The sequence below is a fragment of the Coptis chinensis genome, chromosome 4 (assembly GCF_015680905.1).
Source record: "Coptis chinensis isolate HL-2020 chromosome 4, ASM1568090v1, whole genome shotgun sequence".
In the NCBI taxonomy this organism is placed as follows: domain Eukaryota; kingdom Viridiplantae; phylum Streptophyta; class Magnoliopsida; order Ranunculales; family Ranunculaceae; genus Coptis; species Coptis chinensis.
The window spans coordinates 95,699,743-95,827,926 of NC_141459.1; the positions used below are offsets into that span (position 1 = coordinate 95,699,743).

At 36.4% G+C, this 128,184-nt stretch overlaps 6 protein-coding genes, 6 long non-coding RNA genes, 1 other non-coding gene and 1 pseudogene across 21 annotated transcripts; 5 read left to right on the forward strand and 9 right to left on the reverse strand.

Moving 5' to 3' along the window:
* The first annotated feature begins 6,220 nt into the window (after nt 1–6,220).
* Nucleotides 6,221–7,645, forward strand: LOC147505886 (protein LIGHT-DEPENDENT SHORT HYPOCOTYLS 3-like). Of its 5 annotated transcripts, none has more exons than XM_086558287.1 (3): nt 6,221–6,360; nt 6,428–6,495; nt 6,814–7,645. In XM_086558287.1, the coding sequence occupies exon 3, from the start codon at nt 6,858–6,860 to the stop codon at nt 7,416–7,418; it is 561 nt and encodes a 186-aa protein (XP_086414413.1). In that variant the 5' UTR covers nt 6,221–6,360; nt 6,428–6,495; nt 6,814–6,857; the 3' UTR covers nt 7,419–7,645. The 5 variants fall into 5 exon arrangements, with proteins under 5 accessions (XP_086414413.1, XP_086414412.1, XP_086414414.1 ...); XM_086558286.1 differs by having other exon boundaries at nt 6,428–6,482; XM_086558288.1 differs by having other exon boundaries at nt 6,428–6,478.
* Nucleotides 7,646–18,380: 10,735 nt separating this feature from the next.
* Nucleotides 18,381–26,616, reverse strand: LOC147505887 (putative lysine-specific demethylase JMJ16). Of its 2 annotated transcripts, none has more exons than XM_086558291.1 (12): nt 26,390–26,616; nt 26,050–26,306; nt 25,896–25,964; nt 25,747–25,824; nt 25,100–25,615; nt 24,777–25,004; nt 24,468–24,629; nt 22,604–22,963; nt 21,124–22,459; nt 20,902–21,005; nt 19,875–20,072; nt 18,381–18,957 (listed from the first exon to the last, which is right to left on the reverse strand). In XM_086558291.1, the coding sequence occupies exons 2-12, from the start codon at nt 26,299–26,301 to the stop codon at nt 18,652–18,654; spliced, it is 3,609 nt and encodes a 1,202-aa protein (XP_086414417.1). In that variant the 5' UTR covers nt 26,302–26,306; nt 26,390–26,616; the 3' UTR covers nt 18,381–18,651. The 2 variants fall into 2 exon arrangements, with proteins under 2 accessions (XP_086414417.1, XP_086414416.1); XM_086558290.1 differs by having other exon boundaries at nt 22,595–22,963; nt 26,390–26,615.
* A 9,597-nt stretch (nt 26,617–36,213) lies between these two features.
* Nucleotides 36,214–40,761, reverse strand: LOC147505888 (protein CUP-SHAPED COTYLEDON 2-like). The gene is made up of 3 exons (XM_086558292.1): nt 40,328–40,761; nt 36,874–37,139; nt 36,214–36,777 (listed from the first exon to the last, which is right to left on the reverse strand). Exons 1-3 carry the CDS (start codon nt 40,494–40,496, stop codon nt 36,433–36,435), a joined length of 780 nt encoding a protein of 259 aa, XP_086414418.1. The 5' UTR covers nt 40,497–40,761; the 3' UTR covers nt 36,214–36,432.
* Nucleotides 37,147–44,245, forward strand: LOC147505889 (uncharacterized). The gene is made up of 3 exons (XR_015193506.1): nt 37,147–37,694; nt 40,260–40,465; nt 41,294–44,245. It is a non-coding gene; the product is annotated as an uncharacterized LOC147505889 (long non-coding RNA).
* Nucleotides 44,246–45,396: 1,151 nt separating this feature from the next.
* On the forward strand, nt 45,397–46,510 carry LOC147505890 (uncharacterized). 2 transcript variants are annotated; one of them, XM_086558294.1, is made up of 3 exons: nt 45,397–45,696; nt 45,963–46,080; nt 46,230–46,510. In XM_086558294.1, exons 1-3 carry the CDS (start codon nt 45,574–45,576, stop codon nt 46,241–46,243), a joined length of 255 nt encoding a protein of 84 aa, XP_086414420.1. In that variant the 5' UTR covers nt 45,397–45,573; the 3' UTR covers nt 46,244–46,510. The 2 variants fall into 2 exon arrangements, with proteins under 2 accessions (XP_086414420.1, XP_086414419.1); XM_086558293.1 differs by having other exon boundaries at nt 45,963–46,070.
* A 556-nt stretch (nt 46,511–47,066) lies between these two features.
* LOC147505891 (small nucleolar RNA snoR100) lies at nt 47,067–47,177 on the reverse strand. The gene has a single exon (XR_015194093.1). It is a non-coding gene; the product is annotated as a small nucleolar RNA snoR100 (small nucleolar RNA).
* Nucleotides 47,178–48,241: 1,064 nt separating this feature from the next.
* LOC147505892 (uncharacterized) lies at nt 48,242–52,361 on the reverse strand. Its single transcript, XM_086558297.1, has 6 exons — nt 52,027–52,361; nt 51,624–51,801; nt 49,690–49,787; nt 49,491–49,587; nt 48,714–48,799; nt 48,242–48,621 (listed from the first exon to the last, which is right to left on the reverse strand). Exons 1-6 carry the CDS (start codon nt 52,270–52,272, stop codon nt 48,568–48,570), a joined length of 759 nt encoding a protein of 252 aa, XP_086414423.1. The 5' UTR covers nt 52,273–52,361; the 3' UTR covers nt 48,242–48,567.
* A 228-nt stretch (nt 52,362–52,589) lies between these two features.
* LOC147505893 (putative methyltransferase PMT3) lies at nt 52,590–57,724 on the forward strand. 2 transcript variants are annotated; one of them, XM_086558295.1, is made up of 8 exons: nt 52,590–52,735; nt 53,287–53,796; nt 53,899–54,063; nt 54,182–54,364; nt 54,762–55,356; nt 56,246–56,358; nt 56,460–56,680; nt 57,184–57,724. In XM_086558295.1, the coding sequence occupies exons 2-8, from the start codon at nt 53,530–53,532 to the stop codon at nt 57,503–57,505; spliced, it is 1,866 nt and encodes a 621-aa protein (XP_086414421.1). In that variant the 5' UTR covers nt 52,590–52,735; nt 53,287–53,529; the 3' UTR covers nt 57,506–57,724. The 2 variants fall into 2 exon arrangements, with proteins under 2 accessions (XP_086414421.1, XP_086414422.1); XM_086558296.1 differs by having other exon boundaries at nt 52,595–52,735; nt 56,460–56,696.
* Nucleotides 57,725–62,719: 4,995 nt separating this feature from the next.
* LOC147505894 (uncharacterized) lies at nt 62,720–64,226 on the reverse strand. The gene is made up of 2 exons (XR_015220700.1): nt 63,987–64,226; nt 62,720–63,125 (listed from the first exon to the last, which is right to left on the reverse strand). It is a non-coding gene; the product is annotated as an uncharacterized LOC147505894 (long non-coding RNA).
* Nucleotide 64,227: 1 nt separating this feature from the next.
* LOC147505895 (uncharacterized) lies at nt 64,228–88,532 on the reverse strand. Of its 2 annotated transcripts, XR_015220701.1 has the most exons (5): nt 87,467–88,532; nt 87,203–87,297; nt 86,716–86,820; nt 65,290–65,530; nt 64,228–64,255 (listed from the first exon to the last, which is right to left on the reverse strand). It is a non-coding gene; the product is annotated as an uncharacterized LOC147505895 (long non-coding RNA). The 2 variants fall into 2 exon arrangements; XR_015220702.1 differs by lacking the exon at nt 64,228–64,255 and having other exon boundaries at nt 64,901–65,530; nt 87,467–88,526.
* Nucleotides 88,533–88,992: 460 nt separating this feature from the next.
* Nucleotides 88,993–90,826, reverse strand: LOC147505896 (uncharacterized). Its single transcript, XR_015220703.1, has 3 exons — nt 90,623–90,826; nt 90,417–90,510; nt 88,993–90,158 (listed from the first exon to the last, which is right to left on the reverse strand). It is a non-coding gene; the product is annotated as an uncharacterized LOC147505896 (long non-coding RNA).
* Nucleotides 90,827–105,863: 15,037 nt separating this feature from the next.
* On the forward strand, nt 105,864–107,352 carry LOC147505897 (uncharacterized). Its single transcript, XR_015220704.1, has 3 exons — nt 105,864–105,907; nt 106,234–106,370; nt 106,832–107,352. It is a non-coding gene; the product is annotated as an uncharacterized LOC147505897 (long non-coding RNA).
* Nucleotides 107,353–115,435: 8,083 nt separating this feature from the next.
* LOC147505898 (uncharacterized) lies at nt 115,436–115,943 on the reverse strand. The gene is made up of 3 exons (XR_015220705.1): nt 115,838–115,943; nt 115,565–115,733; nt 115,436–115,456 (listed from the first exon to the last, which is right to left on the reverse strand). It is a non-coding gene; the product is annotated as an uncharacterized LOC147505898 (long non-coding RNA).
* Nucleotides 115,944–116,483: 540 nt separating this feature from the next.
* LOC147505899 (uncharacterized) lies at nt 116,484–118,427 on the reverse strand (annotated as a pseudogene).
* Between the last annotated feature and the right edge of the window lie 9,757 nt (nt 118,428–128,184).

Consider the following 128,184-nt stretch of genomic DNA (forward strand, 5'->3'; position numbering starts at 1 on the left):
GTAAGCCGTGCTGCTAAGGACTCTGAGTTCATTTGTGAGTGCTATTTGCGCACCAGTCATGGATTTCCATGTGCTCACGAAATCATTGAATTTCAAAAGCAAAAGCGTTCCATATCTTTGAGTGCTATCGATCCCTTTTGGAAAACTCTGTCTGTTTTTCCAAGTGTGTCAGTGGGTGTTGGTCCCGATTGTAGACCTTCGATGGATATGTTTATGAAAATGTATGAAATGGCTTCTGAAAAAGAGTAGAGGGTTATGGTTAAGAAACTTATGGAGATTGCTGTGCCATAAAGTACATGGCTAGAACCACCTCATGAGGAGGCGAAAACCAAAGGTCGGCCTAAGGGTAGCTGCAAGAGAAAGCTTCCAACTGAGGATGAGAACTCTTCAAAGCGAGATTCATCTGGTTTTGAACATTTCCAACGTGAGCATGAAGAGTGGGTTTCGTCGCAACAATCGGAATGTACGCCAAATTCCAAGCCTTCTCATAAAACACCCACACCATCGAAATACGCTACTCCAAACCTACCTGCAAAGAAGTATTCTCCGAAACCACCTTTGCCACACAAAAAAAAGCACACCACGGAAGAACTCTTCTCAAAAATCACCTTTACCACCTAAAACAACCACACCATGGAATAACTCTTCTAAAAAATCACCCTTACCACCTAAAACAACCACACCACGGAATAACTCTTCTAAAAAACCACCTCAAAAGTTAGATATTGGCATCTTGAGAGAGCCAAAACATTAGGGTTTGGATATTCCAAAAGAACTGCACAAATATATTGTTAAAGTGGATGATGGATGGCAATTGCGGGTATAGAGCAATGTGCATTACACTGGGAAGAAATCAGGAAGAGTGGTCGTGGATGAGAAATGAGTTGTTACAAGAACTTAATGACAACCTCCCCCTATACTGTACATTGTACACTCACAATGAGGTTAGTTTTGTGAAACTTATAATTTCTCATGCATGTGGTTGGGCACCCTATAATGAGTGGATGACCATGCCCTTTGTTGGATATCTATTTGCTTCGAGATTTAATGTTGTCCTCATACATTTAGAAAATACGTACTGCCATCTTATCTTGCCACTGAGAACCCAAACAAATTCTGAGAGAGTAAAGAAAGTGTTGGGTACTGCTTACATACAGGGATGTCATTTTGTCCATGTTGAATTTGTTGATGATTGTTCGGTTTTAAAACCGATGCGAAGATGGCGTAGAGCTCGACACTTAATTGCAGATAGTTGGGATACTGCATTACAAGCAAGACAAGTGCAATTTACGGCATTAAACATTCCCAATTTAGTATTGGAAGACGAGCACACTAATGATGGGTTTGAAATACCAATAATAGATGTTGACTAGGAATAAGTCTATGTAATTAATGTTCATGTGGTTGGAATTGTAATTTGGTTTTTGATACAATTTTCTTAAATTTGATGGTATTCTTTGGTCGAATTTGATGTATGGATGTATGTTTGTTTGATTTGGATGGTTTGGATTTTTGGGATTTGAACTTGGAAAAAATATAAAGTTATGTTTTTTGGCCTCTTGACCGGTGTAGCCAAGTCGTTTGGGACTTAGTCCAAATGGTGTGGCCACACCGGTCAAGAGGCCAAAAAACAGAATTCTATGTTTTTCCAAGTTCAAATCCCAAACGACTTGGCCACACCGGTCAAGAGGCAAAAAAACAGAACAAAGTTTTTTCCAAGTTCAAGTCCCAAACGACATGGCCACACCGTTGCCACACCGGTCAAGAGGCAAAAAAACGGAACTAAGCTTTTTCCAAGTTCAAGTCCCAAACGACATGGCCACACCGTTTGGACTAAGTTCCCAATGGTGTGGCTATGTCGTTTGGGATTTGAACTTTGAAAAATCCCAAACTTCTATTTTTTTGCCTCTTGACCGGTGTGGCCATGTCGTTCGGGACTAAAATTTGCCGAACCTCGATTTCTTTTTTTCTTAACTTCCATATTCAACTTCCAACAATTCTAACACTTCCAAATTTCATATTCTAACAATTCTAATACTTCCAAATTCAAAACCAAACACCTAAAATGGAATCGCAACATCAAATTCAAGTATTTTGAAATAAAATGGAATCGCATAACATCAAAACCAAATTCACATAACATCAAATAATATTTTGAAATAACATATGACAAAAACAAGTATTTGGGTACAGATATCACAACGTCACTAATACAACAAAAGCAATCTACACTAGAACTCCAAAGTTGAGATCAATGCTCAAGCTGCTTCTTCACCTATGCTCCTTCACGATATCGTCCACCAATGAACTTGCACCGGATCAAATTGTATGCCTCCATGAACTCGTTCCGTGTATCGTCTGGAATCGCAGTCCCACCCAATTGCAGGCCTTAATTAAGCAAGCGAGAAACTTCATCGACCATGGGGTGCTGTAAAATACCAAAATGAAAAACTACATTAGTATATACATTTATAAAATACCAAAAGAAAAAAAAAAACGAAAACTAACGTTGTAAGCTATTAACTTACCAGATTATGATATGAAAGACTCTGTAGGGAGTAGTGATTCGAATGATCACGGTTTATCATTCGAATATGACTATTATTTTCGTACCAACTCATGCATCTACTAACACACTCCCATGGATAAGACGGAATGGGTCATCGATGTTCAAGTTGTATCAAGTGATTCTGACATTTACTCTAGTAGGAAGACGCAATATTAAATTTCACATCGTACCTGCGTCCGTAAGTAGTTCGCGTCGAGGTCTTTGGTCTTGGGGGATCTTAGGGTACAAACAAAGATATGACCTAACCGACGACAACCCTTCAAACATTGTAATCGCTCCACATCATCAAGAAAGCATATAAATCCCTCGAAAAATGCTATTTCATCCACCACCGTAGCTCGGACTTCAAAGATAGGGATACCATTCAACCCGTCAAATAGCATATGATCGAGGAAATTAATCATTAACCACATACTAATAATATCAATTAATAAATAAAACTATTTACATATAAAAATGCTTACATCGGTACAAGTCATATTATCAATCTTCGCTTGGGCATGCTTCAATGCAAATTGTTGTGCTAGCATAAAAGATCGAAAGTAACTAAGTACCTATGAGCATGCGACATGCTCAACTGATAGTCCTCGTTTGGGAATGGCCAGAATACCGGGAAGTACTCATAAATCCATGCCTAGATTAATATAGACATCCAGTTAATATTGTAATAGATAGATAAAATTGACATTGAAAAGAAAAACAAAAAAACTAATACATGTAGGAGAGTGAAATAGCCTGAAACACATTTCACCTTGGCACTTGTGGCAGCCCCAAGACCCCTGTACAAGTAAGGCAGTAAGGTTGCACCCCACGCGTAGTCTCTGATTTCGGCAAATTTCATAAGCAATCTCAGATAACAAACGGAAACTGCAGTTCCAGACGTGTCGGTGAAGGCAATACATCCAAAGAAAAATAACAGATAAGTTCTCACAGCAAACTGCAACTCTTTTTGGATTGACGCCTTCTTCACAACAACCCCATTTTCATCCCGTAAATTCTTCATTCGTTACCTTCCCAGCAAACTGCTTCATTAAAAAATCCATCCTAACTTTGGAAGTGAACTTATTGGATTTCATCTTCGCATCTATCTTGTCCATGGGTATGCCAAGACCTTTGTGGAGGAGTCTTTTTGTCTATTCCAGGGTCAAATCAGTGTCCCCAGTCACTGCTTTGCCTTTGATCGGAACTCCTAAGAGTTGGGAAACATCGCCCAACGTGATTGTCATCTCTCGCCCCACGGCATATGAAACGTGTTGGTCTCTCGGATGCCACCTCTCCATAAACGCTGAGACCAACACAGGATCCTGATGCCTGTATACACCTAAGACCAGAGCACATATGCCGGTCCTTTGAAGCTCCACGTAAACATTAGAACAGTCTGAACACTCTCCGACGATATCCCATTGTACCAACTTGTTTAGGTGCCCATGGCACTTCAACATCCCTCGCCTAAAAACAAAAAAAAAAACTTCGGTATTAATGTATGCATAAGGTTTCGTAATACAAAATTTAAATACTAATAGACAATATATGATAATATTATCTGCCCCTCCCAAACATCGCGAGCCACGTGCACCACATAGTCATACAACAGATGTGACACACGAGGGCCACCTCCATAAACGCCTCTCTGGAACTCCAAGTCATTGTTGAACTTTCTCACAATATTCACTGGAGGTACAGGTACAGGGACTTCAGGGACTTCATCGTCATCCTCCTCCTTATCCTCCGCGTCCTCCTCCTCCTCGTCATTCTCCTCTTCTACATCATCAACACCCTCTTCATCATCTTCTTCACCATCACCTACAACTACACTCTTCCCACGATCCATATTTACGTCATCTACATCTACATCTTCATCTAAATCTAAATTTACATCTACATCTACATCTACATCTACATCACTAGGAACTGTCCGCTTTCTTCTCTTTTGATTCCCTAACTCTACACCACTTACTACATTACTGGGATCATCCGCTTTTTCCGATCCCTTCTACGGACTGATGCCGAGGTGGTTGTTGCCCTTTCTCTCTTTTTCTCAGGCTCCTCGTGACCTGAACTACTACTCCCCCACCTAACAACTTCTTAGCACCCGTGAAAACATTTTTTGCTTTATTCTTCACATTCTCATTCTTTGTTCGAGACATTGCTACAAAATAAATAGGAGTTAAAAAAAATAAGACATTCAACTAATTCAAATTGTTTATTAACAAGCAAATGCACAACTTCTAATACTAAGACATTCAACTTGTAAGTGTTTATTAACTTTGGAGTTCACTAACTAAAGTCTAAAACATGAATATCCATAACACATTCAACTAATTCAAATTGAAAACAATCAGAACATATAGTAAGCTCAGGGACCTTAGAAAACTCAATATCAGGACCTCTAGTAGGTTTCAAAGCAAGACTAGTAGCACGTTCAGGTATACCATAAACAAAATCAGCATCATAAAACGAAACATCAAAACTAATAGATTGTGGTCCATATGGTCTACTATCAGTATGACTTCTAAATGATTCTTCCCAATTATCATCACCTTCTTTCTTATCTCTTAATTGTTCAAAATCAAATAAACCATTTAGTAAATTAAATAATCAAATTGCTATGATCTAAAAAGTTCTCTCTAACATCCAAAATAACATAACAAAACAAATGCTTACGAAATACTTTACGGCAACAACTTTCACTACAATCAAAATGCTATTGTTTCAACCATACAAAAACTTCTTGTAAAAACAAGTGCAAGTAAAGCATTGGATCATGGAAAAAACTAAAAATGCAAAAGATTAAAGATATTATTTCTACACTTACTCTAAGAGAGTGTTTGAAGAGAAGAGATGATTTCGTACTTTGTTAATTGAATCGAGATCGAGAGTTTGTGTTTGTGGGTTTTTGGTCAAGTAGAAATCGCGAAATCGAGGGTTTGAAGGTCGAGCAGAAATCGCGAAAAGTGTTTGTGGGTTTGTGTTCGTGGGGTTGCCGGTTTGCCGGTTTTTTGGGTATTTGGTTGGGGGGTGTATGATTCGAAATTGCGCCCAACACAATGGGCAAACCCCGCCAACTCGGGGTCTGCCCAACACAATATGGGGTCTGTCGTAACAGGACTCATAAAAAATTGATCATTGCTAAAATATTTGTTGATAATCTGCGGATATTGAATGTTTGCTTTGGGCGATTGTTGATAGGTTATGATCACAATTAAACAAAATTTACTGGTTAGTGATAATTTGTTGATAGATTGAATATGATTAATCACCTAAGCAAGATTAGATATAATTTCAATAGCAAAAGTAATAGATGTGTTTTAGACTTTTAGGTAAAAGAGAAAAACTGTGGCATACATGTAACTAACAGGGGTAATATAATGTCAAATTCACTTCAATTTTATCAAATAAATGAAGAAACAAAATCATGTTATTCCCTTGCATTACACCGCCCCCTCCCCCTTACCCTTCATTACTTTGCACTGTCTCCATCAGCTAACAACTTACTGTACACCTCTTTCCATTTACTCAAAATCCCTAGCTAAACTTCCATACCTCTCCTCTTCCTCCTCTCTATCACATAAGATGCTAGTAAGAATCCACCACTTGCTCTTACTCTCATACGTTTGCAAAATAGAAATAAAGCTGGTAGCCTCCTAAATCCACTGATTGTCCACAAGAAAAAGGGAAAAAAGTGATAAAAGACATAAGAGAAGAATTATTCTCCAATATAATATCAGTTTCAGTTCCTCATATATGCTTGTTGTTCTACTTATCTCTGGTGTGCAGAAACTGAAGCTCAGGTATTCAAGATCCATTCAAAATCATCTACTACCCTTTTAATGAGCTAATAGTCTTCGATCTTCACAGTGACAAACATCAAAGAAGACTCCGGCCAGTCTCCAACTACATCAGCTGGAAGTAGGTAAAGAAGAAAAGTTAGTTTGCTTGACTTCTTCAATTTAAGTGGCATATCTATCTATATCTGCTGGTTTGTTTTACTCTCAGTACGTTTATAACTCTTACTCTTTTAAATTTTTTTCTCTCGACTTCAAAATAATTAACCCTACTCTCTCCCTCTAACTCACTCGATCACATAGACAGCTATTAATTCTCGGAGATAAGTTGATTACAAAAAATAACGTCTCAAGGATACATAAGCCTAGGGGAAGAAAAACCCTAGTAGAGGAAGAAGATGTGATAGGCACAAGTATCATCATGATGAATATATAACCTACCAGCACACACTTTTGCAGGATCAAAGAATAGATAGAGAGAATAAAAGCACATCAATTATCTCATGGAGGCAATTGGAGCAGCAGATAGTTCGAACTCTGAAAACACTAGCACCAACACCAACAGTGGCTCCTCGTCCTTGGCCGCTACTTCTTCTTCATCGAGTCCTACACTGAGCCGATACGAAGGCCAGAAGCGCAGAGACTGGAACACTTTTGGTCAGTACTTGAGAAATCACAAGCCCCCACTATCACTCTCTAGGTGCAGTAGTGCTCATGTCCTTGAATTTCTTCGTTATCTCGATCAATTTGGAAAAACCAAAGTCCACAACCAAATCTGCCCCTTCTACGGACACCCTAATCCACCGGCACCTTGCCCCTGTCCCCTCCGTCAAGCCTGGGGAAGCCTCGACGCTCTTATTGGAAGGCTTCGAGCTGCCTTTGAAGAGAACGGTGGAAAACCTGAGGCAAATCCTTTTGGAGCTAGAGCAGTAAGGCTCTACTTACGTGAAGTCCGCGATTCTCAATCAAAAGCAAGGGGAATTAGCTATGAAAAGAAGAAGCGGAAGCGCCCACAGCAGCCTGCAGCACTACCACCGCCTCCAGCTGGTTCAACTTCAGGTTAACCATCCAGCAATTGATTTCATCGGCACTATTAAGCCAATTCCCAGTATGGGTGATCTATGAATCACATATAATCTCTCTGCTATATGCTTCAAGCTAGCTGTTTGTTTCCGCGTCTGCATTGGCACCTATTATTGTTCAATCTCATAGGTAAGTTGTTATTTTATTAGCTTGTTAATTCAACAACTATGTTAGCTAATTCATAATCAAGATAAAAGTTGTTCTTCTCTTTTGCTTCCATAAAATCTACTTTATTTGCATTGGTTGGTACACTTTACTTAGGTGATTAGGTCTTCTTCTGATGCCAAACTGTAGTAATCGATATGCTAGTACTTATATCAGTATGTCCATGCAGTATGCTAACTGTACTGATACAGATGTAGGTAATCATGTGTTTTTTGCTTTACTTCTGGTTTATCTTTAATCTCTTTATTTTCACTAGTGATTTATTCACAATGGATTATTAATTAATTATTAAGGATTAGGGTCAGAAGTGTTTGTTATAAGAGTAATTATCATTCTTTAATTTATGCACCTTGCTCTCTTTGTTTCCTCAGCTCCTTCATTAAGTAGTTCTGTTAGTTATACTGAAAATGATTAAGAACATTTCCTTTTTCATTTTTGTCTCATTTTCAGTCAAAGGAATTCTAAAATGGCAAAATATCTAACTCTAGTACTCTACGCATAGTCTTCCTTCCATGCTTTGATCTAACGTTATTTTGTTTTTCCATCAGACTTTAACATTAACTTGCTTGATTCAATGATTCCCCTATAGATATAGAGTACTCACTTCTCAACCCTTTCTTCAGAGTGTGTCAGATAATTCCATATGTATGTTTAGATAATTCCGTATTTATCTAAACTATATATAGTTTTTCTTACACAACTTGATTCCGTAGTGAGTTTTCACTTTTCACTTCTTAACCCTTCCTTCAGCGAGTGTGTCAAATCGTTCCATCTGTATGTTTTAAAAGAATTTCGTAAGTGAAACTAGCTACTACAAACACGGCATGAACTTGGGCTAAAATCTAGAATTCATAATACACTATACCGTAAAATATGAAAGAAGACAAAACTAAAATCCTTTATCAGCAAAAAAATAAAAAACTAAAATCCAAATTTTCCTGTTGTATGTATGTTACCTAAACACAGGAAATGATTTAAATAAATATATAAGTAGGGTCAAGAAAGGATTAAGATTTTAGAGGCTGTTTCTATTCAATTTGTCGACGTCCTATTGAAGAGATGATGAGTAGTGTTCTCTATGATTGCCCGATATGTGTGTGTGCTTCGTTCTTATGGAGTTACTGATTTTTATGACTTGAATGGAGGATGTTTGTGGTTCTCAACGACTCGACTTAAGCTCCTTCAAAAAAATTGATTGTGTTTGTGACCTACATACACATTTCACTAATAATTAGATTTTTTTTTTTCCCGTGAACACCACTCTTCAAGTTGTCCTAGTCACCACATAGACCAGCCCGCCCACCAGCTATTTCACAAGGGTATTAGCACAATTAGGTTATCGTTCCCGTCTCTTAATTAGTCTGGGGACTCGAACCTTCGTACATCTCCTCCGGTTTTGGACAAGCTTCAAACCAATTGTGCTAATTAGATTAGATCTGTTGGTGTATATATATATATGTGTGTGTGTGGTAAAATATAGATTCATATACTAAACTGCCAAATGCTAATATGTGTACCAAATAAAGGTTAAGTTTCTACATCTACACATTGTACACCATTATTTTGGTGCCGTTTGGAACCGATGTGGCATCTTCTTGTTAGGTTAGTCTCTACGATGTGAGCAAAACTATCCAACTTTTAGCTTAATTTTGAGAGGGCCCAATGAGAACGGCCCATCTATTTTAAATTGTTCCAAAAAGGTGTAGTGCATGATCACATATATTGCAAATTGGTTACATGTTAGCCTAGTTAAGTGTTGGGAATTCAAAATGGTTGTATTTTCCTTGTGTGTTTTTTTAGACGTATAAAAAAAATTGTTCTATAGGCTAAAATTTTGAAATGTTATGTGTTTGTTTAATTTGACACTTTAAATATACAAATAGTGATGTATTCCTCTGATACCATATTGAGGCATTCAACTTAAAACCAATTTTCAATGAGTGGTTGGCCTTAAGATTTATTTATTTTACTCACTAAACCGTAAGACTTAAGATATAATATATATTTTAATTTTATTTATTTATTATGAATAAGTAATTAATACATTAATGTCAACGAATCGCACATGGGACGAGAGGAGAGAGGAACAAAGATGGTTGAGAATGGGACGAGAGGAGGGGAAGACAAAGATGGTTGAGAATGTGATGCCTCTCACACAAGCCTTTTCTGAAGTTGAGAACCTCTAAATCTTAATTAAGTTCAATGGTGTAATGATTCATTATTGAAATTGAGGCCTAGCAACAAATTAAGGTATGTGGGTTGCCTTGGGATTAAGCATCTCTGTGCTTTTCCATTGTGCCATTATAATTTTGATATGAGATGTACAATATAGTAGACCTACCGTTGGTCTCATCTCGTAATATCATACGTTCCCACTTCCCAGTGATTGCTTTGGGTTGTATCAATTATTGAATCTGTTAAATTTAGTGACATTTTATATTCTTATTATTGTGTTTTTTGCATATAAAAAGTTATTCTGCGACACTTTCATTCTCTTTTTCGGCGGGAGATATGCGTAGACGGTAGACCGTAGACCATATGTGTTTTTCCAGCCACGCCCACAGGAAAATCAGAAGGTACGAAATCCCTCAATCTACGCTGAACTGCTGAACTGAAGAGACGTTCCTTTGGGAAAAATTGCCCCACCAAACGTGTGCACCACGTGGCTTACTGTCAACAATGTTGGCTAAAGGACAATCCCTTTTTCAAAACTTCAAATCCACACATTCTATCCACACGTGGCTCAGCAATATTAATGAGAACTACGAGTTGTGACTACTGTTTCTACAACTGCTTCACTTGTCTTTTCATTCTTATTGGTCAAACTCTGAAATTCAAGTCTGCTTTATCGTACATTCTTGTCTAGCATTTCTAAAGGGACAAATGAATCATGTCCAAGGAGGCACAGGAGGAATGTTAAAAAGAGCAGCAGGCAGCACCTCATTTATTAGGAGTTGCAAATTTGCAATCATGCCTTAGTTGTAATTGTTGTGGTCTTGCGGACATATAAGTTCACTCACAATCTCTGACTCTCTGAGTGCCAGAAATTTTACTTACACTACAAACCAGAATGCCTATCATCAACGGTACATAATACATATTACAGATATCACAAAATATCACCAACATTTTTCCGTGGCATTTTGATTATGTTTGTTGATCATTTGCCCTTGTGGAAGGTGGTGAGACAAGCTTGATCCCTACGAGCATGTGTTCATAGAGCACATGGGAGTTTTGGTGATGAGGATGGTTACTTGGGTGATTACGATGATATTGCCTTCACCCTTCAGACTAGGTTTTGTTGGAGCCGGAAATTGCATACTTTTAGGGCATGTGATACTGTGATTATAGCTATCAAGCATACTTTTTTTGGTTTTGTTTTTTGCTTGAAAACATACTTGTGTTGTAGGCAAGCAATCTAATATACAAAAGCCTTCAATATTTTTTTTCGGTTTTACTTTTACCTAACAAAAACTTCCCCCTTTAAAAGTTTACCTTCACATTTCTCATCAACTTGGCAATGTGATTCTTTAGCTTGCAACACTAGGTTGAGATTTTAAACCTAGGATGCTAAAACCAATCCATAGTCAAACGGTCAAACCCACACTCCCATAAGGCTAAGTCATCACACCAAATCATAATAGAATAGTGTTTAGAGTTTAGAGCATTTATAGGTGGTGGTAGTATCACCTATAAATTTGAAGAAAATATTTTCAAATTTTGACTAACTTTAGGTGGTGACAAATATCGAACACAAATTTGAATATAAAGTCTACCACGCGCGACATTACCAATGTCGAGTGCTATGATTATTTAAATGTCGCGCGACAATCGATCTATTGTCATTTCACAAATTTGTTTTCAACATAGTTTTTCTAGTTCTAAAAAAAAAAAAAAAAAAGATTCCGTTGACGAATATATTTATAATAACCAAACAAGATGGAGTAGTAACGGTGAGGAAGATCAAAATAGTGGTAATACTGCACTGGTTTGGAGCAATCCCATGAGTGATCTAGATGATGAACCATGAACTTCTTGAGTTGGAAACCAGGGAGTTGAGTCGGACGATCCATTGGTGCTTTAGTATCAGCAAATCGATTTTGAATTTCCTGTTGAGCCTATGAATTTCATCCATCTTAGACCGGTGTTTAGGAGGTGACATGATAAACATGTCTCAAGAGTTGTTCTTGAACAAATAGATATATATTTTAATTTTATATATTAGCAGTAGTGTTTAACTTTAGTAGTTAATACGTACATTTTTATTTTTATTTTTTTAATTTTAGTTTCATTTTGCGTACATCAGAGATGTGTTATGTATCGGAGCACTCCATGTGCACTTAAGACGTAGTGGGATGATATTAAAAAAGTCGGTGCACTTGACCATGTTAGATATGCAATTCTAGTGATTCCCTTCGGTCATCTAGTTGACATACCTTACAATAAGACTGACATTTAGGGAATTATCAGTGGTTTAGTTGAGAGATGGTGGGATAGTACACATACTTTTCACTTCCCTCAGGGAGAGTTGGGCTTCACTCCACTAGATTTTTGTATGATATATGGTTTGAGTATGGGATTAGGTCATCCATTGAGATGTAGCATTGAATTCCAGAATTGTGCCCAAATGATGACTTTTTTCCCTTGTCTGACCGATGAGTCATATGACAGTGCTGGTGTTAGGATTTTTGGCATCAATGCTGCATACTATACATTACGTTGTTGACTAATGATGATGGGTTGCAGTTTTTAATAAACTATTTGTCACTTGATTCTGATGATGGTCAAGCATATGTTGATGAGTATGTAAGAGCTTTCTGTATGTATTTGATGGGCGTCTTGTTTCTTCTTTCTAGCCATTCCACGATTAACTTGGAGTATATAGCCAACTTTGAGCACTTGTATGAGTTGGGCGGTATTGATTTTGGTGGAGTTATATGCTGTAATTTGTTGTGTTGTTTAGATAGGACTTCTCAGCAGACTGGTGTTGTCACTAGTCCCCAGCTTGGAGGGTTTGTCATTCTCTTAGAGGTATGATTTTATGAGTATTTTCGTGCTGCAAATCCTATTCTCATAGAGTACACCGATGAGAGGCTTAGGCTCAGGTAGGGGTGTAATATGGGGTGGGCCGGGTCAACCGCGGGTCAAATAGTGATGGGTCGGGGTGGGGCGGGTCTAGGGGATAGAAATTCAGTGGTCCCCGACGGGGCGGGGCGGGTTGAAGTGTCATGTCTTAGTACCATCACCCGGCCTGTTAGGTCAGCTTACGGGGAAGGTTTTGGGCGAGTCATCCGGGTCGGGTGGAAATTATCATTTTAACCCAATTTCACTCAAAAAAAACTTTCTAATTCTGCAAGTAATATATTTCCAATTCACAACATAGAGAAAAAAATGGAATCAATTAATAAAAAATAAACAAACTTAAACTTGAACCCAAAACTATATCTGTAAATTTGAATTTTTTTTCTCGTGATTTACTATTTGTAAATTGATTATTTTTCATAGCATGATAAAATGAAGATGGGAGCGAGGATCTATAGTACAAAACAATAAAATATAAACTAAAAGAATTCGAAATTAATACAATGATGAATGATTCATCTTCTCCAAAATTCGAAAGTTGAATTTGAACTTTTGATATTTGCCCAATGTTCAAACTTGAATATGTGAAATTGATGTTAAACTCATAAGTTTGTATTTATATCTCTCAAATTCCTATAAAAGTTAAAAGAAAATATAAACAAAATACAAAAATATTAGAGTTAGAGTCTTGAAAATTGTGCGGGTCAATGTGGTTGGGTCAACGACTTTTGACATGGTGTGGGTCGGGCGGCTTGACGGGTTGGATTTGAGCATAGAACCTACACCCATAGCCCGACCGCGTAAAAACGGTGGCGGGGCGGGTCTATTTTCGGTTTGTGCAGATTTGGGTGGCGGGTGAAAACCGGGTATTCTACCGGATGATGGGTCAGCGGTTTTTTTACACTCTTAGGCTCAGGGCTTGGCACGGACCTCGTCGAGCTCGTCTGACCAATGAGATCAGTCAAAACATAATTTCTGTCCGAACCCAGATCGAGCTTAGCACACATGCTTCTATTGTTTGGAGGCCTTGGCGAACATTTGTGCATGTCGACGCGAATGACTGTAGATACGTATTGTTAGTTCATTTCTCATAGGAGGATGATATTCACTTGCGGGAGTGGTATGGAGTGGTATTTAGGGGATAGATGTTACAGACATCTCACACCATGCTTTGGTATCCCCCCGATCCGCCTACCCATGTATCGAAGGCTAAGGATATGACCTTACATCAAGTCATCGAAAGAAATGTGGATTGGAGTTGGCCATTAGTTTCTGACCTAGTTACATTGTAGACTTATGAGCAGTATTACCGATATTGGTTTAAGGTATTCGTTGGTCCGTCATTTGCTCCCGGCTGTGGGGCTTATAGGCAACATTCATACGGTTAACAAAATGGGTGTCAGACGTGAATATCATATTGGTTAGCCGTCACAGCTGACGTTTCAATAGGGACCTGTACACACATTTGTTCAAGCTCCATATCCCCTTCAGTTAGGGGTGATAAAAGGGTCGGGCCGGGCTAGCCCAGCCCTCAAACCATAAAAGCCCGCATGATTGAGGGTCAGGCCAACCCGCCCTGGCCTATTTTGTATTAAGGGCCGGGTCGAGTAGGGTCATGCATGAAAACTTGAGCCCTTAACCCGCCTCTCGACCCTCATTTTTAAGAGCCAAATGAGGGCCGGGTCGAATTATACTTTACTAGTTTACTTAATTTTTTTGGTGTTTTTTTTTTTTATTTTTATCATACTTTGATTATGTATATCATTTTAACTAAGTATATAAAACTAATTCTTATGTCTTTATTAGAAAAAGAGAGATAGAGATGGTGGAAGAGATGATACTCTTAAAATATATACATTTTTCATACTTAACTATGTTATTAGGTTGGATTTGCTTTTATGTATGACTTATATATCTATTCTTCAATCAATTACAAAAAATGCATATGTTATGTTCTAATCTATCTCTTATTGAAAACTAATTTAGTAATTTTTTTTATACAACTTAGATAAATACATAAATGTAATGTAAAATAACAAGAAAACGTATGAGGGCCAAGTGAGGGCTTAATGACGGTCGGGCTCATGCTTCAGAACCTAGACCCTAGCCTACCCCTCAAATCTGTGAGGGCCAACTTTTGAAGGCTTGAACATGCAATTTTGAGGGTCGGGTCAGGGCGGGTTGAGGGCCTAAGGGCCAAATTATCACCTTTACCCTCAATCAAAGTGGCCTTGGGTTTTCAATTTGAGTGATCCGAGCAGCCAGACGATTTACCATCCCATTTCTTCTATTGATGACACTCGCGTCGTACAGTTAGAGCCTGACATTGGACATCTACCTCTGGTAATTATTTTAATTGGTTTTGGTTTATTTTTGTTTATTATGAAAATATAATAAATTATTAATGAATAATTATTTCAGGATGAGCTATGCAGGAGATATGAGACAAACATTTGTATAAATGATGGCATGCGCTCATCAGTATTCGCCTACAATGCTGAGAGAGAGAGAGACTTCTTTCTCAGGCTCATATGGATCATGACAATTTGCAACACCAGGTTAATGAGTTACATGCTCAGATTGATTGCACTACATATGGTACATCATGAGAGTTCATCACATGGACAGACGAAGAGTTCAGCACAAGGACAGTCAAGGAGGAGTTCACGGCATAGGAGGCATAGTAGAAAGTGAGGACTTGATGATTTATAATATTAAGTTTGTTGTATGACGATTATTATTAGATTGTGTGATTTAGAATTGTTCATTTGATCATTTTGGTAAGTTCTAATTTACTTCCTTTGATCAATTTGATTTAGCAAATGAATTATAATTTTTATTAATAGAACGACAACTAATACATGATTGCAAAAATATAAAATAAACTATTACACCCTTATTACATACTATTAGAGTTGCTCTACTTATTACATACTACTAGAGTTACTCTAGTTATTAAGTCACTCGTCATTTTCTTCATCATTGGCTCCTTCGTCCTCGGAAGCATCATTTGTACTACTTGATCGAGCCATTTTTTTTTTCATATTTAGCTACAATTGCTTCTTGTTTTAGCTCTAAAAGTGTTCACGCACGAGGAATTGAGTTTGTCGAATGACATTGCCAACAACCTAGTCTCTCATTTTCCTTCTCTCTAACACAGAGTTTTTCTTACTTCAAAAATAACTTGTTTTGTGTCTTCTCTTGCTTCAATTTCATCATAGCTTGAAATTGCCCATCTAGAATCTCTTCTCTATGTCTTCGGCTTTATTTAAAAGCCTGAAGAAATTCATCCATATTTTTAGCAATGGATGCAACATTACTCTCGACAGTAGAAGCAATTTTCTTGTTCTTTTCGATTTCTTTGCTCTGCTTCCTACCAATCGATCTCTCCAAAAAAACCTTCGGTACTACTAGGATCGTATTCTGAGTACAGTGAAGATGAAGGGTTAGAGCTAGTGAGGCGTTGAAGGGGTTGATGGTGAATATTCGAAGCTTTCAAGATCTCCGGATCTTGCTTTCTTCTTTGGTCTTGGAGCAAGTGTTTCGTTGCATAACTGAGTTCTTTGTCACTTTGGCGTATGTTTGACTAGATTATAACAATCTTGCCATATCCATCGTTTCCCAATAGTAGCCGCATAAGTTGTTGACGTGTCTTTAAGCTACGTTTATAAAAAAATAAATAAAAACAAAATCAATATCAAGTAGTATATAGTAAAAACATAAATTAAACGAAGTATAAACAAATTTTACAATGTCTTCGCGTCCCCACCCGCTTGGAGGTTGTAAATTTTCTTAGTATAACATGATATTTGTTCAAGAACGGTAAAATAATCGACCAATGTTGTGATACTCCCTTCCACTTGCGGTTGTGGTTAAAACCTTTCATCCTAGCCATAATTCGTTCCCAATAAACTTGTCCCGATTGATCATTTCCTACTATAAAATCTTCTCCAATCTCAATCCACACTTTAGTAAGAATAATATTTTCTTCATTTGTCCAACTTTGACCTTTATCTTGTTTTGGTTGTGACCTTTATCTTCATTTTCTTCATTTTGTTGTGTGTGAAATGGTTGAGTTGTTTGATTAGAATGTTTGGATTAAGTGTATGTAAAATGAAGAAGGAAATGAGTGTAAATATATGGATGTAGAATTCCAACCGTTTTTTGCTTGTTTTTTTCCCGTTGGAGCACATGACAGTGATAGTGGCGCGCAGTAGTAAGAATGGCGCGTGACATTAATAATGGCGCGGTGTGCTGGTCAAAGTCAAAAAGAAATTGGGGTGAGATTAGTAGTGGCACGCGACATTATCACTATCGCGCCGCATCAGCATCCAAAATCCCAAATTTGCATCCACGGATGCGGCTAGATAGGTGATACTACCGAATTTGTTTCTACCTAGAGTTGGTTTTCCACAAAATTCCGGGTTTTGGAAGTAAATTTGGAGGTGATACTACCAACCTAGAGATGCTCTTAGCGGGTTAGCATTTAATAGAATGGTTTGGTACGCTATCGCACCTGCCAGTGCAATATGCGTACAAGACAAAAACTATTGCTAGTCGCCCCTTTTAATGGCGTAAGCCAAAAAATTTTTCTTTCCATTTTGCCCTTTTCCTACCTCTCTCTTTCCTAGCCGCCATTTGCAGTGGCGTGCCAATCCAAATATACTCTACCCGCCTTTCAGAATGGTGTGTAGATCATACGGCATTTCACTAAAATTCATGCTGTATACAGGAAAATTAATAGCGATAGCATTGACGGGTTGGTGTTTTGAAGCACACTGTATCACAATAATTTTCGTAATATTTGGTAAGATAGCGCACCATTGGACTTATCCTAAGTCCTAACTGTTGGTTTAAAAGACTCCAACTTGAGAACTATGGTGAGCGTCAGTGTATGTACTCCAAACTAGCTGCAGACTTGTTGGAGCTTCTCTTTGAATAGCTACATTTCTCTTTCACAAATTTATTCAACAGATAAGTTACGGACTTCACTCACTTAAATGAATGTGGTGGAACCATTGATACTGATATCAGTTCTCCACTTCTCCCCGTCATAGCTCAATTTATAGCATGATCAAAGTAAAATCCATATACTCCCTCACAGGCCCACACATGATCACAAATAATATCACCTAATCAATTCTTTTGATACTCAAAATCAAGACAGACCCCACGTCCCCACCATGATCCAAGTCCTATAACATCACAACCGACACACGAGCCAGAAAATATTGATATATCGACCCCCCAGGTAATTGTTGCTCTCAGACACTAGTCCTCTTTGCCTCAAGATCCACACTCTTTTTTTGGGGACGCCTGTGTGTCTTAAAGGGCACATTAACTTGTAAATGAGGGGCTCAATAACTTGGTTGATGCTGCTTCAAACTGCTGCTCCCTTCTGACTGCTGGTCTTCTTAGACACCCGAACATATGAGAGATGTTTGTTGAGGTTTCCGGCGGCTATCCTAAAATGTTTAGGAATCTGCATCTCATTAAAGATCAAGATCATCCTAACAAATGTCATCTCTTTTAAATCGATTAGTTCTTACTTTTGAGGCTTCAAAAGCCAAAATGTTACCAAAGCAAAGTATTGCGGATCCAACCAATTTCAGGGCCCAAGAGAAGTATGTTGATTATGAGTTTATGACATTCAGTTGTTCCTTCTTAATGTTAGTAGTGGCAAATGGCAACTACACTTCGTAAAACTCAGTTCCAAGCTAACATTTATAGTATGTTCAATATAAAGAACACACGTTGTTTTCTTTCTTTTTTTGGCTTTTCAGGCACAAGTTTGAACACCATATTACAACGTAGCAATTACGCATTGAAATTAACACGACACCTGTTAGAAGAAATTAGCTACTTCCCTCTGAGCTATCTTCGTTACAACTTCAAAAGAAGAATACGGTAAAAAGAAAGGATGTAATCTGCAAATCCCTTCTTCAAATTCAGAGTTATGTATATATATTATCTCAAGCGGGTTTGTATTTCCTCGTTAACAAGCCGAGTGACTAGGCCCGGATCAGCAGTTGGCTTATCATCACTTAATACATTCTGAAGTGAGTGTAGTTCTTCCGGATTTGCCTTTTTCAAGAGGCCCTTGAGTACCAATTCTTCTTCTCTATTGGTTTGTTGATCGTCAATTAGTTCCCTAATTTCTATATTAGGATCTACTCCAACACTTTCCAGCACGGCACGGCACAACTCATGGGTTTGTGGCCTGGATTTCCAGTACTCTGTACAGACCCGGTTAGGGTCAATTGCTTCTATACCCTGTCGACATAAAACGTAAAAAAACAGATTAATCAATCACTCAATGTCGTAATGGCTAATCAGTGCAGGAGATGGAAGTAGTGCTGAACTGGACAACTTTTTCTAATTGGACTTGAAATCACATTGGGAGCACACAAAATCAAAACAAATGAGTTAAATAGCACTTTCTGTTGAGCCAAATCATATGGAGAAAATGGGTAAAATTGACAGAAAAATACAAAACACAAAGCCAAAGTCACTGGTCGCAGCTGCAAAATCCCTTCAATAACGTTATCATTAGGACCTCTTGATTTCAAATTCCAGATAAGATGCTACGTTCTGAAGTCTCCAAAGTAAGTTAGAGTCGTATGTTTAAGCAGAAAATCAGGAGTAAAAAGTTCAATCCCAATAGATGGAGAGGGTTGGTGGATATTTGATTCAGAGAGCTACTCTTAGTGAAATAAGGGGAAGGAGGATATGAAGTATTGGTATATGTACTGACTAGAAGAATAGGAATATTTTACAAATATAGCAGTACGGTTAATCTGTATAGATGGAGATATAGGTGAAAACTTGATTCATTGTTTGGTAAGTAATGGGAAAGGTCAACTCTAAGTATTTATCCACTATGTACTCATTAGATGAAAATGAATGTTTTGCCGATAAAACAGTAAAATAAAGCACTTGTACTTTAAGAAGTATTAAACTATTAATATGGTTAAAACCGACTCAATAAAAATCCTCACTTTCAAGCTAACACTGCTAGAAGGCATATATACCAAAACCAAGTATATATATGTTACCAGTGCTAACACTGCTAGAAGGCATAGATGAAGATGATTTACTCAAGAATTTCATTCACAAAAGGAACCTCCTATCTCTAATCGTTTCTATTCCAATCCATCCAAAAACAAGATGAGTTCCTAAAGTAAATTTACCTTGATGATATCAGGTGAGGAGAATCCAAACATCATAAAGCCATCAATGCTCCCTTTTGGCTGAAAAAGGGGAAGATTGACTCTTCCCAAGCGCCCTTGTTTGAGTATTTCTTCATTCAGTCGGTCCCTCACCATGTCCCAGCATTTGGTAATTGAAAGGTGTATGAATACCTCACTTGGACATGTCTCTACCTTAACCTGAAATAAGAAGCAGTTTCCACTGTAAACAATTCAACATTTCTAACAAGTTCTAATCAGGACCGTACACCCATAATTTTTTTTTTTTTTTTTTTTAAGTTTGCAGTAACTGAAGTTTTATATTTCTGATACCCCAAAGAAAAGGTCTTTTTTTTTTATAGGTAAAGTATAGTTTATATATATATCGAAAAGAAAAAGGATGAGATATCCTATAGTACAAGCTACAAAATACTAAGAAAAAAACATAGAAAATCTTAATCAACAGCTCATAATGGACTCCCATCTGCACACAAAAGCGTTGAAAGGGATGTCTCAAAACTCGTCGTGCACTTTCAACTAGAAAAGGTCTTCCATTTCAACCAACAAGTGGAAAGTAACACCATTAAAAGATCTATATACCTACACCAATTTTATTAGAAGACCTTGCACTATGCAAACAGATCAGTGGTACTGCAATTGTTAGCGAAGGAGACACGATCTAAAATACTTCAAAATGCAACCAGTTGGCCTATACACTACTTTTTTCAACCCCCCCGTGGCAATCTACTAGAAAGAGAAAAGATGCGTGTGAAAATAATTTTTTAGGAATACACCAACAAGGAGAATACGGAAGGAGCGACCAGGGGAGCTCTTGCTTTGCCTATTGGTCATTGAACTGCTTTCCATCCCATTTAGTGATTACCATTGACTGCTACAAATAACTGACATTTTTTTAAAACTTTTTGTGCAGGGGAGATGTATTGCAATTGTATCTAGAGATACATCCTACTTCTCCAATATGCTAAAAGAGATTGTGCAAGCAATTCCAAAAATTAAGAATCTCTTTTACCATAAATAAGGGCTCGGGAAGTCCTGCGTCAAGAATTTCTGAGACATAGTATGAGTATTTTGCTGGATCCAACACACTTAAATACCTAACTCGGCTCTTGAATCCTGCAATAAAGATGGAAATCCATATAAGACACCTATATATAGGATTAAATTACTCAAGTCAAATCATATTATCCAAAAGATGAGATCTTAGCAGAGGACCCAAGTCGATTCAACATACCCTTGGGGAATATGGCCCGACTGCTAGACCACATTTTTCCAGAACACGCAACCCCAAAGTTCAAAGACTGAACAATGCATTTTACTTTTCGCACTACCTTTGAAATGTGAGCACGCATTTCAAGATGATCTTTATTAAGAGTATTCGCTGCATGAAATGCACTTCCTGTAATAGACTGTGAAGGTGTCATATTCGTTAGATATGAATGTAATCCTCTCTTTCCATCATTACTCTCATATTTTGGCTTTCCACTTCCATATGGCTGCGGTTGCTGTGAGTTTCCAGCATTTTCCAAATTACTAACACCAGTATCTCCTTTAGAGAAGATATCTTTGATAGTATCCGTCCCTGAAGACTCTGAACAGAAAGAGGAATTGTAGGGTAAGGATTGCACGTTGACACTGCTTGGTAACATGGAGCTGTGGTCCATGAGCTTATCTCCTTTCTCATGGTCAACTTTTAGATGTGTCGCATGTGAGGAATGATCCACCTTTCTCACCTCAGTTAATAAGTTGACATTGCTTTTACCCATCACCGGTTCATGTGCACCCAGGACCTGTTCTTTCATATGACTGTCAGACAGTTTCTTGAATTTAGAAGAGTCCCCAGTTGCATTACGAGGAGAGTGCCGAACTGGACCCTCATACGCATCGTCGCTAAGGAGTATAACATTAGTGTTTCCTGACTCTACAAATTTGTTTACATCAGTTTCTCCTCTAAACGATATGTTAAGAGGAGTTTCTTCCATAACCGGGGAGTAATTGTTCTGAGATTTTGTGTCATTAGATGTGCCCTTCTGAAGCTCAGTGCAGAAACTATCAATGCTTGGTGATGTAGATTCTTTTACATGGACTGAAGGTCCCTTGAATTCTTGACACAATCTAGAACTAGTGGGCATCCTGCTGGAAATTGGATCAAGTAACCCATCCTCCTGCTTTGCCCCTTGCAAAAAACAGAATGGTTTACCATCTGGTCCTGGGGGTTGTGATTTATCTTTTGCAACAAAGGTACTCAGAGCAAGTCCAAGATCTAGCTTCGCCCATCTGTGTATTGCACTTAGTTTCCCTTCCAAAGCTTCAACAAGAACATTCAAGTCACGAATTGCATAACGAAAGAGGAGAGTTCTCTCACTAAGAGCGCATGCACACAGCTGCTTTGCGTGATACAAGCATGCAAATTTTTCAGGACAACACTGACAACCCACTGCTGAGAGATGCAGATCATACATACATACAAAGCATTCCCTTCCATTTGCTGTATCGAAATTTTTGTCCATCTTCACTGAATATGAAGAGCAAAGGTATTCTCTCCTTGTATGCTCCATCTCAACGCGTCTCTACAAAGTTTAAAATATACAAACTCAGCTATAGGATATACATGCTTATTCCATTACACCAATATGTGTTATGTATGCATAGATGTATATATTTTCTCTCTAACTGATTTGTATCAGACATAAATATAACTTTACCTTGAGTACCTTTGCTAGGATACCTTCCTTCCCACAGACCTCTTTCCAACGTAAATTATCCACAGTGTTCTTTCTAAGTAATTCAAGTTCCCAATGAGCCCTCACTGCTTCCCTTGCTGCTTCAAGTAAGAGCTTATCGTGGGAAATGGTGGTCTTACGAAACTGCTCACGATAAAGCTCCACAGCATGCTGCCCATAAGGCAACCAATCAAGAGGAGCCACATTTACAGCCTCTGCACAGTTGAACCCACAACTGAATCCTGAATAATATGCCCGAGGGAATGTAAGAACAAATTCCTTGGGATTTTGAACACACCGGTAGACAGGTATACTTTCGGAAGATAAAATTGAAGGCGAGAGCTGTGTTACCTGTGCCAACGAGTTCATCACATTGTTAATCAGTGGGTATTAAGAGACTTTTATAACACATACAAATTACAAGCGACACCCAACAACCTACTCGTATAAACCCACCAACCTACTCGCATAAAATAGAAGGCAGCACTTGCATCTTACTTCAGTACTTAATATTACTGTTAAGAGTTCTAAGAGGACATCTCCTGAGGGGCGGACTAGGGCTGTAGGCCCAGTCAGGCAGTTTCTCTTTTTCTCCATTAACAACAATACAATTTTACTATTACTGTCTTAACAAAAGTGTCCTTGGACAATCATATTGAAAACACTCCTAACCCCTTCATAGAGATAACCACGCCTCTGCCAGGCAGCGTGTGGAATGGCCGAGAGCGGACTCTTGTAGCTACTATCGATATGCTATGCAAGTTGTGGAAGTGGTACAAGTGGTGCTGCTAATTCAGTGCTAAGACAAATAGTCTAAATACCATTAAATCAAATATGCACTGTCATCCTGCCATGCATATCAATCCTATTCGTCGATGATCAAATTTGAAGTTTGATTTCTTACATCTTACGTCTCTAGCAAATAGGGCATAAGTAAAATTTCACCCTAATTGGCAGATTAATGGATTAATGTGTATACTGGTTGCCTTTTTAATCTTTAACCTTATTTCTGCCAATCCAACCTAAAAAAATCTCCCAATGTGAGATGTAGTAATGTAGAACCCATATGTTTTGGGTTAATTTACTGGTGGGAACTAATTGAAGCTTCCACCAATAAAGAATACCGCTTCAAACTACAAGCAAGGACATTCCACCCCAACAATAATATAGAATACCTTCTTCAAGCACTATCTCAACAGCTGAGCAATCAAATAACAAGTTCACAGATTATATTTGATAATCTGGGATGATATCACTCTCCATAATCAAATTTACCCTTTAGATCTTCTTTGGTCAAAGGTCTGGTATGAGTGGAGGTATCCCATTAGGGAGCTTTGTGTTCAGACAGAATTCTTTGCCCGGCCGTATGTAGCGTGTGCTCAGTTGTAGCTACCTGCTTGGGTTGTTAGTTTTCTGGGGTTTCTTGCCATTTGTCTTTTCCTTTCCAGCTCGCTTGTCTCTATCTTGTATGTAGGACATTTCTCCTATGAATTCTTCATTGATTCATTAATAAAATAATATCTAGACTTCTACCATTGAAAATTAACAAATACATAAATAAATGTTTTTCTAGAGAATGGATCTAGTGATTCAATTATAAGCAGATAGCTTTTGTTTTATTGGTGAAAAAAGGATGAGTAGTGGCGAAGCACCCCACCGATTTTCTATTTATGGTTGAGCAAAAGTAGGGACAATTAGTTCGCTTTCCATTTTCATGTAGTCCTAGAACTATTACCACCTTGAACAGAGATAAATTCACAGAAGGGTTAAGCATCAGCAGTGAACAAGTGAACATAACTCTCCAGAAAATGTAGGTTCTTTGTTAATTAAGTGATACAAAGAGGGTACTACTCACAAGCTTGTCAAGCAAGTCGGGTTGTTCTCTGAATAAGGCTGGTAAATGGTGTTTCATAGCTGCCTCCAACTTCTGGGCATCTTCCCCCTGGACACCGTACCACACCTTTGGAGCACCCCAATGCATGTAATTCAATGAGTACAAGTAATGGTCCTCAACATTCTGTTCTCAGAAGGAAATGATGAGAAAATCAGTCACTCTGACAAACTCCCACACAGCTTCCAAACAAATGCAGAATATGAAGTATGATGGGGGTATGCATTTATCCAAAAATTATACAACAGGAACTTGGAAGGAAAATAGACTTACCCAACAAAACGACGAAAAGCACATTCCAATGTATAGCCAAGGAACTAGAACACCAGGAATGCCACTCTTCTCAAAAGAGAGCAGAGAGTGTGGAAGCCTAGGAAAGTTGTTCAGGTTCCAGTCGGATTTTGTATATATTTCTTCATCATCTGAGTCTTCCATGGGAGGAGATACTTTTGGAAAGCTACTTCCAAAAACTCTAGCGTCCAAATCGGCCCCATAAAGAACCTATAAGAGTATGTCCACAAAAACAAAATTCAATAAGTGATTACTAAAATTCTTAAAGAGGGATAGAAGATGATTATTAACCTAATGAAACATACCTCGATTTCATCAGTTGGTTTCTCAACCATGCGCCAATATTCACCCTCAATATCCTCCACAGACGGCTCCCGCTGCATTTGAAGTATGCCCTGGCCCCCATCTTTTGCTATATTATGATCATTCCCAAAATAACGGCTTTTGAAATCATCGGCGTACTTTTGAAAAGCTTCCAAAGTAAAATCTGGTCCAGGCTCAAAGCCAAATAGCTTGGCCTCGTTGCCGCAATCAAGGTGATTCGGTTTGGGAATAACTCCATTGTCAGTGTCACATTGCACCCCAGTTTCCTCAAAAAATTTCCTTTTCCTCTTTAAATTTCTCTGTGTGCTTGTTGGATCCCGACATTGGAGCTTGTCAATTTGTTGGATACGCGTAGAGAACTTCAAATTTTCCCATATAGTTTTTTCTTTAAGGGGGCAAGGAGGACTCCAAGATGGAGGAGGAACAATGCGACAAATTCCAAACTTTTCTGCTCTTGGACGTATGGTCGCAATGTACTTGATTGCATCTTTAAATTCCTGGAGATAAAGTCAAAAGCTCCACTGAAGTCACACTTTACCCAGGTTAAGAACCCCAAAGGACAAAACGAAGACTGACAAAAATCAGTCAAAAGCACAAGGCCAACAATTATGCATATAAGTAGCTCAACCTCTTCAGTAGGGTGGAATACGGGAGCTTCCTCAAGGACCTGTTTGCAAGCATCTTCTGCATGCCAATTTGCTATTACCTGATCCAAGCCTTTGTCACTATATATTACATAGCACAATATTACATAAGAACTACACTCAGAATATCAACCTTTTGGCAGTTACTACACTCGGAACATCCACGGAGAACCCCTTTTGGAAGGGACCTTGGGATAAGATTCTGTCAAAGAATGAAATACACAAGAAAGTTAAAAAGAAAAAAAAATACAACTAAACATCCACATTCTTGAAATTGGTTAGCTGACCTCAGTGACCATTTCAGACTCAGATTCTTCCAAGCTACGTCTGAAACCAGAGTAGTTTATCCATGGTCTGTGCTCAAGTGCATTTGTAAGTATTGCATCATCACCAATATCAGAAGCAACCTCAGAGGCCCTGAGTTCACTCTCATTTATCTTCTTCAAGGTAAACGAAGTGAGTGACTCAAAGCCAGGTGGATGTGACCTGTACTCAACTTTCTCTATTTTAACCAGAGGCTTTACCCATTCCCCTTCCATCAAGACTAACAACAACAACAACAAAAAATCTTCATGCAACACACATCGAGTACATAATTACATGCAAATATAAGTGAGTGGAACTTACATTTTCTTTAGTGAAAAAACCCCAAAGCTCCATTTAACTCCATTGGCCACAATTACAGTGTAGATATATTAAACAAGTGAAACTAATAAAGCCCAGAATATTTTAAGGGACTAATTTGGGACAGAAGCTAAAACCCCAATTTGAAACCCTAAACCCTAGAAAGAATATTAACTGACTAAACTGCCATTTTAAATTAACGTTTTTATTAATGTTATGAAATTTTATAACATTTTGGGATGAAATTGCCATAATAAAAGGGGACCTTCTGATACAACTTTCCGAAACTTTGAAATTTCAGCAAAAGTTAAATTTCGATTTGTCTGAAATTAATCATTTAAACTTTCAAGATTAACTTGTGTTTTTTATTTTTTATTTTTGAGTCCTATTTATGCCAAACCCCATATTGTGTTGGGCAGACCCTAAGTTGAGCCGAGGTCTGCCCATTGTGTTGGGCACAACTTGACTCCATACACCCCCAACCAAAATACTATCTAAACCGTGTAACCGGCAAATACCAGTTCCATATAAAAAACCAGCTTCGTCCATATTACTCAAATTAGCATTGTTCCATACAAAAAACCACTCTCATTTTACCGGCTGTTCAAGCTCAATCCATCTCTCCCAGTCCTGCCCCACCTCCCGCCAGTGACGGTAATTCTTAAACCCAAGATTTGTAAGTATTCTTTACATTTTTCGCAAGAATTTCTTCTTTAAGCTAGATCTGTTTAGAGATAAGGTTCAAAAATGAAAATGTTTACAAGGTCTTGTCTGGCATCCAGCATTTAGTATAAGGCCATGGGTTGGGTAATGTACTTGGATTTTTATAAAACTACAAACTAGCTGATGAGTTTGACCACCTACACTTTTTTTTGTTACTTGAGTGATCATATCATGTTTTTGTAGTTTGTGATCGAAAGCGTTCTCAAATAAATGTATTTTTCTGATTTCATTTATGCAAGTTGTTTCTTTATTTTTTATCTCAAAATTTTTAGTATGTTTCATGGACATCATACGGAGATTATGAGAATCATATACTATGTTGGGGGATCACCTGCAATTCCGCTGCCTGAGGATTCATCTCACGTCTTTGTGGAATGTGTTTGAAAAAGTATGTTTAAAAAATAGTTTTGCCTTGATTTTTTTTTAACATTCATGTGATTTTTTAGTCAATTTTATTTTATTTTTATTATTTTTTTTTTCATGAAAATCCAAGTACTAGTCATAATATACTAAACCCTTAACCATCTCTTGACTTTAGTTTGTTCCATTTGTTTTGATTTCAAATATATATTATATTGGTCTTTCCCATGACAATTTTATTCTAGATAAATTGTTGAAACTGTCTATTTGTTTTCGTGGTCAAACATTTATGGGGAATTTCATAACATGATTTTCCAACGATTACCGCTTTCAAGCATTACTTCAAACATTGTTGATTGCTTGGTATGTATATTCCATCTCTAAAAAAAAAGTGGCGTTAGAAGTTTTTAATACAAAGTTGAACCCTTTTGATTATAGCTGCATGTTTTAAAAATGAATAATGTTGAATTGGGCATATTATCCCATATTGTTGAAAATAATGCATTGACATATAAAAGCCTCAAGGTCAAAACTTAGCTAGCTTCAGTGGGTGACTTCTCTAATCTACATTCTTTTGAGACATTCCCATAATTTTATATCCGTTCCTCATCTCTAAATGCTATGATTGTGAAGGGTGCGTCGTACCTATTGCCCATATTGTTCATTTATATGCTTGTACTTTGAATTAGTTGTGGATTCACCCTTTTGTGTTTTTCGGCAAACTTATTCTTCTGTATTTGTGTTAGTTATATTTTGTAGCAATGCCTCGAACAAAGAATGTGAATGTGAAAAATGTAGCAAAAAGTGTTTTCACGGGTGCTAAGAAGTTGTTAGGTGGGGAGTAGCTAGCTCGGTCATGAGGAGTCCGAGAAAAGAGAGAAAGGGCAACAACTACCTCGGCATCAATCCGTAGAGGGGATCGAAAAGCGGATGATCCCAGTAATGTAGTAAGTGGTGTAGAGTTAGGAAATCAAAAGAGAATAAAGCGGCCAGTTCCGAGTGATGTAGATGTAGATGTAGATGTAGATGTAGATTTAGATTTAAATGAAGATGTAGATGTAGATGACGTAAACATGGATCGTGGGAAGAATGTAGTTGTAGGTGATGGCGAAGAAGATGATGAAGAGGGTGTTGATGATGTAGAAGAGGAGAATGACGAGGGGGAGGAGGACGCGGAGGATGAGGAGGAAGATGATGACGAGGAAGTCCCTAAAGTACATGTACCTATACCTCCAGTGAATATTGTGAGAAAGTCCAATAATAATTTGGAGTTCCAGAGAGGCGTTTATGGAGGTGGCCCTCGTATGTCACATATGTTGTATGACTATGTGGTGCACGTGGCTCGCGATGTTTGGGAGGGGCAGGTAATATTATCATATATTGTCTATTAGTATTTAAATTTTGTATTACGAAACCTTGTGCATACATTAATACCGAGTTTTTGTTGTTTTAGGCGGAGCAAGGGGTGTTGAAGTGCCATGGGCACCTAAACAAGTTGGTACAATGGGATATCGTCGGAGAGTGTTCAGACTGTTCTAATTTTCACGTGGAGTTTCAAAGGACCGGCTTATGTGCTCTAGTCTTAGGTGTATACAGGCATCATGATCCTGTGTTGGTCTATGCGTTTGTGGAGAGGTGGCATCCAGAGACCAACACGTTTCATATGCCATGGGGCGAGATGACAATCACGTTGGACGATGTTTCCCAACTCTTAGGAGTTCCGATCAGAGGCAAAGCAGTGACTGGGGACACTGATTTGGCCTTGGAACCGACAAAAGGACTCCTCCACAAAGGTCTTGGCATACCCATGGACAAGATAGATGCGGAGATGAAATCCAATAAGTTCACTTCCAAAGTTAGGATGAATTTCTTAATGAAGCAGTTTGCTGGGAAGGTAACAAATGAAGATTTAGGGGATGAAAATGGGGTTGTTGTAAAGAAGGCGTCAACCCAAAAAAAGTTGCAGTTTGCTGTGAGAGCTTATATGTTATTTTTCTTTGGATGTACTGCCTTCACCGACACGACTGGAACTGCAGTTCCTGTTTGTTATCTGGCACTGCTTATGAAATTTGTCGAGATCAGAGACTACGCGTGGGGTGCAGCCTTACTGGCTTACTTGTACAGGGGTCTTGGGACTGCCACAAGTGCTAAGGTGAAGGGTGTTTCAGGCTATTTCACTCTCCTACAGGTATTAGTATTTTTGTTTTTCTTTTCAATGTCAATTTTATCTATCTATATATTACAATATTAACTGGGTGTCTATATTAATCTAGGCATGGATTTATGAGTACTTCCCGGTGTTCATGTCATTCCCAAAAGAGGACTATCAGTTGAGCATGTCACATGCTCATAGGTACTCAGTTACTCAGTCTTTTTATGCTAGCACAACATCTGCATTGAAGCATACCCGAGCGAAGATTGATAATATGACTTGTACCGATGTAAGCATTTTTGTATGTAAATAGTTTTATTTATTAATTGATATTATTAGTATATGGTTAATGATTAATTTCCTCGATCATATGCTATTTGACAGGTTGAATGGTATCTCTATGCTGAAGTCCGAGCTACCCAGCCAGTGGATGAAATAGCATTTTTCGAGGGATTTATATGTTTTCTTGATAATGTCGAGCAGTACAATGTTTCAAGGGTTGTGCGTCAGTTGGGTCATATGCAGTTTGTACCTTCAGATCCCCCAAGACCAAAGACCTCGACGCGAACTACTTCCAGACGCGAGTACGATGTGAAATTTAATATTGCGGCTTCCTACTGGAGTAAATGATAGAATCACTTTATACAACTTGAACATCGAAGACCCATTCCGTCTTATCCATGGGAGTGTATTAGTAGATACATGAGTTGGTATGAAAACAATAGTCATATTCGAATGATAAACCGTAATCATTTGAATCACTACTCCCTACAGAGTCTTTCATGTCATAATCTGGTGAGTTAATACCTTACAACGTTAGTTTTTGTTTTTTTTGTTTGTTTTGGCATTTTATAAATGTATATACTAATGTAGTTTTTCGTTTTGGTATTTTACAGCACCCCATGGTCGATGAAGTTTCTCGCTTGCTCAATCAAGGCCTGCAATTGGGTGGGACTGCGATTCCAGATGATGCACGGAACGAGTTCATGAAGACATACAATTTGACCCGGTGCAAGTTCATTGACGGACGATATCGTGAAGGAGCATAGGTGAAGAAGCAACTTGAGCATTGATCTTAACTCTGGAGTTCTAGTTTAGATTGCTTTTGTTGTAAAGAGTGACGTTGTGATATCTGTACCCAAATACTTGTTTTTGTCGTATGTTATTTCAAAATATTATTTGATGTTATGTGAATTTGGTTTTGATGTTATGCGATTCCATTTTATTTCAAAATACTTGAGTTTGATGTTGCGATTCCATCTTATGTGTTTGGTTTTGAATTTGGAAATGTTAGAATTGTTGGAACATGGAATTTGGAAGTGTTAGAATTGTTGTAAGTTGAATATGGAAGTTAAGAAAAAAATAAATCGAGGTTCGGCAAATTTCAGTCCCAAACGACATGGTCACACCGTTTGGTGTGGCCACACCAGTCAAGAGGCAAAAAAATAAAAGTTTGGGATTTTTCAAAGTTCAAATCCCAAACGACATGGCCACACCGTTGGGGACTTAGTCCAAACGGCGTGGCCATATCGTTTGGCCTTAGTCCCAAACGGTGTGGCCATGTTATTTGGGATTTAAACTTTGAAAAATCCCAAACTTCTGTTTTTTTGCCTCTTGACCGGTGTGGCCAAGTTGTTTGGGATTTGAACTTGGAAAAACATAGAGTTACTTTTTGGCCTCTTGACCGGTGTGGCCACACCGTTTGGACTAAGTCCCAAACGACTAGGCAACATTGGTCAAGAGGCCAAAAAACAGAACTTTATATTTTTTCTAAGTTCAAATCCCAAAAATCCAAATCAAACAAATATACATCCATACATCAAATTTAAGAAAATTGTATCAAAAACCAAATTACAATTCCAACCACATGAACATTAATTACATAGACTTATTCCTAGTCAACATCTATTATTGGTATTTCGGACCCATCATTAGTGTGCTCGTCTTCCAATACTAAATTGGGAATGTTCAATGCCGTAAATTGTGCTTGTCTAATGTAGTATCCCAACTATCTGCAATTAAGTGTCGAGCTCTATGCCATCTTCGCATTGGTTTTGGAACTGGACAATTATCAACAAGTTCAACATGGACAAAATGACATCCCTGTACGTAAGCGGTACCCAACACTTTCTTTACTCTCTCAGGATTTGCTTGGGTTCTCAGTGGCAAGATAAGATGGCAGTACATACTTCCTAAATGTACAAGGACGACATTAAATCTCGAAGCAAATAGATATCCAACAAAGGGCATGGTCATCCACTTATTATAGGGTGCTCAACCACATGCATGAGAAATTGTAGGTTTCACAAAACTAACCTCACTGTGAGTGTACAATGTACAAGGGGGAGGTTGTCATTAAGTTCTTGTAACAACTCATTTCTCATCCACGACCACTCTTCCTGACTTATTCCCAGTGCAATGCACATTGCTTTATACCCCAAGGCCGCAATTGCCATCACCCACAGGGTCATCAACTTTAACAATATATTTGTGCAGTTCTTTTGGAATATCCAAACCGTAATGTTTCGGGCCCCTCAGGATGCCAATGTCTAACTTTTGAGGTGATTTTTTATAAGAGTTATTTCGTGGTGTGGTTGTGTTTAGGTGGTAAAGGTGATTTTTGAGAAGAGTTATTTCGTGGTGTGGCTGTTTTAGGTGGTAAAAGTGATTTGTTAGAAAAGTTCTTTCGTGGTGTGGTTTTTTTGTGTGGCAAAGGTGGTTTGGAGAAGACTTCTCTGCAAGTGGGTTTGGAGTAGCGTATTTCGATGGTGTGGGTGTTTTATGAGAATGCTTAGAATTTGGCGTACATTCCGATTGTTGCGACGAGACCCACTATTCGTGCTCACGTTGAGAATGTTCAAAACCAGATGAATCTCGCTTTGAAGAGTTCTCATCCTCAGTTGGAAGCTTTCTCTTGCATCTACCCTTAGGCCGACCTTTGGTTTTCGCCTCCTCATGAGGTGGTTCATTCTAGCCATGTATTTTCTGGCACAACAATCTCCATAAGTTTCCTAACCATAACCATCTGCTCTTCTTCATAAGTCATTTCATACCTTGTCATAAACATATCCATCGAAGGTTTACAATCGGGACCAACACCCACCGACACTGCACACTTGGAAAAACAGACAAAGTTTTCCAAAAGAGATCGATAACACTCAAAGATATGGAACATTCTTGCTTTTGAAGTTCAATGATTTCGTGAGCACATGGCAATCCATGACTGGTGTTCAAATAACACCCACAAATGAACTCAGAGTCCTTAGCAGCACGGCTTACACGGGTATCTAGTTCTTCATAAAACAAATCCAAACATTTTCTTGAGACCAGGTTTCTAAGTTCACGAAATAAAGGAATCCAGTGGTGGTGCTGGGTTACAATCAGACTCTTCTCAAACGTACCTCTAATCTCAGATAGCTGGATCTCTAAAATCGGGTGGATCAAGTAAAACGTGCTTTAGAAAATCATGTCCGTTTGTGTTTCCTAGAACACGCTTTCACCCGAAAGCATGAGACCGCCCGACTCTATTGGTCGTTGTACTCCCAAAGTGAATGTGTTGATCTGTCCAACAACATACGAATCGAACTTTGTAAGGCAACCAAGTCTCTCGCAGATAACTAACAAAATTGGAGTACTCAACCCTATACTGTTTTTCCAAAGTAGCAATTCTACGGTTGAAGATATCCTCAGTCCTCGATTTCACTACAGTGTTCCACGAGAATTGGTCTTTATCTACAATTAAGTTATGTGGTGGGAAAAAAATCATTGCATTTCTGAAGGACGCACATAGAGATATGCCATCTACAGAGATGCTTGTGCGCGTCAGGAAACATAATATCAGCGGCACTCATCAAGGCCAAGTCCCTGTTAGACACGATCACAGATGACCTTTCTTCACCCAGCAAGCCATTAAACTGATGCAAAGCCCACTCATAGTCTATCGCTGTTTCGGACTGGAGCAACACTTGACAGACCGTGAAAAACTTCTAGGTTGAAGTCACCCCACAAACTGTACAAAAGGCCACCGATACTTATTGGTTTTGTAGGTTGCGTCTATGATGAAAACTTTTGGAAAAGTCCGAGCCATTTTAACATCGTCCGGATGGGCCCATAACATCTCATCCGTATTCGTATCCTCTCTCACCTCCTCGAAATAATGGTTTTCTGCTAACAACTCACGCAATCTCTACATTTGTGAGCGATCGTTCATATCCAATGTCCTCACCTTGTGCCTGACATTGTAGACTTGATATATGTTAGATAGGTTATTAGGAAACCTATGTCTGATGGACTTCAAAACTTTTTTAGGCTTAACTCCATTTTGAGTCATCTCTGATAAGAACTCGAATTGTGAAACAGTCAGTCGAGTAACAAATGCATGTCCTTCAAAGGTCTTTGCCAATGGATGGTTGTGAACACCATTAATAACGACAATTTTCCAACTATCGACAGTGCCGCGTTGGAAAATATATCTTAACTTAAATGGACATCCACGTTTCTTGGTTCCCGTATTTCTCTTATTAGCTTTCTCTGCTTTTTTGTGTGAACGATACACGCCCGAACTCTCGGAAGCTAAATCCAGCCTTGGTATTCGGTTCCCGTTAGCATTCTGCGACTTTCCAATTACCACAACCACATTACATTAATTTCCCCGAGCAATTGCCCAACCAATTATGTCATTACGTGTATGAAATACCTAAAGATATGAAAGAAAACAACAATCAATAAACTAATATAATTTCATTTAGAAAATAAAAACAAGTGAAAACAATGTCTACTATGTACCTCTTCCGTAGTAAATATTTCTGTTGTATCCATTGAAAGCGGTTGAACATCATCCACGTCATTCAAGTTTCCAGAGTTTTCGAAACACACCGAAGGATCCTAAATGAAGAACAATTGTTAATTGATGTTTGTGTTTTTCTATGTTCAAATCATAAAACAAAACTTCATATCCCAAACGACATGGATACACAGTTTGGACTGAGTCCCAAACGGTGTGACCACACCGGTCAAGAGGCCAAAAAATAGAACTTCACATTTTTTCATAGTTCAAATCCCAAACGACATGGCCACACCGTTTGGACTGAGTCCTAAACGGTGTGGCCAGGCCATGTCATTTGGGACTTAGTCCAAACGGTGTGGCCACACCGGTCAAGAGGCCAAAAAACAGACTTCATATTTTTCAAAGTTTAAATCCCAAACGATATAGCCACAACGTTTGGGACTCAGTCCAAACGGTGTGGCCACATTAGTAAGTTTTTTTTTTCAAAGTCCAAATTCCAAACGACATGGCCACATCGTTTGGGACTTAGTCCAAATGGTGTGGCCTGACCGTTTGGTGTGCAATACAAACGACTTAGCCGGGTCGTCTAAGCCTTCGAATTTTCTATATCCATCACTGTACACATGAATAATTATTACATGTATAATTACTACATGCATAATTATGTTTAATTTAGATTTACCTTATTCTTATTAAATGCATCATCATCCATTTCTCTATTTTCTTCACTTTGAACTTGTTCTACATTTTCTTCTTGAAATGGGTCATGATGCATTACATTTTCTTCTTCATCTTTATATTCTAAAATGGGGTTGTGCTCTTCCATTAGTGTTTAGTGTTAGTGATAACTTTCTTTAGGGTTTAAGGGTTTAAGGTTTTTGATAGTAGAAGATAAGAGAATATAAGACAATAGAAAAGAAGGGTTGAAAATGTTGCAACAAGTCAAATTCACTTTGGTTTGGGAGGTGCCCAACACAAAACAACTTTTGGGGCCAATGACACATTTGTAATAATTGTTTTTTTTTTTTTGGGTCTATCCAACACAATATGGGGTCCGGCAGTAACAAACACCTTATTTTTTTTATGGGTAAGCCTATTTTAAATGAGATAAATAACTCTTTGATGCTGGAGGGTTTGAACCCCACGGGTCATCACCCAAAATTTTTACCGACTTTGCTAGTCGGCACCTGTTTTAACTTACGTTTTTACAAGTCAAGGGGGTTTAAATTGCTTGAAAAAAACTTGAGAGGTTAAATGAATAATTTCTGACAAGTTGTGGGGTCAAATCTGCATTTTTGCCTAACATAATGTGGTTGATCGATAATATATTTCTTGCTGATTTATTACAAATTTGAAAACAAAAACAAAAACAAAATTTGAAAGGTTTCAACGAAATTCGTAATTGAGTGTGTAGTTTTTTATGGAGTGTATGCCCTGCATTCCTACAACTCGAGTTGAACTGGAGGCTAAGCACTTGCGGCTTGTTCCTGCCACGATACTGGAGTTCTAGACCTCTTGGAAGTAGCAAGAGTGGACACGTGCGTGGTACACACCAAACATTTAGGAGGACTTTGATTTCTTTGCTTCTCTTTGTATTGTGTACATGCAATTAGTATAGCTACTTAAAGAATACAGCCTTTTGTACGACTACTGTACTGTGCATGTATCATGTATGGTGATTTCCTCTATCACTTGCAATTCATACGTATATCCTATTAAAATTCATCAATAAATTAAGCTTCAATTTATTCCTAATAAAATAGGAATAAATCATGCAAAACACACATTTAGTTGAAAGAAAAATCACGTTCGAAAGGAATTTAACTGAGAGAATTATACATTGTAATACTGAATATATGTCTAACTTAAATGAAAGCAATTGCTTTTTTACATGAGCTGCAGTCTACTCGTAAAACAATCTTCCTAATTAGCTCGATCGGTACGCCACACCCCCTCACAAGAAACCAATCAATACGACATACTACACTATTGCACTACATGAACTAACAAATAAACAATCTGTCTTCAGTCTTCTAAATTCATGTCGTTTAGGAACTCATACTCATCAGCAGTTCTACTTTCAATGTTCAACATGTTGTTCATCACCTCCAAGCAGGGTAATTCAAGAAAAGTAGGATTGCACTGAGCTATATTTAGGAGGGTATTTGGATTATTGTTTTCTTGAAAGTGTGGAGTTTCTGGTACTTGGATGAAGGGTTGAAGTCTTCCTTGCATGGATTGACTTATTGGAGATAATGAAGCAAATATTGGTGAAGATGGACCTATGGTGTTATCAAATTCATCCTCAAAATTATATCTACAAGTGGAATCTCCATTGCTTTTGTGAAAGACTCTACATAGCACCCAGTCCTGCCATTCAATGAGCTTCTTATATTAGCAAATTAAAGCAACATGCTGAATGAATCATGCATGCAACAACTCTAAATAAAGTTGTAAAATATGTACCTTGGAAGAAACTGCAGTTATCTCAAGGCGAAATTCGTGCATGATCCAACCAGTCTTGATCCCATGAGGAGCTCTATCACGGTAAAAAACCAAAGTCTTGCGCATTCCAACAAGTGAACGCGTAATGGAACTGAATATTTGTCGATCTTTTCCAGTAGCTTTCCAGTATCCCGATACTGTAGCCCGATTAGTACGTAAACCTGTTGCGTATTTACGTTCACGGAAGCTGAAGAAGTACCACTCATTTGCGCCAAGCTTAGCTACATCTGGAGTCATATGTTAGTAGTTGGATTTGCATGTGTGTTTTTTGTGTTCTATAGGAATACAGGATTATAAATACATCAATGCTCCAGAACTGCATTTAAATTGGCAAAATGATTAACAATTTACCCATGAGCTTTATCCAATTACGTACTGCTCTAAGCAGGTCGAAGAATAAATGAGCCTCTTGGCCTCGGGAAATGGGACATGTTATTTCATTATTATTATGTGTTCAGTCAGTTGATTAAAGAAATCGGAATCATAAATTTCGGGTTAATTTCTTTTATCAATTTCGAAATTTATGTGTTTTTGTGCCAGGCTTTTGAATCAAATTTCTGAAACCCTCGTCCTGAAAAAAAAAAAAAAAAATCAATTCTTCACATTTTCAAGTAATTCTAGTTTGCTACTATTTTTAATGTTTAGACAAGTACATTTTCCAAAACCAAAAACCTTGATGCCTGATAATTTTGGAGTAAGGAATGGAGTTCAAGGATCAAATGGCAAAGTCTGAATTGAATGGGTCCGAAAATTGAAGAGAATAAGTGGTCTGGTACAAATTTGTGAGTACTTTTACATATGGTATTTCTTGTTGCTTAGTACTTTTTACGACGTTAAAAGTTTTTGTGGTTTGGTTACTGATCTTTTCCATTATTTGCTTATAACAACTGTTGAAGCTTACTCAATTTTGGTTTAATTGGATTCTTAATTTTTGCTTATTGTATAAGTAGTGATATTAGGTTTAGGCATAAACCCTTCTAAGTGCAGGTGAAAGGTCCATACTACATAATATGACATGAGCAACTACATACACCCTGGAAATCACTTACATGTAAAAGAACACTAAATGGAAAACCACATAGAAAAGGGGGTAAAACTATTATAGCCACTTTAGTGTTGACAATTACGATTAAGGATGATGACACTTTTAGAGTTTAGACTTGGGAGCTATTTCAATAGTATTTTACTATCCGAGCAAATAATTGATTAAGGATTTATTTGATCATCATTTAAGATAATTATCAAAATCTTGATGTCAATCTTAGTTTTCAGCTACTATGCAGACATATACCAACTTTAACAAAAGAAGGAAAAGATGTTTCTAAAGCGTTTTTTATCTTACTAGTACAAGAAGCTTTAAGATGATAACATTAAAGGTTTCCACATCAAGTGCCTACATATTTGACTCATTTAAACCGTCAGAACAGCTGAAGAAGACACAAGGATTGGGATTCAATTCTCTGTAATTGGTGTTATACTTTTTGATGTGATTCTATAACAATCATGGTCTAACTATAGGCATGGGCCATCCTATGGGTTACTACCCACTCAATGTGTTGCCTCATATATTTCTAGGATAAAGTTTTTTCCTGTAAGGAAATGGGCTCTTAAAATCCATGTGTGCTCATCTCATGTGAAAAGAATAGCAAAGTCATGGAAAGAAACAATATAGGTAGAGAGCTTTCTCAATAATCTTCACATTTTGATCATGAAGGCAAGTTGTCAGGGAGAATCTTACCCATATTGACAGGTGGCAGTTACCCATTGATGTGATCATAAGTGGGCCCCAAACTATTATGTTGCTATACAATGTTTGGCGTCAATCATTGTATTCCTTACAACACAAGGAAGAACAGTCATTATCTAGTGTCTAGTGATAATCTTAGGCCTTGTACCCTTAGTGGGTCAGTGTAATAGTGAGATTCCTATATATCCATCACAAAGGTTGCTTTTGTGTATCTGTGATTATAGAGCAGACAAAAGTATTTATATACAAGGATCTAAACTAGGAATGCCTTTGTTGTATAGAAGCCAAAGTATATCATTTAATCCACAAAAACAGTAAAGGAACAGGGAAATTAAAATCATAGCACCTTTGATAAGAAAAGAAAACTAAAAAATTTAGCTCTGATCAAGTTTTAATTCATTTAATTCCTTAAATTTGCAAGATATATATCTATTTTTGTTAATACGCTCGAGTATGCAATTCTTGTTGAATCAAGAGTCTTCCTTCCGTGTTAATCATACAAAATCCACGCGGCAGAGTATTGACTCTACGAAGTTTCGTCTCACTCGCAAACTTTCATGTCAGTCATTAGTCACTAGAGCACCTACTCAGCAATGTAAAGGCACATTACTAGTAGGTTCAAGTTTTAGTAAATACTGCATGTTTAATTACTATTAGTGATCAGACTCCATCTCTTTTTCCTTTTCGTTTTTCTTTTGTTTTGCCAAAATTTACCAAAAACTAGATAATGTGAGTACTTAGTTTAGTAGTTTCCGTGACCCACACGTCGAAAATGTATATGCATGATTTGCACATTTCCACATGATTTAAGGAACTCCTCATCTGTTCTCTCAATTTTATTTAGATGTGTAGGTCTAACTTAAGAGCATTCTTTATGCATCGAGGGTCCATGTGGTGGAGCAAAGCATCAGAAATCATTCTGACAGATGATTACTATGTGAAGAATAACAAGTTAATTAATAATCCATTGCGTTTCTACTAATTTAAATTATTATTACACTTGATAATACTATAAGTGGAGGGAACTGAAAGGGGGAGAGGCAGCAATGTAAACAATATGCCTCTTTTTCCACCATCGCATAGTATTTGTGGATGAACATAACTTCTTACGTAAGAATGGAATGGGTGATCCAACCAACTTGTTCATGCTTATATCATTTCAACCCACTTCCTTGAGCACTCACCTATATGAAATACATATGCTTGTTGGTATAGTTTCTTTGAGAAACCTTACCCAAGAAGAACATTGGTGTTCTTGTATTGATTAAAGACTGTCTTCATAGCTTAATCTTCAATCCTAAGAAGTTGGACGTACGGTAGAAATGGAAGAAGAGAAAATAAAAGTACATATATTATAGTCTAGTTATAATCAATGTAAAACTTCAATGATATTGATGCAATTTTATAAAGCAGGGCAATAAAACTTTACAAGAAAAAAAAAATACTTACTTTTGCATGGAAAACATACCGTATTAAGATTGAGTTAGAGTGTTTGAATATGTTTGCTTAGTTATAATTTAGAGCATGGAATGTTGTGCTTCAAAATCGCGATTTGTGATTACATCTCAGCTTCATAAACTAAGCTTCATGTATTTTCCAGTTCTAATAGAGCAGATGGAAGGAGGGAGAGAACAATGACTGAAAATAAATGAAGGAAGTTTTACCAACCTGGTAGCTGCCATGGCTCACATGTATGCAAGTCTACTTCGACCATTGTTCCCTTTGAGAGGTTCTCATTAGTGATCTTTCTGTAAAGATAATGGCAGACCAACTCTTCATCACTAGGATAAAACCTGAAACCTGGAGGTAGTGTGGCTTCTATTTCTCTCAAGTCCATTTTTCTTTTTCTTTTTTTCTATGGAGGGAAAAGGCCACTAATAAAGTAGATTTGGTAGTTGAGTTTGAATTTCTTTAATGAATTCGGTTATGGGAATAGTGAAAATTGAGATGTAGATAGACCTAAAACAAGTATAAAACTTTGTGATGGCTTTGAAATATTACAGAGGTCAGCATGGCAGCAAATGTGCTGCTTTTATAAGCTCCTAGGAGATATGAAACAATATGTAGGTCAATATGTCGGCTAGCATATATCATAGGAGCTTAATCATGATTTTTTTGAAAGAGTTGTCAAAGAGGAACCATGAACACAATAATCTTCTTAAATTAGAAAGTACATATTTCGACACACCTAAATGTTATTGGTAATCTTCTTCTTAATAATACTTAACGATGCTCTAAGGTAACCATGTGGCGTTGCGTAAACATGGCAATGTCTTCATATTGGTTTTTTTCGACAATCAAAACAAACATTACATCATATGATTTGGATTATCCTATCGAATATATCTAACTTATACGTTGATTAAGCAAATACATGTCAAATAAGTGTTAAAATAATATAAGTGCATTTTATTGATTTTATGTATGTTTGTATTTGTTTTTAAGTTGCCACTGTTGAGGGTGAAGGAACTCATTGTTCCCAGACCACCAATTTTGCAGTTTAGGAATATATGGACTACTCTTTATTTTAGTTAATTATTACTAATCAGCCATATGAAGTTTGTTGTGATCAACAGTTTATATATTCATGCACTTAATTTTATCTTGTATGAATCTACATTTGTCATCCTGCAGTTTGGATTACAAACAAGCTGGTGCCATATAAATGCTCTCATCAAGCTCATCTGAACAGGTAGTCTAATATGCTTTGATTTAAATGATTCATTTTTACCATTTTTTATGTTATTCATTAGATTATGCCATATTACATTTATGCATGTTGTCTCTCTAGGGAGCTAGACTTCAACTTGAGCAAAGTAATTCTCTAGAAAAAGAGAAACTTTTGGAAACAAATCACATCTTAGGTTCATGAATCTTGTGTACATGAAATAGCATATTGTTATATTAGTAGATGAGGATGAACCATTTTAAGTCGGAACAATCATTTTTGGGGATAAGTTCATGTATGGATATACAAAGTGATACATAGCCTGGAAATTTAAAATTTATTAAATTCAACTCCATTAGACAATTCAATAAGCAATCTCGAAAACAAGTAAAAGCAGTTCACATGAGTTAAATTATAATTCAAGTTGTAAATAGTGTAGAGAAAACTGAAAATTGTATGTGAAAATGGTCACTTTCTTAGCAAAAATTGATGGGGCTTAATAATGGTACTTAGTATTACCTAGATGTGACACAAAATATTAGACTTCATCAACTTCTTACTTCCCAAAAGATGTGGGGCAAATAAGGTTGAGAAAAGTACTGCAAGAAGAAGGATACCATTTTATGGTCCCCTTGCCTTTTCACCATGGTACAGAAAGTCCAAGTCCATAGATAAGTGGGTTTGCTAACCGATTGACAGTTATTTTAGTTGCAGGGCCATTTTCTAGCTAGGTCACAAGGAAGAAAGATGTTCATGTGATGAGTAAAAAATTTCTAGCTAGGTCACAAGGAAGAAAGACGTTTATGTGATGAGTAAAAATGATAAGTTGGCTAACCAGACCATATTTTAGTGAATGTTGGTAGTCTGAGTGAGAGACAAAATATAAGCTAGGGTGATATCAGGACGGGCATATAGAAATTTCTCACACGAACTTAAGATCGTTTGTGCAATTAGAATTACAGGTTACACTAATGTTTTGTTGCGATGGTATTAGAACTACATAAAACATCTTTACAAAATTGAAGTATATCGAACTCAACGAAGTTTCTACTTCCAACAAAGTAAAGAGTCGTGGATTGTACATTTTCACCCTTAGTTAGGGATTATGTATGGCTAGAAATTTAAGAAAAAATATATTCACACAGACACACAAACACACAAACACTCTTGTCAGGCACATTGACACGGTGTGCATACAATTTCAAACTAGGATTTCTTCTATACCCTAAAAGACTAAGAGAAAATCTATTCGCAAATTTACAGCTCCATGATATGCCACTTTTATTGTTATTTATTTGTAAGGAGACGCTTTCGTAAGGTCTTGAGCCCAAGAAATAGTTTTGTAACTAAATAATAGCAATAAATTTCCTTTTAATTAGTTGTGTCCCCGTGTCCTACTTCATATACTTGCCGTGTCGGTCAGCAACACGCATATCTGTGACAATGTGACTTGGCACAAATTAGTAAAATCCTAAAATTTTAAGTGCGCCAATGTCATGAACTTGTTTATGTGAAAGTTTTCCTATATCCAGGAACCTTTCCCTTTACAGTTTTGAAGCTTTCAAGTATCATATGTAACCTTTGATCTATGAAATTGGTATCACCATAAACGATTTTTAAAACTATTATAACACATCCTGAATATATTGAATATCGAAGATATGGGGGTGTTGGAGAAACGTTGATTGCCATAAATGCTGACACAACGAGAATGTTAGAGGCACCCAACTGGCTTAGTGTCAAAAGGTGCCCAGGTGAAAGCAACTAATTACAGAGCAAATTCTGAATTTCCGATTGCTTTTACATTTCCCCTCTGAGGAAACTATATCATGTTTGGAATGTGATTACACTCCAAAATCATAGCACTGACATCAAACCTAACACCCTTTGCAGGGCTAGAAAGTTTTGCCATTTATTTTGATTCTCCGTAGTAGTTTTATGTTTCAGTATGGATCGGTTTAGATTGAACTAGATTTATATACACTCTAATTAATTTTCTTTTTTTTTTTGTTGCAAATCATATTTCTCTTTTCGTATTTGCCAGTTCTTGGGTTGTGCCAATATCAGATCAACTTAGATTAGTTGGGCTTGACACATAATTATTGATTACAGTAGGCTCTGGACTTTCGGCTAAATTTTCTCATTCTTAAAAAAAGGAGGGTTAGCTAGACCCTACTATATTCTGCTAATAAAAGGACTGAAATACATTGTTCTGTTAGCCAGTCAGCTAACCTATTGGATTCTATATATATATATATGGTTTATCTTGGTAACGTACTGAAGTTGAGATTTTCAGTGTTCTATTTATGAAGGAAATTAAGCATAGAATTAGTAATTTTTTTTTAAATGTGGATGGTGCAGCACAAGATAACCCTGGCCCCCAGGTTATTGTGCTTGTTTCCGAAATAATAACTGTGAGTTCCGAGCTATTGTGTGCAGACATATAGGTCATGGGACTAACTTCATAGCTGAATGTTTTAGCTATATTGGGAAGTGTGGAGTATACTCAGCATAGAAATTGGAAGAAGTTATGGGTGGGATCGGATTTGACTGCAACAATTCATGCATTTGGTGGTTCAAATGTACCAAGGTGAACGAAGCAAAGATGGCATAGATGCACAGAAGGACTAAAGAACTGCAGATTAACTCCAACATGGAGGGAGGCCAATTTCATTGCGGATCAGGTGGCAAAGCATTCATGCAGTCAATCTTCAAGGCAGTGAAGAAGTTGTTGTTGTTGTTGTTGTTGTTTTTTTTTTTTTTATTTTTTTTATTTTTTATCACGGATCACCAAATGTGAGGTCCCTGGGAATACTTATTTCAGTGCTACTGTTGTGCAGTGGATTGTAAGTACCTCGTGTACTTCGTAGTTTGTACAACTTTCTTTTTTCTTTAGTACAAAGTTTTGGTAACTTAAATTATTTGTAGTGATTATTAGAGGTAAGCTGTTGTTAGGTAAGTGATGTGGAATTGGTTGCAGAAAGAGTGACGGCTTGACAATACAATCAGCGCCCACCAATAATGTTAACATTCTTTTCATATGTTATGATTGAGATTTTTTTTTTTTTTTTTTTTTTTTTTTTTTTTTCGATAATTTATGTTATGATTAAGATCAGTTCTATAAGTTAAGGGCTCTTCATTGGCCACATTTTCCGTTATCCACAATATTCTTTAATTCTCTTGTTGTTTTTCCAAACAATCATTTTCATAGTTTCTTAAAATGTACAGTTGGCAACTTGGCATTCTCTGTTGTTCCCAAATTTGCCTTTCAATGTATTGTCAATTCATTGATCTCCATGTATATTCTTTATGTAGCTGTCTAAAACCATGAATACGCCTAATATAAATGTGGGCTGTAGCCATGTTTTGGTCCACACCAAAGACTGGGGACAAATGTTCATAATGTGAATCTACATTTTTCAAATGAAGAGAATTTACTTTTTGTTGGCTCCCTCAATTGCCAGCATAATTAATGTATCATTCGACTAAAACAAAGGAGATTGTCATAATCAGTAATCAGTTTTGTTTCTTTCCATTTTGCTACTTTTTAAAATTTCTAAAGCGTTGTTTTGCATTAGTGAAAAACAATGTTACCTATTTATTTCATATATCTATTAAAAATAGAAAATATTCATAATGAAGCATTGAACGACCACTCATTTTCTGGCCGTTGGAGTCGTTGTTCCTTCAACTCAGACTCAGACGTGTAGAATTTGAGATATAACCCTTCAAGAGTGAGGACGAACAGTATTTCAGTCCAACAAATTTAGCTAATTGGGATTAATACCATGGTCCAATGACCTTTTGGTCAGTGGGCTTGAGAACTCAAATCAACTACAACAAGGACAGCAAAATGGGACTCGTACTCCACTAGAGGAGTGTTTCTAAGCTGCTGGCACCTGCCACTATAGCTTCATTATTGCTATTATTAACTGCGGCCAACAGTTCATCACAAGATTCATCTCATCATATAATGTTTAGTTACCAAAAGGAGTACTACAATCATATCATCATTATTCTGGTCCAAAAATTCTGTAACGGTTTCAAGGCATGAATGGTATGTGCTTTTCATTCCTATCTAATGGCTTTTGCAATGTAACGGCAGGACTTCTGATAACTAATTCTTGGACCGTTATATTGACTTTCCAATATATATTCTTCTTTGTGCCATTCAGCCACCACCACAAATCATACTCATCTTCTGTTATTTCTTATTAAACTCTGTCTCAACATAGTCCAAAATAAAATGTCAGTTGAAAAACAAACAAAGAAAAAGAAGGCTGAAATAATCTCATGGAAGCAGAAAATGATCCTTGCAGATAAGGAAGAGCAAGAGATTGGAAAGGATTGTGAAGAACTTTTAGCTTGGGTATCCACTACTATTTTTTTCTCTAATAACTTCTACACTTAATGGGACCAAAATTGCGCTTAAGAACTAAGTGGTCGGTCCCAAAAACTTGACCGCACCATAGATGGTAGTTTAGTGTAGGCAACTTTAGCTTATTCCTCACTACACATACTTGTGCATAATTCGATTCCTCTATACGGGGCTACACGAATCTAATAGTCTCATTTTTTCTTATGTAGTTATGTTGTTCACTTACATGTATTAACGTTTCTTTTCTATATTGGTAGACGACTTTGATTGAATCCATGGACGATGAACAATTGAAGGAGTATATCCGGAACAGACCAGAGGACATGCAGAGTGTGAAAATCCCAAAGACTGCACCAGGGAAAAGAGTAATAATGGGTTTGAAACTTTGAATTCCTCATATAGGATACATTGCTTTCCAAATAGCTCTTCTTTCTTCTTTCTTTTAGCTAATGATTTATATAGTATATAGTTCATATGGCACAACTTCATACATCTCTTAAATGACCAAAACATTGATGGTGCAGGCACAAAGGAGTAGGAAGTCCAAAGCTTCTAATGGCCTAATGGATGCAATTTGGAAGTTTCATAGAGAAGATGATGATTGATTAAGGTTGTAAAGTTAGAGAATTGCTTTTGGGCGAAATAATTGAAGAACATGGTTCGAAGAATACGTAACAAATACGTGGAGATGTTATTTTGCAAACGTTTACTTGACCAATATATGAACTAACGGAAATTTTGGAATTTTTTCCCTAATCTCATTAATAGAATCCATACTATCAGAATTCAACAAAAACTTGGGTCAGTTGGTTGTTCAAGCAATAAAATTCCAATTTAATAGAATAAAGACCTATAATAGTGTCAACTGTCAAGTGTGTCAATTGAACACACCGAGTGACTTGGAAGTTAGAAACTTAGAACTCGTTAATACTAACTCCAATGTGGAAGTTAGAAACTTAGAACTCATTAAGACTAAGTTTAAATATCACGGAAATTCTAATCTAATGGTGCATCAAAATGCCCAATACTATCGGTATAAGTTTACCTATTACCTATCTATAACGCCAGTTTTAACGAAATAGTGTCAAGTCTATACACGCCACACTGTGTGGTGGCTAGAATTTTTTTTAAAAATCTTGTTTCTCATACGCCTTTGAGAATGGCAACTGGAAAATGGAGAGTCTAAAAAAAAAAAATTACTTTCTATACGCTATTGGTACTGGCGGCTGTCAAAAGAAATAATTGGTTTTGGAAACGCTAACCCACTAACACTATCCACTATACTATTGTAGTTTGGTGGGTGGAAGTATACCAATGAAAACTCCAATCAAGAGAACTTACAAAATACAAACTATATGAAAAAATATAGGTTTTAATCCAGGCCCGCAAATCAAAGCCCAGAGAGGCATCAGAGCAAGCAGACATTTTGACCCAAGTCTATATCTGTGCACATCACCATGCTTCCTTCATTGTTTTCATTCCAGAGCATCGGCTTAATTGTGCACATTACTACATTATTACTACATGTAATCATTCACTAAAACTTGACCCAAAAAAGTAAAGTAAGTAGGAGAAAAACAACATAACCAGAAAATAAGTTTCTAAATAAACAAATAAACACAAGCTCAATTGAACTTGAACGAAGTGATAAATCTTCAAATATTTCGTTTGTTTGCCTTTGCCTTTTGAAGTTTTAATCTTGTACTTATAGAGAAGAAATTAGGGTTCGCTTAACAAGGATAAAGGTGAATTGACTTGTTTACCCATGTAACATTTTTCAAATGGCCGACATCGTCAGGAATTTGGTCCAATGTCCTCAATTAAAGACCACACTATGGTTTTGACTGATGATGTAGTTCAGTACCTTGTAGAGCCCAGTGCATCAGAGACCACACTATGGTTTTGACGTTAATCAGAGACCACATTTTAGCCATATCACTGACAACTTCATAGAAAGTTTTCAGACCGTTGGATCACACATTCAATGGTCTCAGAACCCTCATCCCTATGGGGATATTCTCGTGGGAGCCCTAGCCAAAATAATTACATTTGGCACAGGAGCAAACACTTTCCTGATCACCTGCCCACCTCACATGATGGCATAGTTGCAATCTCTGGAAAAATGAATTGCGTTTTATACAGATATTTTGGCCATTAACAGAAGGCTCTTTCTATTATGGATGCATGAATTATGATTTGACAATTAGTGATTGCTTGCAGAATAAGTGTACTCCAGTCGACTAGTCTTTAGGTTCGCGTCCATGGGGTTGAGACAGAATTTTTCTGTATGTATGCTTAGTCCATATTTACTGATTAAAGAGCATAGGTTAGGTGTTGCTAACTATTACTTGTAGTCATTGTAGAGAATAATCTGTATGATAATATTTTGGTGATTGAAATGTTAATACGGGTATAACAGGAAGGCTGTGATGTGATGCTCAAACACTGAATGACTCTGACATACCTCGTTCGCATAACTTGCATGAATATAGAGTTCATAGAAAAAAAATTTGTAGCAGACACATAGATAAATGAATAAAGCTTGTCAAAATCACGTGTTTTGATAGCAAAGCATGTAAAGTTTCTTCCAGCAGCCCTTAATCCTGACAAAGGACCCTCCATACTTGGGACGTTTACCACTTTGGAAGTCTACACCCAAAACATAAACAAATCTTTGCAAAAGTAAAATGCTTCCGTTTTTACACTGATTCTGTTTATGCAAAAGCAATGTATAGACATCAGATAATAATCTAAGGTACAGCAATATGTGGATAATCACATCTGTTTCGGGGAAACCTATAACAACATTAAGGAGAAAATGAGATTTGTATGTCTGAAACAAAGAGTTCCATTTGTGCAGATTTACTTGTGTAAGACGCTCCTCTTTGACGGCTTTGGTTTTTTATGAGATTTGTACTGCAAAGAGTCGCACGATCAATATCAACATCAGATTTGAGTAACAAAAAGATACTGAAACAACAAAGTCAATCTGTTATGGTTGAATATACCTTTTGCCTCTCCAAGGCCTCTGAGTCTGTCCTCTCCCTCCAAGTGCTCTTGCGTAGTTTAATTGGACGATTTCCAACATATTTACCTGTAAAGGTTGTTTGAAATTTTATGGACAAGGAGAAAGCTAGATGAATCCTAAGACATTTGTAAGCTACAATACTGCACAAAGCAAATAAACAACCTAGATAACTGCTACAAAACAATATTACTGCACAGAATAAAACTTACAATACCAAGAAATTCCACTAAAATTAAAGATAAGTAGATGAACTCAACCACAACATGTGGTGGAAAAAGAAAAGATCACTAAGCATCTAGTTCAAGCAATCAATCGTCTCCTAAAGGATAAACTGACAACAAGTGATCCTGTCCACAGTTTCAACACTAAATACCATGCCTCAATCAACTTTTTCCCTCACAAAATTACCCAATCAGCTAAAATCTTTCTAAAGAAAAATTCCATGAAGTATCCATTGAAGGTTCAGTAAAAAGAACCGTAGAGTTTCAACTCAGAAACATGTTATTTGTGATTTTCTCACTTCCTACTGTTTCCTTGGTTCTTTTGAATATAACTAAAGATTATTACGTATGTTATCTCCAATATATTCAGATTAGTCAGCTAAATCAAATGTAAAATACAGTTCTGGACATATCGCCTGCAACAAAGTATTACCATAAAGCATCTCAGCCAAGTAACAGAGAGTACATTTAGACATCAAAGATGGATGATTACATGCCAATACCTATGAATGAGTCAAAGTTGAGATTTCACTCACCATTCATTTCTTTTAAAGCTGCTGCAAGGTCAGCTGGTGTGGAAAAACTAACAAAACCATATCCCCTGGTTTTACCCGTCCTTTTATCTCTAACAACCTGAAAGTGCAATTAGCATCAATCTATTTAAATTGCTCGAAAGCCTTTCATCATTTAAATTTAAACAAGAACCAGAGACTATAAAGCTCGAGATATACTTACTCTTGCCATGTTGAAGTTAGGAAACCTTGAAAATGCTTTTGATAGAACCTCGTCATTCACTTCATTACCCAGATCTCCACAAAATAAACGATAATCATCTGCAGATATTAAGAAATATCATTACAGAAAACAACAGAAGCATCAAGGAAGCAACAATAACAAACTACTCTAATCTCATTTATTTTGGCTTGGTAACTATTTCAATCCCACTATAATATGAATGTGTAAACACAATACACAATCTGTTACCAGTTGCACTTCTAGTATGGGGAGCTTTGCGGTGATATGATGGACTTTTGAATTAATGAGACCAGGAGGGAACTTAATGTAAAACTGCAGATATGAAGGTATAAACTCGTAACACAGAATACAGGCATATTCATACAACAAATTATTAGTCAGCGTTGACTCTGAAATACTCTAAGCAACCATGTTATAGCTAATTTGACAAAGACACAGACATGTGTTTGACTTGAGGACTAAACATCAAACATGCAAAATCCTACAACAAACTGTCACGATGTCATTGAAAAAGGATAATACCTGGAAAAAGTTCTTCACTTCCTCATAAACACGTATGACCAAGTATATTAATCCTTAAAGAATACAAGGAACATGATGTTTTCCATGAATATTAAACTTGAAGACCAAAGGCCAAAGCAATGCATTTATGTGATTAATGCACCGATAAGAATAACAAATCAAGACAAGTTTACCCTAAAGCAAGAGAGAAAACACTCACGGCTGGACATTTTCAACAGCGAGTAATTTACTCTATATGAGTAATATGACCCAATATATGACACAGCACAATATGAAAGACGAAATTATGAAAATAAACGGAATAGTATGTGTTAAAATTTTAATACTAAAATAAAACATATTCACATTCACTTTTACGTGATATTTGGTGTTTTGCCGCACCATTGGACTTAGCCTTAATCAAAAGAGTAATGATATTACCTGCTAACGCTATCGGTATAAGTTTCGCTATGCATACAGCCAATTTTAACAATATAGCGTATGCTCTGCACGCCAGAACGAGTGGCTGCCACAGAAAAAATTCGAAATAAATCTACATGCCTCTGTGGGTAGCGGCTGGAACTCGATTTAATTTCGAAATAAATCTACACGCTTATCACTGTGGTGGTTAGAAGGGGGAGAGAGATGGGAGAAAGGGTAAAATGGGGAGGGCGTGAAAAAACAAAGAGCCACACGCCAGTGTGAATGGCGGTTACAAAAGAAATTTTTTCTCTCCAGTAGCGGCTAGATGGGGTGACTGTTTTTGGGCTTTTGCTACACGCTATGCCAATGGCGGGTAAAAGAAAAACCATTGGGTCGAACAACACTATCCCCCTAACCGCATATACTGTGCTATTGTGGTTTGCTGTTTTAGCGGTCCAAACCATTGGACTCAGCCTAAGTCCTGTTAATATGAACTAAATATCCATGATGGCAAGCATATAATTACATCGAGCCATGTCAAAAGAAACTTGAGCAATTATAGCATTCAGTATTTGTCGCTATTCCTACAGCCTTTCTAAGTACTCCGAGTTAGGATTATATGTGACTTTCATATAAAACAATTAGCTATCTCTTGAACTCCCAGAGAAAATCCTCATAACATATTAAATGTAGCATGACCTTCTGCCTTCGATGATTATCACACTGTCTACTAAATAGAAAACAATATATAAATATACTCAGCACATCAATTTATACTATCTCTCTTTTTAAATGGAGCACATAATTACTAACGATTTAGGACCTACATTTATAACTAACCAAACACATGACCCAAATGCTTTGAGTTACAAGGAAGTATCATTAAACCCAATTGTCATGATCATTTGGATGACAAAAAAAGCATAGCAAATATATTATATCTGTCAGTAAAGTGAAAAAAAAACAATAACAGATGTATAAAAACATACTTTCTGGCCACTCAGCAAGTGTTGGATCCTCCCACGTCTGCCCTGCAGCTTTACGAGGTAGTGCCTTCTTTTTTGTTTCTGCCTTGTGTTCAATTTCGCTGCTTGCAAGTGCAGCTTTTACACTTTCGAGAGCTTCCGGTGTAATCGTCTGGGCATCCCTCTGGAATAACTGCTGAGCCTGTTTTGAATATCAATAACAAATTTAATGTAACATGTAAAACCAAGAAGCTAATGAACTAAACTCAATCGAAAGCCATACATGTCATTTGAACTAATTATTCTAATCAGTTAGAAATAAACCCTTCCTTCACCTTGGGGCACATTTCCATATTGCCCCTTCACATAATCTTTCACAAACAAAACCAATAAATTACAATAACTAAACAAAACAAGAAAAGCTGACCTGCTGAAACTGAGGAATGGTGTACATACCAGGCTGAGCAGGGGCAGTAACAGGAGGGTAATTTGGAGTGGGCAGTTTAGAAACAGATGGTGTCTGTAAATAAGAAATACTGTTGTTAGTGTTGTATTGAGAAGGGTCTGATTGTTGTTGTTGAAGGTGGAAAGGAAGAGGGAAATAAGCTGTGTTTGAATATGTGAATTGAGAATTTGATGATGAAGATGAAGATGGGTTGTTTTGATGAGACATGGCTTTTCACTTTTTGAGGTAAAGATTCCAACTTTTTTGTTAATTTGAGGAAAGGGCCTTTTTTTTTGATTGAATGAGAGAAGAAGAAGAAGAAGAAGAAGACAAGGTGATATGGATTTGGGTATTTGATGAAAATGGGTTGACCCGAAGATCAAATCCAACGGTAACAAAAATCTCGTAGCCGTTGGATCTTGCAAACAGGGGGTCAAACTTGTAATTACAAATTAATACTCAAGGAGTTGACCAATTTTGATTATTTCCTTCCACTGGTAAGTAGTAACAACAAAGTTAAGTTAGTTAAATAACAGAAATTATTCAATTTTTTTCATTTGTAAAAAAACAAGATCCCCTCTCCACTAGTCCACTTCACTTCCTTCTCTCTCTCTCTCTTTTCAATTCTTCTTCCTCAAATCTTCAAATCTGAAGTGGGTTCTTTTCTTCTTCAGCATTCATCATTGAATCAGTAAGTTGAACACTTTACACTTTCTAAGCTATTCATCATTGAATTTATTGGTTTTGTATTGTATTGTGATAATTTATTACTTCTGTTTTGAATTGGTAGCTGAAAAGATTGAATTTTTATGTATTTGCTAGCTTGCTTGTATTGATTAATTGAATATATTCATTGTTTTCCTTGTATGTGGTTTTCATTTGGATAAAATGTACTACAATTAATGGTATTGCTGTGAACACTTTGAAGTATTATAGGCCGGGTGGGGTAGGTTGTTTGTGTCGATTAGTTGAAGAAAATATTAGTGATTGAAATGATGGGAAACTTTGGGTTTTAAACTTTTTATTTTAACTATTGTTTAACAACTTTGGTTCTCATGAATATAAACTATATGGTTGATTTCATTCCCCAAGTAATCCATGAGAGTTGAATTTGTGAGATACCTCATAGGATGTCTGGAATACTTGTAAATAAAAAACGAGTAAGAATAAATGCATATGCAAAGCAATGTAGTTATTTATTGTCCTTGCTGAACGTTTTGTCGTTTATTTGTTGATTTACAGGCTTGTGCGTTTGTATCAGTAGTACACAGACATTGAGGAAATACCAATTTTTTCACAGCTTTTACCATTTACAGACGCGACATCGTATATGTATGCTAATATTGTAGGATAGGGGGTTTATGTAAAAATTTGTATTTGAAGTGAGTTGTCCTAAGATCAGCACAGCACATGTATCTATTCCTGATCTATTGAGTTTTGGAGGTGAGCTACAGTTGAAGTCCGTCTAAACTAAATGATATCAAAATGACAAAGGGAAAAACTGATAAAGCTAAAAAGTCGCAGTTAGTGAGTGCTTTGTGTGTTGTGGGGTTCTTTCTTGTTTTTCTGTTTGTATATTATGGATCGTCTGTCGGCTCTCAAGTGCATCAAGGTACATCAACCTTGAAAAGACTTGGATCATCTTATTTGGGTGGTGATGAAGATGATGATCTTGGAAGCAAACAAGACGAGTCTTCATTCAAGTTTGGTATGGAAGATGGCGAGGATAACATTTTCCCAAAGAGCTTTCCTGTGAGTTCTTATATAACTATCAAGTTGTCAGAGCTGTCACCTTTTCAATTCTTAGTTATGTTACATTAAAAAGCTAATTTGTTCCTTATTTTTCTTTTCAAGGTATGCGATGATCAACATTCGGATTTGATTCCCTGCCTAGACAGGCACCTTATTTATCAGATGCGTCTGAAGTTGGATTTGAACTTGATGGAGCACTATGAGAGACATTGTCCACTGCCTGAAAGGCGATATAATTGTTTGATTCCTCCACCTCCAGGCTACAAGGTTAGAATGTAGTGAACTTGTTCTGATAAGATTATCTTAAAAAGAAGTCGTTCCATATGGTTCTTTCGTAACTTTCAAAACTAGAGAATCAATTTCTCTGTTACATCGGTTGTTTCAGGTTCCAGTTAAGTGGCCAAGAAGCAGAGATGAAGTATGGAAAGCAAATGTACCTCACACCCACCTTGCACAAGAGAAATCTGACCAGCACTGGATGGTCGTCAAAGGTGAAAAGATTTCATTTCCGGGGGGTGGCACTCATTTTCACTATGGAGCTGATAAATATATTGCCTCACTTGCGAACGTAAGATTGTTGCTCCTTTAACAGTAAGGAAAAGAAAAGGATATACAAGTCATTTTTCGGCTCGATTGCATCTTGTATAATTTTTGTTAATATACTTTTTTTGTTAACTGTTTCTGAAAATTTAGCCGCCAAGCCTGTTTAGGATTATGTAGGACTTGTTTACCCAAAAAAAAAGGATTATGGAGGACTTGTTTTATAAGGATTTATAGTTGCAGATGTTAAAAATTGCAAGTGACATTGACATGGGTACATGTATCAGTATCCACGATGTTAAAAATTGAGGTTTATAATCTTCAATATGTGTGTGTGACATATTCGAGACGTTACATAGTTCAGTTGTAAATTGTTTTGAACTGTTTGAGTAAAGCATAATATTATTCCAGTTTTACATTTGCAGATGCTCAACTTTCGAAAGAACAATTTAAACAATGAAGGAAGGATTCGAACAGTTCTGGATGTAGGTTGTGGAGTTGCTAGCTTTGGAGCATATTTACTTTCATCTGATATTATAGCAATGTCTTTAGCACCCAATGACGTCCATCAAAACCAAATCCAGTTTGCTCTTGAGAGAGGAATTCCTGCATATCTAGGTGTATTAGGGACAAAGAGACTCCCATATCCTAGCGGATCATTTGAGTTGGCTCATTGTTCTCGTTGTAGAATTGATTGGCTTCAGAGGGATGGACTTCTTCTTCTTGAGTTGGATAGGTTGCTCAGACCAGGGGGCTATTTTGCGTACTCCTCTCCCGAAGCATATGCACAAGATGAAGAGGATCGTCGAATTTGGAGGGAAATGAGTGCCCTTGTGGAACGTATGTGTTGGAAAATCGCTTCCAAGAAGAACCAAACTGTCATTTGGGTTAAACCTCTGACAAACGATTGTTACATGGAAAGAAAGCCTGGCACGCAACCACCTCTCTGCAGATCTGATGATGACCCAGATGCAGTGTGGGGTGTGCCAATGGAAGCTTGCATCACTCCTTACTCCAACCGTGAGTAACCTAATTTTTTTTTCATTGTCTAGAGTATATTTTGCTTGCCTCTTGATCACTGTAGTTGTATTGAAGGGAAAACACAAAAGTGAGCTGTATACGGTATACCAAATGAAATGTAACATGAGCAGAAATTGCATTCGGAAGATGTTTTTTTTTAGGACATGCATTATTTAAATTACGGAACACCACTAACTCATGAATACCATATCACTCCTGTCTCCTGATGGATATGATATATACTCAGGGCAGTTTAATGTTTTCTAATCTGATTGTAGAGCTGATTACTTGTAAAGCTGTTAGAAATATGCTTAGCTTCCAATCAGATATTAGTAATGATCATAATTTGACAAACTTAGAAACTGGTGATTATGATCAGCTATGTTGGAGCTGATGCTAATCATATAAGCACATGGGTAATTTGAGCTCCATCAAATTAGATCTCCTCTCAAAAAAATTTGTACAAAAAATAATACACTTAAACTTTATTTCTAATAATAAAAGACAAACTGCTCTTAATATCATATACTCTAATACTGTGTATGTTATTTTACTTGGAAAAGAAAATGTCTATATAGAAAGTACTATTGATTGATTTCTTAAGAATACCTTTTCTTAGAAAAATAACTTCCCAGGAGCCTCATGTTCTTCTAAGATATTCACTATGACCCATTCAAGCCTGCATCATGTCATGTTGTACTCTGTTGTATGCATGATTAATATTAAGTTATTAACCAACTTGTTGGGTCTGCAGCATCTCTAAGCTCCTTTCTGCATTGGTTTATTTTACTAGTGGTCCTTTATGTCACACCATATTCTGATATGAGGGTAAAGGTTGATTGTTGTCGACTTGGAGGTATGTATTGACTGAATTTGTTTGTTTTGTTAGAGATCCAGAAAGCTGGCGGAAGTGGATTGGTTCCTTGGCCAGCACGGTTAACTGCTCCATCTCCTCGTCTTGCTGACCTTGGCTTTTCCAAAGAACGTTTTGAGAAGGATACGGTATTCCAAGGAACCCTTTCTTATATACCTATGTGCAGTCTCTTATATTTTCCTGTACAAACAACAACATGCGGACCTGGTGGTTTATTTATGTGGTGCAGGAAGTTTGGCAAGAAAGGGTCAACAGTTATTGGGATCTTTTGGCTCCAAAGATCAAACCAAACACCCTGCGCAACTTGATGGACATGAAGGCAAACTTAGGATCATTTGGTGCCGCTTTGAGGGACAAAGATGTTTGGGTGATGAATGTTGTGCCAGAAGATGGACCAAACACTCTCAAGCTCATATATGACAGAGGCCTGATAGGATCTGTACACAACTGGTGCGTACTATGCAGTGTATGTTTTTTCTAAAAGAAATTCTTGTCCTTTCTTTTAAAGTTCATTATCTGTTCTTTGCACACTCAGTGTCCAGCCGGTAATTAATTCAGACGATTCTTGTATAGGATACTTTGCAGTGTAGGATTCGTTTTCTACCCAAAGACCTGTACACCATATCTTTTTAAGTATTTCTAAGTATTTTTCTGAAAATGGTGCGCCACGATGGCCTGTGTGTAGCATCTCTTCAGTTTTTCTAACATTGGACCCCGCATTCCTAGAAAACTGGGTTTCCTTTCACTCAAAGGAACATGGGAGGGGTGTGTCCGTTCTCTGAAATTTTTGTTGGTCGCTATGTCTGACCATTCTCTTGCTTCTTATGTGGTTGGTAAAACTTATCCTAAAATTAGCCCATTGTATCAATCTTTATGACATATATGCATGTTACTATTGCTCCTATGGCCTCATCAATCTTTGGACTAATGGGCTACTGTTCTTTTGTTGGAAGGTGTGAAGCTTTCTCTACGTACCCTCGTACTTATGATCTCCTCCATGCATGGACTGTCTTCTCTGACATTGAGAAGAAAGGATGCAGTGCCGAAGATCTGATGCTTGAGATGGACCGTATACTTAGACCTAATGGCTTCATTATTGTTCGAGACAAGCGCTCAGTTGTGGAGTACATTAAGAAGTATCTACCAGCACTGCATTGGGATGCTGTTGCAACAGCTGATGGTGAGTCCGACCCGGAGCAGGAGGAGAACGAGGTTGTCTTTGTAATTCGAAAGAAGATGTTGCTGGCAAGCGCAAGTGTTAGGGATTCCACATAGTTTGTAACAATTTTATAGCCACGCAAATGATGAGCCTCCCAGCAAAGGCATGGTCCTAGTAGTTGAACAATCAATAATCAATATGTATTCATCTGAATTTTGTAAATCCTAGTGTTGTTCTGATAATGTGATCCCGAAGTTGTAAGCGATTAGCTCCTGTTACCACTAAATTATTGTTTCTTTAACAAATGGCGTTAAAGAAATTTATTTTTCCCAAAATTTTGGCTTTAGCTACTATAGAACGCACACCATTAATTTGGAGTGTCTTGCAACGCTTTACGAACGTGAATGCGACGTGTGAAACTCAAACCAACAATTGCAAAGAAGTAGACAACACCCCATTCACTGATTCACCCATATTAAGATGGTCTATAAACGAATCCTCAATTAAGAGATGATCCATTTCTTTATTGTGGGGGAAGTTTTCCTTGTGGTGATCATGTTTTCTAAAGTCAAGAAAAAATCTAAATTTATTAGGTATATTAGTCTACTTAAAATATTTAATCAAGTATTAGGATATAATACTCGCATACAAGACTAGACAATGTGAACGCAAAGGATCACAACAACCCTGGCGTATATAGCAAAACCAATAATCTTTAAATAATGAGTGCGAATATATTTTGACTAGCCTCCAAATAACTAGTTGTTGGATGTGAAAGCTTAATTAGTTGCGTTTTGGTTTCAATGTGGGAAAGGATCAAAGGAGAGAGTTCCATACTGATTTTCCTTGTGGAAATGTATAGTTCTTTTTCACTGCCTTATTTTTACAGATATCTAAAATCTATTGTATAGGAATCAAATCGGAATTGGAACCAAAGGTTTTTATATCACGGTAAAGATGTACAATGTTGTCCTTATCAAAATCAATTAATGTGTTTACGGATTGTTGATGGTATCACCAGAATCATTTTAACTGATAAACGTTGGTGCAGGCCGGCATACAAGAGAGTTAAACTTTCGAATGTGTAAATGAGATAGCTTAAAGATAAATTAAGAGTCCTGTTACGGCCATACCCCATATTGTGTTGGGCAGACCCCGAGTTGGGCCGGGGTATGCCCATTGTGTTGGGCGCAACTTTGAATCATACACCCCTCAACCAAATACCCAAAAAATCGGAAAACCGGTTACCACCCTTTGTCTTTCAAACCCTCGATTTCGTGATTTCTGCTCGACCAAAAACCCACAAAATCAAACTCTCGATCTCGATTCTTTGTTTCAATTCTTTGTTTCCATCAAACTCTCGATTCTTTATCTCGATCTCAATCAAACCCACCCAATTACTGCTCGATCTCGATCTCGATCTCGATCTCAATCCCAATTCGTCGATCAACTAAACAGTGTTTTACTAAAACCACCATTAGTGAGTTCGGTGAGTATCTGAAACCATCTCAAGCTCTTCTATTTGGTTCCTCACACGTAAACACGCTTCAACACCAATTTCAAAATGAGTTTTTTGCTTTCAAAGTGAGTTTTTTTTATGCATTGTAGTTTGTTCATACATTGTAGTTTGAGTGTTTAAGGTGTTTGTTCATACATTGTACATTGTATTTGGTTGATTCATACAAGTCAAAAAACATTGTCGTAGTTCATACAATGCCGTAGTTTTAAAGTGAGTTTGTTCATGCATCGACCAACCAAATACACGTAAACACGCTTCAACACCAATTTTAAAATGTTAAGTTTGTATGAAGTGTACGTAAATTGTATTAAGTTTGTATGAAGTGTTGTGATCTTTGTGCGACATTGTTGCTTGTAATTTGCTAGACTAATTTGACGTTATAGATTGTGTTTCTATTAATATCTTTGTGCGGCATTGTTGGGCGTTAATTGAATCGAGTTAATATTTGTATCAGGTTAATCATTAATTGATGATATATTAGGTGAAAGTTTTTCTTGTGGTTTTCCATTGACGTTAATTGAATGTGTATTATTAAGTCCTAGATTATGTGTAATGCTTCCATTTAAGAGTTGAGTTTGAATTTTGAATAGTGCGGCATTGTTGGCTTATTTTGGTATATATGTTGAGAAATGATCTTGTACTAATTTTGAGAGCTAAGTTGAGTTATTGTTCTTTTTTGTTTTGGTATTTTATAAATGTATATACTAATGTAGTTTTTCGTTTTAATTTTGATAGCATCCCATGGTCAATGAAATTTCTCGCTTGCTCAATCAAGGCCTGCAATTGGGTGGGACTGTGATTCCAGACGATGCACGGAACGAGTTCATGGAGGCATACAATTTGACCCGGTGCAAGTTCATTGGCGGACGATATCGTGAAAGAGTATAGGTGAAGAAGCAGCTTGAGCATTGATCTCAACTCTGGAGTTCTAGTAGTATAGGGATGTTTAGATTGCTTTTGTTGTAAAGAGTGACGTTGTGATATCTGTACCCAAATACTTGATTTTGTCGTATGTTATTTCAAAATATTATTTGATGTTATGTGAATTTGGTTTTGATGTTATGTGATTTCATTTTATGTGTTTGCGATTCCATTTTATTTCAAAATACTTGAATTTGATGTGATTCCATTTTATGTGTTTGGTTTTGAATTTGGAAGTGTTAGAATTGTTGGAATATGGAATTTGAAAGTGTTAGAATTGTTGGAAGTTGAATATGGAAGTTAAGAAAAAAAGAAATCAAGGTTCGGCAAATTTCAGTCCCAAACGACATGGCCACACCGGTCAAGAGGCAAAAAAACAGAACTTTAGAGTTTTCAAAGTTCAAATCCCAAACGACATGGCCACACCGTTTGGGATTAAGTCTTAGTCCCAAACGGTGTGGCCATGTTGTTTGGGATTTGAACTTTGCAAAAACTTAGTTCTGTTTTTTTGCCTCTTAGTCCAAAACGGTGTGTCCATGTCGTTTGGGACTTGAACTTGGAAAAAACTTAGTTATGTTTTTTTGCCTCTTGACCGGTGTGGCCACACTGTTTGGATTAAGTTCCAAACGACATGACCACACCGTTTGGCCTAAGTCCCAAACGGTGTGGCCATGTCATCTGGAACTTAATCCAAACGGTGTGGTCAAGTCGTTTGGGATTTGAACTTGGAAAAACATATAGAGTTCTGTTTTTTGGCCTCTTGACCGGTGTGGCCACACCGTTTGGGACTAATTCCTAAACGGTGTGGCCATGTCGTTTGGGACTTGAACTTGGAAAAAACTTAGTTATGTTTTTTTGCCTCTTGACCGGTGTGGCCACACCGTTTGAGATTTGAACTTGGAAAAACATAGAGTTCTTCACTTTGAACTTGTTCTACATTTTCTTCTTGAATGGGGTCACTTGGAACTTGTTCTACATTTTCTTCTTGAATGGGATCACTTGGAACTTGTTCTACATTTTCTTCTTGAATGGGGTCATGATGTATTACATTTTCTTCTTCATCTTCATGTTCTAAAATGGGGTTGGGCTCTTCCATTAGTGTTTAGTGTTAGTGTTAGTTTTCTTTAGGGTTTAAGGGTTTAAGGTTTTTGATGGTGGAAGGGAAGAGAATATAAGAGAATAGAAGAGAAGGGCTGAAAAGGGTTTTGGGGCCAATGACACATTTGTAATAATTGTTTTTTTTTGGTCTGCCCAACACAATATGGGGTCCGGCAATAACAAACACCTAAATTAATTAGACTAGCAAAATGCACGTGCGTGGTTAATATTGAAAAGTAAAAAAGAAGCACAACAAATATAATAGTTTTAGGTGGATAGTAGATACGTACTTGGAAACTTACATTATAGATTTGTTTATTTTGATGCATCTCCTATAAATGAGAACACGTTGATGTAATATATTTTTACCAAAACAATAAATAAATAACACATTGATGTATGTAAGCACATTATCTAAGATTGAAAAGTTGTATACTTGTACATGTGTGCAACATTTTCCAAGATCCAATTCATTTCAATGCAACAACCAGAAGGTATAAAGAAAGTGTTAACAACACACCATCATTGGCATACATCTTACAATTAGTATGACATCTTGAATATAGTTTGAACACACTATTACATCCTAAATCAATATATTACATCTTCCAATATCTATGTGCGGTTACTATACAAAGCCAGTGTATTTTGGATTCCACACAATTTTTGAAGGATCATCAGTCCTGCATGAGATAGTCCTACTTGGCACAAACGAAAGGGGGAAGTGTAGGCTTATTTTAGTTCCATGCCCTTGTTGGTGGAAAGGTTTCATGAGGTATGACCGACTACCTCATTACAATTTAAAAACAATTAAGTTTACTATCTGTTAAAAAATTTAGTGTAAAATCATGTTATATGAGATGGTAAGAGTAGCTAAACAGAAACCAAGGTCTGCTTGTAGTAGGACTCGGGGTATTTTTTCGGTCACCCAAATACCCAATCAATTTTTTCATGTTACATTTTAACATCTATAATTACAACAGAGGAGTTGGGATGTTCTTCAGTTATGACGTTGACACATATCCTAATATGCTTATGGCCAACTACCCTGCATCTCTGCTACTTATTAACATTAACAGGACTTCATCAGTAAACCTAGACTGACCTTAGTTGTGTTATCTAAAAAATCAAATGAAATATCATTTGAATCAGAATACGTAACAACCGAAAAATAGAAAAGCAAAAAAACGGGTGGAAACCTCAACTAAATAGTATAACAGAGTAACAGACCTTCAGGTACACAAACTTAAGTATATATGATATTGTGTGTGAAGACACGGATTAGAACCAGTCTAAACCCTTAGAAAAAACCCTCAGTAACCATTGACATTGGCATTTGCTATAAAAAAAATTAAAGTTTGAATTTTCATGCTTTAGAAAATTTTTATTGTGCTTTATTTGATGGGAACCATTGATAAGAATTTCAAATTGACAAAACTGATTTAGTTATTACGTGGATACTTTTTGATAAGCATTTCGAGCTTTTTAACAGTTATCTGTATATAATATATTATGTATAGAAAGCAAATGCGCACGCCCTTTGGGTGAAAATAGAATGATCTTTAAGAAACTTGATTGTTTGTAAGCCAACAGGGAGCCATTGAGAAAGAAAAACATAAACACTACGCATATTATGCATAGATAGCAAATGTGCACGCCTTTTGGGTGCAAATAGAATGAGTCTTTAAGAAACTTGATTGTCTGTAAGCCAATTGGGAGCCATTGAGAAAGAAAAGCATAAACACTATGCATATGCGCTTTTGCCAATTTTATAACCAAACATGGTAAAATAGAACAAAAACAATCACCATTTTAAAGCAAAATATTTGTTCGTCCACACTTTCTCCAATCATTTTACAACAACGAATACAAAACAAAGAGCATGCTCAAAAAATAAACAGATGAAGTCCTTCCTTTGTCAATTGTCATGTGATGAAGTTGCAGGAACATTTGGTGGTCTAATAAAGTAGCACTTGTGCTAAGTCCATTAGATGAACCTGCAGTCCCAAATGGAACAATAGTGTACACACCCAGAGATGTATTGCTCGATTTCCACCTTCATTTTTCCTTACTGGGGAGCTTCACACTATAAAAACATACATATGCGTCGCCAGTCCCACTTCACTCCATAACCTATATATTGGTGCATTTTCTCTTCTCTTTGTTGCTCCATTTGTTTGTTTGTTCTTATTCACCACCTGCAAGTATATGTGCCAATTAGACTACCATGTAAATAATGTGAACAACTAAATGTGCAAATGATGTGTAGGTTTTCTTCACAAAGCCATTGCATCCGTCATTCCCTCCGACGTGATTCCAGACTAATAAAACTTGTTATAAGCTTTTTTATTCTTTTTTATTTTGCTTGAGGGTTTAAAAATGTAATATTGAGTGTAGTGCTATGACCTCAAACTCAAAGCTACACTAACCAGGCTCTGTCATAAGGCTGGTTGTCATACGAATATTTAATTCAATAGAAGCACATTATTACAATATGAACTTTGGGCCGTAGGCACCTGCTCTCATAAGTAGATATTTATAATTCAAATAATACCTACATCAAATATGAAGAAGTTCAATGACATGCATGTTTTCATGTTAGTAGCGGCATGTGAAATTGTGAGTACATAGACAATGAAGTAAAGAAGTAAATAACAAATTGAGGATTTAAAAAAGGTAATACAAATAGAGGGATACATTCATAGATTTCTAAATCGTAGGAACGACATTGATCTCATATGCGATTGAAAGACAATAAGACATAGCTACAAAGCTCCAAATGAGCATCCGCATGGGACTGAAAGGCTTAGGGAGAAAATAGTTTCCACAGAGATGGCCTTATAGGATTTAAAAATAAGAGGTTGTTGTATGACATATCACTGCATGTAGTATAACATAATCAGTTCAGTTGTTCCACAGCCAAGGAATGGAACACTGGCTTGAATAGATGGAGATTAAAACTTCCCTTAAGTCATAGATATACATGTTCTCCACAATATAAAATATGTTAAACAAAGACAGACTAAGCATAACAAACAGAATTGAATAACAGTACACACATGGTAGTGATTTCATCAGAAAGCTTATTTGATGGTATTGATCCATTGAGCTGTTCTAACTGAGATCTATGGAAATTGAATGTCATAACCAAAGTAAACATTCCCATCATCAATCACTAAAATGCAGCTTATCTCCACCCTTGGAAGTGGTGAGATTTACCATTGATTCATTATACGATAAGAAACTAAAGAAGTTACCAGCCAAACGCACAAACTTATAAGTAGCCAAGACTTGGTATTCTCCTTGCAAGCTGCAGTTCCTAAGACTCCTGGTAAACCAAAGGAAGGTCGAGTGAAACAGTTTTTAAAATAAGATTTTAAACAAATGCATCGCTTTGATGCGATCCAAGCATATACATCGTTTATTTACATAGATTTAAAAATCACAGGAACGACATTGATCTCATATGTGATTGAAAGACAATAAAACATAGCTACAAAGCTCCAAATGAGCATCTGCATGGGACTGAAAGGCTTATGGAGAAAATAGTCTCCACAGAGATGGCCTTGTAGGATTTAAAAATCAATAAGAATTGCATGACAGAAATAAAATGCAGCAACATTCTCGCTGACTAAAACAGTAATCCAAATAGAATGGGCGTGGTTTTAACTAATTAAATCATACAACAATCATAGTCAACAATTAAGCATAGTTTTCACGAAAGCAAGAACTAATCCTACATGCAGAATACTATCGTAAGAAAAGAAGAAAAAAATACCAAGGTACAAACCTATGCAATAGTGATAGAAATCTTTAAGTTCCATTACAACTTCGATTATATAAAGCGAAAACACTCGTTTTAGGAAAATAAAAATAAAAATTCCTAACTGATCAGAGAAGAAAAAAAATATGATAAACCTTTAACTATTGTCAGAAGAAGATTTAACAAAAGCAATATGTGCCAATGAGGATCTAGATCAAAAGTATTGCATAATGTCACCATACAGTCCAGAAGCCAGCCAATGGAGTTGATTAAAAAAAAAATAGTTAAATTAAGATAAACAAAGTGGTGGTCTCTTCTTCAACATGATGGTTTTAAATTGTTTCATTTGCCCCAACCCAAGGACCACAACTACTGGTTCACTTGCAGTAATGTCTACCATCTCATCAACTTTTTGCAAGTATTTCTAAACACATTCAGACATACCAATATCAAAGTATTTCAAAACACATTCAGACATACCACTATCACAATTCAACTAACAAAGGGAGAACGAATGAGACGATGAAGTCAGATGCATTTTCTTTACCACATAGATGTAAGTATAGACATGAGAGAAAATAGCAATTCCTTTAACATACCACATACAACATGAAGGTTTGCTGAAATGAGGGGTTCCTTTGCCGCCGACTTTCTTCCTTCTACAAAACCAAGTCGAATTGGCCAGTGAGACCTGCTATATGCTATAGAGAAGACTCAAATAGTAGCCTTGACTGTGTTGTGTCATGGTAAATTTGTAGGATCTCAATGTAGAGATCAATTAGGTAGCTCTCCAACTCAAATTCTTTAAGAAATGAGAACCTATCCAGCATGAGGTTCTGCCTGAAAAAGATGCAAGTTTATTACAACTCATTCTCTATGTGCTATTCCCAACTAGCCTTTTGCTAGTCTCTTAGCAAATAAGATAAAAAATAGATAAGTGATCAAAATCACATCCTAATAACAAAAATAAAATCCTAACTCACTTTCGCAGGCATCGCGATTGCATTTACCATATGCAATAAGGCTTTTAAACCTTTAAGTTCCCCAAAAAGGACGAGTTATAGTCTTGTGAGGGGGTTTCAGTGATATACCCACAAAATCAATCAATAGCATGTTCAAGAATGATAGTATTTTTTTTCAGAGAGAAATTCCTTACCCACTTAGTGCTTACTCCAACAGGGCGGTCTCCATTGCTAACTATATTGCTTTGCAAAGACTCATAGATTATGATGGGAGATAGTAAAAATTGACAAAATTCTCAATCAAGGCTTATGTGTGTACTCAGTCAATCTCCTATACTCTCCTATCAAAGAAACGGAATCCCTAGTTTACCTTTAGACAAATAATCTCGACTTTCAATCCTCACCGGTCATACTCTCAGAAAAGAATCTTTCAGAAGATGGTATATTATTTTACCTCATGTATGTGGGGAAAAGAATAATGAATACGAACATCTCATATACTACCTTGAAAAATGGACTTCTGGATGAAATTAGTCTCATGGAAAGAATGTCAATCACATATGAAGTGTCGGGTCCTTCACTTTAGCATCCTCTCACCTATTCTAGACTTTGTACCATACTGTAATGATAAGTCATAGGTTGTAACTTGGCTTGGGTATTGGTTTATGAAGGAAAGGTAAAAAGGATTCAAAGGTTGTTTCTGAAAAACACTAAGGGTTTTGCTCCATTATTTGGAAAATTTCTTCAAATTATGTATTACAGAGAAAAATCTTCCTTTGTCTTAGCTTTTCCATCCATTTTCGTTTTTTTTTTCTTTAGCTCAATGGTATATCCTTGATTAGTACTGGATATGCTTGTTTTCCACTAGCTTCTTTCACTTAGAACAGAATGATGGTCTTCATTGTATCTCTATGGTTTTCCTTGTAATCTTCCTTTTGTGCTATTTCTTCCTCTTTGTGCCCCTCGTATTCTCAGAAACATATGGGTATGGTTGATAAATATTTTGGCTATACTCTTAGTCTGGAGTTAGGTAAAGGGTAAAGGGTTTTATGAAAGAAAATGGCTTATTGTAAGGCTCAAAAGGGTTTAACATGATAGTCCTACTAGGTGCGATAAAGGCTGAATGGGTTCACTACTTGACTTATCAGTATGATACTCTGTTTCGAATAGACTACAAGACCTAATGACTATCTCCCCAATTGATGTCACTCCGTGATTAACCAAATCAATGAATAATGAGACTATATTACAACGACATAAAGAACTAAAAGATGTTGAGTCACTAAGACTCGGATTTTTCGTAAGAACTCTCCAAAGAATGGGTATAAAGCTCAAGTCTCACGAGCTAAGTCTAAAAATTCTACTTCCAGTTTACTAGGGGTTTAAATCTCTCTTCTAGCAAAAGTACACAAAACTGACCAAGTACTATGGTGGTGTCTTTAAAAAGAATTCTATCAACAAGAACTATGTCAGAGCATAATAAATAGTCTAAGCGGTAATGAAATAAATAATATCAACTATCTATCAAACTCAACACTAAGCAGTATAGAATATATATCCCAGACTCATCATTAAAATTCATTTTTCTCATGCTACTGATATAGAAACAAAAATATTTTTGTTTTTGAAAACTAATTTTCAAAATTCATTTCTCAAGTACACCCTCCCCCGACTTAACATATGCATTGTTCTCAACGTATAGAAATTAAGTAAATGAAATGAATGAGAAAAAGGGAAGATGTTACCATTGATGCCGAATATCAAAATTAATCCCAAAAATAAGAACATTTCTTTTTACCAAGATTTTTATTTATTATTTTTATTTTTATTTTTGTTAGGTCTTTTTAAGTTAGATCCCTAAGACTATATATCATGCATTATCAATTTGGAGTGAGGAGATCAGATTTTCTTACCCAAATTTGACGAATGTTTGGAGGACGAGGAGGTCTCACCTTGTGGGTTGTCAAAAATACTCCTTTATGCTTGAAAGATTGCTGGTGAAGTTGCTTTTCTACCTTGAACTATTTCAGGTCTGATGATTGTGTGATAGGCCTTGTGGTTCCTCTATGTAGAAGATTGACAAAAATCTTTCTTTCTAACAGGACAATAGTATCTGATGTGCCCTTTACCACCACAATAATGATAATGGATGTCCGGGCCGACCGCTTTTTAGGTGGGCGGTAGACCGTTCACATACTTCTCAATCTCGCTCGCACAATGATGGTGTAGAAGAGGCTTCAAACAAAGTCTAATGCTTCTTATCAATATGGTCCACTTTCGCCCGGAAGACTCATTTCGGTTTCTAAATTCGTTTGTTTTCCAAAACTTCTTTAAAATTTGATTCTCTAGTAACCCCATTTTTCTCGGGTAGAAGTCTGTTGTTCATCCTGAAATGTAGAGTTCATCTTCTCAAGATATGATACTCTCTCTGTCAATTTTCCATTCTGCTCACTTAAATCCTGAATTTTCTACAGAGATTCCAAGAACATGGCTAGCGACGCCTCTGTGGTGGAGTTCTCAGGTTCATCACAGTTTTCTGTAGATTGAGCACTCTCAATTGTATCTTCGAATGGGAAGGATTCTTGTTTCATGCTATCAAGGAAGTATACCTTTCCACCTTCGGTGTCATCACAATCCTTATGTAATAGGTGAAAGATATTTATGTCTATGGACATCTTACCAAAGTTGATCTTCATTTCGCCGTTATGACAATTTATCAAAGCTTTTGCGGTCGCGAGGAAAGGTTGGCCTAGAATAATTGGAATTTTATCAAAGGCCTCCTTGGTGTCTATCACAATGAAATCCACTGGATAGTAGAAATCGGCTACTTGAACAAGAACATCTTCAACTATGCCTCTGGGAATCTTGGTAGAACGGTTAGCTAACTTCAATTTGACTTTTGTAGGCTTTAGGTTCTCCAGGCCCAACGCTTGGTACACATGATATGGCAAGAGATTAACATTAGCACCAAGGTCTAAAAGAGCATTACCCATGAATTTTTCTCCTATCTTGCATGATATTGTAGGACTTCCTGGATCTTTGAGCTTGACTGGAGCTTGCTGATGGATAACAAATGTTGTCTGTCCAGCTAGAAACGCTCTCTTTAGAACATGAGTACTTCTCTTTATGTTGCATGCATCCTTCAAGAATTTGTCATATGATGGCAACTGCTTGATCGCTTTGAGAAAGGGGATATTGATGTTATCTTTCTCAAATGCCTCATTCATCTCTAAAATTGCTTGTCCTTTTGCTTTGAGCAAAAACATAGGAAAAAGGTGCCTTTGGTACAAACACATCAGCATGTGTCTGCTCTTCTTTCTCTTTGGCATTCTTGCATATCTTGTCTTGTTCATCTTGACAATTAGGAGTGGAAAGGATTTCCCCTACTTCCTTTTGAACTTCATTTGAAATCTTGACTGATTGCTCTGTAGCAATGTTATCATGAGAAGGTAAGTCAACCTTGTTGTCTATCTTCAATCCTGATTTGAGAGTAGTAACTGAGCTGACATGATCATGTAGGTGATCAGTACTAGCAGTTGTCCCAATGTGGCATACATCTTCACTCTTCGATATTGGTTCCAATAAGCTAGGTTGAGTGGCTTGTGTCTTTACAGACAAAGCAGTGGTGAGTTGGTCGACCTTAACCTCTAGAGACTCCATTCTAGAACATTGACTTGCCTGAGATTGTTGGAGATTGAGTTGAGACTGTGCAATAAGCTCTAGAACACTTTCAAACTTCTAATTTTTCTGTGATAGCAAAGTAATTGCATTCTCCAGGTTGGCAGGTGTGGCATAATTTCTCCTAGGATCAGGCACTAACTTTCCACTTGTATTGGAATTCTGCTGAGAGTATAATTGTTATTGAGGAACCAACTATGAAGCTTGACTTGTCTGTGGAATATAACTTTGATCTTAAGAACCTGGGGGGTAGGTCCAGCATTCTGTCTCCAATAATTACCTTGAAAGTTATTACCACCTTGGTTGGGCCTCTGAAATGAGTTCACATTGTACTCTCCAACTGATGCATGTTGATAGTAACCAGGACATTCTAGAGTTGCATGAGAAGTGTCCGAACAGACTTCACAGTATCGGCTTGCTTGCATGACTAGGAGAGATTTAGCTTGAGAATTGTTGATCTTGGAGGGATTCATGGAGAACTGGTTGAATTTCTTACTCAGAGTTTCAATGCTGGTGGCCAAGCTTGCCAATGTGGACTTCAGTTCTTGATCTGCTTGTTCATGTGTTTGGTAGCCAAATTGCTTTGGCTCCCCCTCCATGCTAGCGACATCCTCATTGCTAGTAGTCCATTGTTGTGTTTCTTCAGCTAAATTCTCGAGAAAGTTGTAAGCTTCCTCTCCATCCATTGATGTAAACTTGCCTTTGTGCATTGACTGTATCATCTGCTTGTTCATCATCGAGAGTCCTTGATAGAAAAAATGAGCTAGTGTGCTCTTGTCATATCCATGATGTGAACACGAGACTAGCAGATTGTTGAATTTCTCCCAGCTTTGATGATATTCTTCAGTCACCTTCCCTTTGAAATTGCTGATGGCTTGCTGCATGGCATCTGTCTTCTGGGGTGGGTAGAACTTGTTCATAAACTTCCTTCTCAACTTCTCCCAATTATCTATTGAATTGATCGGGGTGCAGTTAACTATTCAGAGGCTTTACCTTCGAGTGAGAGCGGAAAAAGAATCAACTTGATACTCTCATCTTTGATATTCTGGTTTTTGAAAGTTCTGAGGACTGATAGAAATTTATTCATATGAACATATGGCTAAACATTGTCTGAACCATTGAACTTTGGAAGCATAGAGATTACTGATGCTCTAAGTTCAAACTGGTTAGCTTATGTCTCTGGAAAAATAATATTGCTTGGTGAGTCTCCAATGATTGGTGAATAGAAATCACTCAGCTTCTTCCTCTGTTGTGCTTACATGGGTGGGATAGCTTCAGGATTATTGGTGTCCACAACACCTCCATCATTAGCGTCGCATCATTGTATCAATCCCTCGCTAGTATTCTTGCTATGTGAAGATGATGAAAACTATCCTACTATGCTTGAATGCAATTAAACTAATATGCAACTATTCTAAATTATACTAATATGCAAAACTACTTTCCTTCAATTGGGTTGGGCTTTGCAATTAGTATCTCGCCCGTTGTCTAAAGCTGTCTCTTCTAGGGTTATGGTGAATCACTTGGATTGTTTAAGTACCACGACCCACAGACGATAGTCCGTTTGTCAAGATTCAGACAAGAAACACCAGAGTTTGATGTTTCGCTGTGTTGGCTTACAACTTCAATTGTTGAAAAGGTCCTAAATGCAATTATACTATAAAGTAATAAAACTAAACTACGATGCAACTATACTAAGAAAGCAATAAAACTAAACTACGATGCAACTATACTAAGAAAGCAATAAAAAGAATGAAGATTCGACTAACCTGGACGGTAGATCTTGTCTTCGAGATGTCCTTAAAGCTTCTTTCTTTCTTAAAAGGATGGATGATGCAGCTAAAATTACCTCAAGATCCAAAATTCTAATCTTGAAAGAAAACGTTAAACATAAACAACTTAAAACGGCATCGGCGCCATTTGGCCTTGCCTCTTTTTGTGTGTAGATGAGATGTGGGATATGGATAGATGATGGTCGTTGAACAAAATAGAAGCGTATCAAAACCTAATTATCCCTTAATAAGTAAAGGATGAGTAGAGTTTCGTTCCACTTTTTAAGTGTATGTTTATATAAAGGACAGGACTGGAAAGGGGGTTTGAGGGATTAAAAACTATTATTATATATTTTAGATTCTAATGCTAAACTAAACTAAACTAAACTAAACTATTGAGAATTTATAAGAAAGGGAATTCAAGAGATTAGAATCCACCAATACTTTTGATTCAATGACCTTTTGCTTCAAAGTTGTTCTCACAAGTAGACTACAATTAGGCAATCGAGCGAGTGCCGATGCCCTCTTGGATGAAACATCGTTAACGAATAACTCTACTTAAGGTTGTTCCTATGTTCATGTCACTAGTATCTTCTTTCCTTTTATGTGAGTTTGGGAAGCTATTTAATGAATAACCATCTAAGGCAAACACAAGGAATACTTCCCTTACTCTAAAACACTACACAACTAGAAGAAAAGTAGAGAATAATAGTATAATATTCAATTACAATAAATAAAACCCTACTCTAGCATGATATTCGATTGCAATAAATAAAAACATGTCACTAGCAAATATTCAATTGCAATAAATAAAACCCTAAACTGGCATGATATTCGATTGCAATAAATAAAAACCTTAATCTATACTTCCATCCCCTAGTCTGGGCAATAGAACTAATAACTAAAAACATAAAGAACTAACCTGATTGAAAAACACCATGAACTAGAAGAATCATTAAACCTTAAGCACCGGCTTCATCTTCTCCCTTGAAGGAGAAGATTAGCCTTCCATACAGAAGGAAGAACACGAAGAACGAGAAGAAGAAGAGTCGAAGAACATAAGACTAGAAAGGCTAATTTATTAAGACTCAGTAGTTAAAACCGATCTTTTATTATTAATCTCTCTCTGCATCAAGTTATGGAGACAAGAATATAAGTGAATCGGCAAATTACATGAGGCATTTAGGTATTCTATTTATAGAGGTTACAATGAGCTCTAGAAGTATTCCAAACCGTCATTTGTTTCCTAATACAAATAGACTTCTCTCAGAGTCCAACTTCGTCTCCAAAACTGAGAAGGAATTGGCTACAGTGTCGATTAATGCGTCTAGACTCACTATTCATGCGTCTCAGATGCTATCAATGCATCTGGACGCTCGATCCATGCGTCCTAGACGCGTAAGCCTATTTTGTCTCTTCTGCTCTATCCTTTTATCCTCTTTTGCGGGCTTTGGTCCAAGCAACGAATCCTTTGGCCTTGGGCTTCCAAATAGACTTTAAAAAAGGTCCAAGTCGCATCTTTAATAGCTCCAATTCCTTGGCCTTCTCCATGATTGTCCACAGGCTTCCCATGTGATCCTTAATGCTCTGAATTGCTCCGTTTTACCCCTTTTTCTCTAATATTCCGCAAAACTCTCTCTTTCACCTGTAGAATCATAAAATATAACTTAAAAACACTATTAGTCCACTAAGATGGCTAAACAAGAGGCATAATCGAGGGCTAAATAACACTTTTTGAGAACTTATCACAACTCCCAACTAGCCTTTTGCTAGTCTCTTAGCAAATAAGATAAAAAAAAATAGATAAGTGATCAAAATCACATCCTAATAACAAAAATAAAATCCTAACTCATTTTTGCAAGCATCGCGATTGCATTTACCATATGCAACAAGGCTTTAAACCTTTAAGTTCCCCAAAAAGGACGAGTTATAGTCTCGTGAGGGTTTTCAGGTGATATACCCACAAAAATCAATCAATAGCATGTTCAAGAATGATAGTATTTTTCAGAGAGAGAAATTCCTTACCCACTTAGTGCTTACTCTAATAGACAGTCTCCATTGATAACTACATTGCTGCAAAGACTCATAAATTATGATGGGAGAGAGTAAAAATTGACAAAATTCTTAATTAAGGCTTATGTGTGTACTTAGTCAATCTCCTATACTCTCCTATCCAAGAAACGGAATCCCTAGTTTACCATAGGTAGATAATCTCGACTTTCAATCCTCACCGGACATACTCTCAGAAAAGAATCTCTCAGAAGATGGTCATACTCTCAGAAAAGAATCTCTCAGAAGATGGTCTACTATTTTACCTCATGTATGTGGAGAAAAGAATAATGAATACGAACATCCCACATACTACCTTGAAAAATGGACTTTTGGATGAAATTAGTCTCATGGAAAGAATGTCAATCACATATGAAGTGTCGGGTCCTTCACTTTAGCATCCTCTAACCTATTCTAGACTTCGTACCATACTGTAATGATAAGTCATGGGTTGTAACTTGGCTTGGGTATTGGTTTATGAAGGAAAGTTAAAAAGGATTCAAAGGTTGTTTCTGAAAAACACTAAGGGTTTTGCTTCATTATTTGGAAGATTTCTTCAAATTCTCTATTGCAGAGAAAATTCTTCCTTTGTCTTAGCTTTTCCATCCATTTTGTTCAACTTTTTATTTATTTATTTTTTATTTTTTTTTCTTTAGCTCAGTGGTATATCCTTGATTAATACTGGATATGCTTGTTTTCCACTAGCTTCTTTCAATTAGAACAGAATGATGGTCTTCATTGCATCTCTCTAATATTTCCTTGTAATCTTCCTTTTGCGCTCTTTCTTCTTCCTTGTTCCCCTCGTATTCTCAGAAATATATGGGTATGGCTGATAAAGGTTTTTGGCTATACTCCTTGTCTGGAGTTGGGTAAAGGGTTAAGGGTAAAGGGTTTTATGAAAGAAAATGGCTTATTGTAAGGCTCAAAAGGGTTTAACATGATGGTCCTACTAGGTGGGATAAAGGCTGAATGGGTTCACTACTTGACTTATCAATATGATACTCTGTTTTGAATAGACTACAAGACCTAATGGCTATCTCCCCAGTTGATGTCACTTTGTGATTAACCAAATCAACAAATAATAAGACTATATTACAACGACATAAAGAACTGAAAGATGTTGAGTCACTAAGACTCGGATTTTTCGTAAGAACTCTCCAAAGAATGGGTATAAAGCTCAAGTTTCACGGGCTAAGTCTAAAAATTCTACTTCCAGTATACTAAGGGTTTAAATCTCTCTTCTAGCAAAAGTACACAAAAGTAACCAAGTATTATGGTGGTGCCTTGATAAAGAATTCTATCAACAAGAACTATGTCCGAGCATAATAAATATTCTAAGCGGTAATGAAATCAATAATATCAACTATCTATTAAACTCAACACTAAGCAGTATAGAATCTATATCCCAGACTCATCATTAAAATTCATTTTTCTCATGCTACTGATATAGAAACAAAAATATTTTTGTTTTTGAAAACTAATTTTCGAAATTCATTTCTCAAGTACACCCTTCCCCTACTTATGCATGCATTGACCTCAATGTATAAAGAAGTAAATGAAATGGATGAGAAAAAGGTAGGATATTACCATTGATGTCAAATATCAGAATTAGTTCAAGAAACAAATTTTTAGGTCTTTTTACGTTAGATCCCCAAGACGTAATGTGAGTCTTTTAAAGTCAGATTCTCAAAACTTTTGAGTCCTTTATAGTCAGATCCTCAAGACTTGTATTCCCGCCTCAAAACTGATCTCTCAACAACATGCTTACTTCCTGTAGACATTTTATACTCGGTCTACTAGAGTTATGAGACTTTGACTCCGGCGCTTGCAACTCCTCTCAGTAAAGGATAAAGTTAAGAAAATCTGAGGGACCGGCTATCGGTGGCACTTATACTAATGAGATCCTAAGGAGTCAAGCTTACGACGCTTGGCTTCCTCATGCAAAAATCTTAAACTAGATAGCGACGCCATTTGACATTGCATCTTTTTGTGTGTAGATGAGATGTGGGATATGGATATATGATGGTCGTTGAACAAAATAGAAGCGTATCAAAACCTAATTATCCCTCAATAAGTAAAGGATGAGTAGGGTATCGTTCCACTTTTAAGTGTATGTTTATATGAAGGACAGGACTGGAAAGGGGGTTTGAGGGATTAAAAACTATGATTATAGATATTATAGATTCTAATGCTAAACTAAACTAAACTAAACTAAACTAAACTATTGAGAATTTATAAGAAATGGAATTCAAGAGATTAGAATCCACCAATACTTTTGATTCAATGACCTTTTGCTTCATGGTTGTTCTCACAAGTACACTACAATTAGGCAATCGAGTGAGTGCCGATGCCCTTTTGGACAAAACATCGTTAACAAATAACTCAACTTAAGGTTGTTCCTATGTTCATGTTACTAGTATCTTCTTTCCTTTTATGTGAGCTTGGGCAGCTATTCAATGAATCACCATCTAAGGCAAACACAAGGAATACTTCCTTTACTCTAAAACACTACACAACTAGAAGGAAAGTAGAGAATAATAGTATAATATTCAATTACAATAAATAAAACCCTATTCTAGCATTATATTCAATTGCAATAAATAAAAGGGTTAGTTAGACTTACCCCCCCCCCCCCCCCATTTTCAAAAATATTAGTGATACCCCCCCAATTGCAAGATCCAACGACTATGAGATGATTTTTTTTTCAGATGAAGAAATCTAACCGTTGGATCTTACAAATGGGGTATCACTAATATATTTGAAAATGGGGGTAATGGGGTAATGGGGGTAAGTCTATCTAACCCTAAATAAAACCCTAAACTAGCATGATATTCGATTGCAATAAATTAAAACCTTAATCTATACTTCCATCCCCTGGTCTGGGTAATGGAACTAATAACTAAAAAATATAAAGAACTAACTTGATTGAAGAACACCATGAACTAGAAGAATCATTAAACCTTAAGCACTGGGTTCATCTCCTCCCTTGAAGGAGAAGATTAGCCTTCCATAAAGAAGGAAGAACATAAAGAACGAGAATAAGAGTCGAAGAACATAAGACTAGAAAGACTAATTTATTAAGACTCAGCTAGTTAAAACCGATCTTTTATTATTAATCTCTCTCTGCCTCAAGTTTTGGAGACAAGAATATAAGTGAATTGGCCAATTACATGAGGCACTTAGGTCCTCTATTTATAGAGGTTACAATAAGCTCTAGAAGCATTCCAAACCGTCATTTATTTCCTAATACAAATAGACTTCTTTCAAAGTCCAACTTCGTCTCCAAAACTGAGAAGAAATTTGCTACAGTGTCGATCCATGCGTCTGGACGCACTATTCATGCGTCTCAGACGCGTAAGCCTATTTTGTCTCTTTTGCTATATCCTTCTATCATCTTTTGTGGGCTTTGGTCCAAGCAACAAATCTTTTGGCCTTGGGCTTCCAAATAGGATTTAAAATAGGTCCAAGTCGCATCTTTAATAGCTTCAATTTCTTGGCCTTCTCCATGATTGTCCACGAGCTTCCCATGTGATCTTTAATGCTCCAAATTGCTCCGTTTTACCCCTTTTTCCTCTAATATTTCATAAAACTCTCTCTTTCACCTGTAGAATCATAAAACATAACTTACAAACACTATTAGTCCACTAAGATGGCTAAACAAGAGGCATAATCAAGGGTTAAATATCACTTTTTGAGCACTTATCACAACTCCCAACTAGCCTTTTACTAGTCTCTTAGCAAATAAGATAAAAAAAATAGATAAGTGATCAAAATCACATCCTAATAACAAAAATAAAATCCTAACTCATTTTCGCAGGCATCGTGATTGCATTTACTATATGCAACAAGGCTTTAAACCTTTAAGTTCCCCAAAAAGGACGAGTTATAGTCTCGTGAGGGTTTTCAGGTGATATACCCACAAAATCAATCAATAGCATGTTCAAGAATGATAATATTTTTTAGAGAGAGAAATTCCTTACCCACTTAGTGCTTACTCCAACAGACGGTCTCCATTGATGATTACATTGCTACAAAGACTCATAAATTATGATGGGAGATAGTATAAATTGACAAAATTCTCAATCAAGGCTTATGTGTGTACTTAGTCAATCTCCTATACTCTCCTATCCAAGAAACGGAATCCCTAGTTTACCATAGGTAGATAATCTCGACTTTCAATCCTCATCGGTCATACTCTCAGAAAAGAATCTCTCAGAAGATGGTCTACTATTTTACCTCATATATGTGGAGAAAAGAATAATGAATACGAACATCCCACATACTACCTTGAAAAATGGACTTTTGGATGAAATTAGTCTCATGGAAAGAATGTCAATCACATATGAAGTGTCGGGTCCTTCACTTTAGCATCCTCTCACCTATTCTAGACTTCGTACCATAATGTAATGATAAGTCATGGGTTGTAACTTGGCTTGGGTATTGGTTTATGAAGGAAAGGTAAAAAGGATTCAAAGGTTGTTTCTGAACAACACTAAGGGTTTTGCTTCATTATTTGGAAGATTTCTTCAAATTCTGTATTGTAGAGAAAATTCTTCCTTTGTCTTAGCTTTTCCATCCATTTTGTTCAACTTTTTTTTATTATTATTATTATTATTATTTTTCTTTAGCTCAGTGGTATATCCTTGATTAGTACTGGATATGCTTGTTTTCCACTAGCTTCTTTCACTTAGAACAGAATGATGGTCTTCATTGTATCTCTTTAATATTTCCTTGTAATATTCCTTTTGTGCTCTTTCTTCTTCCTTGTTCCCCTCGTATTCTCAAAAACATATGGGTATGGCTGATAAAGGTTTTTGGCTATACTCCTTGTTTGGAGTTGGGTAAAGGGTTAAGGGTAAAGGGTTTTATGAAAGAAAATGGCTTATTGTAAGGCTCAAAAGGGTTTAACATGATGGTCCTACTAGGTGGGATAAAGGCTGAATGGGTTCACTACTTGACTTATCAATATGATACTCTGTTTTGAATAAACTACAAGACCTAATGGTTATCTCCTCAGTTGATGTCACTTCGTGATTAACCAAATCAACAAAATAATGAGACTATATTACAATGACATAAAGAACTGAAAGATGTTGAGTCAATAAGACTCGGATTTTTCGTAAGAACTCTCCAAAGAATGGGTATAAAGCTCAAGTCTCACGGGATAAGTCTAAAAATTCTACTTCCAGTATACTAAGGGTTTAAATCTCTCTTCTAGCAAAAGTACACAAAAGTAACCAAGTATTATGGTGGTGCCTTGATAAAGAATTCTATCAACAAGAACTATGTCCGAGCATAATAAATATTCTAAGCGGTAATGAAATCAATAATATCAACTATCTATTAAACTCAACACTAAGCAGTATAGAATCTATATCCCAGACTCATCATTAAAATTCATTTTTCTCATGCTACTGATATAGGAACAAAAATATTTTTGTTTTTGAAAACTAATTTTCGAAATTCATTTCTCAAGTACACCCTCCCCCAACTTAACATATGCATTGTCCTCAATGTATAGAAATTAAGTAAATGAAATGAATGAGAAAAAGGGAAGATGTTACCATTGATGCCGAATATCAAAATTAATTCCCAAAAATAAGAACATTTCCTTTTACCAAGATTTTTTTTTTTTTTTTTTTTAAAGGTCTTTTTAAGTCAGATCCCTAAGACTATATATCATGCTTTATCAATTTGGAGTGGGGAGATCAGATTTTCTTATCCAAATCTGACGAATGTTTGGAGGACGAGAAGGTCTCACCTTGTGGGTTGTCAAAAATACTCCTTGATATGCTGGAAAGATTGCTGGTGAAGTTGCTTCTCTACCTTGAACTATTTCAGGTCTGATGATTGTGTGATAGAGTTTATAACTATTTAGTACCACGAACTTTAATTTTTTTTCCTAAATGGTACCCGAACTTTGAAACTCGCCTATTCGTACCACGAACTTTCAATTTGTTTCAATTTAGTACATCAGTTAATTTTTCGTCCAATTTCACTAATGGCGTTAGCACTATTCACGGGTAGCACTATTCATGTGAACAGTGTTTTTCAAAAAAAAATCAAATTTTGGAAAAAAAAAAAACCATTCACGTGAACAGTGAAAACGTTCACGTGAATAATGTTTTTTTTTTTCAATCTTAAAACTTAAAAATTATTTTTAAGATTGGTTAAAGATTTTTTTTTAAAAAAAAATCACTATTCACGATCTTTAATCAAACTTTGATTAAAGATTTTTAAAAAAACACTATTCACGTGAATAGTGATTTTTTAAAAAAAGAAAAATCTTTAATCAATCTTAAAAATTAACCTTAATTTTAAGTTTTGTTAAAGATTTTTTTTTTAAATCACTATTCACAACACTATTCACGTGAACAGTGTGTGTGTGTGTGTTTTTTTTTTAAAATCTTTAATAAATCTTAAAAATTAATTTTTTTTTCAAGTTTGATTAAACACTATTCACGTGAATAGTGATTTAAAAAAAAATCTTTAACCAATCTTAAAAATAATTTTTAAAATTGAAAAAAAAAATCACTATTCAAAATAGTGTTTTTGGTTTTTTCAAAATTTGAATTTTTGAAAAAACACTGTTCACATGAATAGTGTTTTTGGTTTTTTTTTTTTTTTTTTTTTTTTTTTTTTTTTAAATTTGAATTTTTGAAAAACTACTGTTCATGTGAATAGTGAAAACACTGCTCACATGAATAGTGCTATATGAATAGTACCGTGTGAATAGTGCTAACCGTGAATAGTACTAACACCGTTAGTGAAATTGGACGGAAAATTAACTGATGTACTAAATTGAAACAAATTGAAAGTTCGTGGTACGAATAGGCGAGTTTCAAAGTTCAGGTACCATTTAGGAAAAAAAGTGAAAGTTCGTAGTACTAAATGGTTATAATTTCTTGTGTGATAGGCCTTGTGGTTCCTCTGTGTAAAAGTTTGATGAAAATCTTTCTTTCTAACAGGTCAATAAGATATGATGTGCCCTTTACCACCACAGTAATGATAATAGATATCTGGTTGATGATAAGTGCTATTTAACCATCGATTATGCCTCTTGTTTAGCCATCTTAGTGGACTAATAGTGTTTGTAAGTTATGTTTTAAGATTCTACAGGTGAAAAAGAGAGTTTTGTAGAATATTAGAGAAAAAGGGGTAAAATAAAGCAATACGGAGCATTAAAGGATCACATGGGAAGCCCGTGGACAATCATGGAAAAAGCTAAGGAATTGAAGCTACTAAAGATGCGACTTGGACCTATTTTAAAGCATATTTGGAAGCCCAAGGCCAAAGGATTTGTTGCTTGGACCAAAACCCGCAAAAGAGGAAATAAAAATAGACCAAAGGTGGAAAAATAGGGTCTCGCGTTTGAGATGCGACTATCGTCGTCGCCCAGACGACCCATGCGTTGGGGACGATAGATCGAGCGTCGAGACGCGCATTGATTAAGTCCGGGGACACATGAATAGTGCGTCGGGCGCATGAATCGATTTCTCAGCCAATTCCTTCTAAGTTTTGGAGATGAAGTTGGACTCGGAAGAAGTCTATTTGTATTAGGAAACAAATGACGGTTTGGAATGCTTCTAGAGCTCATTGTAACCCCTAAATAGAGGACCTAAGTGCCTCATGTAATGGGCCAATTCACTTATATTCTTGTCTCCTAACTTGAGGCGAGAGAGATTAATAATAAAAGATCGGTTTTAACTAGCTGAGTCTTAATAAATTAGTCTTTCTAGTCTTATGTTTTTCGACTCTTCTTCTTCTCGTTCTTCGTGTTCTTCCTTCTATATGGAAGGCTAATCTTCTCCTTCAAGGGAGGAGATGAAGCCGGTGCTTAAGGTTTAATGATTCTTCTGGTTCATGATGTTCTTCAATCAGGTTAGTTCTTTATGTTTTTAGTTATTAGTTCCATTGCCCACACCAGGGGATGGAAGTATAGATTAAGGTTTTTATTTATTACAATTGAATATCATGCTAGTTTAGGGTTTTATTTATTGCAATTGAATATTTGCTAGTAACATGCTTTTATTTATTGCAATTGAATATAATGCTAGAATAGAGTTTTATTTATTGTAATTGAATATTATGCTATTATTCTCTACTTTTCTTCTAATTGTGTAGTGTTTTAGAGTAAGGAAAGTATTCCTTGTGTTTGCCTTAGATGGTGATTCATTGAATAGCTGCCCAAGCTCACATAAAAGGAAAGAAGATACTAGTAACATGAACATAGGAACAACCTTAAGTAGAGTTAATTGTTTAACGATGTTTCACCCAAAAAGGCATCGGCACTTCGCTTTCGATTGCCCTGGCCAGAAGTCTACTTGGAGAACAACATGAAGCAAAAAGTCATTGAATCAAAAGCATTGGTGGATTTGAATCTCTTGAATCTATCTCTCTCATATTCTCTCCCTATTTCCAATTCTTAGCTTTAATATAAATTTAGTTAGTTTAGTTTAGTTTAGCATTAGAATCTAAAATCTCTACAATTATAGTTTTTAATCCCTCAAACCCCCTTTTCAGTCCTGTCCTTCATATAAACATACACTTAAAAGTGGAATGATACCCTACTCATCCTTTACTTATTGAGGGATAATTAGGTTCTGATACGCTTCTTTTTGTTCGATCAACGACCATCATCTATCTACATCATCCATATACCACATCTCACATACAAAAGGAAGCAAGGTCAGCTGACTATGCTCAAGGTGGGTGGTAGACTGTTTCACATACTTCTTTCGTTCAGACAATAATGGTGTAGAAGAGGCTTCAACAGTGCAATGCTTCTTATTAATATGGTCCACTTTCTGCTTCAGAAGACTCATTTTAGTTTCTAGATTCTGTTTTTTTCCAAAACTTCTTTAAGCTGATTCTCTAGTAACTGATTTTTCTGGGTAGAAGTCTGTTGTTCATCCTGAAATGTAGAGTTCATTTTCTCAAGATATGATACTCTCTCTGTCAATTTTCCATTCTGCTCACTTAAATCCTGAATTTTCTGCAGAGATTCCAAGAACATGGCTAGCAACGCCTCTGTGGTGGGGTTCTTAGGTTCATCACAGTTTTCTGTAGATTGAGAACTCTCAATTGTATCTTCGAATGGGAAGGATTCTTGTATCATGCTATCAAGGAAGTATTTTTGACAACCCACAAGGTGAGACCTCCTCGTCCTCCAAACATTTGTCAGATTTGGGTAAGAAAATTTGATCTCCTCACTCCAAATTGCACTTTTTGAGCACTTATCACATCTCCCAACTAACCTTTTGGTAGTCTCTTAGCAAATAAGATAAAAAAATAGATAAGTGATCAAAATCACATCCTAATAACAAAAATAAAATCCTAACTCACTTTCGCAGGCATCGCGATTGCATTTACCATATGCAACAAGGCTTTAAACCTTTAAGTTCCCCAAAAAGGACGAGTTATAGTCTCGTGAGGATTTTCAGGTGATATACCCACAAAATCAATCAATAGTATGTTCAAGAATGATAGTATTTTTTAGAGAGAGAAATTCCTTACCCACTTAGTGCTTACTCCAACAGACGGTCTCCATTGCTAACTACATTGTTGCAAAGACTCATAGATTATGATGGTCGTTGAACAAAATAGAAGCGTATCAAAACCTAATTATCCATCAATAAGTAAATGATGAGTAGGGTATCGTTCCACTTTTAAGTGTATGTTTATATGAAGGACAGGACTGGAAAGGGGGTTTGAGGAATTAAAAACTATGATTATAGATATTATAGATTCTAATGCTAAACAAATTAAAACTAAACTAAACAAAACTAAACTAAACTAAACTATTGAAAATTTATAAGAAAGGGAATTCAAGAGATTAGAATCCACCAATACTTTTGATTCAATGACCTTTTGCTTCATGGTTGTTCTCACAAGTAGACTACAATTAGGCAATCGAGCGAGTGCCGATGCCCTATTGGACAAAACATCGTTAACAAATAACTCAACTTAAGGTTGTTCTTATGTTCATGTTACTAATATCTTCTTTCCTTTTATGTGAGCTTGGGCAACTATTCAATGAACCGCCTTCTAAGGTAAACACAAGGAATACTTTCTTTACTTTAAAACACTACACAACTAGAAGAAAAGTAGAGAATAATAGTATAATATTCAATTACAATAAATAAAAACCTTATTCTAGCATTATATTCAATTGCAATAAATAAAAGCATGTCACTAGCAAATATTTAATTGCAATAAATAAAACCCTAAACTAGCATGATATTCGATTGCAATAAATAAAAACCTTAATCTATACTTCCATCCCTTGGTATGGGCAATGGAACTAATAACTAAAAAACATAAAAAAAACTAACCTGATTGAAGAACACCTTGAACCAGAAGAATCATTAAACCTTAAGCACTGGCTTCATTTTCTCCCTTGAAGGAGAAGATTAGCCTTCCATAAAGAAAGAAGAACACAAAGAACGAGAAGAAGAAGAGTCGAAGAACATAAGACTAGAAAGACTAATTTATTAAGACTCAGCTAGTTAAAACCGATCTTTTATTATTAATCTCTCTCTGCCTCAAGTTCTGGAGACAAGAATATAAGTGAATTGGTCAATTACATGAGGCACTTAGGTCCTCTATTTATAGAGGTTACAATGAGCTCTAGAAGCATTCCAAACCGTCATTTGTTTCCTAATACAAGTAGACTTCTTTCAGAGTCCAACTTCATCTCCAAAATTGAGAAGGAATTGGCTACAATGTCGATCCATGCATCTCAGACGCAAGCAATGCGTTTGGACGCTCGATCCATGCGTCCTAAACGCGTAAGCCTATTTTGTCTCTTTTGCTCTATCCTTCTATCCTCTTTTGCGGGCTTTGGTCCAAGCAATGAATTCTTTGGCCTTGGGCTTCCTAATAGGCTTTAAAATAGGTCCAAGTCGCATCTTTAATAGCTCCAATTCCTTGGCCTTCTCCATGATTATCCACAGGCTTCCCATGTGATCCTTAATGCTTCGAATTGCTCCGTTTTACCCCTTTTTCTCTAATATTCCACAAAACTCTCTCTTTGACCTGTATAATCATAAAACATAACTTATAAACACTATTAGTCTACTAAGATGGCTAAACAAGAGGCATAATCGAGGGTTAAATAACACTTTTTGAACACTTATCACAGCTTCCAACTAACCTTTTGCTAGTCTCTTAACAACTTAAAACGGCAGCGGCGCCATTTGACCTTGCCTCTTTTTTTTGTAGATGAGATGTGGGATATGGATAGATGATGGTCGTTGAACAAAATAGAAGCGTATCAAAACCTAATTATCCCTCAATAAGTAAAGGATGAGTAGGATATCGTTCCACTTTTAAGTGTATGTTTATATGAAGGACATGACTGGAAAGGGGGTTTAAGGGATTAAAAACTATTATTATATATTTTAGATTCTAATGCTAAACTAAACTAAACTAAACTATTGAGAATTTATAAGAAAGGGAATTCAAGAGATTAGAATCCACAAATACTTTTGATTTAATGACCTTTTGCTTCATGATTGTTATCACAAGTAGACTACAATTAGGCAATCGAGCGAGTGCCGATGCCCTCTTGGACGAAACATCGTTAACGAATAACTCTACTTAAGGTTATTCCTATGTTCATGTTACTAGTATCTTCTTTCATTTTATGTGAGTTTGGGCAGCTATTCAATGAATAACCATCTAAGGCAAACACAAGGAATACTTCCCTTACTCTAAAACACTACACAACTAGAAGAAAAGTAGAGAATAATAGTATAATATTCAATTACAATAAATAAAATCCTATTCTAGCATGATATTCGATTGCAATAAATAAAAACATGTCACTAGCAAATATTCAATTGCAATAAATAAAACCCTAAACTAGCATGATATTCGATTGCAATAAATAAAAACCTTAATCTATACTTCCATCCCCTGGTCTGGGCAATGGAACTAATAACTAAAAACATAAAAAACTAACCTGATTGAAGAACACCATGAACCAGAAGAATCATTAAACCTTAAGCACCGGCTTCATCTTCTCCCTTGAAGGAGAAGATTAGCCTTTTATACAGAAGGAAGAACACGAAGAACGAGAAGAAGAAGAGTCGAAGAACATAAGACTAGAAAGACTAATTTATTAAGACTCATTAGTTAAAACCGATCTTTTATTATTAATCTCTCTCTGCCTCAAGTTCTGGAGACAAGAATATAAGTGAATTGGCAAATTACATGAGGCACTTAGGTTCTCTATTTATAGAGGTTACAATGAGCTCTAGAAGCATTTCAAACCGTCATTTGTTTCCTAATACAAATAGACTTCTTTCAGAGTCCAACTTTGTCCCCAAAACTGAGAAGGAATTGGTTACAGTGTCGATTCATGCGTCTGGACTCACTATTCATGCATCTTAGACGCGATCAATGCGTCTGGACGCTCGATCCATGTGTCCTAGACGCGTAAGCCTATTTTGTCTCTTCTGCTCTATTCTTCTATCCTCTTTTGCGGGCTTTGGTCCAAGCAACGAATCCTTTGGCCTTGGGCTTCCAAATAGGCTTTAAAATAGGTCCAAGTCGCATCTTTAATAGCTCCAATTCCTTAGTATTCTCCATGATTGTCCACGGGCTTCCCATGTGATTCTTAATGCTCTGAATTGCTCCGTTTTACCCCTTTTTCTCTAATATTCCACAAAACTCTCTCTTTGACCTGTAGAATCATAAAACATAACTTACAAACACTATTAGTCCACTAAGATGGCTAAACAAGAGGCATAATCGAGGGTTAAATTGCACTTTTTGAGCACTTATCAGCTATTATGGCCTGTCTTACTCTTGCATTTGTATCATCACGCCAAGCTCTTATAACTTTGATAGAAGGTGTGTGCTGCTGATTATGTTGTGAGCGTTTTTCTTGAATGCAGCCAAATATGATATATGCCAAAAATCTCATATTTGATGGCAATGTACGACACTCAAATAATAGTATTGGACCTAAATAAGAAACCATAAAATCTTTTATAAATATTGTAATTACAGCTAATAAAATAATCGTGGCCTTAACTATGATGCACCAAGTTTCAAGCTCAATAGCGATGTAAGCTACATTATAAAATAGTGCAATTTCTATGTAATATCAGCAAATCAAGAAGATCATGACATTAGCTTCTGAGGAGTGACAACGTATAATGATCAATTTGTACTTATCTCATTGCAAAGTGTGTGAAGCTGGTCATAATGCCATCAAAGTACAATATATATTTTGCTTCAGACTAATTTGCACGAATTGAAAAACCACATCATTGTTCTATTGGTGTTAACACGTACGGTATAAGCAATAGTGTTTTAAGACATTCGTTGCATCCCTTGAGCCAATAATGCAAAATATAATCTATGAAAATAAAAGGAAGCCAATACTGATGAGTCGTGATTTTTTCTTTTATACCCTATTAATAAATATATGTATAATGCAATAGCTAAACCATGTATATGAGATAAGGAATTGTTGTGTCACTGTAAAGCTCCCCACCTACAACCAATTTCAAGATGAAATTGAAAGAACTATAAATGGGAAAAATAGACTTACACCGAGTCTATGACCACCACCAAGAACTCCGTTGCTAAGAAAGTAGGAGTAGCAACTTAACTACTCTCAAGAACTACCAAGCTTAAGAACCTTTGCACAACACACCTGCTGATAAATGGTTAGTACGTTTCTAGTTTTCCTCAACAAAGGATGACACATGTTTATAGTGCAATCAAAACACAATCATGATGCTCAAATTCACAAACAAATTATAAAACCCACTTACTAATTGAAAACCGTATATACATTTGAGACCGTACATTTGCGATAGACCTGTCATAGTTTCTGCTACCTACATTTTCTCTTTTCCTTTCTCCTTTAACTTTTCTGCATTTTCCTTCATTAATAGAATACACACTTATGTAGCCAAAAAAGAAAAACTCCCACCCCATCCATGAACATATTCATTTCAATTTGACTTTTTTATAAAATCTACACAAGAAAAGCACCACTGAAATTTGTTAGAGCAAGCATTGTTAAGACTTACATGCCCTGAGGAAGTGTTGAATCTTCGGTGCTTGCATAACAATGACCCTCCACTCTCAATGCAAAGAAACTTGAGAGATGGACAACCACAGTAGCCTGCAAAAAGTTAAATATTGTTGGAACTTCTAAAATGCAAAAATGTGTTTGTGCAAAAAGTAGGTCAGTTTCTTTGGACAAAAATTACCAAATCTTTGTAGAAAGGTGTCTTCTCAGGAAGCAAAGCACAATTTGCATCATCCCCCTTGATAGAATATTGTTCACATACCTTCTCATCTAGTTGCCCAGCTCCAAACTCAGGATGAGCAGACATAAAGGCAAAGATCTTGGCGGCTCATGTCAGATTAATATAACTAATATCATTATCCTGAATACACACTAAATAAAAAGAACATAAAAATACTTTTTTCCGCAGATAGTCTGTTTCTGTGAACCTTAAACAAACGTACTTTGGACTGAGTCCCATAAAAGCGAAGTAACTGTGTTGCACGTACAATCAGATTCAAAGGAACTTTAGTCTTACACATTCAACTATTTCCGCATTTTCATACATAGGACAGATAGAAAGTTTTGTAATTTTTACGTTCATACACAGGGCAGAGAGAAACTGTTGTACATTCTTACTTTCTTAATTTCAAGATGCCATAATTGTTTTACTATTCCACTCAAAATTTATACACTTGAGTATCTTTTTGAGGGTTTGGCAATCCCAAGTACTTGAAACTATGCATAATTTAGAAACCAACATCCACATGTTGCTAGGGCATAAGTTGCATGCGGCGTGTTAGAACATAATAACACAGCCCTATTATGAATGAAAGAATAAGAGTACCTCATGTTATATTGCAATTTCATTTGGTTAACAAACACATGCAACTGGAAAAAATGAAACCAAGACATTGCGAGCACTTGTTTAGTGTTTTTTTAGAATAAACAACTCCATACATCGTCATGTTAGTAACTGGGGATCGAACCCCGCTAGTATCAAAGAGTTACTGATCTCATTTAAAAATTAAAAAAAAAAATAGTAACTGGGCAAGTGTAAAAGAAATTATCTTAAGCTTTTAATACCCAAATGAATTCCAAATAACACCAATAGGATTCTATATATAATCATCAATGCTTTTACAACAACAGCAAGAGAAGTAAAAAACAATTTAACCTACTAAAACCACAATTGCAAGTTTTGCAAAAAGGGATCCCATAGCTTTTGGTGGTTGGGGACTACCTGATCATAAATATAGTAATGTACAATACTTTAAATGTTTGACTACTTGCTAATGTGTAGTAGCTTATAGGATATTGCACATACTTTAAGATCCATGTTACGAAATAAGAAAAAATAAATAAAACCGGTCATGTATCCTGTAACTACATAGAGAACGTATACATTATAGTTCATTTTTGTTCCATTGTTCATCAAGTACTTAACCATTTGAAATCTGCAACTTCGTTCAAGATTAGGCTATCAAAGGATGTTTAAGTTTTGAGAGTATTTAATCAAACATCCAAGTCAAAAATATTCTACCAACACTCAGTAAAGAATCAAAGATGAAACAAAAAAGTTGGGAAGGGCTAATTATACAACGTACCTCAGCCATATATGGAGATAAACACCATGTTAATGAATGGCCTCCATTGTTTTTCCAAACCGTCCCAATTAGTTTGATGCTGCCATTCCAAAAACTGAAAGGTGTGTCATGGTTGCTAGAACTTAGAGAACTCCTCGACATAGGAAGCCATCAAGCCACCTACACCCTTAACGAGGTTGAGCAATCGAAAGACACCTTTTTTCCCGTCGATTGGACTCATCTCCACCTGTGGTGTTGCTCCACCACTCAGATTTGGAACGATTTACCCTCAACTGCAGTGAAGATTCTCTTTCTTCCCCCACGAGATCTCATCATCTGTACTTGAAATGTGAACTAACTGCTCAACGGCACCACCAGAGCACCAACCCCACTGAAGTTGGGCCATCTCCATCCAGGTGAAGATCCATTTTATTAATTACAAAGCGGATTAGGATTGTTTGTAGCTAGTTAGTTCTGTCTGCATATGCTTTGCACTTTTATGATAGAAGAAAGTGCAATTCATTGTTATAGCAAGAACATAATTCAACAGCCAGGTCCCTATTCAACTATAAACCTTGGAAAAAGATGTCAAACTGAGATTACTATTTAAGTATCAAAAGATAAGTGTAGATATTAGCACGCAATCAACCGAAAATTGTAACCCTATGTTTCTTGCTTTCTTCAAGCTTTCTCCTTATGCAGCTTGTTACTTGTTAGCGTAACTCAGAAGGTAAAACTTAAATATTCAACAAATGTTTATGTTTGTTTAAGTTAGATTGTTCACATGACATGACATTTTTTATCTTTCTTGATTTATTTATATTTCTTTCTAGAAATTTTCAAGAAACTCATTCTTTTTTTTATTTTTAAAATGAGACTCATGCATCGAGAAGGCCTTCAGGCTCGAGGCTTAAAGGGGTCTTTTAAGACATTGTGAGGTAGTATAATAACATTTTGAACAGATTTGGTATAAATTTATATAGCATCTACAGAGGTACAATTTTGGGGCAGTGTAAGTTTGAGGCCAAGGAATTAGTATACTGCTATGCAAGGTTTCAATGTACAATGTGGGACTATATTAAACATCTCATCGTATACATCCTGATACTATCTAAAATTCTTAGTTACCCTTTAGTTTGCAGACAAAGGGGATGAACCATACTTGCTCTAGATATAATTCTTATATCACATTAACCTAACTAATTAAAGGCCATGGATAGAATAAACATTGTAAAAAAATATAAACAACTTATAGAGAGCAAGTTTACGCCATTGCCATCAAGTAGAGGAAAGTGTGATGACAATTCCAGTACGATAATAATATCACTTGAAGCTATAATGGCCTTGTTTGTCCCTGGCCATAGATTGTCAACTGGAGTTCCCAATAACCTTCGATATGACAGATATTTCAGTAAGATTGGGGACAGTTTCAAAAAGTTTGAAAAGGAATAAGGAGAAAATGGAAAGTTAATCAAACATGTAAATTTTCTTAAACCGAGCCTCAATACTATGTGCTTCGAAGAGTGTATCTCCACTAACCAGTTCACCTAGATTTGTGAATTAACACAATAATTGATTCAAATTGTCTAGTTTAATACCAACTGGTGCTTTTTTAACAAAAATATTGCTTTCGTATTAAACTTCTACCGAATATGCACCCAACATACCACATATCAGTTACTATCGTATAATCTTTGAAATCTAGGAGCAATTCAGGAGCTCTATATGGTGTTGTGCAGACCTGCAACCACGGTTATGCGTAATCTTGTTAAACAAATGATAAAAATTAAAGTTCAATCATAAACATTGTTCTTTCGAAGTAGGCAAATCAATCCAAACTTTAACATACATACATTAAGCGTATACGCCTCTGTTGGAATGATAAATTGCCAACTTTGTCCAAAGTCTGCTAGTTTAAGCTCCCAATCCTTAAAATTAATCAAAATGTTCTCAAGTTTCAAATCCCTGTTAGTTAAGGATCTCCGCAGCAGTAGCAATGGCACCTCCTGCAATGGCATCCATAACAACTTTGTCTTTGCTACTATTAGTGGCAGCAGATACAATTGCCCCAGTTAACACACCTCCAAGCATTGCATTCTTTTGCAAGACCTCAAAAATGATTGAAATGAACACCACCACCACTAAATTAATTGTTGGATTCACTCTTGATTCTTACCCTAGAAAATGAGGAAGGAATATTATACTACTGATCAAATATTATTACGTACAGATCCCGCTCAAGAAAATGAATATAGTTGTAATATCTGAATGCATAAATACAATAATCCTGCGGAATATCATGACATTGGCAGTAATAAATAATATTGCTATTCATGAATAGCAAAACAAAAACCCCAAAACTGGGAGAGCACACTTGGCTCCCCTTTCCGGTCTCTCATAGTCTTGAGCCAAAACCAATTTCATTTTCTAGAGAATGTACTTTATAGATAGCAGGACCACAGAAAAGGCATACTAAAGTATGAAATCCATAACAATAAGCAAAGACTAAAAACAGAGTTAGCCGTGACCATTGTATACATAAGTAGTTGTCTGGATAGAAAAATTAAGCAATGGTACGAAACAACACAATCTGATACAGGAAAGAGAGTAGAGATTACCCAATCTCTGGTGCCACCGTGCCACGTATCCTCTCCATTCCATATTCCATTCCAACATAAACTCCAGCTACATACAAACCCTGTACATGTAATAACATTATTCTCTTCAAATTAATGAAGTATGTATAGTAAAGAAAAATATAAAGCTTTGGATGATTACAGTTGCATTGGATGATTATTACTACAATCGATCACAAGGAAGACCCAAGTAAGATATCACAAATGATAAGCTCATGTGGAAAAACCACAAAAGTTCATAACGCCATAACAGTGAGTTTCTTAGTCATGGGTAAGGAAAATTTATTCAATGGAAATAGTACTTGAGACAATGACCAGAAGTACGAAGTACCTTGATAAAGCGCATAAATGTTATATATTTATGCTCAATTTTATATTAATTAGTCCGATTATTTTTTGTATTTGATTTAGTTAGTATGTTTTTATTGATTTTTGCAGGAATTAGAGTATTGTCGATATTGGGAAGAATCGAGATATCAATGCGTGACTTTAGTCGGTATCTGAAAAAGCATGGGAGAATCGAGAAATTATTTGGATCAGATATGGTTTGGATGGTTAGTTAAACCTTGTTATTTTCAGCCGAAGTAAGTACCAAAAGAATGAAAAGCAATGGGGCCATGAACTTAAGTGAGCACGTGACCAGTAGAGAGAGTTCGAGTTTAAGCCCATGTGCTAAAGACTGGACCCATGTGTAACTAATTAGACCAGCACAAATCAACACCAAAGCCCATTCCCACTGTAGTTTCTAGCTACTGGACCACTGGATCATAACAGTTTTCTTCTCCAAATTTATTTCGCATGAACAGAACAAAAAATCTCCTCTAGTTCCGGCGACTAAATTGAAACTTCCAGAACCAAACAAATACTCCACCTACTCCTACTACCGAATCAAAGCCATTTGTTATTCTCTATTTCACACAAGTCAAAAGAGAACTAACAGTAATTAAAGACTAACTTCGCTATTTCCGATCAAATCGCCCAATTACCGAATTGCTCGCAAAAACCCTTTTAGTTCTATTTAAAACACTACTTACCCGAACAGGAACCAAAAAGAGAACCCAAGACCGAAATTCCTTGTTCCAATCAAACTGATCCAGTTCGAAACTCTCGCTATCAGATTAGAAACTTTGAATTCCATTCCAAATCAAACACTGCCCCTAACCAAATCTCTAAATATACCAATAAAAACCGAAAGGAGAGAGATCTTTGGAGAGCACAAATTGGAGCCAGAGCAGCAGACGAAGTGGAGAAGAAGATATCAAAGCGGGATTACGGTTTTGTCGATGATTTATTCTTCTTTTATTTTCGTGTTGCAAATTATCATGTCTAGCTAAAATCCAAGCTAGGGCTTAGATGAAGCCCTAGACTTGCGTAGGGTTTTCTATGTTTAATTGGGTTATTGTTCTCTGACTTAAGTTTTACAGTAAATAATTAATTGAATTATCTGATTTCTATAGAAATTATATCATTGATTATATCTTGCATGTTTATCCATGTCTAGACTAGTCAATTGTTGGGTTAAGTTTCTGTTGATATCAAGGCATCGGTTCTAAAGTATAATTAAACATGTGAGAAGTTGTGCTGTAAAAAGACAATTTTTGCTAGGGGTTTATATCTATTTGCTGAAATTCAATTAAAACAATTTGTTAGAATTGTTTAAGAATTACACGCTCACATCTTTGAGCAAGCAAGGGTTGCATTTCCCTCATGCTACTCGTAATAAAAAGAGAATTTTAAAATTAATTAAACTAAGATAATCTATAACGGTCTAGGGTGGATTCGAAAGCCTTAGTGTTTTCTTCATTGATAGTTAATCCATATTTTGATTGCTTTCGTAGTTAATAGTTTAATTGCATTGCTTAGTCAATAGTTAGATTAAATCATATATCAAAAATCCGGTAGAATTAGTTAAGTATAATTTTAATACTCGTTTGTCCGAAGTAGCAATCCCTATGGGATCGACCCGCTTGCCGCAACTATTTTCAACGATAGCTATGCGCTTGCGGTTTAACTAGGGTTAGATTAGTCTATTTAATTAGACTGTTTAATTTCCTATCAAGTTTTTTTGGCGTATTGATATGACTGGGAATGAGTGAATCCTCTTTTCCAGTCATATGCTCAAGTTCCTTCCAACCAGTTTCAACAATAGCAGCAACCACCTCCACCATCTAAGAAACCATCTCTTGAGGACACTCTTAGTCTTTTCATGTAGAGTTCCCTTCAATTTCTTCAAGACACCCAACGATTTCAAAAGGATACCCAACAGAGTTTGCATTCAAACTCGCAATCTATTGCAAAGTTGGAAATTCAAATGGGTCAAATTGCTAATACTTTGAATGAGAGGGAAAATGGTAGGTTTCCTAGTCAACCAGTGGCTAATCCAAAGGGACAGTATGAAATAGGCTCTAACTTGAGCCAAGAGCACCACCAGGAGCAAGCCAAGTCTATTACTATTCTTAGAAGTGGTAAACATATTGATAATAGGGTTGAGATGCCTAGGGATGTTGAGGTCAGATCTGATCCTATAGAGTGTGAGGGTGAGAAGAGTGATGTAAGTGGTTCTAATAGTCGCGATGCATGCTTCTAAGAAGTGCTTAGAGCCTCCTACGTCTTTCGAGTCTAGTCCTGTACCATCTTATATACCAAAAGCCCATTTTCCTGAGAGGTTAGTTTAGGCTAAGAAAGGAAATACTTTTAATGAGATAATGGAGATGTTTAACCAAGTTCATATTAATATTCCGTTACTTGATGCTATAAAACAAGTTCTTTCTTATGCCAAGTTTCTTAAGAATATGTGTACGCAAAAACGTAAGTTGAATGTGCATAAGAAAGCTTTCCTTACTGAGCAATTGAGTTCGATTATTCAAAACCGCACTCCACCTAAGTTTAGAAATCCAGGATGCCCTACTATTTCCTGTGTTATAGGTGATCATATGATTGAGAAGGCATTACTTGATTTGGGGGCTAGTGTTAATTTGTTACCTTATTCAGTTTATTTACAGCTTGGTCTTGGTAAATTGAAACCTACGTCGATTACACTTCAATTGGCGGATAGGTCTGTCAGGGTTCCACGTGGTATTGTTGAAGATGTTTTGATTCAAGTTGATAAATTTTATTTCCTAGTTGATTTTATTGTTCTAGAAACACAACCTGTTCAAGATTTTAAACACCATATTCCTGTCATCATAGGTCGTCCATTTTTGGCCACATTCAATGCTATCATTAACTGTCGTAATGGAGTGTTGAAGCTTTCTTTTGGTAATATGACTACAGAACTTAATGTGTTTAATGTGAGTCAACAACCTCCTGAACTTGATGATCTTTGGGATGTTAATCTTATTGACAGTGTGGTTCACAAGACTTTCTTGGAAAGTTATTCTGATGACCCTCTTGAGTCTTGTTTAACTCACTTTGGTGGTGATTTTGATGTGGATAATTCTATTTGTGAAGTAAATGCTTTGCTTGATGCCACCCCAATCTTAGATACTAATAAGTGAAAAACCAAGGTAGAACCTCTTTCTCCTTTTGAGTCTAAACCAGTTCCTTCCATAGAGAGTCTTCCCAAGCTTGAGTTGAAATCATTACCTGATACTCTTAAGTATGTCTTTTTGGGACTTGATGAGACCTTGCCTGTTATTATTGCTTCTAATCTTGATAGTGAACAAGAGAGTAAATTGCTTAGGGTTCTTATAGACCATAAGACAGCTTTAGGGTGGACTATTGCTAATGTTAATGGGATAAGCTCCACTAATTGTATGCATCATATTCATCTAGAGGAGAATGCTAAACCAACCCGTGAGTTCCAGAGACAACTTAATCCTAACATGAGAGAGGTAGTGAGAGTCGAGGTTCTCAAGTTGTTAGATGCGGGTATCATTTATCCCATTTCTGATAGTAAATGGGTGAGTCCGGTTCAGGTTGTCCTTAAGAAGTTTGGTATTACGGTAGTTAAGAATGACGAATGGCGAGTTAGTTCCTACCTATATGACTACTGGGTGGTGCTTTTGCATTGACTATCGTAAGTTGAATCTAGCCACTAGGAAAGATCACTTTCCTCTTTCTTTTATTGACCAGATGCTTGAACGGTTAGCCGGTCATAAGTATTATTGTTTTCTCGATGGTTATTCCGGTTATTACCAAATATGAATTACATCGGAGGATCAAGAAAAGACAACTTTTACTTGCCCTTTTGGAACTTTTGCCTACCGTCGTATGCCATTTGGGTTATGTAATGCACCTGGTACCTTCCAGAGATGCATGCTTAGCATTTTTTCTGACATGGTAGAAAGGTTTCTTGAGGTGTTTATGGATGATTTCTCCGAATTTAGTGATTCTTTTGATGAGAGTTTGCACCATTTGGAATTAGTGTTAATTAGGTGCAAGGAGAAAAATTTTGTGTTGAATTGGGAGAAGTGTCATTTTATGGTTCAACAGGGTATTGTTTTTGGTTATATTGTTTATACTAAAGGAATTGAGGTCGATAAGGCTAAGATTGATGTCATTTCTAGTCTTCCACCACCTAAGACTGTGAAAGATATTATGTCTTTTTTAGGTCATGCTGGATTTTATAGGCGATTCATTAAGGACTTTAGCAAGATTTCTCGTCCCTTATGCAATTTACTTGGTAAGGACGTCAATTTTGTCTTTGATGATGATTGTTTGAAAGCTTTTGAGAAGCTTAAACATTTATTGACTACCGCTCCTATCATACAACCACCTAATTGGAGTGTACCTTTTGAGTTAATGTGTGATGCATCGGACTATGCTATTGGGGCTGTTTTAGGTCAACGGTTTGATAAGTTGGCCCATGTAATTTATTATGCGAGTCGAACTCTTAATGATGCCCAAATGAATTACACTACAACCGAGAAGGAGTTGTTAGCTGTTGTGTTTGCTTTAGACAAGTTTAGGTCTTATCTCATAGGGTCTAAGGTTGTCGTGTTTACTGATCATTCGGCTTTGAAGTATCTTCTTTCTAAAAAGGATGCTAAAGCGCGTCTTATTCGTTGGGTCCTCTTATTACAAGAGTTTGACATTGAGATTAGGGATAAAAAAGGTACAGAGAACATGGTCGCTGACCACTTGTCTAGGCTTATAGTATAGTCTTCTACTAGTCTTTTGCCTTTGAATGAGTCCTTCCCTAATGAGCAACTTTTTGCTATCTCCCAGTTGCCTTGGTATGCAAATATTGTTAATTATCTTGTTATAGGTCAATTTCCTTCTCATTGGAGAAAACAAGATAAATCTAAGTTTTTTGCTGAGATTAAGTATTTTTTCTGGGATGACCCATACTTGTTTAAGTCATGCCCTGATCAGATTGTTAGGAGATGTGTTCGTGAGAGTGAGTTTCGTAGTATTCTCTCCTTTTGCCATGACTATGCATGTGGTGCTCACTTTGGTCCTAAGAAGACGGCTGCTAAGGTTTTGCAGTGTGGTTTTTATTGGCCTACTTTCTTTAGAGATGCACATGAGTTTTGTTTAGGATGTGATCGATGCCAGCGTACGGGTAATATTTCCCATAGGAACATGATGCCTCTTTCCTCTATTTTGGTTGTTGAGCTTTTTGATGTGTGGGGTATAGACTTCATGGGTCCTTTTCCTCTTTCCTTTGGCTATCTTTATATCCTCGTCGTGGTAGATTATGTTTCTAAATGGGTTGAGGCGGTGCCATGTAAAATGAATGATCACAAGGTTGTAGTTAACTTTTTGAAATATAATATATTTTCTCGTTTTGGTACTCCTCGTGCAATTATAAGTGATAATGGTACTCATTTTACAAATCGTGCGTTTGAATTTTTAATGAAAAAGTACTCTATTACTCATAAACTTGCTACCCCTTACCATCCCCAAACTAGTGGCCAAGTTGAAGTATCTAATAGGGAAATTAAACGGAACTTTAGAAAAGACGGTACGACCTAACCGTAAGGATTGGTCGCAACGTCTTAATGATTCCCTTTGGGCTTATAGGACTGCTTATAAGATTCCTATTGGTATGTCTCCTTATAGGTTTGTGTTTGGGAAGACATGTCATTTGCCTGTGGAATTAGAACATCGTGCTTTTTGGGCCATTAAAACTTTTAACTTTGACATGCGTAAAGCAGGTTCACAACGTAAGCTCCAATTGAATGAGTTAGCTGAGTTAAGGAATGAGGCATATGAGAATGCCAAGATTTACAAAGAGCGGACTAAGATTTTTCATGATAAATCTATTCTTCATAAGTCTTTTGAACCTAATCAAAAAGTTTTGCTATATAATTCTCGTTTGCGTCTTTTTCTTGGTAAGTTACGTTCTAGGTGGACTGGTCCTTTCATTATTAAAACTGTTTTTCCTCATGGTGCTGTTGAGATAGAGGATCCTATGGATGGTCGTGTGTTTAAGGTTAATGGTGAACGCTTGAAACAGTATCTTGATGGTTTTGCTAATAAGGATGTGGAAGAGGTGGATCTTATTGATCCTGTTTATCATGACTGAATGAGTATGCTTGTTGTATTTTAGTAGTTTAGATTTTGTTTTTCTTTTGTAAGAGTCGCTTCGCATTGTTCCCAAATATTTCATTCTAGTCCCTAGTCTCCATTTGGGTTAACCAATGAGAAACATATTATTGTGATTTTCAGGTTATGACAGGTTTTATATTTATGAAATGTCCAAAATACAGAGGAGACTCTGTCGAGTTTTTTTTGAATTTTGGGGCATTCATTTTATGTTTCGTTGGTAGACAAAGTGCTAATCTAAGAATTGGGTGTGCGAAGTATTCGTCTGCTAGAGACGTTAACTGTAGCGCTCATGGGAGGCAACCCATGCTTTTATTTTTGTTGAGTCTTTTGTGCACGTGTATCATGCATTCCACTCTAGCACCTTTTATCCGCCTTTTTGGAGATGTGTAACTCTATGGGATGAGACACGTGACACATTTTAGTTATTGTAGTAACTTGGTTCCTCTTTTATATTATCATTGTTATATCTTTTGTGAGGTACTAATTTCTACAGGTGACTCAAAGATATTATTTTTCGTTTTTGGAAGCTCTTGGTAACTTCTTTCCTTATATACTTTTACTTGTCCATGTTGTTATCTTTTAAATTGCACATCTATGTTAACATTGAGGACAATGTCTATAAGAAGTTTGGGGGTGGGAACAAAATGTTTGTTTAGCGAAAAATAAATATGTCCAACATGGTATGATTAATGGTGATTTTCTATGATGAGAAAATTAAAAAATTTTGATTTCTAAAGCCACTGATTTTCAAGGAATCTATGAAGTTAAGAGTCACTTTTGAAGTCATTGTTGCTTAGACTATTTTCCACCTTTAGAAATAGATTTTATTGATGAAAGTCTAAGCCAAAGTGAAATTTGCACTATTAGCCACCTAATACACATCAAATTGAAGAGTAATTTAATCTCCTAGTGAACTAGAAGAGGAATATAGAGACTTAACCCGTGAGACTTGAGCCTTTGAATTTCTTGGAGAGTCTTTATGTAAATTCAGAGTCCAAGTTGACTTATTCATTCTTCTGTGCTGAAATTCGTTATATAGTCTCATTTTTTTTCTTGTTTTGGTCGATCACGAAGTGACATCAACTGGGGAGATAGCCATTAGGTCTTGTAGTCTATTCGAAGCGGAATATCATACTGATAAGTCAAGTAGTGAACCAATTAGCCTTTATTTATACCACCTAGTAGGATCATCATGTTAACCCTTTTGAGCCTTATATATCAAGTCTTTTCTTCTTAAACCAATTATCCTTAACCCAACTCCAAATAAGGAGTGTAAACCCATATTATTAGCCTTACCTATATTTTTTAGGATTTCTAAAGGACTAAAGAGAAAGCTAGAAGAAGAAGATTTTGAAGGAAAAATTTACCAAAATCAAATGAAGAAAATCATTCATTTTGCTCAAAGTGATTCAATAGAAAAAAAAATATATATATATATATATATATATATATATATATATATATATATATATATATATATATATATATATATATATATATATATATCGGTTTGTCTAGAGTGCCACTCTAATCTTGCCACTCTAATCTCACACTTTTCCTAGTCCCTCCGATTTCATCCTGATCTAACAGCTAAAATGATTTTGCCCAAATAAAAACAAGTGGGGGTATAATCGTCATTTCTTACACAAATTAGATTTTGGAAGCAAAACCCACGCCTCTTTCTTCTTCCTCACTACCTCATTCTCTACTGACCTAACCCCCCTCTTCTTGCTATTCTCCTCAACAATGAACACGATCTGATGAAAAGAAATAGTCTTGTTGATGTTAAACCCACTACTCACCTCTAAAATCTTAGCCCCATTTTTCTACTACTTGGCCACAGCATTATCAGTTTCTAATGGTTGAAGCCAAGCAGAGAGACATCCTCACATGTACAGAAGCTCAACTGAGCGACAGAAAGCTCTGAATTCATGTCCACGAGACTTTTAAGCCTAAGTAAAACACTTTCTAAGCCTAAGTTCGAGAGACTTTTTTTTCATAGGTTCGATTTCTTTTGACATCATTTTGAGTGAATTAGTTTGTACTATTTTTTTTTTTTTTTTTTATGATTCTAGTTTGAATTGGGTGGTTAACTCAGACGCCAGAAATTGTGTCCGAACCACTAGGAGTCAGATTGGTCATCTCGACATGGAACTATCCTATCCTCAGATGTAGCAATCATTGAAATCTTACTTACGTAATGCCTATATGTATGACTCAGATCTGACTTAAGTGCCTATCAATATTTAGCAATCCTTGAATGTATACAAATAATTATGTGCTACTGATTCAAGTTATTCGTGTTTTTATCTCTTTAGTTCCTAATGATATTGTTCCAGATTTTTGTCACTTCACTGTTCATAAAAACAGGGATTCATTTCCTTTATATGTTTATGAATAATCAATAAGTTCAAATAGAATGTATATGGTTAACTTTTTATCATTCCCTTTGTTTACCCTACAGCCGTGTTCTTTTTGAACTATCTAGGAATATGCGTTAAGCTCATTTGCCTCATCTTTCAACCAAAAGTTCCTTCATCTCCCTTTCTTTTGATTTTGTTCTTTACCTGTTGGGAAAAATTATTTAACTTCGTGGCTAAACCATTATATCCTAATTCTGATCAACTCTTCTTCATTTTTTCCCCTTATATTTGCCCGAATTTGAGTTTGTAGTTTTTTGCTAGATATTAAGGGTTCTTGCTCATTGCCGAACGTCTTTTCTAATTTGGAACTCATTCATTTCATTTTTTTCAGTTAGACATGAAAGTGTTTGGACGCTCGAAGTGGTCTACTAGCTTGTGCTCTTCCTGTCAAGTTGCAAACGCCGTGGGTAGCATTCGAACTGTTGCTTCCTTATTGGTCATAGGCTATTGATACTTCAGTTTTTTTGTTTGTTCTTGGTGAGGTGTTTAATAGCATTTTCTGATTTTACAACTTCCAGCAGGATCAAGGGCACCACCTCAGTTGAAATTAAGGTCCGGGTCTCAATTGGTATTTGAAGTATTGGTGAGGTGCTCATATTTCATGGGACAAAACTGGTGGTGTTCAGTTGTCGTCCATTAATTCCAAGCCCCGAGCACTACCAGGTTGTAAAAGTTGATGTATCTAATGTTATTACTCATTAGCGAAAAGCGTGTTTCTTATAATATTGTAGTGAATATGAAGTCCTTTTTTTGGTAAGCCATTTAAGCAGGCATGGATGTGCTTGAATTGAAGAATGTAGGATCTGTTCATGTAAAAGTAATTGATTATACTTTTATCAAATTTGTCTCTTTTTATTTGCCTAGTATTTTTTGTCTTTCATATTTCTAGTACAAGGAAACAATGTGAATTGAGAAACAAAGTTCATTGCAGTCTGCTTTTACACAGAGGCCAACATGCCAAAAAGAAGCCTATGCCCTAACAAGGCATCTTGTGATGTTCCTTAGCTTCCAAACAATATGACTATGTTAGAAGAATCTAGCTTTGTGGAATTTTTAAATTTGATGAGAAGTAGGCTTTTGGGATCAGACGTGTGTACTAAAGAGGGGGCAAGTAAATTAGGCTTTTGTGCTAGTGGGAAGTGTTGGAATAGCAAGCAAGTACTGCTTTTTTTCTAACTTTTGAGAAGCCGTACATTGCAGCTATACATTGCTTAGTAATAGAAGTTTATGCAGTTCCTTAAAGCTCAGGGAATTGCACATCAAAATTCTAGAATGAGCAGGATAGACAAATTTAACTTGCTGGGTTCTCTGGCAAGTTCATCTAGCTAGAGCATCCCATCTTATAATTCTCGACTCGACAAAACACACTCGACATAACAAAACTCTGACATGCATACCAAACTTACACTAACACTATAACAAACTCTGACATGCAGGCCTAATGTATAAACTATAACTCCTGACATAGTTTATGACTATAACGTTGACTATTTCTTGCGAAATTTTGTTGTTATATCGAACCTTATGAACTTGCAAAAAAATGGCGTGTCTGTTTGGACTTTGTCCCAAACGGCATGGCCACACCGTTTCGTACTAAGGCCAAACGGTGTGGCCATGCCGTTTGGGACAAAGTCCATACTGGACACGCCATTTTTTTATCCAAGTTCAAATCCAAACGATATGGCCACACCGTTTGGACTTAGTCCCAAACGCATGGCCACACCGTTTGGGACTAAGTCCAAACGGTGTGGCCATATCGCTTGGATTTGAACTTGCAAAAAAATGGCGTGTCTGTTTGGACTTTGTCCCAAACGGCATGGCCACACCGTTTGGACTTAGTCCCAAACTGCATGGCCACACCGTTTGGTACTAAGGCCAAATGGCATGGCCATACCGTTTGGACTTAGTCCCAAACTGCATGGCCACACCGTTTGGTACTAAGGCCAAACGGCATGGCCACACCGTTTGGGACAAAGTCCAAATAGACACATTTGATTGTTGAAGGTGTTTGATAGTTTTGTAACATACATTGAGCAATCAAATTATTGGAATCCATTCCAAGGGGAAAATAAGTTATCCCCAAGGTCGATTAGTTTTTCGGTTTCTTCCATTTTGCAAAATATTTGACTTAGCTGTGATTGTTATTTGCATTTTGTTAGTTAAAATAGTTAAGAGAACTTTGTTTTCTGATCATGTTGAACGATTTATTCCCAGGGGATGCCAAGTCTTGTGGAAGGGAGTGTAATTAATAGCGAGGGTAGGATTCAAGGTGCGATAGCAATAGCTAGAACCAATTTATACACTCTTTGATTCCTTTTGCCTCACAACTTTGCCCAGAAAATTGAGTTGCCTCACAAATACCTGAAGACAAGCCAAAAGAGTGAAAATAACTAAATAAGCCACTTATAGTTCGGTACCGCTTATAGTTTTATACTGAAAGGCACAGTTGATACATGAAATTCATAATATATGAAATTTCTATTTCTCACTCCTGAGTATAAATAAGTACAGCCCCAAGACAAATACATGAAAAACTTCAGCTCATCAACCTTATTTATAATCAAGCACAATTGGAATTTGAGCACAATTTTTTCATGAAAAACTTTAGCGCATCGTCTTCATAATCTTCTTCTTCTTCAACAATCGCATCTTGATATTGTTGATACTTCAGCCTCAGTAAATTCCATCTCATTCATTCCTTCGCCATTGTACCAATGCAAGAAGACCTTCCTACGAAACATAACTGTAAATTTTTGCACATAACTATAATCCAAAGCAATTATTGTGAAGCTACATCCAAAGCAACTTAGGATAACTCATCATCGACAACGCCACACGACATCCAAAGCAACTTAAGCCAATAACACCTTAACCAGCCACTTGATAATACACAAAACCGCTAAGAGAAGACATGACCAACAACAACTTAAATATTAACATTCCGATTGAGTGAATTTCGAATCGGTCGTTATCCTCCTTGTGCAAATAGAAGCTCGACTCGGTTGGGGAAAATGTGGGAGCTCGACTCTCATTTATATTCAACGACGGCGAGCTTCCACAATTATTTTCTTCATCCACCCACTTAAAAATACCTACATTTCTTATCCTTAGGCAAACGTTTGTCATTTTTTTCGCAAACACAGAAAGATCGTCCAGGATTCATTTGGGTATTCGAGACTCTATTAAGAACTGAGCTTCCACAATAAGGGCACCTCATTTATAGATCGAATTTCACTGTAGAAGGAAAAATTTAAAAAATTAAAAAATATCAAAATATGCAAATGTAAAATCACCTGAATATGTAATAACTATGGAACCCTAAACCAATAACATTAAAAAACAAATGAACAAACAAAAGTTAAACAGAATATGCTAGTTCAAAACTTTAACAGAGTTCAAAACTCTCGAGTTCACCGAATATGCTAGTTCAACGAACTCGACGAGTTTGCTAACTCAAATTCAAAACTCGGCGAGTTCACCAAATATGCTAGTTAAAACTCTGACAGAGTTCAAAACTCTGACAGAATACGGCATGAAGAATACGACAGAGTTCAAAACACTCGACTTTTAAAAAAAAAAAGTTATCAGTCTGTTTCGCTAACCTCCAAGCCAAGATGGAATTTGAAGCCCAAAATAGCACCAATTGCCAATCCCACGAGGTAATAGCACCCAATATTTACATAGGCGACAATAGCTTGCCAACCAGCACCAATGGCCACACCTGCAAATTAAGTCATGTTTAATACTTGAGGTCTACTAATTTCATTGTACAAGTTCAACATTTCAGCAAGAACTTTCAAATTGTCCCAAGGAAAAACATATATGCACAACAATGCAATATACTAACCTGATAAACAACAAAGGGTTCGCATTAAGCTCATTAAAGTATAGAAACAACCCATTTCTTTCTCATGATTGTTAACCAACAAGTAAACAAACCTATCTTATATTCAGATTGCTTTACCACTTAAAAGATACATTTTTTAGAGTTTTATATGGTTTTCACAGTGAAGCAAGCAATCAAATAGAGTAGTAAATAGAGAGAGTTGGGAAAAAATTGTACCAACTACTTTAGAAGGAGGGCCTTCGTCACGAAACCCACCACCACCATGACCTCTCTGGATCAGCAGGATGGTTTGATCAGCCTCTGGGTTATGAATTTTGGGAGAGAGAGAGAGAGAGAAAACCCAATTTCGTGTTTTTTGTGATTTTCGTTTTTTTTTATTTTGACATAACGCGAAATTTTGAAATGTCGGTTTTATCAGTGAATTAGATCTTCAGATCTTGAGGGCGAGATCGGACGGCTGAGGAGAAGAGTGAGATAAGAGTGGCAGATTTAGAGTGGCACTCTAGACAAACCGTATATATATATATATATATCTTATCTTATATATAAAGCGGATACCTGATTTTCCAATTAGTTCCCGTATTCCCGGTTTTATGCCAAAGTTTTAAATAGAAAGGGTACCGGAAAGTTAGACAACCACTTTTTTTTTTCTCTTCACACACACACACAAAGGGTAAATTGGTCATTAGATATTCTCATACTCGAAAAAAAAGAAAAAACTCATCGCAAACAACGCACCGTTTCGAACTCTCTCTGCTTTCCCAATTAAAAGGTAAAAAAAATGAGAAAAATATATGTTATTCTTCTCTATTCCTGCGATTCTCCTCAACCATCTCTAAATTTCCTTGCCATTTACTGATTATTTTTGTTTATCTTCTACTCTCTCACAGTCTCCAATTTCATATTCCTCTTGCCTAGCCATGGAAGAGGTTAGATTACTTTTGTATATGATTGTTTTCCCGTGTGATATTATCATGATTCAAAAAAATATAAACTTCATTGTGCACAGGCTTAATCCAAAAACGTGGTGGGCAACACTTCTTCCAAGTAACAAATTATCATGTTACTCTCTGCTTCTCCCTTACCTTTATCTTGGTAAACACTTATGTCTGTATATCTCTTCTTTCTTAATTTTCTTTCTTTCGCTCATTTGACTGAATCATTACGTATTCACAAATTAAAAAAAAAAGTTACTTTTCTGTAATAAACGAAAACCTGCGTTCTATTTCGTCTCTCATCCTCCAAAACTCCATTGTCATTTCGCAAGCAATGGCAGAAAAAGTTTTCTTCTTCTGTTTTTTTCCCAAACATCTTCTTGCATCTGAACCGGAAGCGGCGAAGTTTTTTTTTTCCGGTAGGTAGTGGCAATGTCCAGTTGTTTATTACCACAAGCGTGATCGTGATTCCGTTTGGATGTCCCGTGATGCATGATTACTGCTCATAGGGATTCAGTTTCGGAGTTCGAGTGTTGATGTGTAGCGAAATCGGAATAGACTCAAATCCGGGATTCTTGGGGTGGGATGGCAATATTTCCGATCGATAGGTGGGATAAGAATAGGATGGATAGATTCGTCCCTTTTCACTTCCATTCTCAGATTTCAATCGCTCGATTTTTTTTTTCTTTCTTTTTGTTTTATTTTTTGCTTCTTTTCCCACCTTAAGTATTCGCTAATATCGCTACTCGCATGTTACAGCTTCTTGTGGTTGCACGCTTCATTTTCAGTATCATACTCAAAGGTTAGTTTAGTTTTTAAGGGATTGTTTCAATTTAAATAATGCTACAATTTCTTTGAAAGACATTCAATGAGCACAATGTCCATACGATATCTTTGCAATTTGTTGGGACTAGATTATGAAGCTAAGAAGAATTAAATCAAGTCTTATATATAAAACCGATACTTGCTTCTTAACTTGATTGCAATCAAGTGTTATATATCAAGTCTTATATATTAAATCAAGTCTTACTGTTCTATTCTAATATATTGGTTGCAATTAGTTTTTTGGTATTAGTTTTGTCGTGCTTGGAATTCGTTCTCATAAAGGTTTGGCTTTCTTATTAACAGAGTACCAGAGAACGAGAAATAAGCAAAAGCAGACGTCGATAATGAATGATGCATGATGCTCAACAAGAACAGAATCGTAGGGGATAATCACTATTAAAGAAGAACCTATCAATACATTGCCGATGATCAAGTACAAAGTACAAATTTTCTCACCTTATCAATACTTAGTTTAACTTATTGGTTTTTTTCATTTCCTAAACAAATTCAAGGGTATACTGCCCATGCGAAGACTGAATCAGTAGATGATTAAGAAAGAAAAATGAGTAAGTAGTGACTACTTAAATTCAATTCAATATTGAATTTGATTGATTCCACCTACCATATGCTGATATGCTAATGTATAGGTGTAATAGGTACTAAAACTTTTGTGTAGCAGTTTTGGTCAGCTTTAGAGAATATGCTTAAAAGTTAAGAGCGTTGTGGTACATATTCTTCAGCATGCCTTTCCTTTTTTCCTATATTTCCACACGCCCTCTTGACAAAGTTTGGGGCAATGTATTCGATGCATATTGGGCATGTATGTTTTTCTTCTTTTGGTTGTCTAAACGAAGCTAACATTGGTCCTTGAGCATTGCCTTATACTGACTTTTTTCAAAAGGTTTGCAGACAGTGAAAGAAAAGTTCATTAGTTGTCTGAAGCGATCAATCATTGGCGACTACTTCAGCTTCAGTTTTCAATCCAGCATTAACTTCAAATAAGCACCTGAAAGAAGCATCGCATGTCGCAAGCTTGGATCTCATGCCCTCATTGGTCTTCCCTTTACTTATGAAACTCGATTCATTGAAACAGGTGAAGTCAAATCTAAACCGGAGATAATTTTGGTTGTGGGTCATCGAGCAAACATGCCCCTGTTGCACTTGGTGCTGCAGGGGTCAAGGCGGTTGTGGAGGAGTCTTATGCAAGGATATTCTTTAGGAATTCAGTTGCGATGAGTGTTCTACTACTGGAATCAGAGGGGAGGTTGTGTGATGAGTGTTCTACTGGTGATGTTGTTACTGTTGAGCTTGCGGAGAACCTTCTGATTAATCATACTCACCGAAAGGAATATAAGTTGAAGCCCATCGGAGATGCAGGGTCTATTATTGATCTTTGGTGGGATTTTCGCTTATGCTAGGAAGACTGGGATGATTTCTTCCGCAAAGACCTCTTCTTAAGGTTTTACTAAAGCCCTACCGCCTTTGGTTTCTATGGATGTTTACTAATGAGCATGAAAAATATTGGGTTCTATTAGTTGCTCATTTTGGTGATGTTCTTTGTTGCTCTTTTTAAGCTTTTGTTTATAGACTCCAAGGGTCATGCTTTTGTAATACTAAGTGTCTTTCATTTTAAAATACAATTTGTTTGTGTTTTGTATTTTTTTGGTAGATGCATAATAAATGCATTGGTTTGTATTTGTTCTCGCCTATGCATTTTTCGGATTATAATTTCTTTATCTATGTATGTTCTCTGCATGTGCATGTATTGTTTCTTCACATTCTTGCCTCTTCTTCTGGATACTTAGGCTACATATATAAATTATTTCAAGTTTGGGGGATGCACTTCTTAGTCTCATTCTTTGTTACGTTGAATATATCAAATATATTGCCTTAAGTTTATCAACATTCTTTAATGGTGGAGCAACAAATATACAGATTTTCATTCGATAATATAGAGTAGTTGGAGGTAAAAATAACTCAACTAAGGAGTTCACGTTGGAAATGGAAAACTCAGTTAGGTGAAGTAGTGAATATGTCAATCATTAGGTGAAGTGTCATCCTGTTTCTTTTGTGATTCTCTTTGTAATCTTTAACCCGAAAGTGAAGTTGCTTAACTATGCTTTTGGAATAGAAGTCAAAGGGAGCTTAGGATCTCTCCCCATGATGAGTGCAATTCCCTTTCCCTACCGGCCTACCGCCTTACCATACAAAAATCAGATTATGTCCGAGTTGGTGGAGTTTTGGAAGCCTTTGTCAAAGAACATGGCTCAGCTGATCCTGCAACTGTATGTCTGCTTTAGACAATATTATTTATGAACAAACCATGCATGATCTTTAGAAAACAAAAACATTCTTATTTGTGCTCAACTTCTGCACTTCTTTGCTGAATGCAACTTTGTTCGTGCTCTATGGTTTGGGCTAAACATGTTACTCAGGTTTATCCGTGTCTTGCATTCTCTAAGGACAAAGTACTGATACCCCATTTCTAGATATTTTATTTGCTTCTACATGTGGTATATATGGCTATAACGAAATAAATATAGGTTCCAGGAAACCTCCTAATTCTATATCTTATCAACTTGAGTCAGAAAGTTACACATTAGTTAATTCATCAGAAAACTACTGCTTCTCCAGCTTTATACTACTCACCAGTATCCTCGATTTCACCACCGCTAGTTGCTTAATTCAATCTGGATTGCTCTTCTATTGGCAATCCAGGACTTGCTGGCGTGGAGCTCTCAGATATGCTTTTGGACGATTATAGAAGGTTTTAATTAACTTTGGCATAGAGGATCGGATCTTCAGTTGCTGTTTTGGTTCTTCGTACAGTATCTCAACAAATTAAACTGTAGGATGTTACTCTTGAACAAGAGTCACAGCATATGATTCATCGTGTTAGTAGTCGTTGTTCATGGGAGACCCACTGATATATTTTAAGATAAAAGAGCTTATTCAAATCCAACTTCTCGCATGCACTGGATATAGCTTGATAGTAAATTGTGTCATTTAAGTATTAGCAAAACTTCCGTAATCCAACAGGCAAATGATTCAAAATGGTGGAGGAATCCAAGTTTAGATCGTATAAGTTCACATGAATCTGTTCTTAATGGAAATGGCCCATGCTTCCTCGTTTAAGCTTTGTACGAAAGTGCTTAATGTACATTAACGACAAACTTCGTCATTCTGCAACATAATATTACAACTAGCCATTTGGCCCGGCCTATGGCCGGACTTGCTACATAGATAGCTAATGACTCAAAAGCTTAAAGTTCACTTGAATAAATAATATATGTATATTGATAGCTAATAATTCACTACATACTTTGTTTGAAGGGTTTATATTTTTATATTTTTTTTTTAAGAGATTGCAATCAAAATATTATACACGCACAATACTTGTATAGATGAAAAAATTCCGATTAATACAATCTGACACAACTGAATGCAACTTATTGCAACCTTGGGTAGGCCCATAAATGATACTCTATGAAATGTCATATATTCTTCCTCTTAATTACAGTCTTTCATCAGTTTACTCTGTAGGCAGTAAACTACAACCAAGATATGGGCCATATACTACGAATCTACCATCGTTGTGAACACCCAACCTTCCTAGATGATCTGCTGCTTTGTTTACTTCTATGTGAACATTCTTATAAGTAACCTCCTCCAAGAAGAAAGTAAACAGAACATATAAAGTATAAAGTGTTTTGTATGGGCTGCTTCTACAAAAGATTAAGAAAAAAACTTTGGTACAAATATTAACACATTTGTATGTGGGTATGTCTTTTTCATACAGTCAGCAACATCAACTTCAACGAAGCATTTGCATACATTTAGTAACATTAAATTTAACAAAGCATTTGCATCCAATGGCACGTTCAAGATTGAAAGAAACCATAACACCAAAGTTGTGGTCTCCTCCACCAATGCCGCAACCACCACCAAGAACTTTCTGGCCAGTTTTAAGATCCAACTTTGCAATGAACTCTTTCGTTGTCTCTGCCCAATATATGAAGGTCCACTTACACATTTATCATGAGACAAAAGGCAAAAAATATAAAATAAACTCTGAAAGAAAAGAAAGTTCAAAGAAACGAAGATGCTTTCGAAATAGCAGCCAAGATGTCAAGACCTTTCTCCTTGATTAGGCTTCTGCAAGTGCTCTATTTCGAGGATTGAAATCCCAAGGCAGTGTCTTTAAGTGGAGCTCCAATATGTTGAAACAATCATAACTGGGACTTTATTGTTTACCTTACTGCCTTGCTAAGGAACATGACACATAGTGGGCTAAGAGGTATGAGCCTAGCTGGGATGTCTTAGTTATCAATATAGATTTCTTAAGACCCTTTTGTTGATTGTTACTTATCTATTATTACCAATCAACAAATTGATCTGGTTCTAGGTAGAGACATCTTAGCATTTTGGCCCCTAGAGACCAAATCCCATCGTTTTGACCACATGTATTTGGTAATTTATGACATTTCTCTTCAAGTCATAATTTTTTAAGAATTGGAAGGAACATATTTGGCTTACCAATTCCGCCAATTTTTACAAATCCTTCTCGAATAGTTTTTTCACTATCCTTTAGTTTATATTGAACATTGGCCAAGTAGCACTAAAATCCTTTATCGTCATTTGTACCGACCTTTCTAAATAACCAAGAAATCTGCAATTTTGAAGATAAATTTAAACCCTCCAACCATTTATATCATATTTCAATCAATTTAAATTTAAACCCTCGATCAAGTCCTCAACCAAACAGGTATATAGTTCTCTACTATTAAGCACAATATAATTTCAACTAAATCTCTACATTTTAGATCTAAAAAGATTACTTAAAATGATAAGATACATAGCCCGCTGATATTATATGACTCAAATTAAGATGGCAGTGAGAGGTCTAAGAGATTAACATAATAAGTCACAAATGAAAAGAGCAAGGAGATGCATAAGGAATGGGCTATCAGCTACAGGAAGTACTTGCCTCAGTAACAGGGAATTCCAAAATTTGTTTGGCTGCTAACTTTTTAGCAACCTTAGAACTGCATCAACCATGCTAAATTCTTTATTTCGAGAAGGTCCAATCATCCTATTGTAAGCAAGGTACCACCATGGAACATCACCCAAAAAGCAAACACAATTAGGTAAGTTAACATTTTCTTGAAAATTGGAGGTTCTTTAAATATGTATGATGAACATGAATAATTGCTAAAATGAACCAAAATTATACATAACTACTCTTAGGTTGTTTGAAATGACCATGAATTGCCTCTTCCTCAACGATAAGCACTATTGTCTTTTTATCATGGTCCAGCATTTTACATCCTCTCCCTCTATGGTTTCCGTTTTAATCAAGCAATTAATCACAGATGGTAAAACTGTAAAATATATGACTATCATTTTAATAAAAATGTGATCGACTCTGTATTTTTAGTAGCAAAAAAAAGTATCTCCTTTGTCCTTGATAGAGGAGACTTCAAATGATGAGGAATAGCAACTGAAGTCCTTACATATAACCAAATCTCGGTAAGATTACAATAAAAATTAGGTGTCAAAACAAAATGTCCAAATTGCATCAACAAAAACCTACTAACCAAATTGCATCTCTGTGATTACATCAATAAGTTCTCACTTAACCAAATAAATATTGTTAGTGATAGAAATAACTTAAGCTTAAATGATTTCATAAAACACCAATCACCATATAAGATGAAACATCTAAAATGGTTTGCCCTATTAGGTGGTAAATGCTAGGATGCATTTATCTTCTAATCGCTTATTCGAGCACATCATTTTACCCCCACACCAAAAAAAAAAAAAAAAAGAGTCCTTTTTAATGGTTGTGCAATTAATCACGGGGGCTTACAATGAAGAGCGCAAAGTGGCAAAAGCAGATCCACCGCATTAGTACCGTACGTACTCATCATATTGGGCCTCCAAGAACGACGTTCTCTGCTGCCATTGCCACAAACCCGGGATCATGCAAACCAACAGGAGTTTGGATATCAGCCACCCTCCAATTGAAATAAACAAAAAAAAAGGGAATGTGAAGCGGTCTTTGCTTGGATCTACATTCAACATGTTAAATACTAAATAAGTGTCTTTCAATCTTCAAAGGATAAAATTAAATATAATAAAAAATCGAGATAAAACTTGCACGATATCAATGGTGGTATCATCGGGGCAATTTGATACTTCCATTGAGCTTTTTGTAGTCGCTTAATCATCGTGGTTTTCTTTTCCTCGGGGCAAGGACGGGCTCGTCCCCTGTGAACTCTATCTTCTTTAGTCCCCAACAATGCCAACAAATTAGCAATTCATGTCCCACCCCAAAATAACAACATGAGGAAGCCAAAGTTAGTTTGGAGTCTATAGAAAGCTGATTGAAGACCGGGTAGGCTTCACCTACTGATCATTGTTGGATATTGGTCACGAAAGGCAGCTTGGCCTAGGTAATTGGTGCAGGGTTACTATAGCCCTTGCCGAAATGGCGGTTGCAAAAGGAGACATTAGCCCAGTGAATTGGGGTTACATACATGAGCCATTTCCAAAGAAGGAGGTATATTTGATGGATAAATCACAAAGCCAATCAAGAGTAGTAAGATGGAGACAATGAGGCCTGCAAAAACAACAATTAAGTGAGAACACCGGTCCCGTTATTCCGGCTTCGTGTAAGCAATGCTCCCATCCGTCGGAATATTTCACAAATGGCACCCCAAAGAAACTGCTATAAGTTGCATATTTGCTCTATAAGTTACTAACACTTAGAAAAATTATGACACCGATTGATGATATCTATCCATAAATTCACTTTTCTTCCTATCTTCTTCGAATCTTAATTTTTTTAATCAAAACATAGCCTACATGTATAACAATAATTTATTCAATCTAGAAAAGCAAATTTGTTGAAGTGTGATTGTTACTACAAGAATGTTTTCTCCCATTATGTAATGATATTACTTTTATGTTAGACGTTTCTTAAAGTATGTGAACATCCGCATGCAAGGAATTTTAGAGTTGGGTTGAAGTGCAAGTAGCTTATATTATTCATTGGATTCAGTTTTAGTCATGATAAAATGAAAAGAACTACTACTTGAAAGCATTCATTTCGTTCGAAATAGGAGATAGCAGCGAGGAAGAAGAAGATAGATGAACCGAAATATGCAACAAAGAAAAGTAATGTCGTAGTGAAAAGAATAGTTCTCCATTCCCCACCATAGATAGACCAGCAAGAAAAGTAGACGCAGAGAGTGTATGCCAATGCCCGAAAGACATTCTGTTAGTCTAGACTTCAATGAGGCAATGCGTTTTGTTACCTTTACTGGAACAAAAGTATATGAGATAATTACTTCTATGAAGGTCTGTGGGAGGTTCAGTTTGCAATGAGCAACCTGTATATGAAGAAGCTCTGAAAAATCCTTGTTCTCTATGCTTATAGAATATTGACCTCTGTAGCATATAGAGAGGGAGTTGGACCATATTTATGAGCATTATGCTCATGGTGGATACAAAACCCAAGGCCCTGACTGAGTTCATCTCTTGTTGCGTATATTTGCCACCGAGTTTGTAGAATAGGGTACCTGCAAATACACCTAGGAACATTGCCTGGAAAATTAACAGATCGGTTAGCATGGTTCACGTAAGTGGAGGAGAGTTGATCACATGTTTCCAACTCACTTCACACAAAATTTTAGGCTTAAAGTAACATCTTAATCCCATATATATGCTTTCGGAATAATGAGAGAGTATTGTTTTTGACCAAGAATAACCTCAGCTTAGTTAAGGCATGAAGACGGTTGGTGATTTTGATTTGTCTCCTTATGAGAGTTTTGGTAGACTTCCACCATGTCCGTACGTAAAAAGGTCTTTGAAAATGCTCCCATTTTTTTTGCAGTCGTCCTCCTCATATTTTTTTTCTATTAGAACCAATTATCCAGCTGGTAAGTCTGAACTTAAGAAAAAATCTGAGTCAGCAACTGGTCCAAACTCCATATTGCAGCAGAAAACAAATATGGGCAAGATAGGGTTGTAGGGAAAAAAATAAAGAAACACACACACACAGAGAAAAGAAAAGAAGAAGGCCTGAAGAATAATAGCCCCGAGCAAAATGAATCATATTCCTAAAAATCTTTTTGTCGAAAAATGTAAACATAACAATCTTATTCATTGTTATTCGGTTGCGCGCACTAAATTTTTTGTTTCAAGAATGCCCGTGTCGGAGCCATTCCAAAGAAGTATTAGCCCCAGGAGGGGTGATTTATGTGAATATGCTCATGGAGTTTTTGAGAGTTGGCTTCACCCGCGACAAAGATAGGACACGCCTCTGCAAGGATGGTACAGGCTGCATGCGAAGAGTGTGTTGCTTTGCGCACACAACTGAAGAGATTCGTCCTCTCTATGTGTCCACAGGCTCCGCTGTTCCTTCTCCCCATTCAGCTGCATCTTCTGCTATGGAAATGGCTGCTGCCTTGAGTCCACCCTTGCCCGCCCTCGTCCTCGGCTTCTGTCATGTCACCTAATCCTTTCACGCCACTGATGTCTCCGTCAGCCAGTGGCATTTCACAAAACTTCAACAGCACAGTCTTTACTTAGGGTAAGTAACAGTAGATATAGCTCCCACAGATATAGAATCACATCAGCCCTTCATTACGAAGATACTGAACAACCTTTGATTGTAACTCTGGAGGAATGCAAACAGGCCGGTAGTTTTTGTCAAGGCAGATTGCTATTGCCTTAGCTTCCGAGAATGGGCTGAAAGAAACAAAGAAACAGAGTGATCCCATTGTCTTTCAAGTCATTCGGACATGTAAGGAAAAGTTCATATATTGAAGCACCTCTTGATTTGGTAGCTTGAAAACCGCATGTTCAAAGAATATCCTAGCGGTGAGGATCCCGAGATCCTCACCTTCACTACAAATCTATCACCACTCGGTAGAGCACAAAACAATGTCGGAGAGACAGTTAGCATCAGTAATTACGATGCTAACAAAGATGGTATGATGTTTAAAGCATTACTCTTAAGGGTCCAAGAAACTTCAAATGACATTTCGATAATGCCAAAGCTTAGCCATTACGGGCAATTGCATCTGCTGATGCCCATCCTTTCAAACAGCTCATGACGACATGATCAACATCTTGAACAAACTATCATTACGATGAGAAGGCCAAATGAGCTCGGTGACTGTTAAATTACATCTCGGTTGTCGTAGTCTCTAACTAATGATCAGTCCAACATCGGGAATGTTAAAATTAGTCCAAAGCATTAAAATATCTGTCAAGTAGAAACTTACCATGTTGGCAATAACTTGCATAAACAGCATTGTTTACAACTCCATACCGATCTAGTTCATAATCTCTTACCTTAAGTTCAACTTCAAAAAAACCAATCATTCTCAGAAATGTAGGAAATGAAAGGTGTCACACAATGTGAGATGATCATAATTTTAAATCCAAATTTCAGAATAATAAAAATTAAATATGTGAGATGTGATTGGTTACCCTTTCCTCCTTGACCTACAATGACCTGTCATATAAAAAAAAATTAACAATTGGTAACACCAATAAAAATTCACAAACCGGATATAATGCGTGCAAAAAAACAACTTTGTTGGAAATATGACCAAATTTGTACCAAACTGAATTTGGAAATATCAATAGCTTCCACTTCCATGAGCATAAGTGAAAAGACAAATAGCCTTAAACTGATATGAAATCTCTCTCCATTGCTCCTCTGTAGGATCCACTCCAGTTGGATTGTGAGCACATGCATGAAGCAAAAAGAAAGAGCCATTCGGAGAATTCTTTTTACATAAAATATAGGAGAACAAATCAAAGGAGAAATTATCAAATAGGAGAATTCTCAATAGAATGTAAAGTAGGTGGTTATTATATATGTTTTATGTACCTTAACATCATCCATCAATGCAGCAAAATCTAGCCCTTTTGTCTCAGGATGGTAGTAATGGAAGACCCTCTTAGGCACATTAGCATCTCTCCAAATGTTATGATGACTAAGACAATGCATCGATTAGAATCTTGAATGGGTCGAGATAGGGCCAAAGAATATCAGGTGCAATATTAAGGTCTTCAATCACATTTGGCAAGGAGTGCCTCTCCCTAGGTTTGCACATGATTATTCTTGAAAAATGTTTACTTACAGCTAAATTGCTATCATAAACATCTTTTGATATTTACAAACCTTTAACAATGTATATGCAATGTAACTGTATAAGCCAAGCACGTCAAAAGAACATCAAGTTTTTCAGGCACTCACTTTGACCAAAGTTTAGCACAGGTATATAAATTGTGACTCGTGCAGAAGCGCTTCGAAAATCTGCAAAAAGTCGGCAAGCACCAGTCCCGAAAAGAGCTTGCACGGCTGCAATTCGTTGTCTTTGATAAAATCAGAATTCTCTCCATATGCTAGCTTCAATGTTTCTTCAACCATTTTCACACTAATCGATGTAGCTAGTTCACGATAGTCAATCGATAATTCCATTTTTTTATATTATTATTGTTATAATCAAACTTGAAAAACAGAGAAACCCTTCTTATTTAGAAGAGTGTGTTAGAAATGAGGTATTATAGTTAAACAGTACAGATGAACCTTTTAGTGTAAAACACGCCGGGGACTTTCCACTCCAATTGAATTTCCTCATTAGATCAAGTACCCATGTATCATTGTATATAAACTTTGAAATAGATTGTGCCTACAAGATACATCGATTCACCCAATCAATCTTACAAAAATCTTCTAATATGGAATTTAGACAATGAGAAGCCGCGAGGGTACAGAAAATAGTGTTGTAGTTCGCATGATATAACTTCCAACACCGATATAGTTCATTGCACTATCCATGATTACTTGAACAACATTTTCTGCCCCAAAAATCTTGAATAACTGAATCAAACAAATCAGCAAGACACTTCGTGTTCTTGAAATATGTTGATGCATCTACGACTTGTGGAAAAACGTCCCGAGGGGGTGAAGTCACTAAGAAATTTATTAATGCTCTTGATTTGTTATCCGTCCATGTATCCGCTATAATTGTGCAGCCAGTAATTTCCCAATCTTTCTCAATTTCTTTGGAGTGTTCACGACTTCAGATTTGATCCTTTCGAGCCATGTGGTCTTAAGGGCTTCGACGATGGAACTCTAAATCCGCTACCACACTTTGCTACCAGTATCTATCATCACCGATAGGAAGAAGAACGTCGCGATGCAAAAGTCTAACTTATTCTTGAAAAAGAACAGAGCAATACTCTTCTCTGCATCTTCACCCTCATACGAAGATGAGGTTCCCACCGCATGCCGAAGGAAAGGCTTTTGCCAAAGGAGATGGCTCCATACATATGAGAGCTTTATTTGTGGGCATATTTAGAAGTGGCTTCATTTCAGCAAGGCGTTGTTTTTTAGCGAAGAGCGACTTCCTTACCATCCTCTTTTGACGCAATAATAGTTCTCACCCTATCGGTGACATCATCCCTTACTTTACTACATGGAAGAACACCTTCATCGGGCAACCGGGACAGTGATGCTTCAATCTACTAATGCCCCCATTCAAAACTTTAAGACGAGAACTTACATTTCACCTTGTTTCCATCTAACTTCTCACAAGATTCCCAACACACATCTTTCTCTCTAACCACTGCCACAAAAAAGTATAAGATCAATCTTTCTCAAGTAGAACTTCTTTTTTTCTTGAATTTTCCAAACCGTATAAGGCATAAGATGCTCAAAACTAAAGTTTGCACGAAAATACACGTAATAGTAATCAATTTGAATCATCCCGTAGGATGATATCGAAGAGAAATTTAATCATCACGAGAATCAATTGCATGCATAAATCAACCACCATTATAGTCATATGTAGGCAGAATTGTTATGGAGAGTGTTAGCATAAATAGTCACAATTCTCTGTTCTAAAAGTCAAGTAGAAACTCAATGGGTCATGAGTTATATGTGTCATGGGAGAAACTTCGGCCTCTAGACCGAGAAAACTTGATCCCCTGAAATAGTGATCGTCATACGACTCTCGAGCAAAAGGTTATATACTTTATACTTTCCCTACATACGAAACTTGGTTAGTAAGCCCATAACAACCCGACAAATGCATAAAAAGGTGAAGTTGGCCCGGACATTTCATTGGTTTTGGAGTAAAGATATTTTCCGTTCATATAAAAAGTATGTGAGTCCAACATGAAAATCAAACCAAAAAGAGTACCAGTTTGTTATACTATCAAATTAGAGACAGGTAACCCACCTCTAATTTACATTGAGGGGTAACTTATATGCATTGGTCATGACATCCATCCAAAAGCAACATTCATTCTTTTAACTACGTGTGTGCAGGGGTTTGTCATGAAGAGAGTTTGTCTAGGTGTGCACAGGGGTTCGTGTTTCGTTTTTTTTTTACAATAAACTACACCTGAATAAGCAGTAAGTACAATGTTACCTTGTGGTTAGTCTCAAAGAACCTTATGACTTCTTCCATGTGGTTTCGGTAGAATCCCTGCATCACATCTTTTAATTTGTCTAAAGCAAAAATGATAGTGTTGAAATCAATATCTTAAACTTTCACGCAAATCTGTTTCCACTATTACCTCCAGATATCCAAAAAGACAAAAGTGAAGTAGATTAAACAAAAAGTAACTTACCGGGGCTCTTACTTTTCAGGTTTTCTTTTGTTTAAGAATGGAGATAAGATTTAAGAATGGAGTAAGATTGGAGATAAAATTTAAGAATGGAGATAAAATTTAAGAAAGAGGTTTTTATCTACTTATCTATTTTGGGTTTTTATGTATTTTGGGCTACGAACAATTGAAATCTTCAAAAAAGAGCGTAGATTTACTTTTTTTAAGAAAAATCTGATGTGGATAAGATTTAAGAATGGAGTAAGATTGGAGATAAAATTTAAGAATGGAGATAAAATTTAAGAAAGAGGTTTTTATCTACTTATCTATTTTGGGTTTTTATGTATTTTGGGCTACGAACAATTGAAATCTTCAAAAAAGAGCGTAGATTTACTTTTTTTAAGAAAAATCTGATGTGTCAGTCTCAGAGAAAAAAATGGGGCTGACGTGGGTCACTGGGAGCATTCTCAACTACTCAGTATTAATGGTCTTTGATGCAAGCACGTCCACACTTTTATTACACCCGTTTAGTTGCTATCAATGGGAACTATAACTCCAAGAACTTTGCATGCACGCCCATCACTTTGGGTGAGCTTATCCAAGAAATAGAAACTGTAATACTTTACCATGGCTAGGTAAAGGCCATCAATTCAGCCAATTTAAGGCTCAATTAAGAGGGAAGTTTCTTGGAAACTAACGAATGAACCATCTAAAGCGATATCATTTTCAGTTGAGAATAGATTGTCTCACTGGCTCACTGCTATCAAAAATATTTGCTTTGTAAACTGGTCTAATCCATCAATTCCCATTAACTTGACTGAAAAATAAGTCTACAAGTAGCCGAGAAACAGCAAGAAACAGCAAGACATCATAGAAATCAGGTATAACTGTTTCGCTTCTTCGACTAATCAAACATCCGCGGAAGAGGTCTGACTGCCATGAATGCATCCACAACCTAGAAGGAAGAACAAAAATAAGATAATAAGATGCATGACAAACGTTGTTTCACATGATTAAGGAAATTAGTACTACAACGAATAATTAGACGAAGCTACAACACTAAACTTCCTTCCTACTTTAACTACCCATCTCTACTTGCACGAGCTGAGGGCCTAATCATTTTGATAATCCAATAGAATGTAACAGTGGCTGTCTTTATGAAAGAATTCCGTAATTCCGTGGTTACATAACCTAACGAAAAAACAAAACAAAACATACTCATTGTGCATTTATCTATAGGGAACTGAGTTACTGACTGTACTACACAGTGATTGACTGAGTTATGGACTTTTGAATGAATACTGTAAACGGGTCCGTGCGTTGCACATTCAATTCCAGGTTTTAGGGCAAAGTTTTAAATCCAAAGGCTAAAATCGGACAGCCATTTTTTTTTTCTCTTCGCGGAAAGGGTAAATCGGTAATTTATAGCATTTCAGGGCTATAAAACTCAATAACGTCTTCAGAAAACAAACAGAGACATAATTTCGCGGTTCGTTCGTCTTCTCCGTTCATGATATTCCCAATTAAAACCCGTTCCGCGAAGAGCGACCAACGAATCATGCTATTGAGAGTGGCTACTTTTTCCCTCTCCATTTTTCTTTTTCTGTAGATCTATTCTTCTGCACAGGAGACTTCCAACCGGTAAGATCACATTCTGAATGTTTTCAGGCCTTTTTGTAGAAAACACGTTCAATTCTCTGATTTTCATTTGCAGGTAATCACAGAACAACTTTTGCTTCTTCTTCAAAACATTATTAGCGATCAGAAAAATTTCAAACCCGAATGATTATTCAGGTGGCATTCTTTGCTTCGTTATAAATGCAAGTAAGTAAATAAAACTCTTTGATACAATTCTCTGTTTCCAATTTGTAGGAAACCACACAAAATTCTTTGCACCGTTTCAACACCGTTTCCAGATTTTACAAAGAAAAGTAAATCATCCTCTAATCCCTAACTACTTCTCCCTCTAATTAGTCTCGCCCCCTGCATACTCTCCATTACCTCTACAACTGCAATGGAAGAGGTAAGGTTCCTATTTCCTAATTTCACTTTTACTTTCAGTTTGAATTTAATCTTAATTAAACAGTTTATTGTACGTTGCCTTCCTCTATTTTATTTTCATGCGTGATTTGAACCATTAATGCCGAAAGAACTTCATCTCAGATCCATTGCAAAAAATGAGTTACAATTTCATGTGTTCTAATTCTTCATGCATCCCTATTGCTCCATCTTAATGTTTGATTTCCATAGGATGTGATGAATGACAGCATATGACTGCGTTTCTCATAATGCTTATGTGGTTTAGATATAGCATTTCATTTTAATTTACCTGTGTCTAAGCATCCCTATTTTTCTTTCTTTCTTTCTAGATAACAATGGAACTTGGATTTTGAAAGTTAAATCACCGGTGTGAAGTTACTTGCTTATACTTTTCTCAACTCAAAGAGATGACCAAAGACTTTACAGTTTACACACACTCTTTTCCATTATGCCCTTCAATCTATTTAAATGTGTTTTCAATGTTTTATGGGTTTTCCGCAATTGTAGTTTTGGGGATTTCAGAATTCAAGCCTTATTGTAATAGACGTATGTATCTAAACAAGATTTATTGCTATTTAAATGTTATTTTTCTATTACAATCTACAGTTTGAATATTTGATTTGCTCTTTCTACCCCATTTTCTTAATTCAGTTTTCTATTTTTTCAACTTAATTTTGTGTCTTCCAAGTATACTTTTGAGTATTTCACAGTGATAACAAATATACTTATTTTTATTTCTCTTTTCTTTTCTTTTCTTCATATTTTGAGAATAATCGGTCTTATGGTTCCTTATCAACCAAATTATAAGAGTGTTTACTATCATAAAAAAAATTGCTTTTGTTAGCTAGCTACAATTTCTTTCTTTGTCCAACCTACCTACTTATTTAAACCGACCAAAATATTTAAAACGGCAAAAAAAAAAAAAAAAAAAAAAAAAACTGATGAATTCGCTAGATCATTTTGAAGACAATGATAAAAAAAAGGTTATTCGTATTGCATTTTTTTTAGATATTTTATTCTCCAGTGTAGAATAATAATTATGTTTTGTTTTGTTTTTTCGTTAGGTTATGTAACCACGGATACCAGATTTCCCAATTAGTTCCCGTATTCCCGATTTTATGCCAAAGTTTTAAATGGAAAGGGTACCAGAAAGTTAGACAGCCACTTTTTTTTTGCTCTTAACACAAAGGATAAATTGGTAATTAGATACTCAAGTTGATAAGATATAGAATTAGGAGGTTTCCTGGAACCTATATTTATTTCGTTATAGCCATATATACCACATGTAGAAGCAAATAAAATATCTAGAAATGGGGTATCATTACTTTGTCCTTAGAGAATGCAAGACACGGATCAACCTGAGTAACATGTTTAGCCCAAACCATAACATGCTTACTGGAGCTATACCTGCATGGGTCTTGGGAAGAAACAGAAATGTGTTAGTATATGTCCTTAATATTCATGTCTTTATTTTATTTGTTATTTTGCATGCCACTTGAAATGATTTCAGGATTATTTGGATTAATTGTTGAATGGTACAGAGGTCGGTCGACTTAGGCAAACTAATTATCACTCTTTAAGAGCTACTCTAAATTGTAGACTTGGTTAGGTTCCCCAGCTTAGTTTACCTCTGTAGTTATTTGACTTAAAGTGCCTATCTGAGTTTCTATACTCAGGGTACTTTTGGTTTCCATCACTCTTCCAACCACTTGAGCAATCCCCTTTAATCTATTATTATTTTTTTTTTTTTGCATTTTCTATCCTTGGATGTTATGGTGTCCAAAGAAAAGGTAGAAGGTGCATGCCCTGAACAAGTACACTTTCTTCTTATGTTTTTAGGAGCTTCTTATGTTGATTTAGAACAAAATGACCTTACATGGTGGTACGTCTTACAGAATGTTTCTTATAACAATTTCACATGGGAAGACACTGATCCAAGAGAATGTTCTAATGGGAATGTGTAAGTCTTATGTGTTTTCTTTCTTCATTTTTATGGATTTAAAGCAATTATTTGCTCTCTAACTTTGATCTTTCCGTTCCATCAAGAACTTGTTTGGAGAGCTATTTCACAACAAAAAATAAGTTGTAAGATACTATTTCCCTTACTGTGATTTTGTGTTGTAAGCTGTTAGATAAAATGCATAACTGTGGATTGGTTTACTGGTCTCTTGCATCAAGCTTTTCTGTAATATACTGACGATGCTTAAACTCTAATTTTTCCTGTTATAGATTTAAAGTTGGTTTTCCTTTAGACTACATATATATTCACTTTCATAATTTGTTTTAACATGAAAATTGGGTGTATTTGTTATGATTATGAATGCTGGTTAGTGTCTCTTCACTTGAATAAGGAAAAAACACTACATTTTTGGCAAAACTTACTCGCTTAGTTAACCAGTGGTAGCATCCAACTCAACTTGCAGGGGTGCACTGATTGGATTGCTTATTGCCCCCTAAATAGATTATAAATGCTCTCCTTCTCCAGTACCCACATGCTCCTAGAACTTCACCGACCTAATTTATAGAGAGACTCTAATCAATATACACAAATATGCTCTGACCTACGACCAAACAGTTCACACACTTAAGCGGGTGAAATGGAAGTCCTTAGAATGCGTTGTTTTGACCAACACTAGAAGGCTCTAGCGATGATCACTAACACTAGAGGGATTCCTATTTCGAAGTATAACAACAAAAGTTCCCTTTTTCTTGAAGCAGTACTTATTCTGGTAAATGAATCTGGTTAAGGTGGAGTTCCATCCAGTATGCTCATGTTGAGGCTCACAGTACTGCAACTTACCCTACTTTTTCCAGGTACCAGATTTTCATATTCATCATTCATATCTCTGGCATCGACATCACTGCTGCCTACATTCGGACCATTTCTCTCATGATAACTGCCCGACAGGTTCACACTTAAATTATTTTTTCCAAAATTACTTCCTATGCGCCAGCTACACACATTGGAGGATTCATACTGCAGAGAGGCACCTGACACATATTTAAATGAGGAATCATCTTGGTATGGAGGTGGAAGATGTTGTTAGCATTATCTTTGGACAAGGTGTTGGTGGGGTTGGACTTGCTTCCCTCTTGGGAGTTTTTTCCCATATTGCCAACAGTTACATCAATAGTATTGCTAAGTAAGACTTGCTGAGGTGGACAAGTCTGGTCATTCTTCACAGATTGGAAAAGGAAGGACGGCGGACTTGCTGGTCTGGTTAAAACCTTTTGTGTTGTGGAGCTCATGCTAATGTTGTTGCAATGAGTAGACTGTTTATTGGGAGCGCAATAGGAATCATAATCAAAATTGTAAACGGGCTTTTTTTTCACAGCTTCAATTCTATTATCAAGTGGTAAACATCTTACTAAATTCTCTCTGATCCTGATTAGCGGTAGAGGCAGCTAAGTAGTTAAAATCGGTTTTTTAATCGGTTGAGGATTTATATGCGATTAATCGGTTAATCGGTGATTAATCGGTGATTTAATCGATATCATGTATATATTTGACGCTTTCAAAATATATAATAGTATAATCATACCAAATATTTCTTTTATTCAAATACAACAAAAATATCAAATTCTCATAATCACATCTAACTAGCTCAATTTTGGAGTACTAAAACACAAATATTACGTTAAATATTTATAGGAATAAAGATTGAGAAGCCATAATTTTATTAGAGAGATAATACAATAATTTGTATATTTAACTTTCCGTTAAGGAGGGAAAATAAGTAAACTCTTATCTTTGTGTATTAATTGGGTTATATTATTATTAATACGGTTTAAGAATCTAATTCGTTAATTTTACGTATTTTTTTAGATAGAGAACCGATATTTTCAATAATTTTTTTTCTCGGTTTAGTGAGAAATCGGTCATCTCGGCCGATTAATCGGTCAATTCGGTGATTAAATCGGTTCGGTGAGAAAAAGTTAAAAAATCAGTAAAAACTAATTGGCTTACGAGCGATATGCGATTAATCGGCCGATTAATCCGATATTGATAGCATAGAGAGGCAGTAGTACACTTGGTTGGTAATTATACAGCACAAGTTTACAAAGTACCAAAATTGTCTCCAAATATTTTTCAGTAAAAAATACACACTGGAGGTCAACTTTAGAAATACCTTGAGAACTGAAGTGTTTTTTCCTTATTTAACTTTTTAATTTACTATTCTAATTTACATGCGTTCATTCTTTTCCCCAATTTTTATTACCTAGCACGTGCAACGCACGTGTGCGTTTACTAGTATATATAATGGGGAAACTAGCCGCCGTTTATTAGTCTTCGTATCATCGGTTTTAATCTAAACTTGTACCCAAAAGTTTCACCCATAAAATTTTCACAAAACTTATGTACAAGGGTAAATATGTCATTTAACAAAAAATAAAAAAAACACGGAAAATTCTGCTTTCACAAAAAGCACCGTTTTGACCCCATTTTCCATCGCATGTTTTCCCCAAATAACTGTTCTTCTTCATTCTCTCCCAAAAAAGTTCGAATCTCCTTCAGCAATGACCAATAAAAAAAAAGCCTCCGTCAATCCCTCGCTGATTTCTCCATCTTCGTGATCGTATCCTCTTTCCCTCATTTTTTTCCGAACGTTTAATATTCTGCAACCGGCAATGGATGAGGTTAGTTTGATGATTTATTTTTTCTTAAAGTTTCTTAATCAAATTCTAATTCACTGAATTCCTAATTTGTTATTCTTTGTTTCCAATTTGCAGGCAATCCTTCTTCATAAACAAGTGCGCTCCTTTCTATTGTACATATGAAGAATTTACTGCCATAACATATGAGGAAAAAAATTGTTCGTCTTCTCCATTCCTAACATCTGGGAGCTCTAACGGCTTTTATTGTTTTTTTTTACAACCCTTTTCTCAAACCAAGATTGCATGTCACTCTTGGCTGCTTGCAGGATAGGCGTCTCATGTTCTGAAATGCAGCTTAAACAATCCTAATGTATAGTGGATACTAGCGCTACACACTACTTTTCCTTAAATGAAACAAAGAGACTCGAAGAAACTGAGAAAGGTAAGTGGAGGACAAGGGTGATAAGGAAAGACACCTCAAAGACCAAGACTATACGTGGTACACTTTTTCCAGTGCATGTTTAAAAAATTTAGTAGTTGACACTATTTCCGAGTGAAAAATGATCTCAGAAGAGCCAAATCCAGCTACTCAGACTCTAAAGACCCACAATTGGGATAGGCATTGAATAGAGGTGAACCTACTCCTCACCGATGATTGATGAGCAAGCGGCCACTGATATAGGTATTGTGCTTAAAGAGATTAAGGAAGTTCTCAAGCAGGCTGAGGAAGAGACGCCGCCAGAGCTACCGAAGACAACCACCTAAGAGGAGGTAGATCATATGATCGAGTTGGAACCCGGAGCCAAGCTGCCAACCAGAAGAATGAAGGCAACTCAAGAAATTACTACATTCAAAATTCATTCAGCCATACGAAGCACCCCATTGTTTTCAGAAGGACATATTCTCACTTTAAGGTATAATCTGTTTATGGGTTCACATATAAGATGGTGAAATAACCCCTGACATTAATTCTTTTTCTAACTTGCAGAAGTTGATCTCAGCTACAACATGTTATCTGGATCAGTTTCACAGGTGCTCGGTGGTTTGACATCTATCCTATCGCTTAATATATCAAACAATTTCCTTACTGGGGGTTTGCTTAATATATCAGTTTCCACATGTGTTTGGAAATCTCAGAGAACTAGAGCAGTTCAGTGCACACTCCAATAATTTCTTGGGCCTTTTACCTTCTTCTCTATCGTTTTGTCCAACGCTTCAAGTGCTTAACCTTCGGAACAATTCTCTTACAGGGAACATCAGTCCCAATTTTACAAGAATACCCAGTATAACTTCACTAATCATTTCTCAGGACCCCTTCCTGCTACTCTATCGAGTTGTAGGAAGTTGAAAACCTTAAGCCTTACTAAGAAAATTTTCCATGGGAGATCCCTTACGATTTTGCAAATCTCACATCTCATTTCTCTCTTTGTCAAACAATAGCTTTAAGAATTTGCCAAGGGCGTTGGGTGTACTTCAGCAATGCCATAATCTATCCTCCTCCAAATAAAACTTTGTGGAAGAAGGTAAGTGAACTATTTAGAATTAAACTTTCTCTGCTTCCACTTTGTAGGAAACCACTTTCAATTATCTTGATTTTCTTTTGCAGGTAATTGCAGAAAACAGATTCTTCTTTTTTAAAAACAGGTTCGCCTTTTTTTTTTCCTCCCGTTTTTGTTGTTTTCGTTGTTGTCTTCATCACTTTCATGTTCCACACGATTTTTTTTATGTGCCTGACTGATAAGATATATCTAAATGGCACTTCTTTCTAACTATCTGCGTATATGGGTTTTATTCAATATATGTATTCCAATTTTTTTCTTAGTACGTGACTGCCCCATAGTTTTTTATTTCACATTTTCATTCATTTTTTTTCCCATTATCATTTTTTATTTTGTTTAGATCAAATTTGTATTTAGAGTGATTTTGTTGTACTTTCAGATTGCAATAGCACTATCAGGCTATCAACAATTAATCCAGGAGTGTGTTCTGCGACTCCCATTTTTCAGGTGTGTTCCATTCAATTTTCGTCCTTGGTGATTATCTGGAGAGTTTAGTGCATTCTTAATAAATAATTAAGTACTACTAATTTATTATTAGGACTGATTCCGTGTGAACCAGAATGGATTGCCATACTGTTGTTGCTTTGGTTAATCGTTTTATAATTGGTATCATTCATTATGTTACATGTTGCTATTTTGTTTCCCCCAAATAATAATATTCTTTTTGCTGGGAATGATTTCAGTGTGCTCTATATATAAAATTATGGTCTCTGGATTATTTGTTTAATATAAGATTAATCTTCACTAGGGTGTCTGCTACATACCATTCTTTTGTGGGTCTTCGTATATTTCTTAAGTGTTGACTCACAATGTAACAAGACATCTCTTTGGTGGATGCATTACTTTTGACATCAAATACCAAATACCAAGTATGTAGTTCCCTTCTTTTTCATATATATTTTTTTATCATAGTACTTTGATAGGACACTATGTAATTGATGAATTTTTTTCAGATCTTTAAAGGGCTAGCATATATTCACACTGTACCTGGAGTTTGCCATCGGGATGTGAAGCCACAAAATCTTCTGGTAATTACTCTCTAAGTGTTTTATATTCAATTAAAGCGTTATGAGAGAGGGAAAAAAAAAACTATCAACCTTTGATGTGTTCATTTGTTATGTGTTTTGATCTTTATAGATTATCATAGGCAAAATTATTTTCTTTTTTCTTTCGCTCAAAATTATTTATGAGTTGCATTGCTTTATACGGTTGACTTTAACGCTTTAACGACTGTCTCAATAAAAAGTTGTTAAGCATCGGATAACTATCCGTGCCAATTTTCTATTTTTCCATTCATAGATTTATACAGAATGATAGCATCAACAGATAAGTGGTTTATGTCTAATGAACCATATGGATACGCAAATTCAATTAACATTATTTGTACAATCTTAGATTTCGCAGCAATACACAGTTTTCATTG

Coding starts and splice junctions, on each gene's coding strand:
- LOC147505886 (XM_086558287.1), top strand. CDS start 6,858: ATGGAGGCAATTGGAGCAGCAGATAGTTCGAACTCTGAAAACACTAGC.
- LOC147505887 (XM_086558290.1), bottom strand. CDS start 26,301: ATGGAAGGGGAATGGGTAAAGCCTCTGGTTAAAATAGAGAAAGTTGAG. Junction 25,005..25,099: donor AACCAACTGATGAAATCGAG/GTATGTTTCATT, acceptor ATACTCTTATAG/GTTCTTTATGGGGCCGATTT. Junction 22,964..24,467: donor CCGACTTGCTTGACAAGCTT/GTGAGTAGTACC, acceptor TCGTTGGCACAG/GTAACACAGCTCTCGCCTTC.
- LOC147505888 (XM_086558292.1), bottom strand. CDS start 40,496: ATGGACTTGAGAGAAATAGAAGCCACACTACCTCCAGGTTTCAGGTTT. Junction 37,140..40,327: donor TGAGCCATGGCAGCTACCAG/GTTGGTAAAACT, acceptor ATATGACTCCAG/ATGTAGCTAAGCTTGGCGCA. Junction 36,778..36,873: donor TAACTGCAGTTTCTTCCAAG/GTACATATTTTA, acceptor ATTGAATGGCAG/GACTGGGTGCTATGTAGAGT.
- LOC147505890 (XM_086558293.1), top strand. CDS start 45,574: ATGTCAGTTGAAAAACAAACAAAGAAAAAGAAGGCTGAAATAATCTCA. Junction 45,697..45,962: donor GTGAAGAACTTTTAGCTTGG/GTATCCACTACT, acceptor CTATATTGGTAG/ACGACTTTGATTGAATCCAT. Junction 46,071..46,229: donor AGACTGCACCAGGGAAAAGA/GTAATAATGGGT, acceptor TTGATGGTGCAG/GCACAAAGGAGTAGGAAGTC.
- LOC147505892 (XM_086558297.1), bottom strand. CDS start 52,272: ATGTCTCATCAAAACAACCCATCTTCATCTTCATCATCAAATTCTCAA. Junction 51,802..52,026: donor CCATTCCTCAGTTTCAGCAG/GTCAGCTTTTCT, acceptor TATTCAAAACAG/GCTCAGCAGTTATTCCAGAG. Junction 49,588..49,689: donor CTAACTTCAACATGGCAAGA/GTAAGTATATCT, acceptor TTGCACTTTCAG/GTTGTTAGAGATAAAAGGAC.
- LOC147505893 (XM_086558295.1), top strand. CDS start 53,530: ATGACAAAGGGAAAAACTGATAAAGCTAAAAAGTCGCAGTTAGTGAGT. Junction 56,359..56,459: donor AACGTTTTGAGAAGGATACG/GTATTCCAAGGA, acceptor TATGTGGTGCAG/GAAGTTTGGCAAGAAAGGGT. Junction 56,681..57,183: donor ATAGGATCTGTACACAACTG/GTGCGTACTATG, acceptor TTTTGTTGGAAG/GTGTGAAGCTTTCTCTACGT.